Source organism: Gordionus sp. m RMFG-2023, chromosome 1, assembly GCF_954871325.1.
Source record: "Gordionus sp. m RMFG-2023 chromosome 1, tfGorSpeb1-WG-v2, whole genome shotgun sequence".
Taxonomy (NCBI): Eukaryota; Metazoa; Nematomorpha; class Gordioida; order Chordodea; family Parachordodidae; genus Gordionus; species Gordionus sp. m RMFG-2023.
The window spans coordinates 77907238-78031236 of NC_088775.1; the positions used below are offsets into that span (position 1 = coordinate 77907238).

Sequence of the window (123999 nt, forward strand, 5' to 3'; positions counted from 1 at the left end):
TACAATTAGTAATTTATCTTATTCTTATATTTTTGAAATTATTTCTATTTTAATTATATATTTCAACAAAAAAAAATATGATTTTGACTTTTTATATTATCATTTTAATAAAAAAATGATATTAAATTTTTTGGTTTTTTTGTCAAAATGTTATAGGATCACTTAAAAAAAATATACATTCTAATTATAATATATATGTCGTATTGGGGTTTGTAATCTATAGGATTCGGAGTCTTTATTTCAAAGCATTTACTGAGGGCGACTTTTAAATTTAGAAAATCTCATTCGACCTTGAATCTATACAGTACATGTAGATTGCCCGCATTTAGGAAATTTTACGGTTAACTTTTAAACTACCCTTACTCCGCATTCACAGTTAGCGCGAATTGTGAATTTGTGGTAACTGTGATTGCAGGGTAATCCCTAAAAAAAAGATATTTAAAAACGTTAAAAAATAATTTTATTGGGAAAATTTCAATTATATTTTGAGTCATCATTATAAGTAAGAAAATGACATTTTTAATTTATAAATAAATATAGATATTTTTATATTATTGGAATCCTCAATCACAAATTTGTTACCTGTTTTCGTAAATATCATTTTAAGCTAATAAAAAAAAATTCCTACATACACCCCCCCCCTCTCTCCCAAATATTTCTGCATTTATCACTACAAAGAAGATTTTGAAGGAAATATTTGTAAAAGTTAATAAATTTAAAATAACGACTATAATTAAATTTTTTTAGAAATAAGGAATTTTTATAATAAAAATGTGAAAACCCCAATATAGGCAAAAAAATTCACTTCCCATTATTTAAAACATTTGATTTTTTTGGTCCATATTTATTTTAAAAAAATTTGACCCAGATAAAAAAATTTACAACTCGGGTTAATAAAAATAATTGTTTTAGGTTTTAAAAAATATATACAATTGACATTTTGCCGTTTACCTTTTAAAATTAATAAAAATAATTTCTATTAAAAATTGTTATTATTTTGAAGTAACAAATTTATTTCTATAGAGGCCCAAACCTTTCTGATATCTATGAACAAAATCGCGAGGCTTACATAATATTATTTTGGCTAAAATCTAAATCCATTTTTAAAAATCGACCCGAATAGGACTTTTTAACAACCCTAGTACCAGATTATTAGTTTAAACAGTGCTCAAGCATCATACTGCAATTCAACAATAACTTTTTCGAAATTGAGATGAATTTTTATCGATCTCAAAAATTGAAAAATTTAATATATGAAACTTCGATTTTTTTAAAAAAATTCTCATGTTGAGAATACCAGTCTATTTAGCATATTATATATTGAGTTTTAGCTGGCCACTAAATCCATAAGGAGCTTCTAAGTGTTGGCATTTGTTACTTTGCTCTAAATGCTAATTTTTTAGTATTTTCTATAGTAAATTTATAGAAGGGACATTACCATTCAAGTAATCATACCTGAATACATCTCTTAATAGAATATAAATGCAGTTTAATCTAAAATTAAATTCTAAGGGCCTAGGTCGTTATTTGGATACTTAATTGCTTTTTAGCATAAGTTAAAAGGTTTTTGAACCGGGTTCACTCTATTTTGTTTTGTTTTAAAGTACGAACTAGTGTTTGCAAGTCTGGTTCGATCAGGTCCTTTTTCTAAAATGAGACTGGAACGATGGGCCGTTAAGTCAATTAAAACCATACCATGGGATCATCGATCCGGTCCCATCTAAAAAATGTTTTTTTATTAAGCTATAAAAGTTTTATTCTGCATTAAATTTATTAAAAATGAAAAGTGTTACATTACTAATATTTTAATTATATCATCAAATCATTTTTATTATATTATACAATACAAATTACCCTATTAAATTAAATTACTTGACGAATGAATTAAATGAAATGGAAGATAAAAATTACACGATGAATGAGATATTATAATTAGACATTAAATAATCATGTTTTATGTGTTCATGTAGGTGTACATTAACTAAAAAGCAATTCATAGTAAACCTTCACCTTCTTTAATCGGTCTTAAGTTGGACCGCAAGGGAACATCGGACCGTGTTGTCAGACCGGGTCGTCCCGTCGGACCCAAGAGTCAGATGAGACCGAAATGGACCTGACCCACATGAATTATAAAGTGATGTTTATTCGCAGAGCCCTGCTAATATACCCCCCCCCCACGCAAAATCTGTCCAAGCTTACATGAATTAGGTCCTCCTTTTTGCAATAAATTATAGTAAAATAGAAATAATTTGTAATAAATAAGTGACTGAATTAGATAAATTATTATTTTTTTTAAAAATTACAATTTATTTAAATGTGCAAGAATTTTTTGTCCTAAGATAGTCAATTGCCTTTTGCACGGGCCTGTTCATGCAAAAGTATTGCTAGAATTAATAAATCTAATAATACGTATGATAGAAGTAATATATTATATAATCATTTTGAATAGTTTGGGGTCATTTTAGAATATGAAGTAATCCAAGAATTAAAAAATGTAATAAACCCCATGATAATATATTACAAAATTCAACGCCCTAAATAGTTAGGGAGTCTATATTTTAGAATTGAAAGACTCATAATAAAAGTAAAATTGTGCATCAAGTTCGAAGTGATTACTAAAATCTTCAAGTATTTTGATGTAGTGTTTTTATTTATATAAAATACTTCAAGCAAGAATTAGTTCTATCTTATTTTAGTTAAATAGATAATACATTAAACAATCAACAGTATTATTTCCATGCCAAATAAAAAATGACAATTTTCAGCTACATGTATGATATTCAGGTGCGTAACTAATGAGGGGGATAAGGGGAAATTTCCCACCTCCCCCTTCAGTCGCAAATTTGCTGTTCTCGTAAACATCATTTTAAGCTAATAAAAATTTCCTCTCTATAGATCACCCTCACCTCCTATTCCCAAAAAATGTATATGATATACCATCATAAGGAAAAATTTGAGAGAAAAATTATTAAAAGTTAATAACTTAAAATAATGGCTATAATTCAATTTTTAGAAAATTTTAATAAAAAAAGTGAAAACCCAAAGTTATTTTTATTTAAATCTAATATAGACAAAGGCCTACAATAAGTGGACCTAAAGATCTCCAATAAAATATATGGGGAAAAATTCACCTAATTGCCTCCCCCCTAGCAAAATCCTGGATACGATTATGATGTTACCAATGTGATGTAGTTGAGCATAAAGTCTAATTCCGGTAGATAGGATTATGTTAGCCTAGCAATTATGGCTATAAATAAATCGGCACTTCTTATCCCGCTCTAACGCCAAATTAATAGATATATTTCCCCATGATTAAAGATCAGAGAAACTTCAACAATAAGTCGTGATCCTATTACTAAAAATTTCCAAGACAATCATAGTTGACGACTAGATCCCTTCATCCTCTAAAAGTTAAATATACCAATCTAAGCTGACACTGATATCATTCTCATGAAATAAGGGTACTTAAACTTATCTCACATATTTTATAAATAAAACAGAGACCTGCAGAAATAATTTGCACGGCCCGGCCCGGATTTTTTTCAAAAAATTTTTTCGGCCCGGCCCGAGATTTATATTTTTAGGGCCGGCCCGGCTTTTTTTATAAAGAAATTTTCAGGCCAGGCCCGGATTTTTCAAAAATATATTATATTTATTTTTGATTTTTATAACTAATTATGGTGATTTCAAATATTTGGTTTTAAAATATATGGCCCGGCCCAGATATTTTTTTTAAAAAAATTTGCAGGCCCGCCCAGGGTATTTTTAAAAAAAAAATCCTTAGAACTATCTCTTTTTTTTCTTAAAACTTAGATTAAGTATATCAAATTAGAATTTGAAATTATCAACGTTTCTTACATTAATTCAAAACTTTCAACAAAATTCTAAGTTTGAATGGCGTTAATTAGTCTTCTAACACTCAAGCAATAATAATATCCATCCGACTGGTGAAAACCACCTGACATTAACCTATGTTAAGATTTTTTGCCCAACTAAAATTTGTAATTGGCTAGAGTATCTTAATATCAAAATGTGGAAAAAAATACTTGAAATGTGAAAATAAAACAAATGAGCCTCGAAATTTTGTCATAAACATAATAAAATATTTGTGTCAAAAAATGCCTTATTATATATACGGGAGCTACAAAATTTTTAACATAAATTGATTAGCAAAGAAACCATAAAAGTCAAAAGAAGTTTACGGATCTCAGTAGGTACCGTGAAATCATTTAACCAGGTTCTGGTTTAGTTTTCGGAATATAGAAAAATAGAATTTATTTAAAAATATCAGAAATCCTATTTTATTGATAAAAATAATTTATCATCATAAATCAGTTGTAATTTTAATAATACAAATTTAAAAAAATATTATATTTTTGTATTTTAAATATCTTACTTTAAGCATATTATCATAATCTCCGAAATATTATCATTGAGACTTCCATGGAAATCTAGCTATATATTTTTGATGAACACATAATAATTAGATATATATCTATATAATGTACTTGTGTTGCTAGAACATCTAGAAAAATCTTTAAAAGCAATTTTGGATAGAAATTTATATTATATGCATTTTAGTAATTTTGGATAGAAGTTAATTATATATGCAATTTTATTATTCCCATTAAAAACATTCATAATAAGGAATTGGTTGGGGTCTGTTGACTTTCATGTTCTGTTAATTTTATTTTCCTAAAAAAGACCTCCTGAAATCATCATAATTATCAGAAGAATAAATTTAGAAAAAAGTTTTGTACGAGTTTGGATTCAGCAAAGCCTCGAGCTTTCGAAGGATCCAAGGTTCGGGTTCAGATCGATCCTGATTTTTTATTGCATTTTAGATTTCTAGAAATTTTTTTTTGAAATTAAAATCTCCTACTGAATATACCCAACATTAAAAATTTTCAAAAACTAATTAGATGCGAATTATAAATTTTTAAAGATAAAAAACGGATTAGATGAGTAATAAAATATATTTTAAAGCGAAGAGGGGTAGCGGAAAAATAATATTTTCAAGCTAAATCTTAGTTTTTTTTTTTAGAATGTTTGTTGTATATAATGGTTCCATGAAAATTATTTCTTCTATTATAAGTTATAAAAAAATGTGAGAGAGAAGTCGAGAGTATAAGTTATAATAAACAAAAATATAATAAATTACATAAAAAGCAGACTATAAAATTACAAATAGTAAGCAGACGATAATGTTGATAATTTATGATATATCGCTCTATTTTTGTTTCATATCTTTTAGCTTTATGAGCTAAACCGATCTGATATGGAAATTTATATTAGTTAATTTAAATAATATTCAAATTTAAAATAATATTATTTTAAAATTAAAATGAAAAATTTAATCTAAGTTTAGATATTTTGGAAAATGTTATATGACGTTAATCGTCATATATTTTTAAAAAAACCACCATATTTTAAATTGCCATACATCCATTATTAACCCAAAAATTATAAACCAAGTTATCAAAGTTATAATGATAAAATCGGAAAGTGAAAACAATTATACTAACAAGGAGAATACAATTAAAAATATAAATTAAGCATATATTAGGAAAATTTTTTGAAATCACCTAACATGAACATATCAATACCAATATTATCGCTGCAGAGTTATAAAATGAAATTTATAAATAGCTTTTCAAACAAGTCATCTAATTTTGTTAAGCATCAATTTTATTAAAAATCACATTTATAATGATATTCCTTTTATATTCAATATCATATCATTCTGCTAAATTAAGAAACTTTTTAAGTAAATTTTTATATTAATGATTTGGCTATTTAAAATATTCAGTTTTAAAATATATGGCCCGATCCGGGTATATTTTTAAAAAAAAATTAGGCCCACTGGTAAAAGTTTGAAAAAATTAAAATACGGGTAGTTGGAAAAATATAATACTAAAATATTTTATTGTTTGTTTCACTGATCGAGACATCCTAGAATCATATAAAAATTGCATAAATTACACAAACAAAATCAAAATGAAATTGTGAAAACTGTTAAAATATTGACTCAAAAAACAAATAAAAAAAAGAAAACAATATCTCAGGAAAAATTTAACAAACTATAACTTCGTTTGTTGTTAAAGGAATGCATCCATTATCTATGGTTGAACCTTGATACATTTTAATTTTGACTATTTAAAGTTTTAAAAAAGGTATCTTGTATTTTAGATATTTTTATATGAAATAAATTACAAGTATATTGTATCTTATATCCTATAAAAAATTCACTACCATATAGCATCTTGTATATTATATCCTAAGAAAAATTGCTAAGAATATAGTATCTTGTATACAAAATTCTAAAAAATTATCTATATTTAAATAAAATTTTCTGAAAATTTGGCCAACCCTGGTGTCTACTTTATGAATTTCACACAATTGTATCTGGAAATCTTGGGTATAAGTAATTTAAAAAATATTAGAAAAAATGGATTTAAATTAAAATTTATACAATATTTTACGTCATAATTGTCTAAATTAATAGTAGGGTAGGCATTCGATAAATTCTGAAATTCCTTTCAGTTATGTGGTGTTTTAAATTATGGTCGTAGTATCGTCAGACTAGGTGAGCCCGATCAATAGCACTTAATGGTGATACATCTTTATTAAGATATTATATAATTTACTAACTCGATATCTTTGGAAATAACTTTTCAATTATATATGTTGTGATTTTTTAACCTCAATTACAAAACAAACTCTTAAAGAAATTAGCGTATAAACGTTATGCAACGAAGATTAAATTTCTATTTATGAACTATATTTTGAGTAGCATTTTAAAACATCATATAATGTTTTATTAAATCTTATTTTGTAAGGGGAGATCAGGGTAAAACGATTGGTATTTTGCATTTTCGCCATAAAATTTTGAAACAAAAACAAAACAGAACAAATTATAGATTTATATGTAGACAAATCCCTCCTACAAAATAAAAAAAAAAGGTATAGCTCTCTACCTATATTTTAAGTGATATAATTAAATAAATGATGATATCATTAATAAATCATGTTGATACTCATTTGTTCTTTGAACATTCTAAGAATCAAAATCTTTATAGTGTTTATATTTTTTTCCAATTAAGTGAGTATTTGGGTATAAGCTAAATGTAAACTCGCATGAACCATAAGGTTTAAGGCTTGCATATTGCTATAAAAAATTTGTTGCTTAGGGCTCACCCAAATATTTTTAAAATTCTTAATGCTTGAATCCTCAATCTAAAAAGGGGGAATAAAATGTTTTAAACAACCACAGGCGGGAATTCTCGTAAAAAACACCATAGAAATATAACGATGGATGACAAAATCAAAGACATAACAATTTTATGCAAATAATAGCTAACCACAATTAATTTTGTAAGCAAATTATTAAATTTATTATAAACCAGATAAATTTTGCCATTTTTTTTTTACTATAATTATAAATTATATTTATATTATATAAATTTTTTTTCTAAATAAAATGTTATAATTGTATCTGAATTTTAAAAGATTTTCTAAATGTTGTTATAATGGTCAACATGCCTAATTATGTTTTTAAAAAAAATGTTATTTATCAATATAGATTATATAAGTTCACATTGGATTGGATACAGCCAAAACCTCTTAATTTGATAAAGCTAAACAGATGCTTATGGCTACTCCTTAGCGCTAAGATCTCTGTTTAATTCTACCTAATTTGGGCTTAGTGCTTAATCAAATATTGTTTCTAATAATCTAGTAGAGACCAATATCTCTAATAAAATTTTTCAGCTAATCATAAGTGCTGTATATGAGATTGTTTTCATAAAGAAATTATATAGGTCAGGGTCGAACTCTAAATATAATTAAAAAACTTATTTTGTCCAAACTTTAGCTCCTAGCCCACATATCGTTATTATGGCTACTCCACAGCCTTACTTTTATTTTACCAAATGAAAAGTCCACGTCTAATTATTTAAAATGCATTTTATCATTAATATCTATCTACCCTAATCATTTATTATAGAAATTAGTCTGCTATTCATGCCTTAGACATCTTAGCAACAAATATATTAATAAATACCATTTTTTTTAAACGTTTTTATTTAGAGTAGTCAATAAATATTAAGAAAAATTAGGCCCTCAATAATATTAAAAAAATTTCTTGATAATAAATAAAATAATAGTTCTAAAAATGGATAAGATACATTAAATATTTAAAAAATAGTTTTATAAGTTATGTTTACAAAATATATAAATTTCACTCATAATTATTTATAATTCTTACAATGGAAAGAAAATGAACCTAAGATTTGTTGTCATGGATTTTATTACTAATTTATTCATTTTGAAAGAGAGGAAATATTGTTGTTCCTTTTACTCCGATTTTTCGAGATATTCTTATATAAATGACACGCAATTCGAGATATTTAGGTTCCAAGATTCTTTTGTTTTATGATACTTCCCTTCTTATGAAAATCTTGAACTGTGTCTCAAGAATAATCTCATCGAATAAAATTTCAATTGGGAAAAAATATTTATCAGAAAATTAAGGCTTGTTTGATTATATAAATAATTCCTTCTATATAAATAAGCTAAATTTAAATTTAAAAAAAAATAGGTTCAAGCCTGGCCCAAGCACATTAAAAAAATTCTAAAACCCAGGGGCCTAGGTCCTCTAGAAAATATAATGGCGCGGCTTATGAGTCTATGAGCCGCGGACCAGCCCGTCTCATGAAAGTCTCTGGACAACTTCTTTGCATTTGGCATAATACCAAATAATTAGGGATTGTCGATTCCCCTTTATGGATTTTTATTATAAATCGAATATATAATTAAAAATAATCGTATATGTAAATAGTCGTAATGATGTAAATATAGTAATTAAGAAGCCCAAGGAATAAAGAAAAATTAATATCGGGTGCCATCAGATACAATTTAACAGCTGATAAAGTCTATAAATTTTTTAAATGATATCTAGTCCTAGTTCGACTATATTAGTTACGAATTTAGTGAACTAATTTATTCGTATATACAAGAAATGAAACCGAAATTTACATAGCACATAGTGTGGAATAACATAGTTTCGAAATTTATTTCACGAAAATAAGTTACTAATTATGGTTATATTAGGCTTAGAAAACTTTACTGTGAAATATAATCCTTCATAGATCTAAATCGGATCCAATCTGAAATTTTATTTAAGATATGGGTCCCAATCCCATCACATCGAGTTTTTTTTATTAAACTGTTGATAAAGGTTACGACATTTAAACTAAAGTGAAAGAAATTCTAAAGAAAGATAAAAAATAATTTGTGCTGTTTCTGAAAAGAATTTTCATGGAAACAAAACAATGAAATTTTGTCGAGTCCTGATTCATCGAGTCAATTTTTTTATTCAGGACTCTGTTATAAACAAAAAAAAATTATATACTCCACCCCCATTAATTTTTTAGAAATCTTGGCTATTTCTACTCATAGTAAAATATTACATACTAGTAATCAAATATATTATGACTGTATATTATTTCAAATAATCGCATAAAAATATTTCAAAATAAATATATATAAAATAATATATATTAAAAATTATTGAAAATAAACCAGATATACCATAAAAAATAGAAAAAATTATTTATTAACCACAATAAAAAAATAAGATATTTAAAACTAAAAAAATTCATGGATATAGGTTTGATCTGCATATTTTTACTTTATAAAAGATTTTTTACAAAAATTTGAATTTTATTTATATCGGGACAGATTGGATGCTACAAATTTATAATATAAGAATATATTAGCAATATAATTTATGTCTGAAATTTGTTTTTTTGAGGTTAAATTCATGAATAAAAAATATGATATATATGCACCTTTGAACTTACATTTTATTTTAATTGTCATTTAAATTTTATAATTTAATTTTCTGAGCCAATTACTTCTTGATTTTAATCAGGAATAGGTAATAATGGTATATTTTTGTTCCCCATTTTCAAAAATTAAAAATCTTTCGTTCTCTTTCCATTCTAATTATTTGATTTAAAATGCTTCCTTCCGCGCTAATTATTGTTCAATGCTCAAGTTATTTAGTCAAGAGTGGTTTTGGAAGTTATCTTGTCCTCTTCTTATTTTATGAAATTTATTCCTAAATATCTAGTTGTATTATATTTCATTTTTTAGAATTTGTTGTTATAATAGCGAAATAAAAAAATTTAAATAGGATGATCTGATTTTAATTCCCCCTTAATTTTTACAAGACGTGGCACATATAAAAAAATTAGTACTATTGAAATTTGTGATAAGATAAGATATATATAAAATTCATTGATGACGAATATTGTATTGATTATTAACTATAAAACAATATTAATATTTTTTGAAAGGTTATAATATTTAATTTATCATAAATTAAATGAAAGCCAACTAGACTACCAATTCACATCACACCATCTGAAAAAAATTTCAAATAAGTCGACTATATTAATATAAAATATCTTTGTAGACAAAACAATTCAGACATTTTCTGGGACCAAGTTTAGCAGATATAATTAGAAACTAGACTATATTTGTTTCTAAATTCTAATTAAATTAAACCGAGCCCTTATTTATTAAAAAAATCTGGATATTGGAGCAATGTGAACCATTCTTAATAACCTTCACTAATTTTATATACTAATTTTTAACCATTTGCATATATGCTTTTCCATGATAATTAACAAATTTTAAAGAAAGTTAGACTCAGATGAAATTTAAGGTTGGTCCCTTCCACCTCTGTCAAAGCATTAAAGGATTGATATAGCAAAGGGGCATTTATATACACTTATTAAGCTAATACTACATTAAAAAGTTACACCACCTTCCTAATTCACTTAATATTTCTTCTTCTAGAGATTTTTTGGTAAAAAAAAGAAAATTCATATTATCATATTAATTACATATACAAGTCACAACTATTATAAATGGAAAATTCAAATAAAAAGCATAATAAGAAGGAAATTCAAATAAAAATTAGCCTAACCATACCTCCAGCTTCTAGATGAGCGGGGTAGGTAGGAACAGTTTGCTTCCAATTTTTTTGAGGGAGGGGGAGGTGGTAGGGATTTAAGGGGAGTAAGCTAGAAACTAAATTTATTGGGGGTTTTTCTATTAAATTTTTAAATGAAATATGGCAAAATATATTGCTTTAAAATATTATTTACATATTTATTATAGACCTATTATAATAATACATTGATATTGCTAAAAATAACATAATTTATCTATTGTATACAGTCATAGCCAATATTTTTCAAATAAAACTTACTTAAAGATAATTTTCTGCTATCTTTCAAATGTAATCTTAAAGGATTTGGAATTCTATCACCAAGCTCATATTCATGCTAATATGCCAAACAATGCACTATAATAATGCATTGCATTCATTGTAAATGTTTTTAATATTTCATGTTCTAAATAATACTTTTACATTTACTTTTTTTATAGTTAGTAATAGAGCATTGATATTTTATAATACATGAAGGGAGTGCCATTGTAATTAAAAACGCGTAATTCAAAATAAAATTTTTAGGGCAGGGGGGTAGATACCGGTTTGATATTTGCATCCTGTGAATATCCTATCATGTAGACAATGCATACCTCCTACCAGTGCCATATTAAGTGGCTCATTTTGAGGATTCAACAGAGAAAAAATATTTTTAGCTATTTTAGATTTAGATATGCTTTTTTTGTTGCTAATTTTACATTAGATCCTTTTCTGTTTTTTTACAGGTCCAAAAATGAAATGCTATCACCACTCCTTATTACACCCTCCCATATATTTCCTCTCCCTTTCACCCCCATTTCAATTACTCTTTCCTTACAATAATAGTGAGGGAACTCCAGCTCTAACTAGAATTATTATAAGACTATATCTATATAAAAACAAAATTTTTACCTGCATGGTTTAGCACACCTTCCTCTCTAGATCTATAAATATTCCATTCGTTCACTCCGTTTATCCTCAAGTTAAAGTATGAATCATGCATTTTAAAATTCTTTTCGATACTTGTAGTAGGTAAATTTAATTCGACATTTTAAATTTCATTGAAATTCTTAAAATCTTAGTAAAATTTTTTATTTTAATATATAATATGTTGATATATTTATTTATATTAATACTTGGAAAATATAGAGCAAAATATTGCAATTTCAATTTGTTTCATTTTTATATTTAATTTATTTCTAAATTATTTTTAATGGTTATCTTATTAAAGTATTAATATTACTATTATGATAAATGGAAATATATAAACTTTTTTGATATTGAGTATTCGATTGAAAATTATTTAAATAGATCAGTATAATGAAATAATTTTCTAAATTAGCTATTTATTTTATGCTATTATAAATTAAAATACTTAATTCTATTTTTAGTAGATATTACATTTTTAATTACCTTATATTGTAATTTTAATAGAACCTTGTCATAAAATGGCACAAAGCAACAAAGATTCTAATAATTGTGTTCAATCAAAACCAAAAGCCTTGATATTGTTAGCAGATGGAGCAGAAGAAATGGAGGTTGTAATAACAGCAGATGTGTTAAGACGTGGTGGCATTGATGTAACATTGGCCTCCTTTTTTGAGAGTTCTTTTGAGAAAGGTGAAAATGAAAATCCTAACAACCGACCTATAATTTGTAGTAGGGATGTAAGAATCATGCCAGATAAATCATTGCAAGAAGCCATGATGCAGCATAATGAGTCTAATGAACCAGGTCAATCAAAAGCTGCTTCCTATGACATTATTGTGATTCCAGGAGGTATGCAAGGTGCTAAGACATTGGCGGGTAGTATGAAAATTGGTCAAATTCTTAAACGTCAAGAAGCTGAAGCTTTAGGCTTACTAAATAATCCAAACATAATAGATAAAGATCCTACAATAGATCATGTACATCAACAAAAAGAAAATGATAAAGGAGAAATTGGACGTAATAAATATCTGGCAGCTATTTGTGCTGGTCCTTTGGCATTTTTGGCTCATGGGATAGGTAGGGGTAGAAGAATAACCTCACACCCTTCTGTTAAAGACCGATTTACTTCTGCTTCAGATCTCTACACATATATTGACAATGAGGATGTAGTTGTTGATGGGCCTTTTATAACTTCCAGAGGTCCTGGTACCACTTTTAGCTTTGCCTTAACTATTGTAAAAGAATTACAAAGTAAAAAAGTAGCGGATTCTATTATTGAACCAATGATGCTAAAACAAAAGTCTTAATAATTTTTATTATAGTTTTTTTTAAAATTAAAATGTCTAATCAATTATATTTTTATATGAACAAAATTGATTCGTGTATCTTGTATTTAATTTTCATTTTTAGTGCATCAGCAGAAGAATTACTGTAAATTATAAACAATTCGTTTTTTTAAATAATTTATATGGTTATAATTTTATGATTTTTAGTTTGATTTATAATATAGGTAAAATATTTACACCTAATATTCTCGTTTATTATTATAAGATTCTAACTCACTTACCTTAGAAAAACAAGTGAACAAATTGGCAAAATATAATTTTTTAAAAATACAGAATATTTTCTAGAGGTCAGAATGTCTCCCAAAATTTTTTTTTAGGTTCTATGAAATTTCAGCTTGCAACGTTTTGAACGAATAGCTGAGGGAACTGAAATATGTTTAATTTTAAGAGAACTACAAGTTAAATGCCTATATATAGGTTATTAAAAAAGCATTTTATTATAATTTTTGAGATTCTTTTCTAATCTATAAAGATAAATATGATACCCTAATAAGAAAACAATTCTCATTCAATGCCAATTTTGACCAAAAGTAGAGTTAGAACCCTATAATAATCAAACGACTAACATTTGTATTGGAAAATATGCATTTAAAAAAGCATTGAACCATAACAGATATACGGTTCAAATTAAGATAAATATAATGGTTCGAGTTTGGTTTATAAAAAGTTATAGTATAAATTTAATTTAAACCCCTCGAAAGACATTTTTTAAAAAAAATTTCACTAAAATCCATAATAAACAGGGATCCCAAGTGTATCGAGTATTGGCTCGGGTTCAAGTAAAAATAACGATTCAATACCAGTTCGTATAAATTATTATATTGGTACCATTTGAACCAGAGATGGGCTGGGACTTGATTTTTTATTTACCACCCATCCACTCACGTTAACATTTAAAAAAAAATTACATTCATTCACGCCTGATGTTTAATTATTTTCGACTTGCCTAATCACAAAAGGCAAGAATTTTATCAACCCGAAAAATTCACGAATTATTTTTATAAATATTTTATTTTCGCTTTATTTTATTTCCGTAATTTTATATGAAATAAAACGTCTAAAATACGCACAAATCGAATTTTTTAAACGCTGCGTTGCAAACGCAAATTATTCATTTCAAGTGGTGTTGTATAAATTGCTTAGGTTACCTTTTGACGATAAGAAAACGCAAACTGGTTTGTCTTTTCATTACCTTTTTCATTTTTTTACAAATCTACATACTCCATTTTTTTTTAAATTAAGCCTCAATTCACACTATTATACATCTTTGTAATAATTAAGAATTCACTAATCGAGTCACATTTATAAATTAAAATCTTTATTTAAAAAATTCCAATATTTTGTTTTTTTCCAGTAAACGATTATTGTGTATAGAAATTAATTCACTGGAAATCGAACTAGCTGAGACATAGCCAGGATTTAGGAGGCGGGGAACTCATAGATTTTATTTGGAGGTCTTTTCTTTATACATTTATTAACTTTGGGATTTCACTTTTTCTAAAAGAATTATAAATTCATTTTTCTGAAATATTATTAATTGTTTATAGTGATATATTGCATACATCTGGTTAGTGCTGGATGGGTGGAGATTTATTAGCTTAAAATGATATTCACAAAAACAGACGAATTCCCCTCCCCCGCTAAGATTATGGGCTTGGGGTAACAAATTTTAACTGACTATTTTTTTTTATATATTCAAAATTCAAGAGATTAAACTTTTTATAAAAATCAAATGTGCCCTAATTCACGCAAATTATCTAATCACACAAGGTAACTCTTTCACCCGTCACGCCCAATCACTCGGGATTAACACACTCACAGCGTGACCCGATGGGTCACGATGATTTTAACGGCTCACGCCCACCTTTGATTTGAACCTTTAAACCTTGTCTTACAAACTTATTAGATTTATATATAAAAGCACCTTTAATCCCTAAAATTCATACATAAAACAACTAACGTGCATTAATTATGGCACATATAAATAAAAATTATTTTTTTATTTAAATTATAACTAATAATATTTATAAAGTTAAGTAATAAATTTTAATAGTTAACATTTCTTCTGTACGCTAATTTGGGTAGCTGCACTGCAATTAGTAATATATTAAAAATTATCTAAAATTGGTCTGATACATATCAATCAAATAATAATCTCTAATACGTTTATGTCAAACTGGTTCATATACCTTTTAACTGTCCAGGTTACAGAATTTTTAATGGTTCAGGCTTGGTAAATAATAATGGTTAATGCTAGTTTAACGCTTCAGACTCAGTTTGGATCCCTATAAAACAATATGTCCATTTATCTAAGTACAACTCAATGATCTGTAGATTGGCAATTTATGCGTTAAGTTCATTTAAAAGTGTACATAGGAGTCGGCTGTAGCGCCATTTTATGGTTTGCACGTCGATTAAATAACATTGATCGTTAAGACAATTCGTTAGCGTTCAAATCACAAAATTGCGATAAAGCTAACTCCTATGTATTCACACTTTTAATGAATCACCAATTTAGCAGTATACATATTACATCATTGGTACAACTAGATAATTTTAATTTTCCATTAAATAAAGTTATTTTTATAAAGTTTTCAAATTAAATTATATTTCTTGGGCACGGGGTTTAAAACGCTAAAAATTATTTCTAAAATTATGGTATAATTAGATATTGATTTGGCAAAATTATTTTTCATTGTTCATTTAATCTAAATATTTTTTTTAAATAAAAAAATGTGTAACTTTTCAAAAAAGTATTGATTGCTTTTTTTTATATAATGTGTATTTTATTCTCAATCACATGTGTAGACTAATCAATTTCAAGAATGATTTTATAATTTTTTAAAAAAATAAATAGCTATTTGTTTGAGGTTAAAAATTTTGATCTACTAGTTTTGAATCGATTGTAGTAATTTTATTAGCATGACTAATTTAAATTTATAAATTAATCGGTGGAAATAAAACTAATAATTTTAGCAAAAAAATATCTTATCTGCCAATTAAATATTTTAAAAAATCTCTTCCTTAAGTAGCTTGTGCCCTCTTGGAAAAATTATGATTATTGACATTTAACTTTAAAATCGGTGGAGAGGAGGCGAGCCAAAATTTCTTATCTTGAAAGTATATTTCCCATATTTTTCTTATTCATTTTAAACAAATAAATTACTTGAAATCATTACCTAAAAACAATTTATTATTTCATTTCATATTCAAATATAAGATAAATATATAATCTTCTCTTTACCGCCGAACATTTTATGTTATGAACACCATAAATTACATATATCATGATTTATAATTATGCACCAAATAAAATTAATAACTTAATTGCAAATTTAAATAAAAATTCGTTAAAATAATTGAAAACACCATCTAGCCGGGGAAATATTGCAATTTTGGAAAAAAATTTGATTTAATAAAAGTGTTTGAAAGCTAAAATATATTTAAAATTATTTTTTTATATTTGCCCAAGCATTTATGTTAATTATGTAATATAATAAAATTTCAATTAATATTTTAGAAATAGGAATATCTACTGAAATATATTTAAAATGATAACTTACAAACAGAGAATTTTTTTATTATATAAAATAGTCAGAGATCCAAACCGAAACGAATATTGGTTCAGGTTCGGATAAAATAACGGTTCAGGTTCGGTTCGCAAAAAATAAAAATATCGGTTTGGTTTGAACACTTGTATTCAAACCTACATTAGGATTATGTATAAGGAAATTTTTTATTTATTTTATAATTAAAATAAAAACCTTAATATTTATTAATTGCACATAATAAAATAATATTTAATTTATAAATATATCAATGATTAATTTTAATAAGAACAATTACTTAAAATTTTTTTATTAAGCCGCACAATTAATATATTTTCAAAATTCGTCTAACTCAAATAACATCTATAAGGAGATAATATAAATTAAATTGTTGAAAAACATCCAAACTAACTTGGGTAGCTGGCATTGCCAGTATGATATAAGATTTGATGTGTCATTTATAATAATATACGTAAATAATTATATATTAGATTTAATTTTTTTCTAGGCATTATAATTTATAAACCTAAAATATTTAAAAAATGTTGTAATATGGCAATATACTAATGTTTATAAAATTATGACTGACATGATTCACATTATTTTATAAGCATAAAATTATGAGACTCGAACCGGTTCAGAGGCAATTTAGCGGTTCGGTTCAGCTTCGGCTAGAAATTTTTTTAGATGTTTAGGTTCGATAAAAAGTACCGGTTTTTAGCGGTTTAACGGTTCAGTTTGGATCCCTGAAAATAGTCATATTACAAATCCCTACTCGTTTATAAGATAAGTTTATCATTTTTATAAAATGTATTTTGTTTTTATTTAATTAATTTTTTTTAATTAAAATAAAAACTTTTATATTTCATGGAATAATCTTACATTTAAAATTATATTCATTATTAATATTACATTATTCACGATTTGAAATTGACTTTTTGGTTTTAAAATAAAAAATATTTACTCGAAATTATCTAATTGTATATTAATCCGTAACGTCAATATAGCTTTCGCGAATTACATTAGCGCGAATATATTATATTCGAATACATTACAGCGAATGCATTCGTTATTGTATTTATCGCAATAATAATATTACCAATGCATTATCGCTAATGTAATATAACAAAGGATAAATATCAGAGTTAAAAGATATTTTTTAATAGATATAGAAACATCGTCTAAAAATAGATCTATATACAGATATATTATCTAAAAACTTATCTAGATATAGATACAATTTTTATTATACTATACAGAGTTCGTGGTTGTTCTCGAATAGAAGCTCTTATTATGAGAGCAAAAAATATGTAAACAATATTTTAATATTTTATTCTCATTCAATTCGAACACTATAAAATAATAATAATAAAATGTCAATATTTTTATCGTTCTTTCGAACAAATTCTCATTAAAACGATTTATCTAAAAAAAATTTACAAAACATATAATTTATAAGTCGGAGGAATATTTATTATTTTATAAAATTCTAAATAAATTCATTTGCTTAAAATACTTTTGTGCATCAATTATTATTTTTTATAATTAATAGGCGTCATCGCTAAGCTAGGATTTTTTTATATTCCTTTACATGATAAAAATATCTTCATAATCTTGAACTGATATCTATAGATTTAAATGGGGGGAAAAAATAATATTTAATGAACATTTATATATATTTTTATATAAGTTTTAATATTTTATATATATTTTTTTATATTCCTTTACATGATAAAAATATCTTCATAATCTTGAACTGATATCTATAGATTTAAATGGGGGGAAAAAATAATATTTAATGAACATTTATATATATTTTTATATAAGTTTTAATATTTTATATATATTTTTTTTATTATATTACTCTTAATATTTTTTAATATATATTTATTTAAATTATATGCTCTTAAAATGGATTTTGCATTCAAATATTTTTTTAATATATAAAGACCTAACAATCAACTCCAATTTAATCCTTTCTTGCCAAATTAAAGGCCATATTTTACCAATATTCTTTCAGTTTATTCAAATACTTTGATGATTTTTCAGTATATGAAATCTGCGTTTTGAGGTCTTTTTGTTGAACTAGATGAATTTTTCAACGGTATTTAATGAATCCAGGAATCAAACTTAGTGCATTCCAATTTATCTTCTCATGGATAATCATTATCAGATCTTCTCTTGATAACATTTTTAATTTACAAAATTCTCGTATGGTTTTTTATATTGTTAATAAAGAGCATTTAATAATGAGATTTTTTTGATAGCTGAAATATTTTGTATTATAATTTATGATCTATGAGAAATTTGGTAAAAGTTCGGCTACATTTTTCTTATCTTAAAATATTTTGAGAATATAAGATACATAATAAAATAGGAAATTCTTAAAAAACGAATGACACGTTTTTGAGTTATCAAGATTTCAAAACGCCACCCGGTAATTAATCATTAATAAATTTTTGATCATAGGATCAACTGTCATTCAACAATAGGGACCAGGACTAGCAAGCCCAATTTTTAAATCCTTACTACATTAATAAAAATTTTTAATATTTTTTACTTTTTTCTCAAAATTAACTTTTAGTAAATCAAATTTTACCCCAAAAAGCCCCAAAACTGGGGGTTATAGATTCAATTGGTTTATTAAGTGCCCTATAGGATAATCATTATTTTCTATTATTTTCATGAACAATGTTTTATTGATATAATATACTATTTGCATATAAATAATTTATATAAAAATGACCAAATATGACATTTTTTGAATTTTAAAAATACGTGAAATTTTTAATTATTATTTTATATATTTTCCTAATTCTATTGCATTATCATATAGAATTGATTATAAACTATAATAATAGCCGATGAATACTTATTTTATATTATGTATGTTAGCGGCAATGTGTTCTTTTTCAGTTTTAAATCATTTTTTGAGCGCTTTTTTTAAATTTAAAGATCTTATTTTACTGGAAATGTATTTCATCATGTTTAAAATACCTACCTTATGAATTGCATACAATGTTGGTTAACCTTTGAGTAATTTATAGAAAAAATATATTGGAAAACTAATATAAATTGTATTAACTTCAAATGTTGGTAACAAAATTGTCTGAGATTCATAGGGTGGGTTTTCCAAACGTGATGGAATACGTCAACAGTAAATTTTAAATTTAAAAAAACGCGCTCAAAAAATGATTTAAAGTTGAAGAAATAACACATTGCGGAAAAAACACATGACCGCTAACATATATATTTTAATATATCATATTTTTAAGCATAATTTAATTATTCCAACTAGCCCTGATTCTACTATCCCCTAGTTATTAGCATGATTAATACATTCAAAAAATATTTTTAAACATGATGATTGTGAAACTTTTTGAAAAAGGAAAAGAGGGTTTTAATTTCTCATAATGTATTTTTTATTATTTTTAACTCTTCACATTTTTATGCCGCCTGATATTGTGGTGTAAAAGCATTTTTTAATTTTTACCTAAAAAACACATTTTATCAGAAAAAAATTTAAATTGCTGAGGGGAATATAATATTTTTAACCTCAAATACAAATTATAGAATGTTATTTATTATATTTACATTTTCTAACAATTTCTGGTTTTAATAAAATTTACTGAATTTATAAGCACTTTTTGCCGACTATTCCTGGTCATCCCTATATTTTTTCTCCGATACCAAAATTTATAGCTATAACAACGTTATTATATTTATACTTTGATACTAAGGATTCGATTGTTTTATTATTTTAATTTTATTTAAAAAATAACGCTCAATTGAAGGAGAGATAGGCTTCCTTGCTTTTGAATTTTTTGGATAATCGCAGTTATCTTAATTCCAAAACATAAATTTTCATTTAAAATGACCGCCAATATTTTTGAAGCGAGAAGATAATATTATTAGCAATCATATTAATCGCAGTCATTATAATCCAGGTTTTCAAAAATCAATTTTCATAGAAAATGGCCACATATTTTTGAAGTGAGGAATTAATATTATTAAGAATTGCAATAAAATTTATTCAAAATTTAAAGCATCGATTTTCAAATCAAATAAGGCTCACCGTCATTGAACTGTATAATATGTGTTAAAATCTTCAAAATTATGAATAGGAGAGCCTAGTTAATAATAGTTATGGTATTATTAAAGTAAAAACATCTAGTATTATATTTTATAAATAAATCTTATAAGGCAATAATTCTCGTTAATTTTATTTATTTATAAGATCATATTTACCTAGTGCAATAGGTTTTGTCTTTCTTTCGAGTAACGAAGTAATTGTTTTTAGACCTAGCACATTTCTAGGTTTCACTAAGTCTGTCTAAAGGCCGATGACTATAAATATAATTTTCACCTGCATCCGATATTTCAACTTATGTAATTCATTTGCGATTAATTCATTCGTCGCGCGAATAAATTCCCACTAATGCATTCGCTCTAATATTTTCGCGATAATGAATTTGCTATAATGCTTTCTCTATAATATTATTGTTATAATATATTCACGCAAATGCATTTGCGGTATTAATTTTGAGATATTATAATCGTAACTTTTTGCGGTAATCGACATTCCCGATAATGCATTTCGCGCTAAAATTTCCGTTGTATAGACATATATATAACCTTATTAATTAAATTTATCGTCATTTTTTAAAAAATAATTGGAAATAGTTTTAAAATGGTACCACGAACGAAGGATAAAATATTTTGGGAATGTCATAATTCCACTCTTCATTATCACTAATACGATGTTATAACTGGTCATAATATAGTACATTGCCCTTTACGATCACGATAAAGGAAATAAAGCCGCTATATTAGCTAAAGATATCATTGGGAATAAATTAAATTCATCTGAAAATTTTAAGATATAATTGTTATTATTCCGATATATCTTTCAAAATTATTCGAAGGAAAATTGTATTGATAACCAAATGTATAAATTTATATCCCAAATTCTGATTATAAAGAGTGGATAATTGTAAAACAAAATAATAAAAACTCCAAAATTTGAATTTACTTAAAAATAAAAATAGAAAACAAATATATATATAAAAAAGAAATTAATAATAATTAGGAATCACGAAATCATGAAATCAATTTAATCCTTTATTCAAAATTATAACATTATCAAATTAACAAAATTATAAAAGTAAAAATAATAAAAAAGATTAATAAAAATAAATAAAAATAAAATACAAAAAAGTTAATAATTATAAAAGATGCTCGCGAATGGTAAAAATTGGAGTTTTTATACTCTTTTCAATCTTCTTTATAACTAATATTCATAACTTAAATTATTTTCAGTTCTCACTATTCAAATATAATATTTTTATCACGCGTTATGATAATAAATCCAAAAGAACTCTTTATGCAAATTAAATATAAAGTACAAATTTAACGAATCTAAAATTTATTTACATATTACAACACCACCCCACTTAAATTAGACCCAACATTCTACGAATAATCAATCTTCTTTCGATTTCGACTTTACTGACCTCATATATACACCATATCTATTCTTCTTAATCTTTGCTGTCTTCTATGTTCTAACGAAGGCTGACTCTATTCTTGGTTTCGAACGACCGTTCGTATCGATCATCGCTTGAAATTTTTGAATTCTATCTTCTGTCGCTTGTCACCCTGGGAAACGATCAGCTTTTTATCTCTGTAGGCGACTGACGAACTTGACAAACGCCTGTTTTCCACGATCAAAGCTTGATGAACGATTATCGATGACATCCAGTTTTTTTTTCAACTTTTGTTTTTTCTAGTCTGTCTTAATTTTTTTACAATTTATCGTAGCTTGTTTTCTATCATTCTCTTGTAATCCACGATTAGCACTTTATCTCGATAAACAATTGATTGGTCTACGATAAACAATGGTTTTCACGAATTCTTGTTCCTATGATTGTCGATTTACGTATCTTAGACTAAAGTCTCGGTAATAATTGGCTATTATTGGTCAGCGATTAACGATTGCAGCATAACGTCTTGACCATACTTTCTATCAATTCGCTTGTTTCCTACTTTCTCTTGTAATTGATTGGTTGTTGCCTCTAATTCTTGTAATCGTATCTATCTTTTAGACTTCCGAGTCTTCTACGACAGTTTGCCTTTGCTGAGATATCGACTTTATCTTAAGGTTTCAGGTAATCACATCTAATCTACTTCTAACTAAAATAATCTATAATAACTTCTGAAATATTTTATCACTTTTTTATATTTATTCTCAAATATAAACTACCTAATTCAAATATACTAAAATATATAAATATACCAACTTCATCCTAATGTCTACATTTATCTCCTCTAATCTAATTCTGCCTTTAATAAATGGCGTAAATTATACTAAATCTTAAATTTATAATACGTAGCAAAAATATTTTTAATAAATTATATCAATATATCAAATTCTATCACCCCTTTCCCCTTAATGAAGCCTAGACCCATATTTTCATTGAAAAATTTACTTGTACTCATCATTTAGATATTGATCTTCATCTTCTTTTCAGCCATGTCTATACTAAATTTATACCTAAAAATCCTATTCTAAAATATATATCAAAATCTTTTTCTTTTTTTTTAAAATTATCATTGTGTATTTATTTCCTCATGTACTCTTTGACACTCAAGTCTTTAAAAAAAAACTGCTGAAATATATAAATCTCTTTTCATACACCCGTTGTTGAGAAATCAATGACATCTAATCATAAAAGTTTTCATACTCACGTTTATGAACAACCCCTTAACTCTAATCACTATGGTTTTCACCCCACGTCTTTGAAGAACTTATGAAATCTAATCATTATAATTTTTCGCACAACCGTTGTTGAAAACTGATATGTACATTTCTAAAGCATGTTTTTCCTTTTGTATTATTAGAATAATATTGTATTATTCTTCTTAAATCTTATTAATTATTCAAAATAAAAATCCGATCTCTAATTGAGCTCGATTGCGGCCTAAATTTTCTAATGACGAAAGCTGACTCTCTCTATGAAGATTTTTGGTTAATCTACAACCTAATATTTACTAAATATTATCAAAATCTATGTATCTTATTCACCTATAGTTGTGCTTTAAATAAAATTGAACGCAAATCTTTAATAAGAATTTAATTACAACATTAACATAATTTACATAAGCTACCATAAAACAATTTTTTTCTTTAATCTACGTTTTTCAAATTTGATTTAAATAACTTTAAATATCATTTTGTCAAATTCATATTTTTCTTACCCCTTTTCCGTTTTGAATTTCTTTCTTTTGTATGGAGTTTGGTTGGCATTAGATTGAAGATCTAAATCCCCTGGGTCTTTATTTTAGGTATTACTGTTGTAAGCAGCTAGTTTAAACCCTAAAAATATTCGGCATCAATGTTGAAAGCGAGGCTTTTGAGACCTAAAAATAAAAATAGAAAATATATATATAAAAAGAAATTAATAAGAATTAGGAATCACGAAATCATGAAATCAATTTAATTCTTTATTCAAAATTATCAAATTAACAAAATTATAAAGGTAAAAATAATAAAAAAAGATTAATAAAAATAAAAATAAAAAAATAAAATAAAATAAAATAAAATACAAAAAAGTTAATAATTATAAAAGATCATGTCGAATGGTAAAAATTGGAGTTTTTATACTCTTTTCAATCTTCTTTATAAATAATATTCATAACTTAAATTATTTTCTGTTGCAAATGTTGAATTAAAGAGAAAAATAAAAATGTTTATTTATTTTCAAGAGATGTCAATCAGATTATTATTCTTTTAAATAATATGTTTTTATTGTAAAAGTAATAATTGATTCAGTTGGTGATTTTGAGATTTGATAAATATATTTATGATTTGGAATATGAATTATTTGATATCGAATTTTATGATTATACTATTGGAATTTATTAATGAAAAATAAAGAGAATTTTATCAAAATAAATTTATTTGTAGTGTAATTAGTGAAATATAAAAATGGTACCGAACGACCAGGATTCGTGAACACTTATTAGGGAAAAAATAAGTTAGAGAAAAATATAAAAACTGAGATATTTAGAGAAAAAAATAAAACAAGAGTGTTTTATAAAAATAAATTTCAGACGTTATTAATCAAGAAAAACAATTTCTAGGACCGGGTTCCTCAAAATAATAGTGGATTCCGGAAATATAAAGGTAAGAAATTTTTTTTGTATTATAAATTACACAACGCAATAGTAAGATTTTTCGGATTAAATTAGAAATATATAAGATAAAATTTTAAATTTTGGGTAATTAATGAAAAAATGGCTTTTTATTTTAATGATAATTATAATAAGCATAATATTAATAAAATGTCAAATTTTAAGAGTAATTTTAATAAAATTTTTAATTCAAACTTTAATAAAGTGGATGTGACCAATAATTTCATTACGGCAGTAATTTTTTTTGTGTTTTATATAATCTTAATTATAATGAAACAAGTAATAAGGAATTAAAAAGAAGATCTCTTAAAAATAGAGAAAATGATATAAAAAATACAAATAATGAAAATTTAATTCCTAAAGTTTTGGTGAAATCTCCAGATATTATTGAAGATATCAAAAATAGTTTACATTTAATTTTGTTAGAATTAAAAAATTTAAATGGTAAAAAAATGTTGAAGAAAAATATGAGAAAATATTAGATACGGGTGAAGTATTTAATTTTCCTCATACTGACATATCGGAGGATATAAATAAAAAATTAAATTCAATTGTGATTGAATTTAAAAAACAGATTTCAGAGGTTTTAATTGAGAAACCTATAGAAATTTTGAAAAACAATAATACAAATAATAACAATAATACTTTGAGACAAAGTACCGAGGAATCTCTAATTTTAAGTGAAATTAGAGAAAATATGAAAAATTTATCCAGAGAAGTTTCCAAAAAATCAAAAGTAATAATGTGATTGAAAGTTGTGAACTTTGTGGAAGAAAAGGAGATATCGGTAAAAATTGTTATTCAAGAGACCGAAAAACTAATGAGAATGTGACTGCAAAACCAAGTGAAAAAAATGACCTAGTGTGTCATAGATGTGGTTTTGTAGGACATATAAAAAGAAATTGCATGGTGAAAGAAGCCAATTTCAAAAGTGGATTTCCACAACGAACATCGGTAGTGATAAATCCAGTGGTTCGAAGTATACAAAATCCTCAGATTATAAATGTGGATGAAATTAAAACTTACAATACAGACCTTGATAGAATGTGTTTCAAATGTGAAGAAATGGGACACATTGCCATACATTGTATTCAAAGTGTGAGTGGGTTACAGTGACTATATGATTTGAAAGGGAATCATATAAAAATAGAAAAATCATATTTAGAGAATAATAAATATTTTGATATATATATAGTTTTATTAAAAATTTTGATGATTGAAAAAGAAATTATTCAGTGTTGGTGTTTTAGTGTCAATATAAAATTGAGTAAAGCATAATTAAAAGTGATAATATATTGTAATAAAAGTTTTGAAAAAATAACATCTGGGAAGAAAAGTATTATTTATCTTAAGCAGAGAAGAATATTTTAATTTAAGAATTAAATTGTTATCAATAAAATAAAAACATTGACTTTAATAAATTCATGTGTATAATACCATGTGGCATGGTATTGGAAAGTTCAATGAAATACAAACTTTTGTGTATAAAAAAAAAATGTATTATTTTTAATTTAAAGAGACATTGTTGTGAAACAATGTAAAATTAAAAATTTTTATTATGTGGTAAAGAAAAAAAACTCTTAAATAAAAGTCGGTGGACAATAAAAGATTTTAAACTTTGACCTAGTGAAGAATTATGTAAAATAAAAGAGTTTTAAAAAAAGATGGAATGTGATGTTGTTTATAGTTTTAATAGTTATAATTATAAATTAAAAATTTTTTTTATCTATCGGCACATCTTCATATTTTTTTTTTGTAACATAGAAAATATGATTGTGGTAGCATTATATATATATATTGTAGTTTTGTATTTTTGCTATATAAAATGTCTTAATATTTTTTTTTGTGGTTCATATTATTTTCTTACTGGATAAAACGAAAATCAATTTATGTAGTTTTAATAGTAGTAATTATAAATTATTTTTTTTTATCCCTATTCGTATTTTTTTATTTTGTTTGTGGTCAATTATTTGTTTTATAATTGAACATTAATAAAAAGAAAATAATTGTAAAGGATTGTTGAATCCAAATTTATATGTATTATAAAACAAACAAAATATATTAATTATTATAACCTGCATGTCGAAAGAAGACAATTCAAGAGTTAAAAGTCGATGATGTTCAAAGATAAGATTCGATAAATGACGAGGAAATAATCAATGTCCTTAAAGAACGATAATTATATGGTATCTGGGCGTTTGAAGGGTGGGCGTGTTGCAAATGTTGAATTAAAGAGAAAAATAAAAATATTTATTTTCAAGAGATGTCAATCAGATTATTATTCTTTTAAATAATATGTTTTTATTGTAAAAGTAATAATTGATTCAGTTGGTGATTTTGAGATTTGATAAATATATTTATGATTTGGAATATGAATTATTTGATATCGAATTTTATGATTATACTATTGGAATTTATTAATGAAAAATAAAGAGAATTTTATCAAAATAAATTTATTTGTAGTGTAATTAGTGAAATATTTCAGTTCTCACTATTCAAATATAATATTTTTATCACGCGTTATAATAATAAATCCAAAAGAACTCTTTATGCAAATTAAATATAAAGTACAAATTTAACGAATCTAAAATTTATTTACATATTACAACATTATCAAATTAAAATAAAATAATAAATATTTCTAATTCTGAGATGGCTATATTGTCAAATATATTTTTTTGGAAATTAATTAATTCTTTTTAGGGTATTACTCGATATTTACATTATTTGATGGAAATTTTTATAGACTTTCAAGTGCCAATATATTATTTAAGTATATTATTAAAGTAATCTTGGAATAAAATGTATTTATCAAATAATTCGTAGTCGCTTTTCCGGGGGATGACGACATGCGGCTATATTATCCAAAAATATAATTTTGAATAAATTATAATCAATTAAGAAATAATTCGAGTTTATGAATTAGAAATATGATAATTCGAGTTCTTATATTTTTCCTATTCAAATATAATCCTTTTTCCGAGATATTATAATTCAGGATTTTATATTGTTCTATTGTATTCGTAAATAAGACGAATCAAACAGCGTCATCCTAAGCACAAAAAAGTTGCATTTTTTTGGGAAATTCGTAAAGCAACAGCAATATCCTCAACGAACAATTGCCGCATTCCTTTATTTTTATTTTCGATAATAAATTACACGGCGTCCTCCTATTGACAAAAACCGAGCATTTTATATGAGGAATTCGTGAAACGATTACAACGACGTCTTTGTATGGGCAGAAAGCGGAGTTTTTATTCTTAATACAGGGGTAAAGTGATACAAGAAATTATAAAGTCATTTATTAGCGAAATTTCCTGTGCGAAAACATGAAAGATTAAATAGACTTCATTAATCACATATATATGGATGATGATGTTCAATCAAGTTACTGCTTAAATATTTGGACAATAATGTTAAACAAAACCACTGAGAAATAACTTAATATTCCGTACTGTACGATATTATGAATTTTTATATATTTAGACAATGATTCTGAAATCAAGCCGTTGGGAAGCAACTAATGCCGAATATATATGAGGTTAACATGGCCGAAAAACCATTACGCAATATGAATAAAAAATTTTTTTTAATTTAAAAGCATTTTTTTTTGAATAAAGGAACGCTTAGCCTGTTAAGGATGACATGTTGTGTTTTTTATAAATCTCTACTCATTTATAAGATGAACCTGTCATTTAATGCCATTAATAAAATCAAATCAAAAATTACACAAAACAAAACTGAAATGGAGCAATGGGAAAATGTATAAAATTGTTGAAGTTCCAAATCTTCTGAAAAGATAAAGGAGATAACAGGTGGTGATAAGCTAAAATTTCCAGGCATTATTAGGTGAAATAGCTGATATCATAGTATGACTTAACTACATTTTATATTATTATTTGAAACAATTGATTTTCATATAATTAATGAAGCGGTTATTGTCATTATTGAGGAACATTGTTAAGAAAAGCTATAAGAGCAAAGTAATTCAAAATTAGTGCTTATACTATTTGTGGTTAAAAAGGAGTTAGGTAAACTTAAAAATTTAAGTTGCAATATTGCCTTTTATGCCAAAATATTTGGGAATATTTTATTCTTATGATGATTAATATAACGAGGCTTTTTGGCATTATTAATACATCTATATTTTAAGAATTTATGACTTGTCGAATGATAAAAAATAATATTTTTATATTATTAAAAGAGGCCCTAAATGTAGTGCCAGTAGTATATAATCAAGCTCAAACTATAACCAAGATTTAATATCTAATAAAAAAATGTTGATTATTATTCTTTTGGTGGAACCAATGTTGCTGAGTTTAATAATACAATACCATTGAGCTCAAGGTGAAGGTTTTAAATTATTATAAAGACCTTCGAAATACAACAGATATGCTTTTTATTATCCTTCCATTAAAGAGTTTTATTTAAAAGATAGTACTGTAATATCTAAATCAGCTTCAGTTGAAAGGGGTTATTTAGTTTTGTCACAATGTTGAATACACCGAAACGGAAAAGGCTTATAGATAACTTATTCCAAAAATTAACTATCTTAAAAAATATTGATTTAATTTAATCTATTTCAAATACTATTTTGTAAAATATTTCAACCAACTTTAAAATACTAATCTCCCTTCCCTGACTATGCTATGTATGAACTAAATAATAATAAATGGCCTGATTATTATAATTAACTCGTCATCAAATATTCTATTAATTATTGTAAATATTCCTTCATATTATATTCTTATGTTATGTTCTTCCCCAATAAATGATAAAAATTGTATTTTATGAACTATTCTAATTTGATAATGATAATTTTATAAAAGTATCTTGTATTTAAGATACACTCATTGAATAAGATACAAGTACCTTTTATCTTGAATAAGATACCAGTATCTATAACTAAGATTCCTTCTTTTTTTTTTATAAAGAATTTATATTTTAGATTTTTTAAAAGACCTGCCTAACTCTGCCCGTTAGTGGGCAGGCCACATATGCATATAGGCACAACAGTACGAAGAACTCTCTTTTAAACCTCTATAATCTGAGATAGAAAAAGATAAATAAAGAAAAAGCCTATACTCAACGAGAATTGACATATATTTAATGACTTTGGGATAGGGCAGGTTGATTTTAATTTTAAATGTTTATGTTAAATATAGTGTTGTTAAACTAACTATCTTTAGTCAACTATAAAACAGCGTAGCCATATTTTTATACAGAAGTATTACAATCAATCTTCAAGTTGAGGCTCAACTTAGAAGCTTAATTCAATTATTTAGTCTAAAAGTTTGACTAGACACAATAGAGATGGTCAAAGTTAGGTAATTTAATACTAATTAAATACATAAATTTTGTTGGTGGAATTGATTTTTTTAGTGTGAATAAATTGAAAGTATTATTCTAAAAATGATTTAAAAAAATATGTGTATCATCGCTATTTAACTCTTTATAGCACATGCGAGACCATGCAGCTCCAGTCATTTAAAAGAAATAATTTTTTCAATATTTTTATCTGGATCTTTTAATAGCTCAATATTTAGTTAAATATATATGTCAAAAATTACCTTTGGGTTTGTTTGGTAGTTCATGAGTTAAAATGGTTTTTGTAGCATGCTCGCATAATAGACCTACATATACTTAATTTTTCTTGTGGATATTATGAAATATCAAATTATGATTGGCATTTCGTATAATATTTCGGTCTTCAAGTAAAGTTAGTTATTATTTCATTCAATATTTCTTTTTCAAGATATTTATTATTGAGTAATTGCAAAATAAATATGGATTTTCATTTTATAATAAAAAAGTATTTGTATTAATCCTAAATTTGTGAAATCATAAAAAATACAAATACTTATTATTTTTTTAGTAATTAAAATGCAAATACTTTTTTAAATATTCAAATAAATACAAGTATTCATATTACTGCCCAATCCTGTTATATCATTTTCTTAAAATATTATTGTAATAAATGCCATCACTAAATGTGTTTTCTATTTTTATGGAATTTAAGGATTTTAAACATGTTTTTGTGTGTATATTATATAATTATATTTCTATTAGGGGAAAGCCCAAAGGGAACTGCAAATTTTATCAGGCATAGGTATGTGTTGTTTCATCATAGGTTTAGGTGGTTATAAATGTTATTAGTATAATTCAAAAAAATAAATAATGAAAAACATAAAAAAATCTATTACTTTCATTCTATTTAAATTAGAAATAATTATATAAAAATATTTTCCATTTCAAGTTTGAAAAAATAGGAATAAATTCCATTTGTTGGTAATAATTTTTTCATGGTTTTGATAAGGGATGGCTAGTTGGACAGTTAAATTACAATATTGTGTCGCAACTATGTTCTAAGATACCACTCTCTTTTTATAATCAAATAATATTATTCTAAAGCAAATTTAATAACAATAAAACATTTATCCAATATTTATAAGTTAATAAACAATCAGATAAAAAACTATCTAATATTTACGTAATAAAACTGCAATTACTCAATAATTCAATAGTCTAATTAAATATCTTGAAAACAAATGTAAATATTAAATATAATCATATTATACACTGGGGAGACATCCCACAATTAAGTGGGCACTCCACCACTCTTTAGAGGGTGTCTCCAGTGCAGTAAATTTGCATTCACTGTTTGGCAGAAAATTTACCTTACTGTCTGGGCCCATTTAATTTAAGAGGAATTACGGTACCTCTCATAAATAAATTTCACTAAAAAAAATAGGCAGTAATTTACCCTACTGTCAGGGTTCGTTTAATTAAAGAGGAATGACGGTACCTCTCACAGAACAGCAAGTATCCCTTAAAAAGTATAAACTAAAAAATAAATAAAAGATAATAATAGAAGGGAAAAAATGGAAAGTATAGAAGTATAGGGAGATAGAGAAATTTGGTTTTTTAATTAAAATTTTATTATTTTATTAGTATTGATAATTAAAAGAAATATGTACAATATTATTAATATAATTATATATAAATATATGAAATAATGTTTACATATATATTATTGGAATTAATAAAAAAAAGGAATAATTAATCAATAATGGCTTGATTTATCCAAAATTTTAAATCTGATTTGTTTTGAGATATATTGATTAGGAAGGGTCATTCCATGTCAAATGAGCAAAAAAATCAAGATTTTTGGCCGACCCCTTTCAATTTTGATAAAAAGTTGTAGACTGGTTATATATGTTTCCATTAGATTATAAACAAAATTTTAGCGCATTAGCAACTATATTAGCGGAGATAATCGGGGTTAAAGGTCCAAAAAACGTCTTTTTTTCCTTTTTACTGATGTTAAATAATTAGTTTTTAATTTAAAACTAATTATGATCAAATATTGAATTTAATATCAATAGCTAAGTTAATAATTGATAATTATGGCGAAAACATCAAAAATAATTTTTTTTAAAATATGGGTCATCTTATGGTCAGTTGAAAACTTGAAATTAATATTTCGAAATGTATATGATCTCCGATTTTTAATTTTTTGAAGAAATATTATCCGTTTACTATTTTTTTAATAATTTCTTTAACAATTAGCATGGCTGGATATTTATTTAAAAAAATATTGCGATTTTTAAACTTTAAAAAAAATAGATGGCGCTATATATAATAGTTTTAATATGTTAAAATTCATTTTTTTTATTGATTAAAAATATTTTAATGTATAATATATCATAAAATTCGATTATATAACTTTGTAAACCTTATTCCCCTGAGATATTCGCAGGATAAAAAATTTTAATAATTTTTTTAATATTTCAATGTAAATTAAAATAATTAAAAAATCGGACTAGCACACGAACAAAAAAGCAGGATTAAAGGGGTGCCGGAAATTATTAAGGGAAAAATCGAAAATCACATTAATTACCAGGCCTACCCCCAACCCCCTATCCACCCTTTCCCCAGACTAAGTCATACCCATTAAGACCAAGAATGTTATGAAATTGTCATTATCTTACATTATTAAAATAACCAGAGATAAAGAAAATTTCAAAGATTTTGAAAAATTTTTTAAGCAATAAAAATAACAAAATTATAGTTCTGATGAAATAAGCCGACTCATGCCTGGAATAAAAGATTGTGTACCTGTTAAAGGCGAGAAAGAATCAGCAAAGATTTATATTAAATAATCTTAAAGAAATATTCAAGATGTTTAAGGAAGAATACCCAAGTATATCAATTGGATTCTCTAAATTTGCCGAACTTAGACCAAAAAACCTAATTTTAGTTTGATGGCACACACACTGTTTGTGTCTGCGCCATTCATCAGAAAGTGAAATTAATGACAAATGTAATAGCTGAATTTACAGCAGGAGAAGATTACTATATAAATTCTTATAACAATCTTTTGGCTCAAATTATTTGTAATCCATCTCAGCCAAAATGTTACTTAACAAATTGTGATCAATGCCCTGGTATAGAATCTCTTATGGGCCAATTATACGAATTGTTTCAGAGAAATCGTATAGAATATGTCACGTTTAAACAATGGATCACGGTGGATAGAGCAAATCTTGAAACTATTATAAAGTCCATTGATGGTTTCATCGAATATCTATTATAAAAAGTTCAAATTTTACTGCGTCACTCGTTTATAGCTAAACACAAAGTTTATTTTTGAAGAATTCCAAAGAAAATTTAAAAGATGAGGAATTTTTAACAATTCTAGATTATTCTGAGAATTATTCCTTCATTTTACAAGATGAAGTTCAGGGATTTCATTGGAACAATGTGCAGGCCACTATACATCCATTTGTAGCATATTATAAATCTGGAGAAGAATTAAAAAATATAAATTTTGTTATTTTGTCCGAATCATTAAGCCATAATACTAGTGCAGTCCACCTTTATCAAAAAAAATTCATTAAATTCTTAACAGCCAAATTTAATTCTAAACTAGAAAAAATAATATATTTTCCGGATGAAGCCGCGTCTCAATACAAGAATCGCAAAAATTTTCTGAACATATGCCTTCATAAATACGATTTTAATATTCCTGCCGAATGGCATTTCTTTGTCACTGCTCACGGCAAAAATGCATGTGACGGTATCGGAGGAACTGTCAAAAGATTAGTTGCCAGAGCTAGTCTTCAAAGGCCAAATAAAAATCTCCCCCATTAGAATTATATAATTATGCTAAAGAAAATATTAATATTCAATTTGAATATGTATCCAATCAAGAATATATCGAAGAGGAATTAGCCCTTCGTAAAAGATTTAATTCTGCACTGCCCATACATGGGACCCAAAAAATTCACGGGATTATTCCCATTGATCAAAATAAACTAAAAACCAAAATATATTCTAATTCCAAAAAATATAATATAAAACAAGTTCCGTTTTTAAATGAGAAAATTATATTTTAAAATATTAATGAATATATAACATGTGTATATGATGATAAATGGTGGTTAGCAGAGTTGTTAAAGTATCTAGATACAAGTATCTAGATATAAAAATGTAGTATCTGTATCTAGATATAAAAATGTAGTATCTGTATCTAGATAGATTTTTTAGAAAGGTATCTGTATCTAGATATTTTTTAGAGGTATCTGTATCTGTTTTTAGATACTTTTTAAGATACATTCTATATACCTCTTTTTTAATTATAAATAAAAATATTTGACTGTAAAATTTATTTTATTTCATATGAGCTTATGAAATAAATAAATAAATATATATATATATATATTATATATTAATATTTATTAATACTATAATAAAGAATTATATATACATAAAATATTAAAACTATATATAAATATTCATTAATTTAAATATTATGTGCGAGTTTATCAATAAACCATACAAATTTTAATATTACAATATGAAAATGGTTAAATTAAAAATATTATAATTCTAGGTTTATTGTGACCTTATTTGAAGATGATAATATTATAGCAACCATGCTCCACCCTTTTTTTAAACTTGATTGGACATGGTTGCAAATGGAAGAAAAGCTTAATAAAAGAAAACAATTGATGCAAAGATTAGCTGGTGAATTATCAAAGTCATCAACTGACTGCAAGCAAATAACCTGCCAAAAAAAACAAATAATTTAATTTCAGATTTTTTAAGTACCCTACAGCATATATAATTTCTAATAATGATTTAAATTTTGATAATCAACAAATTTTAAATAATTTTTTCAAAAATGAATGTAGAGATTTTAGCATTTTTAAAGAATACCCTGATATAAAATTGTTATTTATTAAATATAACGCTACAATTCCTTCAAGCGCCCCTGTGGAAAGACTATTTAGTGTTGCTAAAAATGTCTTTAAAGATAAACGAGGATACCTAAATGATCAAAATTTTGAAAATATTTTATTACTGAAATCTAATAATTATTTATAATTATTTAATCATATATTTTCATATATTATATTAAAATCATTATTTTAGTTATATTCTGATAAATGTTATATCGCGTCAATAAATTTTTTAGCTCATTTGAATTTTCACAATATAATATTAATTTAGGTTTATGCAAACCTATAAGAGCATAATAAAAAATGTATCTGTATACAGATACATTTAAAAATTGTATCTTATCTTGATAACTTTTTAGACGATGTATCTGTATCTAGATATCTTTTGAGACTATGTATCTGTAACTGTATCTAGATCCATTTAAAAAGTATCTTTTAAATACTCTGGTGGTTAGGATATATAATCGATAAAAGTTATACAAATGAAGAAGTAAAAATCCGATTTTTACACCCTTGTGGACCTTCAGCCTCATTTAAATTTCCTCTGAAAGATAATATTTTAGTGTTGCCTAAATCTCATATTCTCTCGCTGGTCAATCCTTCTACTCCCACCAGTCGAACATATATATTATCTCCTGAAGAATCTTACAAGCTAGCCAGGCTTTGTATTCCTTTAGATGAAGTAAGATTTAATTAATTTATAAACTATCTTAATTAGGCAAAATTTGTGAAGATTTTAAAAATTTATGATCTGAATTACAAATAATATATATAATGCACATTATAATCGATTTAGTATGATATATATATTAAAATATTTTTAATCAATAAAAAAAATGAATTTTAACATATTAAAACTATTATATATAGCGTCATCTATTTTTTTTAAAGTATAAAAATCGCAATATTTTTTTAAATAAATATCCAGCCATGCTAATTGTTAAAGAAATTATTAAAAAAATAGTAAACGGATAATATTTCTTAAAAAAATTAAAAATCGGAGATCAAATATTAATTTCAAGTTTTCAACTGACCATAAGATGACCCATATTTTAAAAAAAATTATTTTTGATGTTTTCGCCATAATTATCAATTATTAACTTAGATATTGATATTAAATTCAATATTTGATCATAATTAGTTTTAAATTAAAAACTAATTATTTAACATCAGTAAAAAGGTAAAAAAGGCGTTTTTTGGACCTTTAACCCCGAATATCTCCGCTAATATAGTTTCTAATGCGCTAAAATTTTATTTATAATCTAATGGGAACATATATAACCAGCCTATGAATTTTTATCGAAATCGAAAGGGGTCAGCCGAAAAGTGATTGATTTGACATGGAATGACCCGAGATTGCTCACATTGTTGAATTTTAGAATGTATAGGATGTGGCCATACCAAGAATTATGGTATAGGTAATATTGTTTTTTATCTTATGGGATTTATAGGAGATTACATCCATAATGGTATTATGTTGATAATGCCTAAGGGTGTGGCATAGAAGTTCTATTTTTCTATAGGTTAGAAGTTTATAGAGAGGAAGAATATTACAAGTGGTCAAAAGATTAAAGTTAGAAATAATATAAGGATATTTAATGTTTAAAATGTTTTTTAAGGATTTGTTGATAAAAATTTGAGTTTTATATAAATTAGATCTGGAATTATCCCATGTTTCAATTCCATATGTTAGTGATGAGAGGATGAAGGATTTAAAGACATGAATTTTGAATTTGTTTGAAATAAGTTTTGAATTCCAGAATTTATTGAGGGAATAAAATTTTTTTGTTGCTTTTGAAATAGCAGATGAGATATTAGGATTAACTGAACCCTTAGAGTTTATTGTAATACCAAGATAATTTAATGAGTTTTTGAAATGTATTATTTTATTATTAAAAGATAAATATTGAAATTTAGGTGAGGAGGATAATATAATGGTCTTATTGAAGTTAATTTTAAGGTTCATGAGTTGAAGATTGGAAGATATTGTAGCTAGATTGTGTTTAATTTAATTATCTTTGTAATAATACAAATATCATCTGCATAGCATAACCAATCGACATTTATAAAATTACAGGAATTAATAAGTGGCTAATTAATAAATTGAAAAAGTAAGGGGAAAGGGGAAAGGGGGCAACGTTGCTTAATACCGCATTTAATTTTAAAGAAAGGGGAAATTAAATTATTATGTTTAATGTTAATTAGACTATTTTCATAAATAAACATAATAATTTTAATAAAATGAGGGTTAATTTTATATTTAAAAAGGATGTGCCATAAGAATTGATGTTTGACTGATTCAAAAGCTTTGGAAATGTCTATAAAGATAATAAAGGTGTCAGTTTTAAAAATACGACCTTTTTTGAGTCTGATCTTTAGGGCTTTAATAAGTTCTATTGTATTGCGTCCAGGTCTATAAGAAGCTATAGATTTATGAGTATTGGTTTCAATAATATTGTTGAGGATGAAGGTTGTAAGAATTTTTTAAAAGGGGGATGAAAGAGTAATACCTCTATAGTCAAGAAGGATGGGATTTTGGGGAGGTTAATAATAGTGGATTTGCACCAGTCGAGAGGAATGGTAGCTGATTTCCAGATATTGTTTAAAGTAGGGAAAAGAAGATCAGTGATAGTTTCTGGGAAGCCTTTAAATATTCATTATGAATATTATCTGAAGTGGCTTTTTGTTTTTCATATTTTTGATAATGGCAATAAATTCTTGTTTATTTAAAGGAAAAGGAGTGGTTGTTAATAATTGGAGGTAAGAGAGAGATTTAGAATGGGGAATTTTATTATTGAACAGGGATCTATAATGATCGATAAAGATATTTAATTGGTCAACAGGATTTTTTATTATGATCTTGCCTACTTTCAAATTATGAATTTTTTTGTCGTTGGATGAGGTAATAAATTTTAACGTTTTAAAAGCGTTATATAAATCATTTGGAAATTTAAATTCAGAAATGAGGTTAAGTTTAGATGAAATGTAATTCCGTTTATCCTTTCTGATTGACTTTTTAATTTGATTTAATATGGATTTGATAAGGGGTTTCTTTTTTAGTTTTTTCCTGTTTTTTGCTAATAGAGGGAAAATAAGCTGAGTAGTATGTGAACTTATCCAATCCGGATATAAGGTTTTAGTTAAATGTAGATTAGCTGAGTTAATAATGGAGTTATGAATGATATGCCATGGGTTATTGTTAGATATTAGTTTTAAGTCATTATGGAATTTATATGCTAAAGGAGAAATATTTAAATTATTGACATTGTATTTTTTATTCAATGGGTATGAAGGTTGTTTTGAATTGGATATGTTGATGTTTCTCAAGAGAGAGGGTTTGATGAAAAGATTTAAAGAAATATAAGACCAATTTTATCCTCTTCACCTAAATTTCAATATTTCTCTTTTAATAATAAAATTATTCATTTCAAAAACTCGTTAAATTATCTTGGTTTTACAATAAACTCTAAGGGTTCAGTTAATCCTAATATCTCATCTGCTATTTCAAAAGCCACAAAAAAAATTTTCCCTCAATAAATTGTGGAATTCGAAACTTATCTCAAACAAATTCAAAATTCATGTTAAATCCTTCATCCTCTCATCACGAAAATATGGAATTGAAACATGGGATAATTCCAGATCTAATGTGCATAAAACTCAAGTTTTTATTAACAAATCTTTAAAACACATCTTAAACATTAAATATCCTCTTATTATTTCTAACTTTAGTCTTTTGAACACTTGCAACATTCTTCCTCTTTATAGGCTCCTTATCTATAGAAAACTAGAACTTCTATGCCATACTCTCAGACTTTATCACCATAGTACCATTTTGATGCAAACTCCTATAAATCCCCTAAAACAAAAAACAATATTACTATACCACAATTCTGGGTATGGCCACATCTTATATATTTTAAAACTCAATAATGTCAGCAACCTCTTCCTGATTAATATATCTAAAAACAAATCGGATTTGAAATTTTGGCTAAATCAAGCTATTCTTGATTAATTTTCTCCTTTTTCTTTAATTCCAATAATTTATATAAACAGTGTCTCATATATTTATACATAATTATATTAATAATATTGTACATTATCAATACTTAAAATAAAATAATAAAATTTTAATTAAAAAACCAAATTTCTCTATCTCCCTATACTTCTATACTTTCCTTTTTTTCCCCTTCTATTTTATTTATTTTTTAGTTTATACCTTTTAACGGATGCTTGCTGTTCCGTGAGAGGTACCATCATTCCTCTTTAATTAAACGGGCCCTGACAGTGGGGTAAATCACTGCCAATTTTTTTAGTGAATCTTTGCTTATTCATGAGAGGTACCGTAATTCCTCTTAAATTAAATAAGCCCAGACAGTAGGGTAAATTTTCTGCCAAACAGTGAATGCAAATTCACTGCACTGGAGACGCCCTCTAAGGGGTGGTGGAGTGCCCACTTAATTGTGGGATGTCTCCCCAGTATATAATATGATATGATTAGATTTAATATTTATATTTGTTTTCAACATATTTAATAGACTATTGAATTATTGAGTAATTGCAAAGTTTTATTACGTATATATTAGATAGTTTTTTATCTGATTGTTTATTACCTTATAAATATTGGATAAATGTTTTATTGTTATTAGTTATTAAATTTGCTTTAGAATAATATTAATTAATTATAAGAAGAGAGTGGTATCTTAGAACATAGTTGCGACACAATATTGTAATTTAACTGTCCAACTAGCCATCCCTTATCAAAACCATGAAAAAATTATTACCAACAAATGGAATTTATTCCTATTTTTTTAAACTTGAAATGAAAAATATTTTTATATAATTATTTCTAATTTAAATAGTATGAAAGTAATAGATTTTTTTATGTTTTTCATTATTTATTTTTTTGAATTATACTAATGACATTTATAACCACCTAAGCCTATGATAAAACAACACATACCTACTCCTGATAAAATTTGCAGTTCCCTTTGGGCTCTCCCCTAATCGAAATATAATTATATAATATATACACAAAAGCATGTTTAAAATCCTTAAATTCCATAAAAATAGAAAACACATTTTGCAGTGATGGCATTTTTTACAAAAATATTTTAAGAAAATGATATAACAGGATTGGGCAGTAATATGAATACTAGTATTTATTTGAATATTTAATAAAGTATTTGCATTTTAATTACTAAAAAAATAATAAGTATTTGTTTTTATTATGATTTCACAAATTTCGTATTAATACAAATACTTTTTTATTATAAAATGAAAATCCACATTTATTTTTTAAATATCAAATCAATGATTAGCTTAACATCTTATCTACTAAATCTTAATTGATTTTTAATATGAGTATTAGTAAAAGTGAAACCGAATATATAAGTTTTTTGAGGATGAAGAAGACTTAGTATTTGAAATAAATGAGTTTTTATACTATTATGTTTATAAGATATTTTTGAGGATTCTATGAATATGTCAACATTTTCAAAATGTAATTTGACTATTCAGGAAAAAAATGCAAAATAAAATTAATAATATAGTGAAAGCTAAATGTAATATCTTCTCAACTAAAAATCAAAATCATAAATGGAGTATTATTTCTGATAAGAGGATGAATAAATAGTATGGTCCTATATATGAATGTGGTATTGAGTATAAGAAGACCTTTTTGTCAACTTTCTCAAATCCCTATGATGACCAAACCTTTGGGCTATCCATGACCAAAATCTTTAGGCTTGCTAATATTTTTCCAGTTAAAATATTAAGTTAAACTAAATTGGCTCAAATTGAGCCATTTAACAAAACTTGCTAGAAATATTAAATTATTTAAAAGATGAGTGACAGATATATAATATGCTATATAATTTTTAAAATTTTAGCATATTTAGCTCAAGTATAAAGATTATTTAGTTTTGCAAATTTAATTAATCAGCATAGATTAAATGATATTTTACTTGAAAACCCTATTATATATTAAAAAAATATGAGCTATTATTTTAATATATTATATAAATTTGAATTTTTTTTATTCAATTTAAATGCAATTTATGAAATTTTTTTATTTTTTTGCTCTATTTTATTAAATATTATGTTATAGTTTTAATTTCTGTCTGTAATATTAATTTTATTGTGTTATATAATTATGCCCAAATTTATTATATATATGCTCTGTAAAACTATGATTGCAATTATTACATAATTTATTTTATGATACACTACTGCTGCAACAATAGTATTATGCCCCATGGAAAATTTGTTATTTTATAAATGGTTTTTTTAAAAAAAGACCATTTTGAATTATTAGCTATAAAATCAAATATATTAAAAAAAATTGCAAAAAAAATTCAGAATTTTTTTAAAAAATCGAGCCACCCCCTCCCCCTTCGAGATTATAAATTAGTAGTGGCACCACTGAATATTGGAACATTTCCTTATGATGATGAAAAAGGTTGATAATTGAAATATTATTTAGTTTAAAAAATAATAATGGTACTATATCAACTTGCTGTGCATGATATTGATTATATATTAAATCTTTAGAATATTTATATAAAACTAAATGCACCTCAACAATAATCTTTAATAACTTAGTTGTCCTTAATCCATACCAAAATAAAAATAATTTAAAGCATTGAGCTCTTTTCGCTATCCTTTTAAGCCCATAAGTGTTTAGGCATGAAACTAGTTTTTATGTGCGCACAATTAACTGCAGCATGACCAAAAATTGGTCTATGATTCATCTTTTTAAATTAATCCCCATATATTTACCCAGTTTGATGGGCTTGAAAAGAAACAAGTGCAAAACAACGAAAAGGGTGAGGCTCTTATAGAATAAAGGATAAAAATTAACTTAAACGTATTTATTTATGGTAGAAAGTATTCATCAATTTAAATACTTTCTTTAAAAAATTTTTATACGTATTATTTAGTATCTATATTTGAATATTTTTTTGGGAGTTTACTTATATTTATTATTCAAATACATTTTTTTATGAAAAAAATCTATTTTAGAATAAAATAAATTTTAACCGAAATGTTATTACCTAAGCATAGAAATCTGACCAATAGAAGTCCAAACCTTTTCATATTTAGGCGAAATAAAACTCTTGAATAATTTACTTTTAGCAAAATCCTTAGTTAACCTTTTTTTAAATTGGCGGAGTGCCGTTTAGCAATACTGGCTGAATTTGACTCATTAGATATTTAAAATCCTTTTCTTGTTGCATAACAAAAAATAGTGTAAAATTTTTAACTATTTTTTTTAAACTTTACAAATAAATAATATTTTAGTTCCTCTAATAAAAAAAATTATATATACAATCATAAAATAAAATAACCAAGAACAATACACAATGTATCTATGAAATATAACATTAATCTACATATTTTTGCTTCTACATATCATAAAGAATGCTTGTATCAATAAAAAAATTCTTGAATCTGGAGCTAAAAAAATGGTTCAACGTAGGAACTCTACCTCAACAATTTTTGCTAGTGTTGTTAAACGACTAACCCAATATTTTAGCCAAAAAATGTTATGCAACTATCGGGATTCGTTAATAGATGTCCAAACCTTTCTGCCATCTATGAAAAAAATATCCAGGCTTACATAATATATTTGGCGAAAATTACTCGTTTTTAAATATCCAGCCGTTTAACAATACTTATTTTTGCTAATAATATTGGCAAATTCTATCTAAACTGTAAAATATATAAATGCGAAAATCATTTTTTTAAATATTTTCAAAATTGAAAAAATGAAAAAATGAATTTTTAAAATTTGAAAAAACTGATTTGTATATATGGAAATAAAGTTTAAAAAATATCAAAAAGTTGCCCAAGGAACATTAAATATTTATAAATAATTTGAAAATCCAATAGTTACGAATAATTCGCTTGAATAATAGATTAAAAATTTATTCGACAGATAATATATTTTTCTTATTCATTTTCGATCCATATTTTATTTTCGAATATAGTAATTTTATTATTAATCCTCGTAGAATGCTAATAAAATAACGAATAAATCGCTTTAGGTAATCAAACATTGATTCGAATCCCTTTTCCTTAAAAATATTTTTCGTTCAAATAAATAAACATTTTGCCAGATGACTTAATTCAACTTATTGACCAAGGAGATTTTTTATTCTATGCTGCTCTTATAAACTCTAAACAGATTCCCACCCAATTATAAATGATATCCAAAGCTAAAATTAACAAAAATTTTGCCAACCTTCAGTAGGTAAGATAATAAAATTGAAAAGTCGAAAGAAAGGAAAAAAGCAAAGCAGTGTCTAATAAAATTTAAAAAAATTATTATGCAGCCACTACAATTAAGTGGGTTTGTAGATCCAAATTTTAAAAGTTTAAAATTTTTAACCGAGGCAAAAATGAAATATATTTCGTTCATTCATTACGCTAGCTGGTCAAAGGCCCCATAAGGAGCAAGCATTGTCAGGCAGAGACCCTTCCATCATGAAATAAATACTATGAGCGAAGGTAGCTTAATATGTAAAAATTTGCATTATAATTATCATAAAACCTATTTGCTAACACATAACATATGCTGAAGGTTTTAAAATTAGAGTAAATGCCTCAATTAAACTCAACCTTCCTTTTTAATTTTTTTAAAGTTCATCTCCCATAAATTATAAAATATAAGCATTCATAATAAATCGTTCAGATGATTCTGATAAGGTACCTACTACCACCAGCGGAAGTTGTCAGAATGAATTACATTAAAAATCGAGATATTTTATATTTTGGAAGAAAGTAAACTATGAAATCTTATCAGCTCAGGTGGTTCATCTTCTATTATACGATTATTTTCTATAATCAGTGGTTTACTAGAGGAGAGATTTGAGCACAACTCAAATTAAAACATACGGACAATTCTTTTTTGAAAAAAATGATATATAAATTTGACCAGCTCAATACTATTTACTACAAAGATATTATAACTTTCATAATTATTTTCTTGGTTATTTATGTTGAATTTATGGAAATAAAATAAGCAGAATTATAATAATTTTAAAAAAATAAAAATGGGAATATATGACAAAATAATTCAAAAATTTTGGCATGATAGGCGATCAAAAATTTATCTTATTTTTTAGCGGACAGGCGAAGTTTTAATTTTTGTAATATTAGACATGAACTGACAACATGTTTTTGTCAACTGATTCAGTCGTACTATGCCCTTTTTATCTAAGATTGAATAAAATCGGGTAGCAGTATTATTAATAGATTCTTCATAAAATTTTGCGCAATGCTTAAAATCAAAACAATCTTTCGCCAATCCTCTATTTATTTTAGGATTGCGTTATCACTGGAAAATTCAAATTATTTTCCCCAATTTTGAGGCAGATAGGCACGTATCCAGATTAATTATATAATAAAGTTCACAGCTCTCTTCGATAATCATTATGGAGTTTTAAATAATTCAGCACGAATGTCATCAATTCCATCTGCTTATTGCAATTCGTGTGGCAAAATTTGTCGCCTAATGTTCTGGGGCATTTATTACTTTTGCAATTTTTTAATACGCCGTTTCTTATTGGATGATTTATTTTACTCGTTTTCCAGGTTTTTCGATTGGGTCTATGCATCTTATTTATTAAGCTCGACCTTATAAGAAACTTATTTTACAAAAAAACCAGACTTATTTGTTAGTGTTGTTAAATGGTTCGATTTATCCAATTTTAAATGAGCCGTCTCGATAGATGTCTAAACCTTTCTGATATCGGCTTGCGTAATATTATATTTTGGGTTAAAATATTGGGTTAGCCGTTAAAATCGAGCTGTTTAACAACACAATTATTATTTAATTTAAAAATTACAAGTTGCGCAGATTTAATAGAAACATTTTCATATTTTATTATTTTTTTATAATTTATTTGCAAAAATTGTTTAGAATATAAATTATGTTAAATAAACAATTTTTTTCCAAGTTGAATAAATTTTATTTTTCAAATAACATTTAAAAAAATATGGAAATGTTTTCCATTAAATCTACACAACGCAGTAGTTGAACGCATTCAAGTATTTTTATCAGAGACCACTGGCCGGGCCGCAGATGTTAAACATTACTTTTAAAAGTAGCGCGCTCCGCTATCGCTATTTGTCAAAAAAAGATTAGCTACTTTTTAAGCTCCTTTTTATGAAAAAAATTTAATAACAAAATGTTTTATTATTTGCTTATAATGTTATTGTATAGTAAATATATAAAAATCAACATTTTATAAATATTAAAATATAGGTAGTTTTGATTATAAAAAATATGAAATAAAAATAAATATTTATGGTAATTTTTTGCATTTTATAAGTTTTTACCTTCTGTTATGTGTCCAACTATCTGCCGTGGTACATATATATGATATCTCTGATAACTCTACTATTAGAGCATCTTATCACTTTAGTTATCTGCTATTTTATTTATTAGTGTCTGGCGACATAAAATTGTTGTACCAGGGAATAGAGTTTTAATTATCATGGTAAATGATGGATTATCAACCAAGGACATTGGCTGAACTGCATCAATTATAAAATCAACAATAACTTTATCAGCCAATTTCTGAGAAATATTGGCATTTGTATTATTAATTAATTTGGTTTAAATTGAATTAGTCTTTTTGGATGTAGAGTCGCCTATACCAAAATTATTTAGATATTTCTCCATTTCCTTAAAAATATTGGCATGAACAGTCTTATAAAATAAATACTATTAGAATGTAAAAATGACAATTTACCTTTAAGTGTGTCTTGAGGTTATAGCTACTGGATTATTTGAGGAAATATTTTTTTTACATTTTAAACATAAATTTGAAGCCAGTTTTGATTTTTTTATTTATTTAAAAAATTTTTTAAAATCTAGGGAATGGGAAATTTGTATTATAGATATTAAGAACATTTTATCCCTGGTATCTTCCATTTCATTAATATCATTGTCTGAATCATTTTCAACGATTTGAATATCCATAGGCGATGACATTTTAAATTATTATCACGTGATTTAGGTTTACAATACAAATGAAAATATAAATTACAATTGAAAATATATTTCAATTTCAAAATTAAATAATAAATCATAAGAATTAAATTATGATATTATATTTAAGTGATCATGTTTATACTTACCTTCATCATATTTTTGTAGCTCGCTAAAAAAATAAATAATTACAAAAAAGTAGCCGCTATTAGCTATAGCTACCAAAAAAGATAGCGCGCTACTTTAACACTCTGCCGGGCCGTATTTTAATTTTTTTAAATATACCCGGGTCGGGCCGAATTTTTTTTAAAAAATACCCGGGCCTGGCCTGAAATTTTTTTAAAAAAAAGCCAAGCCGGACCTGAGAATATAAAACCCGGGCCGGGTCGAAAAAAATGAAAAATCCAGGCCAGGCCGTGCCAATGGTACCTCTGCAGATCTCTGATTTTTATTATCAATAATTTTTCATTTAAAAAATTGAACCTTTTTGAGCCCGGATTCGGGAGTTTTTTTTAAACAAAACATATCCCTGTTAAACCGAATGTCTTGGGGATTCCGTATGACTCTTGCGATAACTAGAATTTCAAAACCCCAAATGGGTAGCTTTAATATAAAAAATATTACCTAAAATAATTACGATGATTCAATTTTATTTTGATAACAGAAGATTCATTCATAAATACATAAAAAGTGTACATACAGTGAAGTCCACTTATCGAAAGGCATTTTAACCAAATGACCTTCATTGGTGACCATAGCCAATAACATTGACTATAACTGGTTTTAATGATGTATATTTAGACTTTTAATAAAGGAATTCGTAAGTATTAATGTCATTGTTACCCCACTTCCTTTATTAACGCGTTGGCAATATCCCAGTTTTGATGAAATGCCATTCATGGTGTCTACTATAACCCATAACATCTACTACATCGGACTTTAATGATGTATATGATAAATAAATCCACTCAAAGACTTAGCATCTCAGGGTTTTTTTAATTGGATGAAATATATTCGAGTTAATAAACTAGTATATAGGAATAAAGGTTAGAGATATGGGTTAGAGTTAAAGGTTTGAAAGATATGAGTTGGTTAAGATATATTAAAAATGGTTTTTAATAAAATTTAATCATTTTTATTAATAATTTCAAATTTGACAGGCCATGTGATTAAAAATAATGTCCTTGAGTTGGATCATAATCTTTGTATATACACCTTTTAATAAAGGAATTCGTTAGTTTTATTGGCATTGTATTCCCCCTTCTTCCTGCGTTTTGGCGATATATATAATTTTTTATGATTTACTTGTAACTTTAGTGACATTTTTATTTTTGAGAACCTCAAATATTTTAGAAAAAAATTGTTAATTTATTTTAATTAATAAATGATGAAATTAAAATGGATATCTTTTTAAAATTAATTATTTTTAATTATAGATTTATTATAAAATTATGTTAAAAGCAAATATCCTGTTTCTAGATGGAAATCTAGTATATATATTTTTTTAACAATAAAAAGGTCCTGCAAAATTGACCCCTGACAATTCATAATCATCAATAAAATATTACCCCGGTCCCAAAGCCTGAATTCATTATTAATTATATTTCCCTATACATTTAAATTAGTCCCCATGATTCGGTTAATAAAAATTCAGGAGTTCAGGCAGCGTGACGTTGCACAACTAACTAATTTTCAAATTGTTCTTCGAAAAGAAACGTTATTTGCTTTCATTTTTTTGAGAAAAGATGTCTTTATAAAAGTAATTGATTACTTTATATTTTAATAGCTTAATTAATCCTATTAAAAGACTGTATTTAAAAAAAAACCATATATATTTTAGCTTGCATGTTATGCCTGATACTTGTTTAACATAAAAAATTCAAGCCATGCTTAAAAAACGTGTTGGATTCAAAGAAGATTATAATGGTAAAAAAAAATATATTTATTATTTTTAATTGGTTAAAAATTTTAAGTTTTTCAAGGACAAGAGACCAAAAATTACACGGCTGGAGATAAATCTTTGGATTGCAGCGATGGTATCTTAAACTCGTACGGAGATAATTGTGACAAATTATCTACAAGTTATTCTCCAAATCATACTAATAATAATAATTATTGTGATACACCGTTATCAGTCAAAAAACTAGATAAGAATGCAAATCTTATATCCTCTTCTTCAAATCCAAGTTCCGACATATCATCCATTTATTCTCCCGTACATAATACTTATGACAATAAAACAGTGACACTTACTTCACCAAATTCTCTTGTATTTTCTAAGGTAAATTTTATTTTAAAACTTATATTTATTCACTTGTAATATTTGATTTATAAATTTTTTCCCGAAAGAAAAACAATATTTTATTCTGAAAAGAATTCTAGACCCATTCGAAAATAAAAGGGAAACAATTATATATCTAATTTTGATCAATATTTTTCTGTTTAATTTTTAGGATAATAAAATTTTCCAAAACAAATCATTGCTAATTATTCTATTTTGTAACAGCCATTCATTCTCATTGTATATCATCTTTACTACTTAACATTGAAAACATATGTAATACTAAACAAACAATATAAATTCAAGTATTAAATTTAATTTTTTTTTTGGCAATTCATATATTTTATTTTGATTTAAAAACGATTACAATTTACAATAAACTATATAATTAAAAATACAATTTTATAATTGAGTTTCCAAAAATAAACCATAATTATGTCTAAAAATTTCAATATGATTTTTTTGGCGCATTATAAAAATTCTCTGGCTTTGTTTGTAAAAATCATTTTATTGCCTAAATTTTTTAAAGAAAAATGGCCATTCGTAGAAGTCACTATTGGAGTGAATATGAAGTTGATAAAATTTTTGTATTAATCTTTTTAGTTTCTGCCTGTATTAGTGGATTGTTATTTAAATTTGAGGGAAAGAGACTCATGTGTAGTCCCATATTAGTGATTTACCGAAAGCCCAAGGTATGGCTGTCATACCATCAGGTCTTAAGCCATCTACCTGTGATAAATTTATGGGTTCAAGATGGTTTGGAATATAGGTGGTTGTAAACCTCGATTTATTACATGGTGTATTGCTGTATTGCATTGGTGTCGATACAATTAAGGCCGTGCCTATCGTTTGAATCGACTGGTGATTTGCAATTGATACAAACAGAAGCTATGCACAACTTAGATGTAAACCAATAGCTACTCTCAGTTGTTCATCTGATAACCAAGGTTACGACTAGGGAGTGATTCTAACCATTCATGACCGCCAAGTCTGTTGATTGAAGGAGCTAAATGCAATCTAAAGGTGGATTGACTGATATATCTATTTGGTATTTCTAAATTAAGGGTGTGAGAAAATTTTATGGGTTATGATTATTGGTATATGAGTGTTAATGGATATATTATCCTTCCATTTGTTAATTGCCATCTAATAAATGATCGGTAGGGCATATGAAGCCTGAAATCATAGTTGCTTTAATCTGGATGAAAAAAATGATGATAAAGATAACAGATTGAGTGGCAAAAATTCGAAATCGCTTAATTTAGAAGGTAACTAGGCGAGTGACCAATTGAATGGGTTTAATTTTATGTTTAAAATAAAATATTATAAATTTATCCTGAATTTTTGATAAAAAACGTTGTTTTTAAAATAGATCGGAAAATGTGCAAAAATTTTGGTATATATATAGGTATTTGCATATTAAAAATAAACTTTGGTGTGCCGGTAAATAAGTGGCATAAAATGTGCTCCATGCTGTAAAAGCTTTTAAAAATTCTATGAAGTAAACCTTCTGACTTGGTAGCATTAACTATGGGGACCCTAGTAGCGTTAAATTATTGAGAGCAATTATTTTCTAGCCTTCTAAAATTGTGGCTTATTGTTTAAAAAAATATAATTTAGTTTTATTTATGTTAAGTGTGAGGCCGGTAGCTTGGGAATTGGTTTCCAAGTGTTTTAAAGCTTTAAGTACATTAGCTGAGAAGCTACAGATGGTCCCATCGTCTAAATTCCACAGATTAAGGTATAGGTTGAAATTTTGTTTAATTTGGTAAATGAGATGATGGATTACAAAGCAAAAAAGAAGAGGTCCTAATGGACCCCCATTGTATGTCTTCTAGGACAGAATCTGAAAAGGTCCATATGTCAAAGGCGTTTGAAAGCCATGTAGGATTTAATAAATTTATAGTTTCATAGAAGAATTTTTAAAAAGAGGTACGATAAAAGTTATTGAAGGCGTTTTTGAAATCTAGTTTACATATCTGAGTCTGGTAGCAGGTTTTTTATCTATATCCTTAAAGTATGAGGCGCAATTTCACATCCGCCCTTAATCCCGAACCCTAGTTGATAAGAGTTTAAAATGTTGACAGCATCATGTTTTATCTTTTGATTATGATTTTGTATATTACTTCTGAAAAATTCTACTGCAATGGACTGGTATCTGGCTTGGATAAAGTGATTAAATATGCTCCAAAAGGATTTGGTGAGTTGTATTGGGATGTCCTTATTAAATATGTTATTACAAAAAGTTGTTAAAATCTCTATGGGAAGGACTTTTTGAATTAATTAAGTATTTAAAATAGGAGGATCTGAATAATCCATCAAGACCACCTGCTGAATTTTTATTGAAAGAATTGACTTGACTATTTCTTCACTGGTAATTATAATCTGGTGGATTGGGGGGGGGGGGGGGGTAGATTATCTGTGAAAGCCTCAGAATTTAGTTGTTTCAATAGGCGAAAGATGGTTGTCTGAATATATAGGTTTAATTATACCACCTATGTCACATTGATCTATTTTATTTGGTATTATTTTGCATTTGAATGTTATATCATCTACTTGCCTTTTATTGATATGGGTTTAGTTATTCATTTGGATAGTGTCAGAATTATCTGTGTGTGATTTTATTTGTTCATGTAGTGAGGTTTCTTTGTTAGCCGGACCTATAAGACATTTGTGAGAGACATTTAGTAAGTCTTCTCATGATTTTAAGCAATTTAAGTTGTCATTAACTTTTGTGATAAGTTTTGTAACAAATTTGAATTTAGGTTTCTAGATTGATTGGGTAGATATGTCAAGGTGGATCCCTTTTTTTATTAAAATCTTTTAAGGAAATTTGTATTAACATGATAATATTAAAAGAATGGGACTCAGTAATATTTAATAAAGGTTTGAATATAGTTATTTTCATTAGTGGGAGGTTTTTGAGAGGAAGGACACGTTATCCCATTGTTTCCATATTTATATAAAAAATTGACCTTGGTCACTATGATTAATTTTGCACAAATGTTACAAATAGTTGACATTATTTTTAAGTTTTTCATTCGGTAGGTATTATTGCCTTTATTCAATCAATTGCAATAAAATAAAATCATAATTCTATAAAAGGATGGTTGGTAATTGACTATTCAATTTTTTAAAGAATAAAATGAGAAATTTTTTGATAGTCAGTAAGAAATAATTGTTTATTACAATATGTATCTTCTTTAAAAATAAAATTTACATATATTTAAAAAAGATCGAAAACGTAGTGGAAAAGATGCAAGATGAAGCGACTGGATTACCTGTTAAAACAGTCAAAAATTTATTGACCAAAATACCATCAGTATTTACCGGTAAAAATTGGAATAAATTGATCAATATTTCTTCGTTTTTTTAAACCGTAGAGTCTTAATTATTTTTTTATGCGAATTAATTTTTTGAAAGAAAAGAATAAAATTATTTATACATGACACACACATAAATGAGCCATGGGTGATTGATGGTCTCTGGATTAGTGAGAGGTATGCATTTTGCTATTTTTTTTCACTCATGAGCCACTTACCCACGAAGATGGTAAAAAAAATCGCTCTTAGGACATTCTTAACTCACGTTCATTTTATCACGACACTATTTAAAAATATTATTCACTTTTTATGGAGGAAAAATTTTGCGGCCTCTAATTTGATATTGATAGCTTATTATAATTAATTTAGGCCGGTAAATATTTTTTATATCGGTATCATAGATGTAGCGAAGATTTGCTAAGGAGGGGGGAGCACTATTAGGTATGTTTTTCATCATATTGCATGCCTTTGGCTATTACATTTTTCTAAAAATAATTTTGGATTTACACGTTTTTCTGAAAATTTTGAATTATAGTCATTTTATATTAGGTTGAAAAGTTATTAACTTTTACTTATTTTTCTTTCAATTATTGTTTATAATAGATGTTGTATACATCGATCAGGGAGAGGGAGATGTATAGGAATTATTTTTATTGGCTTAAATCATATTTACGAGAAGTAGCGAATTCCTGAAGAGGGCATTCCCATCTACCCTCTTCCCCACTCGCTACTGTATCAGTTTAGTGTGGCATTTCCTGCATTTATAATTTCTTTATTTGGAGACGGGCCAAGTAACATTTTAGAATTTTATATTGATAAATTCGCATCGTGCAACCTAAGATTCCAAAAAATTTTAGTTGTCATCCCCAAAATAATTGACATTTTATTTTAAGAATAAAATTAGACTATTTTAAAATTTTAATCGTGAATTATGAAAAATCAAAGATTCACACCAATTTTTATAAAAAAATTTAACACGAGCCCGATTAAAAATTTTACCCCCAGCTAGTACCCTATTTTCTAAAATTGCTTTCGGAAAATTTTTAGATGTACCCTTCTTAAAATACGTACTTTTTGCACATAGATTTTTTGTTATCCTTTTTTTGACATGCCATTTAATTTTGATCGCGTAAATTCTCAAACCTTCCTAAATATTCATATAAATTTGTAAGGATTATGGTGAAATATAATTTATATCATTATTTATATCTCATTTTGGCCTAACCTATAATTATAATTTTTTACATCTAGAAATTTTAATATTATGCGGCTTACGATTTATAGATATTTCGTTTATATTTATTAGGAGCTGATCTTATCCAATGGATGATGAAAAATTTGATCGTGGAAGATTCAAGTTCGCGAGCATTTATTATATATATACAATTTTAATATTAACCGTTATATTAATATTTATAAGCTTCGGTTAGTTACATTTAATATTTTCATTATAAGTTTATAAGGTTTATTCCAGCACCATGGTTCAGTTTTAAGCTGACTGTGCCTTAGGGTTGGCGAAAATTTTAATTTTTCTAAAAGAAACAAAAAATCGATTTTTTAAAATTTTAATCGCGATTTAAATCAAATAATAAATAATATTTTAATTAGAAGATTATGGATTTGGATTGAAAAATGTTCATAAATTCATAATTAATCTCAGTAATAATATTACCTTCAGGCGATCCTTTCAGGAAAATTATTGTTATTGATAACATTGATCTAATTTAATATTTTGTCAAATAAAAAGGCCGATCATATTAATTTTTAAACCAATCTAAATACCATTATGAAATTCTTAAATTCAAACAAAACTGTTAAACCTAATTTATATTTGACAAACAAAAATGATGGTGCTCTATACTATGACCCAAATTAAAGTGCCTAATGAAAATGTTAGTTATTTCATTATATGCTTTAATTTAAAAAAAAATCTTTATTAAAAGTTTTATAGCAATTGTTTATACAAAATAATATTACATAAATAGAATATAATATAAGGTAATTATTATTTTTGAGGCTTTTAAATTATTTACTGTAAGGCGGTTTATAAAGGACTATTCCTTTAATATATCAAATTTTTTATTTTATTACTTTAACCAGCACGTACATTTCTTCCTTTAAACATAAATATGTTTTAAAATTTAACAATGGCAAATTTCTATATCCTACCTAACATAAATCCATCCATCTTGGTAAAATTCCAAACTGATCTGACATTTGACCCATTCAATTAAATTATTTTTTTTCAGATGAAATAATAATGAATGATGGTTAGTAAGGGGACTTTAATTCAGGATAAAAGTAGTGAAACAATTATTCACATCACATTTATTTGCATCATGTTCATTTACCTTCAGTAAAAAGTGTATTTTCATAAGGTAATAAAAAAGGTAGGGAAAGCTAGTATTTTTATTTAAATAATTTATTCAAATAACAATGTCGTGGACATATTGATTTTTAATATAAGAATTTTGGAGTTCCTTTTTTAAATTTTACACTGGTTATTTTTTTTAAAGAAACATAATATACTATTAACATTACATTATCAATATTATTACAAATTTTAAAAGAAAAATGTGTTGATTGATATTGCATATATTAGTTTAAATTTTACATCATGTTTTAATTTAAGAATATTAAATAATTTCTCACTACATTGGTAGTAGAATATACAATTAATTTATACATTGCGCCTAAATTGAAATAGAAAATTAAATCAAATAACTTAATATTTTTTTTCTTCAAGTAATAATTACTAGTGCATTTTGTTAGTTTTGATTTTTAAAAAAATTAAATTTTGGACCAATCTTAGTTTATGTCTTTCACTACTATTAATTATTTTGACCAAATTTGGAAATTTAAAAAAATCGTGGCTATTTATGTTTGATTTTAATCGAATATTTTTTTTATTAGCCAACCCTTACTGTGCCTATAATCTAAGATGATCTTTGTGATCATAAAATAATTATTTTACCAAAGATTAAACTATAAGTTTGGGTACCAGACTTTAAAATTAAGACTTCCGCTCTTAGACCCGGTGTAGGATTGGGAAACTGCTACACGTTGTAGCATCCTTACCCTTTTGATCATTATATTGCTCTTGTAGAATCACGAGTGCATTTAATTAAAAAAAATAATATTTATTAGAGTAAAGGGATTTTATATATTTTTTTCCATGACCTCTTTCATACGTTTATGAGATATCCGTCTTTCTTTTTGCAGAATGTTCGTAATAGCCAATTAAGCCAAAGGCTTGAGGTAATAGTTCTTTGTGCCATATTTATTTCCGTTCTCATATCTTTATTTATTTATTTAGCTATGCGTCCGTATATGTACATCAAAGTTATATTAACATCCCATTTAGTGCATTTATAATATCTTTAATTTTAATTTATTTTCTTCCCATTAATCATTAATTATTTTTTCCTGTTTTGTGATATGTACTTTCTAATTATTTCTAATTCTATCTTAATAAATGAAAATGACTAGCTGATTTCTTAATTAAATAATTCGTTTAATATTTTCTCAGTGACTTCAAAATCCAAAAGACTTAATTATAAAATCAATTATATATAACTTCGTTTATATAAAATATTAAATACATTTTTTGGGCCAAATAAATATTATTTTTAATTCTATTAAGATGAATTTGATGCAAATTTTTTTGATTATTTCCTCTTCACTGAACCATTTTTTGTCTGTCAATATTATAATTTCCCTTTAAATATTGAATTATTTTGATACACAGGAAGTCTTTTTTTAAGTAATGGGCTGACTGCCAAGATTAATTCCTATTTGGTACTAAAGGAGTGAATGGAATGTATTCAAAAACCTGCAGGTTTGGTACTCATATATCTGACCCATAGAGCATGTTTTAAATTTAAAAAATTTTGGAAAAGCTCATCACATAATTTAAAATCTATTCACACTCACGCATGACCCATCGTATCATTCATAATTTCATGCCCCCCCCCCTTCTAAAATTCAGTATATAAAGTTTAAAAAAATAAACTTGGTATGATATAAAGTTAAAGATAATTTATTTGTATAAAAATAATTTAATTTGAAAGGAAATCACGAATTAAAATTGCCCCCAAGGAAAATTAAAAATTCAAATTTGGGTTAATAATTTAAAATTAAATATTTTTAAAAACCAGTTCAATATATTTATAACAGTTCGGTTCGCTCTTTTTATATTTTTTATAATCGTTCGGTTACGGTTCGTACTGGTTTCGCGGTTCTGTTCAAGCCCCTGCCTTCGTCCATTCCCTTAGAAACATTTAATTTATTAGTATGATACAATAGTAAACAAATTTGAATCTTTTTTTAATTATTATCGATTAGGATTTGAAATAAAAAAGGAACTATGCATATACATTACCTTTATAATAATGACAATCTATCTCCGGACTAGATTATTTGGAAATTAGGATTTTAAAGACCCTTGTAATAATCGTAACACTATGCACTCCAAATTTTATGCTGTATTTCCATCTTTCTCAAAAGGGCATCAACAAAGACGATCTATTTTATTAATATTTTTGCAGATAATATTTATTATTATATCCGAATGGTTGTACCAAATGTGGCTCGTCTAAAAACGATAGCCTCCCCTTCCCCACGTGCCGAAAAATGTTATTATGTTTTAACATTCGGTCTATACATGAATCAATTTACTAGCCGTAATTCCTGATTCACCAATTTTTTTTATATTAAAAAATATATGTATAAAAAAATTTCTTAAATTAAAATTTTTTGAGTATAGAAATAAAGTGTTTAAGTAGGTTCATATACTATTATTAATTATGGTTAGTGTTCCAAACCGTATCGGTTTCCTTTCGGATAAAAGTAGAAGTTCGGGATTGATTCTTAAAAAATAATAATATCGGTTTAGTATGAATGAACTTTAAAACCCGATTCAGGCCTTTTCGCATAAAAGAATTAGAATTATGTTTAATGAAATGTAATATTTTTTTTTAAATGTTATCACTCTTCTCTAAAACAAATTAATATTGAGCCTTTATGCAATTAAATTCAAGATTTTCTTCTGTCAAATTATATTTATAAGAAGGAAGAATAAATTTTAGAGCTTAAACTTGGGTAACTTTCACCGTCTTATAGCGATACAGAAAAATAAAAAATAATTACTGATCCCTTTTAGTTAAAACTGATTATCAATCACCTTTAATAATTATATTAAAAGGTTCAAACCGGTCCACCGGCATTTTTAGAGGTTCAGGTTTGGGTAATTTATTAAAGTTCAAATTCGGTAAATAATAACTGTTAATACCGGTTTAAAGGTTAGGGTTCGGTTTGATCCATATCTTTTCTAGAGTATAGTGGATTTCACGATATATATTTTTTTTACTTCCTACATTATGGGAATAGCAATATTTAGCAAAAAATAATGTTTTTATTTTGGATGTAATTATTATTATTCAAATGACACCCCCCCCCTTCCCTACATAAGGCGAAGCACTTCATTTAGCACATTTACTTTCCTGCTACGGATATATCTTTCCTATCGATGATCATGCTTTGACAATAAAAAATGATGGTACATACTATCGTTTTCAAGTATTATGGAATTTTTAATATAATTTTTTTTACGATGTATTATAATAATGCTTATAAGTATCGATTTTTTAAATATTTAATATGACACCAGAGATGTCGATTTAGGCGTAGTTTTCTCTTTTTTTCGATATTTGTCCCTTGTTTACCCCCATATTTAATTTTGTTATAAATATCTCGTTTTTTTAATTATTTGAGCAAGTAGTCTAGGTTGATGACATTTTCCTTGTTTTTTTAAAAAGCGAGCGCGCCAAAAAATTAGAGATATGTTCTAAATAGCTAAAAATTGGGAATCTCGCTTATATCTCTTAGAAATTTTTTTAAGTAAATTTGAAATTACTATTATTAGATGCTAGGGAAGTAAACAATTATATGTAAGCTGAGTTTTTAAGAAAATAATGGAAATATCAGTGTGCCCAATTTGGAGATATAAGCAAAATTCCAAATTTTTAGCGATTAATAACGGGAATCAAAAAATATACCCATCTTCTTCTTCTTCTCCGTTTTATGGCGATTTCCAGGTTTACCCGGGTAGGCCAGTTTTCCCTCTGATTTTTCTTTTCCATTTTTGACGGTCCTGAGCATCAATACTTGTAAGATTCAAGCTTCTCATATCCGCCGCTATCACATTTGTCCACGTCATCTTGGGTCTTCCTCTAGGTCTTGATCCTCCTACTTCCATCATTGTGCATAATCCACAACACTTTTGGTACTACCCGACTTATAAGTCACCAGCTTCTCTGATTCTTTCTTAAACATTGTATTACAAACAATCATATCCATAGCATCACTAAATTCTAAAATCCTCTCTCCTTCCAAATTTCTCATGCCATAACTGAACCCTCCATGTACTCCTTCATAACCCTCACTACTCGCTCCCACATGTCCATTCAGATCGCCAGCCAGGATAATCCCCTCTTCATTTGCCAGTCTCGATGTCACCCCCAATAGACTGTCCCAAAATACATCTTTCTCTTCTTCACTTCTTCCAACCTGAGGAACATATGCCGAGATCATATTATATAGCTTTCTACCAATAATCATCTTGATAACCATTATCTGGTTGTCTAGCCTTCTCACTTCGACTACTTTGTCTACCAATTTCTCCGCAACCAATACCCCAACTCCAGCCTTACCATCATTACCTCCTTGCCAAAAGAATTTATACTTTTCGCTAGTCTTGCCAATCATTCTGGTCCCATTTCCTTTCCATCTAGTCTCCTGAATGCAGCACACATCTATATGTCTTCTGTGCAATACATCGACGACTTCTCCCGCTCTTCCCGTCATACTCCCAACATTCCATGTCGCGACCCTAACTCGATCACCCGTAAACTGGTTTCTCCACTTTTTATTAGGTCGTTTATGGCCGTCATAGGTTTCATTTTCATGAATAGTGGTTCCACCAGGTTTCCCATCCTTCTTTTTGTCGTAGGCGGATGAGGAGGCCCACGGGGTACTTTGGGCTGTACCCCGCCCATGCTTTGTTGTAACCATAGGGAAATTTTTGTAGCATGGTTTTTACAATCGGATGCCCTTCCTGACATCAACCTCTTTAAGTGGTTTTTACACCCCGTCGAGGAGACGGTGATCCTATTCTAGACCCAGATCACAGGGAACCTTTTAGACCTCCATTTGCCGCCAAAAGACGTTGCCACTCCCCCGCCACGATGAGGCTGAAGGTAGGATCTGCATTTATAATTAAACGCAAAAATAAGCGATATTTTCTCTATGACCATTTTATTTGTTTTTCTGCGTCTCTTTTAACTATGGAATTTTGAATTTTTTTAAAAAATATATAATATGCCATATTATAGAAGTGTTTAATATTTATAGTCACTAATAAATCGTCACGAAACGTTTTATAAAACCAGGCTTGAAAATGGGAATTTTTCAACTTATTCCTTTTATCGTTTTGAATTTCTATATCTGTAACATTATGAGCACATCTTAAAGTTATTAATTTTAAATTCATATAAAAAATTAAAAACCAATTTCCATTTTTTTCATCTTCTTCAAAAGACCCCATTTTATTGGCCTTCCAACATAACAGAACCTGAAAATACAGATTACGGTAATAATTTTATTTATATATGAATGAATGATCATTATATCTATATATATAATATAATAATTGTGCTTTGGACGAACATCTTTTCTCATCGTGAAGTTGGCCCCACCCTTTTATTTTTTGAATATCTCAAAAACGCTAATGATAAAAATTGAACTTAAAGCGGTACTAAACGGGTACAAATCCTTTCAATAGATTAGCCATGAAAAATTCAAAATGGCGGGGCCAACTTAACGGACCTATAAAAAGATACTGTAAATAAAAGAATTTTAAAGTAGTCTAATTAACAATTTTAAGGTTGATTTCTTGAGGGGGGTGCCGATTATCTGCAAATTTGTCTTGAAATCTTTTCTTGTGTTCCTTCTATATAATTTGATATGTTGTCCTAAGAAAACTATATATTAATCTTACATTTTATTATTTTGAGTTGCAAGGATGAATACAATATTTATTCTTACTATTTCCGTTTTATCTGAGCCTTAACTTCTCAACTTTTACGGTTTTTTTTTGCATTTCAATTTTAATATATATTATTTTTTTATAGTAAAATAAGGCAAAAAAAAAATTTGTGTAATCATAATTTTTTTAAAATATTTAAACGTATTGCTTTTACATTTTAATATTATCTATCTCTTTTTTAATTTTCAATATATTTTTAAATTATAATAAAAGCTTATGTTGTTTGCTTCTTTTTCCTTTCAATTTGAAAATGACATATATTCCTAGAATTTTGAGAAGGAAATATTTTTGGGCTTTGACACTCACCAAGAATATTTCAGTCCGAAAATCTCGTTTTTCTGTTGATTTATTTTTGAATGTAACCCAGTTTTAAAAATAGTGTTTTTTTATCCGATACTAAAATTTATTACCCATTAACAGTAGCATCACTGGGGGAGGGGGGGGGGGGCTCAAGAATTATTTTTTGTGCTAATATTTTTTAAAATGACCATCTTTTTTTAGCTATCAATTAAAATGGATTTTAAAAAATAATCAGAGGATTTTTCAAAATTCAAAGGAGGCCTGCGCTCCTGTGCGCCCTCCTCCCTATTAATGCTACTGCCAACTAATAATTCTAACATATAAATAATGGAAATATTATTTGAATCAAATCTCAAAGCTGTATATCTGTGTAAAAGAACAATGCAGAATAAGGCACGTTTAGAATTGGTGGATTACGAGGCTGAGAATTTGGCTCGTTTACAAAAATTGTTTTCTCGCAAATGGGAATTCATTTATCTGCAAGCGGAAGCTCAGGCAAAGTTTATTTGAAAAAATATTACTTTCTTTTTTATTTTATAAAATGTTAGTTTTTATTATTTAAGTAATATAAATATCTTTTTAAAAAAAAATAGGGTTGATAAAAAGCGCGATAAACTGGAGAGAAAAGTTTTGGATAGTCAAGAAAGGGCTTTCTGGGACGTTTATAGGCCAGTTGTAAGTTTTTTAAAATTTTTATTCGAAATGGTTTACATATTATTTATGTCAATATTTGAGTGTTCTATATCGGCACTCGATTTATTTATAAGATTTCTAACTCCGCTTTTGCTCTAGATTTAAGTTAAGGCCAAAAATATCTACTTATGGTCCTAATAATTCAGAAAAATAATTTTAACCTTCGAAAATGATTAATTAAAAAGGTTAAGAAAGAAATATTTTTTTAGAACAAATATGCCTATAAATTTCTAATTTTGTTTAGAACCCCCGGATTCCTAGAAATTTAAAAATGGTTTTATTATCACTTCCTAGATATTTAAGAGTAGATTTCTTATCTTTAGATATGATCGACATTCATGACATTTTTTACTGTTTTTTTAAAAAAAGCCCGGTTCCGTAAATATTATGGAAGCCGATATAAAGAAATCTTGTCGCGTTAAACAGCACGGGGTCAAAGTATGATTCTAATCATTTTTAATTATTATTTTTGATTTATAATAATTTACAATATTTTTTTAAAAAAACACAGAACATTGCCAATCTTAAAAAATACAAATCGGTTGAAGAGTTAAAGGACGAGGTAATTTATTTTTATATAGAAAGAATTAATTAATTTTTACCTTTCTTTGTAAAAAATATATTCAGATTCAAATTAATCAAAGAAAGTTAAATCGTGGACTAGCGAAGATTTCAAAAATCTCTGAATTGTAAACTGATTTATATGAATTGTTTATTTTTGTTAATTATTGATTTGTAAATTGTTTAACGTATGTATCAAATATCGTTGATATTTAATTAAAGTTGTACCTCTTTGTTTGTAAATGATATTCAGGTAAATTGCTTATCATTTTTTCAAAAAAATTATATTTCTATATTATTTTAAATTCCAAATAATTAAATTCAATTTTTTTTTTGCTAAATCATCAAAAATAACTAACTTAAATTATCAAAGAAATTCAATATCTGTCAGAAATGTAATTGCAAAAAAAAATGATTATTTTAATTGATCTAATTATTATTTAATATATATATATATAAATTATATAATAAGCAAACCACATTTATTTTGTTAAAAAAATTTTTTGAAAATCAGTACCTTTTTTTTAAAAAAAATATAAATTTATATTGACAAAAAAAGTTTTATGAATTATTGCGAACAATACGCTGAACACGATCCCTTCCTAACGCCTCCCGAACCTTCGAATCCTTGGATATCCGATAATATAGAATATTGGGAAAACTATGGACCATCTGTTAACATGTTTATTTTATTTTTTAAATTTCTTATTTTTAAATATTATATTAGAGACCAAAAATTAAAGTAATGCTTTTATGATTAGTATCGGCGATTCAAAATTTTAACTGATGCAGAATTTATAGTAAACGCGTTATTTCGCTGAACTCAAAGCTGATTCATCATAGCGATAATATTTATCAGAGTTGTTAAGAGATACTTTTCAAATGGATCTAATTACTGATACATTGTCTAAATTGTATCTAGATACAGATACAATTTTTATTATACTTATATACAGGGTTTGCCGTTGTTTACAAACAGAAACTCATATGAGCATAAAATACGTAAACACCATTTTTATATTTTGTACTCAATCAATTCGAATATCATATAAAATAAATGCCAATACCCCTATTTTTGCCGTTCTTTCGAACAAATTCTCATGGAATATCTATAAAATCATTTTAAAAATTTTTAAATAAATTAAAATAATTTTGTACATCAATGATATTATTTTAAATAATTATAGGCCATCATGGGTAAGCAAGAATTTATTTATTAATGAGAAAATTATCCTACATAATCTTGAACTGATATTTATAGATCTAAAAAAATATAATATTTATATATTTTTCTTTTATTAGTTTTAATATTTTTTGATATATAATATTTAAATTATATTTCACATATGAAATAAGAGTTAAAAATGTATCTTAAAAGTATTTAAAAATAGATAGAGATACTTAAAAGTTTGGATACGCATAAAGATGCCATCTTTTTGTATCTAGTTAACAACTCTGATATTTATTAAAATATCTCTTCTGCTTTATAAAAATTGCTAATAAATATTTACAATGTAATTTCGCTTTTATTTCTTTAATCGTATTACATATTTTTTATCATCGCATCGCAACATATCTTTTGCAAATTATATCACAGCGATATAATCAATTATTTATTTATTGTTGATTTTCTAAATAACGCACCGCTTAAACATAACGCGTTTATGATAAATTCGACTCTTAGAAGAAAAAAAATTGGTTTTTGTAGATTATATTATCGTCCCTTTTTATTTCAGCAAAATCTAAATATTTCATTTTAAAAGATAAATTTTTTTTTACATTTTGTATAATAATTGAATTTAATTTACATTATAATTAAACAACTAGGAAGGGATTATTAGTGTCCTCCCCCTTATTATTCTTATCTAGGTAACAAGGTTTCGTTGGCTTTCTTGCGAAAAAACTTATTTTTTAAAGAACGGGTCAGACCAACGTGCAGAATAAACACACATAAAAGTATTTAAATAATTAACCAGTTTACGTTATTTTTTAAATGGTTTCTGACGCAAATGATAATTTGCACGATAGCATTTTTTGCGTTGAAAAACGCTCAATGCTCACTATTACAACATTATACCGTAAATTTAAAACATTAAAAGTCGAGAACGTTAAACCCATATGAACTGAAGAATTCTGGTTCAGTTGATGGCCTTTTATAGGGTTTACCTTGGATAGGCCATGTCTCTGCTAAATATTATAGAGGAAGGAAGAAGAAATATTTTACCTTTCCCTATCCATTTTTATAACTAAATAATATATACTTCTTATTTATTCAAGATTAAAATTAATATTTCTTTTAAATATTATTATCTTATAAAATAGTCGGGATTTGCCCTTTAGACGAATTAAAAAATGGACCTTCTCTTTAAAAGAATTAGTGAAAGATAATGCCGGAAGAGAACAGTTTATGAAATTTTTGGAAAAAGAATATAGCGGAGAAAATTTAAAGTAACAAAACACCCTTAAAAAGATTTAATTCGAATTAATTTACTCGCAGATTTTATGAAGACTGGAAAAAATTAAAAACCGCTCCCGCCAAACAAGTCGCCGAAATTGTTCAAACGATATACGAGTAAAAAAATAAAATTAAAAATAATCTTTATTAACTTTTAAATTAAATTTATTAATCATTACCAAATTAAAGTAATTATTTCTCAACGAGCGCTACCTTTTCCTTGAATATTGATTGTAAATCCGAAAATTTAACTCGGGAAAACATGAAAAATCCTAGTCGAAATACATTCGATGAAGCTGCCGTAAGAAAAAAAAATCTTCCTTATTTAATTTTTTTTATTATTCTCATAATGTAAAATATAATATTTATAATTTTAGGAACATATATATCAATTAATGAAAAGCGACAGTTATAACCGGTTTATCCGTTCAGATTTATTTAAAGATATCCTAGCTTCATCTAAAAAAAAAGTAAAATATAAAAAAAAATTAATTTATATATTTTCTTTTTTGAAAGGTTGTAACTCAACCATCTAAATCAATACTACCCAAAATATCAAGTTTAAACAAAAGCGGAAATAATATTACGTCATTAGCATAGCATTTTTTTAAATATTTATTTATATTTCAAATTATTTTTCATGTGCATAATGATATTTCTCAAGAATTTTATAGCCGTTAGAATAGTTAAAAATTTATTTTATTTATACAAATTTTTACCACTTATAATTTTAAATAAATTATATTATAATATTTTGCATGTTATTGTTTTTTTTTAAAATTAGTTTTGGTATGATGTAAATTAGAAATCTGGGTCTAGTTTTAAAAAATAATTTTAGCTCGGGCTGGGTGGGGCTTAATATTTTTTAAAAAATTTCGGGCTGGTGGCAAATTTTTAAATATGATATCATTACATTTTGTCAAATAAATTGATATATTTTAAAATTCTTGCAAGAAACAAGGCAGTAATATTTTTTTACAATCAAAAACAGTAAAAACTTTTCTATATTTAAATAAATTCGGACCGGGCTGGTGGACAAATAATTTTTTTCGGGTCGAGCTTTTCGGGATAAATGACAAAAATATTCGTTCGGGATCGGACCGGGCTTGAATAATTGGGCCCGATGCAGATCGCTGATGTAAATAATGGACCATATTATAAGAATAAAATTTTTAAAATAACTATATAGTTTAAAATTTTTAGAAAAAAATTTAAATGAAGGCCCAAAATTATTTTAATATAAATCTAATATACAAAGCATAAAAGGACATAAAGACCTCCAATTTGTGGGAAAAGCCTCACCTAGTACCCCAGCCCCCAGCAAAATCATGATTACGCCTATGCCACGTTTTATAATTCATAAAACAAAGAATTTGTGCATTTGTCTTATCTAGATATATCACTTTTTGGGGTTGAGTCAGGAAATGTCTTTCATCCCACATGTCAGTTCAATTTTAAAATTGGTCTCTAAACAAAGTTTGTTGGTAATTAATGCCATTCTCGATAATATTTTTTTTACAATTATTTATTCCCGGGCATCGCAATAGCTTTATTTTTGGTCGGCCTAGATTTTTATTATATTATGGCCCGTCCCGTAATTTATAAAATTTCTTTATTTTTTAATGATTTGCAAATTGTTTAAAGGGAAAGAATATGAGCAGTTAATGAGTATATTTCCACTGATTAATTAATGATATATTGAAAAATAAATTTTTAGAAATTTGTCCATCCCGGATTTTTAATTTCTTAAAATTTAAGCCCGGGCTTCTAGGACCAGATTTATTGTTTTTTAAAAATGGCTAGATCTGGATTTTTGAAATCAAATTATTCGGTTTATTCTGGAGCGGGTTTACTTGGGTCTGCAGAACTTTGGTTATTTTATTAATTTGGTATATTAAAGAAAGAAAGATAATAAAAGGAAAGGAATAAATAAATTATTTTATATTGGATAATAAAGTATGTATTCTTAAATAGACTTGTTTTCCCCATTAAATTATTCTTATTTTAAGTTTAATATATCTAAAAGTTAATGTACATATTTTTTTTCTTATTACATAACTAGTGTCAATGCTCCAATTTTTTAAACACAAACCAAAAACGGCATTACCATTAAAAAAACAGCCCAAAAGCTGAGCGATTCCAACAACTTCGAGGTTGATCCAAAAAATAATTATTATAAGCTAAATTTTCTGTCTAGCCTCGTGATAAAGTCATTTTATAGTCGGCTCGAGTTAAATGAGTGATAACAAAATTCAGGAGGAAAGTTATTTAAACCTTTGATGTACAGGAAATCTACTTATTTTTTTAAATTTCAAAAGTGCACACAAGATCACGTTTTGTGGCGCGATTTTTTTACAGTATAAAAAGATATTATTTTATGACATATTTGCTAGTGTTATGTTTTATAAAATTAATTATAATAGTGACAGTGCCCATGTGCATACTTTGATAAAAATGAGAGGTGCGTTTGTTGTTCCTATGTGAGTATGTGACAAGGGTTAATTAATATTCACGAAAGGTAGACATTTTACAAAATACAACCCAAACATCAAAGTCAATAATCATATTACAAAGTCAAAATTATAAAATAAAATATTGAAAATAATCACATTAATAAATTTTTTAGGAAATAGATAGAGCTAAAGGTACTTTGCACACTTTTTCTTTGGAGGGGGGGGGGGGGGGGGGGGTGTGCGCAAAAGTAAAATTGTCATCGTATAGTAAGTAGATTGGGAGTTTTCACTATCGTCATTATAATAAAAGGGGAGATAGGGGATAAATAAGTGTAAAATAGATAGGTGATATTTTAATTTTGATTTGGATGCCTCTTTAATAATTTTAATTTCCAAATTTAGAAGGCAGGGTTGGTAATATTAATATTGTTAGGTAAATTGGCTGAAATATCTATTCAAAATTTGGTATGTAAAATAAGTTGGGTGTAATGATTGTTAAAAAATTTTTTAACCAATAACAATTTTTCTTGGTATATTAGTGAATCTAAATGTTTAAATTATTAATACTAATAATTTTGTTCCTAATCGCTGAGTAATATTTTACTCAAATACCATATCTACATTTTTTAAAAGTATTTAAAATGATAAATATTATATAAAAAAGTTGAACTACTTTAAAAAATATATTAAAAACAGATTTTATAAATATAAAATCTAATAAGCTTAGTCGTCTTCTATTTCCGGCTCATCTATTTCAAGTGTTAGCTGCCCAATAAGAATTGCTTTTGCAAATGGGTCAACGCGGATAATTTTTGGAATTCGCTCAATAAATATCGTTTCTGACAAGGTAGACTCAGTGTGAATCGTCTCTGGATCTGTAGGCGCAGCGAGAATAAATTCTGGTACCGTGAGAGGCTCAGTAGGAATAATATTTGACTTTGTTGTAACTTTAAGAGACTTGTTTGTTGTGGTAGATGGTCTAGTTGTTGTAGTAGGTGGCCTAGTTGTTAAGAAATGTTTAATTTTTATTTTGATAGGTATTCTTGTTTCGATAGGGTATCTGCGTGTTTGATCGTAGCTATCGCAGATATTTTTGATTTTGCGTTTTTCATAATTCTCTTCTCCAACATTTGCCTTGTAGTGGTGAAAGGACTTTTTGAAAAATTACTTGTTAGTGTTACCATTTTATAAAGCCTTATTTAGGTTAACATCTGATATTTGTCCAAATAGAATTAGGTTATTTTTATCGCTAATGTCGCTATATTTATTAGTACAAGTCGACCGGTATCTTTCAGTACAACAATATTTTAAACCCTGAACCTAAATAATTAAAATGATTAAATTAATTGATACAATTACTTCCAACTGTATAAGAGAGCAGGACAACAATAAAATTAACGTGCATTTATATTCATAGATGGTTTGAAAAAATTTTTTTTTAACGAACTTTATTATAAAATATCAGCTATAATATGTACTTTTAAATATAACATTAAAAACCCAATTTTTTTAGCTTTAGTCTCTTTGTATATTACTATATTGTATTATAATCGAATTTATTTTTTAACAAAAAAAAACTCTTTTCAAAATAAATATTTGTAAAATTCCATATACTATGATATATTTCATAAATGCACAACAGAAATTTTTTTGTTAAAGCATGAATCTTCTTAATTATATACATAGGCGTAGCCAGGGAGGGGAAATCGCCCCCCCTTCAGAAATTTATCAATTTTTGTGAATATCATTTTAAGCTAATAAAAGATAACCACCTTATTCCTCCCCCACTCCCTGACCCCCAAAAATGTATGCATATATCTTAAACAATAATTTGAAAGAAAGAATGTAAAAGTTGATATTTTTTTAAACTAAAACTATTCATCATAATTTATACAATTTTGGAAAAAAGCATTTATATATAAAAAACGTAAACCAAAAATGTTTTTAAAGAAATGGAATATAAGCCGATAAGTCTTAAGACAAAAGTGAAATGTATTATAATTATTCTAAAGATCCATAAAATTACTAAATAATATAATATATTATATAATTTTTTATAAAGTGAGTAATTTGAATTTATTTATCCCAATAAAAGTAAAATATATTTATAAAACTATTGATAAAATTAAATCATAAATTAAATAAAAAATTAAAATACAATACAAACAGTGGAATATTATATGTCGTAGATTTACAGTATATCTAATTTTATCAATTATCATATGACAATCAAATAATCTTTACCAATATAGCGAATTATATATTTTATATAAAATTATAAAATATCTTTTAAAGACATTGTGGGATGAATAATATAAAGATTAATTTTTAATATCATATTGTATTTAAAGATGGCGTTAAATAATTGAATGCAAATTGTTGCTATATTTATTATCAAGAGCATTGATTAGTAAAATTTGATAAAATATTAACTGTAATATATTCTCTAACGTCAAATATGTCTGTAAAAGGGGAATTTTAAGAATTTTGTAACCAATTCTATATAATAGAGGAATATCAACTATATGTCTACTTACTTTTTATAAATAAATTTCTTATACTTGTTTGGAATAAATTAATACCATGCTTTTATATTAATGTACATACAAGTAATTTATTATATTATATATAGACTAATAAAAATATATTTCATATTTGTTCCAGGCTTATTTTTATATTAAAAATAACCTCTTATCTTGTAAAAATATTTTACTTTATATGTTTCCAATTTAAACGAATGCATAATTTGGGCGCACTATTACCAATAAAAACATAAAATCAGCGTAGATAGCAAGAGGTGTTGCCTCCATTGCCGCTTATATTGAAGCTGTTTCCCAAGACACACCAAATATAACAGCTTCATTATGTAAGAATTTTTTTTTTCTCTTTAGCTTTCCCTTTTTGATCCAAATGCACCATCCAATCACAACGTTGATGATCTCTCCCTTGCAGAAATTCAGAAAAACACCATATATAGCTCCATCGATCCTTCTACTTTTTCATATCATCACCTGTTCCAATCTTATCACTTTCGACAAAGCTCAATGCTTTTATAAAGAATTGGGGAGACGGATTAGCAAGAAGGATCAGCCTAAGAGATCACTTTTTTACGACAAAGGCTTGCTACCGATTATTCGTTATAACTCCTAAGTTTCATTTCTTCTCAAATAACCGACCATGCCTCCTTATACTTTCTGTCTTTCCTTCTCCTTCCTAGTTTTTTAAGACCTTTAACCATTTGTTCTCCTGAATTATATTTATCGCTTTTGTTAATGTCTTAGAAAAAAATAGTTATAAGATTTACTTACTCAAATAAATAAACTATTGAAAGGAAAAAAAAATGTCTAACCTAACTCAAGGAATTTTAATTGGATTAAATATATTTAGTTAAAAATGTAGGATTAAAGGTTAAAATATTGGTTTGGGTTAATTAAAAGTTTGAGATATAGTAAATGTTTATATTTAAAATTGTTTTTAATAAAATTCAGTCATATTTTTTAATAACTTGTCAAATCTGACAGGTCTTGTGATTAAAAATAATTTCCTTGAGTTGGACCATAATCCAATTTTAGCAAAGAAATAAAATAAAATATTTTTCGTTATTCCACTAGGAAATTTTATTAAATAGGAATAATATTTTCTACTAATAATATTATGATTATTTTCCAATATTTATGAATACTATCAATTATTTTAGACGACGGTCGATTCGACCAACAATATATTTTCCTTCGAATTCGATATTTTTGAATCGATTAATTGGTACTAGTATTAGTAAAATACGAATCGAATGATTCGTTTTTGGTATAGTTAACAATATCAATCAAATATAGATAATGTATAGCAGCCTAATAATTTTGCTCATAGATGGCGGAAAGGTGTGGATATCTATTAATAAAATCTGGAGGATTACGTAATATCATTTTGTTGGCTAAAATCTTAATTAAAAATTGATTATATTGAGTCGTTTAACCAACACTACCATTGAGCCCTGGTAAATTTATAAGTCCAATTACGACCCTGATAGTAATTAAATGACATGAATTTATAAATATTATTCTTTTCTTTATAAAACAAAATTTTATTTTTTAAAATATTTGTAGATTTATGTCTAATAAATTTAAATTAAACTCAAATGAAACCCGAACTGAACCCCAAATTTTCTCAAAAAAGGGGAGTCGGGATTACAGGGAGTTTAAAATCCGTGTTTGGCTTTAAGAGATTCGCAAAATTGAAAAGAAAATAGTTATATTTTAAAATAATTTTAAAAATATAAGATTTACCACAGGATTCCAAGCTGAATTAAATATAACTAAATTAAAAACATTTATCAATATAAGGATTTTCATCATCCGAGTCTAAGATATCAGAAGTATAGTCTATTGATTCGGATCATCTGTTTTTTTAAAATACAATCTTAAAATCCGAGGTTTTGAATATTAGAGTATCAATAATAACGGCAGTGTAATGATAGTCAAAAATACGTCACGTTTGCGACGTTGCGCATGCTCGGATGAGTGCTGGAGTTTCCTATTTATACCCTTCTTCAAAGTAAGTTAATTGGGTTTAAAATTTAGAAAACCAATTTATGAAAAACGAATTATTCAAATTTAATAAAATTTTGTAATATCCGCTCTCGCGTTTAAAAATTTTAAAAAACATAATTGTAAAAAGATTCTTAACGATTTGATAATTTTGAGAATTTCATTTATTCGGAAGCGAATATAGATAAAATGTCACTCCAAAAAAATATCCCGAAGGAATCACAAATATAAATCATTTACATTATACCCAAATAATAAAATATAATATAGTTAAAAGTGTATGTACAGCCTGCAAACTAAGATTGCAATTCTCTTATAAAAATTTGTATTCTATTTTAAAAAAATTTGTAATAATTATACTCAATTAAATAATTTGTTATAATACCGACAAAATAGAATAATTTATATATTATATATATACCAATAAAATTTACTAAAAAAAATTATATATAAATACAAATAATTTCTATTTTTTTATAATTATAAAATCAAAAAATCTTTGGAAGATATTTAACAGATAGAACCATAGAACCTTATAATTTATGTAACTTAGAGCCTTATTTAATATAAATTTATATGTACACGTAAATTATATAATTTAATAAAAGTTATAAATTTCAAATGTATGTATCGGCTTATATATAAATAAATAAAATATTATAATTTGTTTTAAAAAAAAGATGAGCCCATAAAATATGAAATATTTATAATGTCAATTATCACAACCTTTTGACAATTTATAAAAAATTAAACTAACACTTATATATAATAAAAAAAAATTTCAAGAATTAAGGAAAGTCTTAATGATCAAGAATACTTTCCCTTTCCAATCTTGTTTTCCAGGATAGAGCCAAGAATATATAAAAGAAAAATGTGTTCTAGAATTAAAGAACGTTTTTATGATTAAGAATTTTTAAATTTTCCGTCACAATCTTGTTTTCCATGATAGAGCAAGCAAGAATATATAAAACAAAAATATCTTCGAAAATTAAAAAGGTTTTAATGATCAAGAATTCTTAAATTTCCCGTCACAATCTTGTTTTCCAGGATAGAGCCAGTAGGAATATCTATTCTTTCACCGTGGTTAGCTATTATAATAACCGTGCCCTGTAAATTATAAAAAGAAGTATAATAAATCAGGAAATGTGGCCTAAGATTTGATTATTATATTCAAAAAAAGAATCAAAAAATTAATAGGTTTTAAGGTTTTGGAAAAATTTGGAATTTTTAATTTCAGAGTTTTTAGAAATAAAAATCTAAAAGAACCTTTAAAAAAATTTTTTAATTATGAAAGACAAAATTATCCAGTTACTTTAGAATATATTTTAAAAACCGAATCAAATTTATTGTATTTATTTTAGACAATATTATTATATTTTAACCAAAGATAAGTTTTATTTTAAACCTTAATATTAACCATTAGTCCTACAATAATTACGTATTACTTTAGAAATACGAATTTTTTAAAAAAACGCCAAAACAAAAAACTCGCATTAAAGAACAAAATAATATAAATGCAAATTAGAAAAAAGTAATAAAGTTTCACAAATGTAAAAGATAGGAAATGAATGATCAAAATGCAAATACTCTTAGAGTCACGTGTTTTCCAAATGTGACATCTCCAGAAACAGTCAGATGGTCAAGTTCTATGATGTTAGGGATGCTGGCAAAACGCTTCAAAAAATCTTGCACCTTTTTTAAATATAATATTAATCAATAGCTGTTTAAAACCGTGCCTATTAATTAAGAGGGGGGGGGGGGATTTTACTTTAGAGAAATGGAAATCTCCTAGTTTGACTAACGGAACATTCTGAAAGACGCGTAGCGGGTTCATGACGAGGGCAGAGCTTCTTTTGATTTCATATAAATCGCTCATCACGAGTAACAGATCCGACGTTTTCTTAACCGGTAAAAAACGTTTGCGCGGAACATTTATACCTTTCATTTAGATATAGAGAAAAATAATATTTTTTTTTAGTTTGTAATTTAATGGGTACATTACCAAATATATAAAGAGATAACTTGTCAATCGTCTGTAGAGTAACGCGAAAGTCGTTATCTACAAAAAACTCAGCTAACAGCGTTACTATTCTTAAATTAATCGCTTTTTGTTTTATTATTTGTTTAATGTTTATGTCTAATATTTATATTACAAAAAAATTATATAAATAAAAAAACAAATAAAAACCCGAGATTTTTAAAAAATCATAAGAGTAATTTCATTTCTTTCTTCTTTCCTCCATTATTTTTATTAGACTATTGGATATCTTCAATTTCTAAACATAAAAACCTTGTTTATAAATTAAAATACACTGTTATCCTCAGCATCCATTGAATTGGTGTTAATTACAGCAAATGGTGCTACGAGATAAACGATTTTAAAAACTTTAAAAAACAATGATAAAAGCTTTTTTTAAACATTTGTATTTGAGATTTATTAATTATTTTGCACCTGATTGGGAATCAGCTAAAAGTTCAGAAGAGTGCACATAGACTTTTTTCGAAACATATGGAAAAACTTTATAAAAATAGTAGATGAGTATTATAAATGGGTGGAATGAGAATCAGTTAGTGGTGACGAGTGGAAGTAACCATTAAAAAATTAGTCAAAAGAATGGTTAGATATGGATTGATAAAAACATTAGTAATGGGTGGGAGACAAGCCTTCTAGAGTGAGTTTCATAAATTTTGTAAGGATATATATAATATAAATATCTATAACAATCACCATTAAAAAAAATTATTTCTAAAATATAATATTACAATAATAATAAATTTTGTGCAATTTATTAGAATTCTAGAATTTCGATTGATCAAATAGAAGGAAAACAATTTATTTAAGTAACGGTTTTGATACTTTAGAATACTATTTTTAGACTTCAGTGATCAAAACAATGCGAAAACCGTATTCATTTTATTAACCTATATCCAACAATAGGTTATTTACATAAAAAATTCTCGTGAGATAATTTTATGCGAGATTGTGAAAATTTAGCGAAGAAGAAATTTAAATCATTTTAAATTTTGAAAGACCCTTATTACAACACATATATGGCTAGATTCATAGTGATCCGATCCGTCATAATTTAGCAGCTAATCAATTTTTTAAATCTGTTTATGAGCTCAATTTTTATATTTTTTCTATTCATAAAAATATCTAAGAATGATTGATTTTAATTTTAAAGTCGCTCAGCGTTTAAATAGTGTCGGATCTGATCCTACTATGAACCTAGTCTAAAAATACCTATCTTGTGAATATCGGGCAATTTTGCCGTGAACTTTTGAAACTTCTTTTTTAATTTATATATATGGTGAATTCCATGACAAACCAACAAAAAACAGAACTTTCAATCCGACCCCCTCAGATTTTTTTAAAAATTTTATAAGAATTTGTATATATTATAACTAAGAAAAATATAGCCTTCAACTTCAAAGAGCGGTTGGGATATGGGCCTCTAAATGTCAAAAAGATCGGGCATTTTGGGCAAAATGTAATCCCTTTAATTATAAATATCTTTAGATAAAATTAAGCTAGAAGCTTCATTTAAATTTCTTTATATCGCTTAATAATAGGCCTTTGCAATGATGCAGTGTAAATATTGTTTAAAAAAATTTAAATGTCAAAAACCGAAAATAGAAAACCGGAAATGATCACCACTCTCTATTTTTTTTTATGAAAAGCTATAGGATTAATTAATAAACAAAATTTCAAGTTGGGCCGAGCACAGGTTTAGGAGATATGGATTTTTATCATTAGTCTATTGAAAATATTCTTAATAAATATTAAATTTATGTATAATATTTAAATGAATAGTTATTTAAGATCTGAAAAAGTATTGTGTGTGTGGGGGGGGGGGGGGGGGGGTTATGGTTAATTTATTTGTTTATTATAATTTTTAATTTTATTTCCATTAGAGGTATAAAAGCATTGAAACTTTTGTGTTCCGGGAATGCGTTTTAGTCTCTTGAAACCATGTTTCAAGATATTTTACCATTTTTTCATATTCATGGTCGCTTACATGTTTGTTATAAAATTTAATAACAGTATTTAATATCTGGTTCTCATGAGGGCGCTAAAGGCTCGCTCTTGCCACTAACCTTTTGGTAATTCCTCCCAAACTATCGCAAGCAATTTTGCCATGGGTTTTTGCAAAAAGTGCCATTCTGTTATGATTCCGAAATCGAGTTAATGATGGCAAAGATTATGATTTTTTTATATTTTTATATTGCGTTATTGCATCATCAGAAAAAAAAAATATTTTTGATATATTTTGGAATTTTGATTAGAAAATTAATCCTTTAGGTTTGAAAATAAACGGCACATGTGTTGTATTTGAGATATGATGACAGCATTAAATAATTAATAAGTTTGTTAATATTTTCTCACGATAATACACCATAAAGGGATGGAGAGTAGTGTGGTTATAATTCCAGTGGAATCCTTGAACGTGTGCGCCACAAAAGCATAATTTTCTGAAAAATCAATATAGCTTAAAATTGGCCAAGATTTAAACTTGATTATGAATTATGAAATGCTGAATGTTGCGAAGATAGAAGATATAAATGTATGTGAGATTTATTTAATTTTTAAAAAAAAAAATTAATAAATTAGTATGTCGACTTGTAAAATGTTTCAAGAGTCGTTCGATCAAAAGATAACCATTGTTTGAAAGTTATATAATCAATTGCACTATTGTCTAATAACATCTCAAACTTTTCTCTTAGATTGAGGAAACCCACAATCAGGAATTGCAGGATTACAGAGAGATTATGCAATAAAATCTTGATAATTTTAATGGGGAATATATCATTAAACGTTAATTGGTCAAATCCGGGTAGTCACTTATCCCTCTTCATTTTCCGCGGTCCTGAACATCGCCTTGGGTCAAACCTAGTTTTCACATCATACTTGTCTTATATCGCCTACTGGGTCTTGTTCCCTCTTTCAGTCAACGCTATTTATCTATTCAACAAATCGTTCTTTGTCTTCCGTTCAACATGGTCAAATAGGTATTCTATATATGCAAGAATATGATTTTGGCAAAAATCAGATCTTCCAAAATTTAATAAAAACGCGCGCTAACGTGATTTAAGTTTTTAAAATTTGATCTCGGATCTATGAAGGCCCTGAATTTAAAATATTTCTATGAGTACGGCAAATGAGTATTTTGAACCTAAAGGGAGGTGAATTTATAACTAAAAAATATAATAATCATAAGCGTTTCAAGCAAATTCTTCTTATGATAACATTTATAAATTTAATTATAATAACACCATTTCTATATTTGAAATCCTAAATTATGTTTTTGATAAAACTAATTTGTCATAATACATTTATAATTTGCTAAATTAATTCTAAGTAACATGGAAAAAAAGTTGGATATTATACTTAATGATCTATCGAAATTTTGAATAGCAGAGCCAGCAGCTGTTTCCAATTGAATCACGTTTAGGCCATTATCCAAAGTCTGACCATAAATTATAAAAGTTTGAATTTGAAATGTATCAAAGTCTTTAAAAATGTCATCGAGTGAAAAAAAATAAAGTTAAAGGAAGGAAAAGCCAGTATCATTTAAAAATTATTATGGATGAAAATTAAATCGATATTCGATTCTGACTTATGGTCAAAATCTTATTCACAAAAAAACAAACCCAGAAAATTAATTAAAATTTTTTTAAATATAAAATATAGTTTTTATAATGTTAACCAAATAGTAAGTTTTCTTTAAAAAAAATAGCTCTCTTATAAAATTGAAATTTAAACAACAGGACCGGATAAGAACCCTTAAAAAAAGTTGAGATAGAAAACATAAAATTTCTTAGAACCAGAAGGCAAAAATCGCTATTGTTTCGGTCCCTGCCTATAATTATGTTGCATGTCGTAAACCTGAATTTGGAGTTGGGAACAATATTTGACTGAATTAAGACAGTTTCGCAATTTATCAAGACTTTAGTGTGTCAATAGGAATTTGATTTAGGGCTCAAAATTTTTGTCAAATTAGGCAGCTAGAATTATCAAGAGCCCAAATCAGATAGGACTTACTGTATTTATAGGATAAAATAAAACTGTACTAACTTTGTTGTTCACTATGATTTCGAGGTTAAGGTTTTTAGCCTTGACCCGTTTCTCGATGGCTTGCAAATTTATCCATAGATTGTTCGTGTTAAATATTCTGAAATATGAGTTTGGGATTTGTAAAAAAAATGGGTAAAATATTATTTACAGAGTATGAAAAAATATTCAAAAATTTTTTTTGAAGATTCTTTTTTCAAACTATGATAATATTTAATCCCCCAAAAAATTTTATTTTTTTTTATTTTTATGGGATGAACTATTTATTTTTCTTCACTTACAGATAAGGTATTTTATCATCTCAAAATAAACGTAATAAAGCTCACTTAAATTTACTGATGCTCTTGAAATCGTCAACATGATTGGATGGGACTTGTGCGAGTTCCAGCAACTTGAGTTTGTTCTCGTATTGGATCAGAGTTCCTCCCTGAAAATTAAAAGGATATAAACCGTTCATAGTAAAGTATAATTGAATTCCGTTTAAATTTATATAAATTACCTTACTTGATATTATTTTATCTATTTTTCTTAAATATTTTAATATTTTGTTTTATAGATTTAAATTTCGCACCTTAACGTCAGCTCGTGTTTTATCGGTCACCTCTACTAGGAAATCAGGTTCTTCAGCCTCCTTCGCGCTCAGCAAATATTGCAGAATATCTAGAAAATGTATTGTAAATCAAGCAATTATTATAGTTTTTAATAGAGTCCTAACTGGAGCCCGTGCCCAATCGGAGGAAAATTTTTTAATTTATTTTCCTACAAGATTTGGAATTGATTTATTTAAATGATCTTTATCTCCCCTAAATCCATTTAATTTTTTTTATCGAATGGGATCTTTATTAAAAAAGGTCGGTCAGATTATATTTAGGACAAATTTTGGAGACAGGCCTCTAGTTTTAAATCCATAAAGTTTAAAGAATCGCACTTCTAGCATTTTCCGGAACCGGAAATTGAAACCGATTTCTTTTAGGAATTGGAACTAGAAACCATATTTTGGGCACCGATTTCAAAATACAGTAAAACCTAGTGCTCAATGATCTAGAAGTTTTTCATAGATTCAATCCGATATTTATTTCGAATAGCACCGATATCGATCTGTTTTTATAGGGCAAACTAAATATTTTATCCAGAAAAATATTACGCAAGCCTGAAGAATTTAGTCATAGATGGCACAAAAGTTTAGACATCCATTCGAGAAATCTCGAGGCTTGGGCTATATTTTTCTGCCTAAAATATTGAGTTAGCCATTTTTATAAATCGAATCATTTAATAAAACTATTATGTCACAAACTGTGCTAAAGACTGATTCTAATATAAAACTTGTTACAGGAGATGCCAATAGGTGCGAGTATTACCAAAATTGGAAACCTTTAAGCATTAATCCTCCAATCCTCACGAGGATCGATCGGAGATAAAATATTGATATCTTTGTTAATTAATCAAATTTAAATTCGCATGATTTTTATTTTACTAAAAGTTCTTACTTAATAACAGTTGAATAAACAATGACAAATAAAAATACACAAAAATTTTGGGTAATTTTATTTTATCTTATTCTATTAATATAATTTATTTCTTCTATCGTTAAAAGAAAAAAATGCATTAAGCTTTTTATTTTATGACACTTTTATATGGGATTTATGAAGCTTTATTACGAGAGAGAGAAAATAGTTCAAAAATAAATCAAAAATGTAATATAAAAAATATAAAATCGGTATCGGTTCAATTTTAAAAACATAGTGCGATCCGATATTTTTATTAAAAGTCCATATCGGGGCCGTATAATACCGATATTTAATATCAATATAGCCCTAGTAAAACCTCTATGTAATGACTGCTCAATAGCGGTTCATCAGCTAGTAACTTTAGAGTGGTGGCCAAATTATCGAATATTTTCAAGTTTAATAACATTTAAAATTGTAATGTAATATAGAATGTGCATTATATTATTCAATTTTTTTTAAACATAAGACCCGGCCGAAAAAATTTAGTTTAATAACATTTAAAATTATAATGTGATAATATAGAATATACATTATATTATTCAATTTTTTTGAAGTAAATATCAAATAGGTTTATTAACCTCATTAAACCGCAACTAAGGGTAAGCATTATTAATCTTATCATAATTTTCATTTCTTATTTTCAAATCGTGAAATATTCCTATTTTCTTTAATATGATTTACAAATGTTTTACTCATATGAAACTTTTAGGTTTTTCTTCCATTATTTTTTCAAGGAAGCTTAGTAAATTGGTTCCAAACTTTGCCCTCTGCCTAAATCAGACTTTTTCTAAAAATCCAAAATTTAAAAAAATTAGAAATGAAGTGCTAAACTCAAATCAACGGTGGCTCCTAAATTGTCAATGTTGGAGAGGAAGCAATACTTTTTCCCGCTCTTGATGAATGAAGATAACAGGCCGGACCTGTAAAACGAAAAGTAAAAATCGCCATGGCCAGGTGGATACCACCTATATTAATGTGTTGAGATAATTATAGAATAAATAAAGTGGTTAGGCATAGAATGAAGCTAAATGTACTGTTGATTTTATAATTAAAACATAATAATCTATATAAAAAAACAAATAATTCAGTTTTCTAAAATGTTGATAATATTTCCTAACTCAATAAAGAAAATGATCACCTTAATTTTTTTTCTGCATCATTATTTTTAAAAAATATTAAGGATGTTAGCCCTCGAGAGGTAGTGATATTTTCTATTTTGGGCCAAAATTAAAGTGCGCATATTTTTATCCTAAATTTGAGTTATTCGTCTATTTCGGGCAAGAGTAAAAAAGCCCTAGGTCAATTTCTACTCATTATAAATTTTTCTTAAAAATGAATATTCTTTAATGCTTAGTAATCATTAATATTTTAGGTTTACTTAAAAAAAATTAAATTTAAATTTTTTTAAAAAAATGACGACTTTTGCAAAAATCAAAATTTTTGTTAGTTATTTTTACAAAAAAATTAGAATTTTATTTTATAATAGGCTCAAGATGTTGCGAGAAAATGTATATGCAAAAATTTAACTTTAAATTTGTGAATAAGTACGATTTTACGCATTTAAAAGTTAAATTTGTTAAAGCCCTGCGTTATCTCATATTATATTTTCGATGATACCACTCGGGTTAAACGAGATTATAGGACATTATAGTATATACAATCATTTATGTAGAAAAAGAACCATAATTTAAAAAAATATGAAATAAATAAGAAATAAGTTTAGCTTTTAATATATGTCTCAAAATTCAATTGCAGTAGTATTCAAGAATTGTAATATATATTCATGATATAAAAAATTCTAAGTTATTATTTTAATTATTTTACTTGCATAAAGTCAGAAAAAAACAATTATTGGAATTGATATAAAGAAGAGACTCAAACGGGCAATAAAATATAGAGACTGGATATTCTGATGGAAAAGGGCGTCGTCTGGTGAGGAAAGTTGTTTTGAGATTGATAATGGTAATATTTTTTAATTAGAAAATAAAATGAGAACTCCCATCCTCATTGTACAAAGAAAGGATTCACCATTTCTATCAAGTATAAAATCTACGGACGGATGAGTAGTGTTGTTAAACGGCTCATTTTGAGCCAATTTTTAAAAACGGCTAACTCAATATTTTATTAGAAAAAATATTATGCAATCCTTAAGATTTTGCTCATAGGAGGCACAAAGGTCTGAACATCTATTAACGAAATCTCGAGGCTTATACAATATTTTTCTGGCTAAAATATTGAGTTCGCTATTTTTAAACGGCTTAAATCGAGCCGTTTAACAACACTACGCATGAGTGAAAAAGGAGGAAAATTGTTTTATAAAGTTTTGGATAAATTTTCTTTTAGAGAATGTCAACAGTTAATACTCAATTCCCGCTTAAAAAAGGAGATTGTAATTTATGTTTAGCCCTTTATAAATAAAAAGTATGTCCTATCATTTAAAATTAAACTAGATTATTCTATTATCAGGACTAAAATGAAATACAAGTATTTTTAAAGTATAATGAAAATAATATTCATTTATTTTTAATTTAAAAAAAAATAAAGTAATTGAAAAATACAAAAATAAAAGATGATCATTAATTTTATCGAGGATAAGAGGCTTTAGTATTATTATTTGATTAAACGTGATTTGATTCATTTGTTAAATTTTTTTAACTCTTAAAAATAAAAGTAAGGCCTCATTAATAGCATGTTAAAGCGTGTTATTTAAATTACAAATAAAACCAATAAATAGGTATAAATTTACAATTATCAAATGTTATCATTTAATTAGTGGACAGAAAATCGACTAAAAACTACTAATTTCGTGGATTTGCTTATAATTTTAATTGAATTTGTTTGTTTTTAGTGCCTGACCAAATTTAATATTTTTTTAAAATTATTATTTTATTAATAGAAAATTAGGTAGATTTTTTATGTTTTCAAAAACTTTAATAAAATAAATAATTCTAATCTTGGTCGACTAATTTAGTAAGTAAAATTTTTAGTTGAATTTAACTACTATAACTATTAGTCGTCTGTTAGTCGATTAACAACACTAGTTATGATGATAATGCTATGATAAAATTTGAAAAAACATATGTTGAGTGATGATTTTTTTTAAAATATTATATGAAATAAATATATCTTAATTTTATCTTAAATTAGTTTTTAAAACTGAATCCGATGTGATAACGATGTGTTAAATAACGCAACGCTTGAATGCGTTTACTATAAACGCAGAGTAAGGGAAATATAATATGATCAGGTTTAGTATATAAAAAATTTACGCTTCAGGATTTTCTTCTTGTACACTGTGAATTATTGGAAGAAGAGTTTCTTTATTTATTCTGGGAAATCTATAACGACGTTAGATCGAATTAACATAAAAAACAAGTAAATTGATGAGAAGTTTTTTTCAAGAAAAATTTACTTTCCCAAAATGGGTGCATAAATTATTATAGGGCACCATAATTAATTATGTTTTTAATTTTCAAACTCTAAAAGTATCTCCATAAGAAATTATTAACTAAAAAAATATTGTGTGTTTCTGTCTGAGAACTTTTAATAAATTAACTAATTATGTGAGAATGTAGTTTTGGATATTTCTTTTTAAAAAAACAATTTTAAATTTTCCTATAATCAATGGGAAAGGAGGGAATTATTCAAATAGGATATAACTTGCTCTGCAGGAAACAGGAAATGCTGATTTTAAGTAGTGAGTATTTCTTGAGAGTCCTTTCCGTTTCAACATCTGTGTTAAAAGAATTCATCAAGACCAAGGGAATATCAACATTGTGCAGTTTGTTCAGATACTGAAATAAGATTTTTTTAAATATAATTAGAATCAAAAATAGGCTATATTTAAGAAGCATCTATCATCATTCCCCTAAAGATATGTATGAATTTATAATTAAAACCAAAAGGGAGTTAGAATATAATAATTAACTTCTATTTGTTGTATAGTGAGATCAAGAAAGGTGTAATTGTTTCTGACAGAGATCAGGCTTTTAGGACCAACACATCCCATGGATGTACCAAGGCCACCATTCAACTTCACCACTACCAACTTACTCAGCAAATCTCTCACACTTACCTCCAAAGGAAGAGGTAACAATTGATAGGGTATGCACTATTATAAATTGATAAATTTCATTGTATTTACATTTGTGTATGTAGTTATACTTCATAAAAAACCATAAAATAAACTCTTGATTATTAAGTTCTATCTATATTGACTCCAATCAATATTAAGGGATGGAGATCTCTAATATAAAAAACTGACCCTACCATATCAACAAACAGTGGAATTGACAATATATGTAAAGCCTAATTGGATGAGAATTATATATATGAGGCAAGGTCAGAATACAAGCAGTTGGTTAGCATAGTAGCAAATTTATATAATGTTAAGTTTAAATAATAAAAGATTTTAAAAAAAATTGCATGCATAATAAATAAACAAAATAGATAGGTGCAACTTTATTCTTTCATCAGCATGGAATATAAAAGTAGTGTTGATAAACAGCTCGATTTGAGCAATTTTTAAAATTGGCTAACTCAATGTTTTATTCAGAAAAATATTATGAAAACCTAAAGATTTTGTTCATAGATTGACACAAAGGTTTGGACATTTATTAGCAAAATCTCGAAGCTTAGACAATATTTTTCTGGCTAAAATACTGAGTTAGCCATTTTAAGTATTTGTAGTTTTGTTAAAAACCTTGATTTAGCTGATTTCTAAAAATGTCTAAATTAAGATTTTACCCAAAACAATAATACAGTAGTAGAACAGGTGCAAACCTTTCTGCCATCTTTTGGTGAAATGTTGAAGCTTATGTAATTCTATTTTAGTAAATATCTTATTTAACCTCTTTTTAAAATTGCATCCAGATTTTTAATAATAATAACTAGTAATTTTAAATGGCTCAAATTTTAACCAAAAAAATAACTCATGCCTGAAGATTTGTTCCTAAAGTTACAAAAGTTTGGATCTCTATAAGTAAAATATCTTTTCTGGCTAAAATCTTTAGTTAGCCATTTTTAAATTTGCTCAAATCAAGCCATTTAACAACACTAATACTAACTACTAGAAAATCAGTGTATAAAATATGTTCTAAAAAAACCAACAAGCATGGTATAAAAGGCATTTTATAAAAAAAATAAATTACTGCTTGTGGTGGTAAAGGAGATATGTTTTCCCAAACTATCTTATCGGCATCTGCTTGAATGAAGTGGTAAAACAGATTTTTATATTCTTCAAATTCCTTTGCATAAAACTTAAAAATGTGATATTAAAATATTAATCAATTAAAAATAATAATCAGAGGCCAATTTATGGAAATACATTTTAAAACACAATTTAATTTGTTTATCTAAAAAAATATTGTAAAACAATCTGGATAAAATAAATTAATTTAAGATTTACCGGTTTATCATTAGGATTTGCAGTTTCAAGTAATTTGTTCAACTCTTCAGCTAAATGATCTTCAGAATCCTTTTTGGTTAATTCAAAAAATTGTTTCTCGTTCGATATAGAGCCTGGTAAATCATCTTTAATATTCTATACAATAGTAAAATATTAAAATAGATAATAACTACATACATTATTACCAATCGATTTAAAGAATCCGTAAATCTTTGTGAGTGTGACATAGCAATATCATTTAAAAAACATTTTATATGGATAGATGTAAACGCAAATTCCAGCTTGCTCAACTATTTTATCTACTTCATCTGTCAAATTTTGAGTAAATAAAAGTTCAACTATTAATATTGTGTAATTAATTGCCCTTTCTTGGGATTTAATATTTTTAATATTAAATTGTTATCAACTATAGCTCTTGGTTCTTTTTCTAATATTGCGCATAAACTTTGACATATATATCATATGGTGTTCTAGAAACCCCACTAAGACTTCCTCCATCTCTTCGGATAATCCATTGTATACCCAAGAGTGCACTATTTAGTAAAGACAAGAGTTATTAGTTGAATAACAAAATAATATCAAAATAAAACGAAAAATTAAGCAGTTAAAAAATAAGAAATTTGGTAAGGTTAAAACTTTGAAACATATAATGTTATGAAGAATGCTAAAATAATTATATTCTAGTTCGCCAAATTAAAATATAAAAATAAAATACAATCGATTTTATTTAAAAAGTAGCCAATTTGATTATCAAAATAAAGAAAAAGATTTGGGTTATAATAAGAAAAAATATTAGTTTAACATTATAATACATTCATATAATTATTATATGACATAAATGAACCTATAATATATCAATATCAAACACATATAACTACAAAAAATCCATGACCAAATCCTTCTAGAGACTGATTTCCTTTCCCCGCTAGCTGACTAGATGTATTTTTCAATCCATCATCATCTTTGCCAGTCGCTATATAAACTATGACCAGAAAACTTAAAATGACGAATAGAAAATGAAAATGAGTAGCAAGTGCCATCTTCCAAGGTTCCCTTACTCCTCTCTTTTATAAAAGTTAATATTAAAATATTATTAGCATCCGTGATTTTATATGCCATCTGATGGAAGAAGGTTTGAGCAAGCATTTAATAAAAATAAGTTTAATTTTGAAAAAGTTAAAAAGAAAAAATTTTAAGAATATTTTGTCAAAATTTAGTATAAACATATATTACAATAAAATCATAAGTATCAATAGAAACAAAAAATGTATTTCACTGAATTTCACTCTCGAAACTTTATTATTTTTGAAAAGTTTGATATGCTGCCTGTTCAATTTATTCTGATTACACAAATAACTAAGATATCTAAAATAAATTACATTCAAAAATGACTCTAATAGTAATATTATCGGTCTATGATTACCTCTTGTTTGTAATGTTCTCATGCATATGTTTAGTCATAGGCACAAGCCGTCATTAACTAGATTATCCCTAAAATACGCTTATATTGTAATTTTTAAGAGGTATTAAAATATTTTGTCATGCCTCCAAAACACGTCACTATGGGGGGGGGCGCAGAGTCCCCTGAAAAATTTGAATAGCCCCCTGAAGCAAAAAAAATTTTTTTTAATGGCTCCTTAATATCCCTTTGAACTAAAAATAAATTTTTTTGATAGCCCCCTGACTGATTTCTTTTTATAATTCCATTAAGTAATATATAGATTTAATTTTATTATTTATAAATTAATAAGTCTATTTAAATTTTCATTAAATGAATACTATTTTAATTATTAGATTAGATGAATACATATAAATTATATTTTCACTATGTCAGCTTGCAATCAAATTCCGTATTAAAAATATAATATCAATAACTCTCTAAATATTAATTTAGCTTTAACAGTTGAAGTTTAGTTGACTTTTATTATTTAAATTATTATATAACCCAATTAAATAAATATAATCATATATTATTTGAAAATTTACAAATTTAATATTGTAATTAGCCGAGTTCAAAATGACTAGTCAACTGTATATTTATTTTTAAATTTAATTATCATACCTACTCCTAAAAATATTTTCAAGGTCCAAATATAAGTATAAGAGATTTCTTTATAAAAAGTAAATAAATAGATATATAGTTTATAATCTTCTATTATATAAAGTTAGTTATAAAATATTAGATAAAATGCCACTTTTATAGACGTATTTTACAGTTATATAATATATTACAGTTAATATTATAATAAATTTTACTAATAAATGGTTTTGTTAATAAATATGGTAATAATTTGCGCTAAAGTATTTAACGCCATCTATTTAGTTATAAATAATTTTAAAAATTAAACAGATTATTATTCATCCTGCAATAGATGTAATAAATTTGATATCTTTTCTTCTCTTTTTTACGAGTTTTAGGAAAGCTATATATTTCTTTTTCGAAAAACAGTTTCGAGTTAAATTTTTAATACAAGTATATTTTTGATAATATTACAAACTACTATTATTTTAAGATATAATATACCAAGGTGGTGCGACAATATATAAAATCATAATTGTTTCATCATATCAATCTGGTCCTTATTTTATAGTTAGAAAATGTTTCATTTCTAATATGGCATTGCAGTGTAAATAACTCCAGGCTTCAATATATTTACAAAATTATTTCTTCCAAATATTTTTATTGTTTATATTTTATCAATTTATCCAACATAATAAATTCTGATATAAGTTTACATCGTGAGTGTCAGGGCTCAGTATCTATTATTTGTGTTTCTATGTAATTTAAGAATATTACAACAACGGCTGAGAGCATATGATTGCATATTTTAGATAAACAATAATGATCAACTGTGTAGTCGTTTATATATCATTTAAAGTACAAGATAATCTTTTAGAAATTTAATATCTTACGATAATTATTTCGATTACTTATTTAGCTTATATCATGCCATCTAATAGGAAGCTCTAACCACTTAATAGTTTTATGATTTGGATTGGTCGTTTATACTCTCTTCTTCGAGAATTGTTGATTTGGTTTAGGCCTATAAAATTTTCCCTATTCGTCCATTCTATAAATGTGTAAAATGGTAATAGTTATATTAGTTTGATAACCTTTTTCAATGTAAGTTGCTAAGAATTATATTATTGCATTATGTGGTTTTTAAAAATTATTATCAATTGAGGCATATGTATGAATTAATTAATCTTTTTCTTGTAATTCTTTAGACGCAAATTTTAGTATATCAGCATACGAAAATATTAGTAAAAATTGACTTCTCTAACGCCTACAACACTCTTTCGCGCAACACGTTCCTACATTAAACTTGCTTCCATTTCCCCGCTTACACCAAATTTCTTTTCTCTTGCTACCAATCACCAACAATCTTACAATTCAACAAAGAAAAGATACTTTCTGTCGAGGGTATCCAACAGGGTGACCCTCTCGGATCCCTTCTCTTTAGTCTTGGAATCAATGACATGATAAAATCAATAAACTCTTCATGTACTCTATCGCTCCACGCTTGGTATATTGATGATGGAATCTTGAGTGGTCCCTGTAGTGAAATTACCAAAGCAGTCAACATAATTAAAGAAATGGGCACAGCCATTGGACTTTCGCTTAACCAGAGCAAATCTGAATTCTCACATTTAAATTCTAATGCTCCCAACACTCACGATTTCAAACTCACATCAAGCGTTGAATTAATACATCTAGGATCGCCTGTAGGAGGACACTAGGCAATAAGCACCTTTCTTCATTCCACACTTAACATACTCCTTAAACTGGAGGACATCTTTACACTTCTTCCATCACACAAGTCTTTTTTTTGCTAAAAAATTTCTTTTTTATACCAAGGATTCTTTACGCACTTCGGTCAACACCAATTTTTAAATATCCTATTCCTCTCCAAACCTACGAAAAAGGAATAAAGGACTTAACCGAAAAAATAGTAAATATCAGATTCAACGAAACCGCTTGGGCCCAAGCAACTCTTCCAACCAAATTTGTTGGTCTCGGCATCAGATCTCCACATGACTTAGCAATAACTACTTTCATATCGAGTAGTCTCTTGACAAAGCCAATAACCACAGCCCATAATTCTAAAGAAGACCTTTCCTTAATCGTGGCTATGGATATTTGGAAAACAAGGATCAATGCTGATTCTCATCCCCCCACAACCCATAGACAGAAAGACTGGGATGCACCAGTGGTTGCTCGCTGCGTTGAAACTCTCTTATCTAGCATGCAATCTACCGACCGCACCCTATTCTCTTCCCTGCTCAATGGTACGGGACATGAGTTTCTTGAGGCCATCCCTTCTACTAATCTTCAGCTTCAACTATCTAACAATGAATTTACCCACGCCATCGGCATTCGTCTAAATTGTTCCATCACTCACCCTCACATCTCCTCAGGGTGCAACTCGCCAGTTGACTCGAAGGTTAGACATAGTTTACATTGTCGCTCCTGCAATGGACGATTTATCAGACACAAGCAATGTAATACAATCATCCAACATGCTCTGAAATCCGCCCAAATTCCTTCCACTCTAGAACCACAGGGTCTTTTTAGATCTGACGGTAAACGTCCTGACGGGACCTCTCAAATCCCATGGAGGAGAGGCCAACTTTTGGCATGCGTATCAGGTCAATTCAGCGAAACTTTTATCGCGAAACACTTTTTCGCGAAACTTTTATCGCGAATGTCGTTTATCGCGAAGGAATTTTATAGCGAAGGCAATATCGCGAAACCAATTCCGCGAATTTTTTTCCGCGAAACTTTTATAGCGAAGACAATATCGCGAACTTATTATCGCGAATTTATTTCCGCGAAACCATGACCGCGAATACTTTATAGCGAATACATTATAGCGAAACTTTGATCGCAAACTCGTTATAGCGAATTTATTTCCGCGAAACCGTAACCGCGAATACTTTATAGCGAATACATTTTAGCGAAACTTTTATCGCGAACTCTTTATAGCGAATTTATTTTCGCGAAACTTTAACCGCGAATACTTTATAGCGAATACATTTTGGCGTAACTTTGATCGCGAACTCATTATCGCGAATTTATTTCCGCGAAACCTAAACCGCGAATACATTTTAGCGAAACTTTGATCGCGAACTCGTTATAGCGAAACTTTAATCGCGAACCATTTATAGCGAATTTTCTACCGCGAATGTATTTGCGCGAAATTATTATAACGAGCGCATGACCGCGAAAATTGTGAATTCATTTTAAGTGAAATCGATATATTCAATATCAATTTACCAACTGAAGTTTCTTAAATCATAAACGCTAATGTTTTAAGAATATTTTATTACGTATTTTTATTTAATAAGCATGTAATCTCTATCTGATGTGATAGAAAATATATTAGTCTTCCTGGTCTCACTCTATCATGGTTGTAAGTATGGAGCGGACATTTTGGGTTAAGTTGCAGAATAAGTTAACCCCCCCCCCCAACATAAAATTTAAAAGTGTGCTTTATGTCATTTAAAGTAATACTTTATTTCTAATCTAGATAAAAAAAATATACTGAAAGCTAAGAATTTTTTATTGATTTTCTCAGATTATTTTAATTATAGAAAATTTTACTGATAATTAATGCCTCCTAATTACAATTTTGAGATAATGCACATCGATATAACTTTGATATAATAGTAACTAATTCATTTGAATTTTATGACCTTTCCTTTTTCTTCTATTCGCATTTTAATAAATAGAAATAACTGCAAAGTTATGATTAATCAAAAAAAAAATTCAAAATATTCTAGATTACTAAATTTGTAATATTTATGAAGAATAAATTTTGGAAATAAATCATTAGATCTTCAATTATTTTAGTTTTTTATTTTTGCTGATTTCACAAGTCAAACTAAACAATATAAAAAAAAATTAAAAAACGTAAAATAGTTTTCATCATTTTTTAAAATAATACCAGTTCAATATAGCGTATTTGTGAAAACATCGCTAAACGCTTCTACTCAATTTGTAAGCACTTTTACTCATTTTTTCTAATAAAATGGAATTAAAAAAATCAGGGTTTTTTGAAAATAAATAGAAAATCCAAATCAAGAAAATAAAGATATTCCAATATCGGGAAATCAGGGCAAAATGGGTTAAGTGTTTATTTATTTACTTTTACATATTTTACCACGACAAGGGGGGGGGGGGGGTTGATAAAAACATTTTCTAAATTTTGAGAGGAATATATAAATGAAGGATAATAAAAAATAATTATAAAAAGTGGCTATATTTTAATTATATTAAATAGGTGTATTATTCAATTTTCTCATTCATTTTGTAAATTGCAAAAATTTTTAGGCCCGGCCATACCTCCCATATTCTAAGAGTGAGGTGGGATTTTTAATGACTAAAGGATAAAAAGCGGGAAAGCGCCACAACTGCAATCCTTTTATATATTAATATTGGTGAATAATTTTTTTCAAATTATAATTTACAAATTTTGAATTTGAATATAAAGTCAAAATATATAAAAATTAGATCCAAATCTACATATTTATCGGAAGGAATTTATTTTATTTAAAAGTTTATTATATATGAAATAAATTTTAACTCTTCGCAATTCATGTCAAAATTCTGCTTTATCATTAATTCGGCCTCTAATAAATCAAATGAGACCGAAGAAAAATTTTTTCGCCTAATCATATTCATTAAACTCATTTCTGAGCCAGCATTTGAATGTAGAATTAAAAATAAATTTTTAGATATTTTTTAGGCTTATATTTACATTTTTATTTAATTCTTTCTAAATATTCTAACTTGATCGTATCATTCAAAATCAAAGGTTTAAGCTATTTATATCTATAATTACCATAATAGTTTGATAATTCTGAGTAACTTCTTTATATGCTTCAACTTGTGTATCACAGAGGAATAAACAAGATTTATATATTTTAATATCAGCGCCGTTAAATTTGGCGGCTGAATAGTTCTACGAACTAATTGTAAATTATATCATTATTTCTTGCTTTATTTGTACCAATTGAGTATTTAAACGAGTATAGTAGCTCGTAAAAGGAAAAAACTATTGGTAACAAAATTTTGGCAAATCTATGATTTAAGCGACGGAAATAATTTATTCAGAAAATTTTATCGATGTTCCGTATTAATTATAATTTAATTCGTTTAAGAGACAGTATAAAGAAAAAGTTTATTAGCAAAATAAGAAAAATTGCCTAATTTGGCATTATTGATAGAATGGAAAATAGCTGGTTTGCGCTAATATTTATTAATTCTTCAGTCATTTTTTTCACACACAAAACGGTAATCGTACTATAAGAGAAATAAAATCTATATCTCCCATTAAAGCGTAAAACCAACCAAATTTCTGGAAGCATTTAATCTGGAACTTAAATCAATAATTGAAATTTATTACATTGATTATTCAATTCATTAGATAGTTTTTCGATAAAATAAGATAAAATTGCCACGATTGGCAACATGCGAAAAAAAACAAATATTTTTGGGTGAGCTCATACCATAGAAATGCCAGATTAGTACTTACTATTCCATCAATCCGTTTTTCTAGTCAATAAACAAAAACTAATTTTAATAAGAGAAATAGACAGTAGCAACCTTTAAGTATGAACAGGGTTGCCATGTCTCTCCCCATCAGCGGGACTCCCGCAATTTTTTAGTTTACACGCAAATATCTCTCTCCCGCAAAACTACGGCAATTGGAAATCTCCGGCAAAAATCTACCGCAATTTAATTTCTCCCGCGATTTTTAAAAAAAAGTATTTTAAACGTTTTTAATATGTAAATAATAATTTTGAGACATTAATTGATTATTTTTATATTTTTAAATTAAATTTTAAATATTTATTCGAAAAACATGTCTAGTTTGTAAATTTCTTTCTATCCTGTTTTATTTTTATCCAATAATAAATCAACATTATTTCATTAATATTAGTCAGTACAGGGGAGTATATCAACATCGATTGCAATACAAAAATATTCTCAAAATGAAACTATATTTGCGGAAATCGTATACATCTATTATGTAGTTCAACATTCACAGAGCTCTATATATATCATTACAATGTGGGTAGAATCTTTTTCTCATGATATTTAACGACTCCAATATAAGTGCAAACCTTACTTGTGGCAATAAAAATGAGCAAGGCTATCACAATGTTTTGGTACCTGAATCCTAGAGGTCAATTCTAGACGATTTGAAAGATGGGCATCCATATGCAATTCTAACAAATGTATCTAATAATGGAAATATTAAAACATTTCCCTCGATCCTTTGCAATTTCAACAAGAATAAGAACATTTCAATAAAACTGTTAAAAAAAAGTCCTCAAATAGTGAAAAATCCAACGATGTAGCTAGCCACATAAGGGTAATATAGCTGATTCAAGGTTATCAATGATTTGCATGCCAGCTTTCTGCGCTGATAATGCCTCTGTAAATTTGGGCCAAAACTAAAGTTACCGAATTGAGGCAGCACAAATGAATTATTACCAATTGGCTGTATATGCCATATATACTACATAGTTCTTGCAAGAAGGCAATGAATGTACTGTCTGTGGATGTCGAAATAATTGTGATGAAATATTTTAACGAATTTAGTTCAACTAAAAGAGTTAATGAATTAAAAGAGTTGGTGAAGTGGTCTGACTTGGAATGGTGTGAGTTGTTGCGATATATACCTATCAGGTGGTTGTCATGAATACCTGCCATCGAGAGAATTTTAAAATTTTACAAACCCTTAAAAAAATACTTCTTAAATAAAGATTTTAAAGGCTGTCCTAAAATTTGAAAAAAAATTTCTAATATGAAATGGCAGAAGTATATTTGGGATTCTTTTCACATGTAGGAAATCTACTGCATGCAATTAATATTCAGTTGCAATCAGAATATTCTTTATTAAAAATGATTCACAAAATTATGCTACAGCTCTGTTCATCTCTATATTTAAAAATTGAAAATAAATTTTATGGCGCTATTGCTAAAAATATTATATTAAAATGTTCAAATAATACTCTAATTAATACATATTTAAATAATGCAGATATTTTTATTCAGACAATTTTAGAATATTTACAATCAAAATTTGATTTTAATAACTCTATTTACAATTGTATAAATATTATGACCTTGGAAGAGAAACCATCAATTAAGGTTTTTGTAATTTAATAAATATATTAAAAATACCGAAAGACATTGATGTCTTATTTGAAAAGATTTTAATTCTCTCTATTTTTTATGATTCGCCAAAACTTCTCCTTACCTCATTCTACTCATCCGAGCGCATTTTTAGCCTGAAGAGGACTGCCTGGAAAAAAGGAGAGAAATCGGATTTAACAACATTAGAGAACGAGCTAATGGTTAAATAATGTATAATATGTCATGCCAGGAATATTATAATCTTAATAACGACGATAAACATTTAGTTCTATTATTTAAATCTCAAATAAAATATAATTATGTTTTAGCAAGGGAGCCATAAAATTTATTGTCAATTTTTAACTGTAAAGATGGACACATCTGCAGCATAATTTTGTGAATCTTTGTTAAGATTCTTCCGATTGCAACTGCACATTCTACATGTGAAATCATTCCTAAATATACCTCTGCCATTCATTATAAGGAATAATTTTTAAAGGTTTATAAAATTTTAAAATTCTATCGATGGCCGATATTAGGAACATATCTCAACCAACATTGTGTAGACTCGCTTCTGTAAATACACTCTGTTTTTTCCAAATTCACTTAGGCATTAACAGATCAGAAAGCTGACATGCAATTTATTGATCATCTCGAATCTGATATTATATGGTTAGCTATGTCTTTGGATTTTTCACTATTTGAGGGGAAAAAATTTAATAGTTTTATTGAAATGACCTTAATTTTGTTGAAATAGCGGAAGATCAAGGGAAATCCCTTTAGATGCATCTGTTAGAATTGCATATATATGCCCATCTTTCAAATCGTCAAAAATTGACCTCCTGGATTTAGGTCTTAAAACATTAATGATAGCCTTGCTCATTTGTTCTACAAGTATAATTTTCATTTATATTAGAGTCGTTAAATATTATGGAAAAAAGATTCTACCAACATTGTGATGATAAGTATCTCTGTGAATGTTGTACTACAAGATAAGTACAATTGCCGCAACTGTAGTTGCATCTGTATTATATCTTATTTTGGAGTACCTTATTATGTATTTAAACGTGATACTTGATAATTAAGCGCCTATCCCTATAATGTTATACATACACACGGTAGATTTCCAATTGCGGTCGTTTTGAGGGACATTCGCTTAAAATATATTTTTAATTGTAAAATTAAAATCGTTTTTTATATTTAAAAAAGATCGTTGGTTTTTTTTATAAATTAATATAATTTAATAAATCAAGATTTTATTGTATTTTGAAAAATAGTTACCGACTTTGTATTTATATAACTAATTATAAAAAATAAAAGGCGGATAATTAAATCAATTCAAAATCCCGGCCGAAGGCCGCCCGCAAAAAATTTTTTTTTAGCTTATATTTCTACCGCAATTTTCATGTTTCTCCCACATCTCCCTCAATTTGAAAATTTTGACCTGGCAACCCTGAGTATGAACCAAAAGTTATTAGAATTTTAAAAATTATCAAATTTAGATTGAACAAAGAATCTAAAGAAAGCAATTATAATAAAAAAATTAAATGAAATTATCATTATTTATAAAATCAACTTTTTTCCTTATTTCAAAATATGAGGATAAAGATAAAAGGCTAACTCGATATTTTATACAAAAGAAAATTAAGCTTGGAAACTTTTCCGACAGATGACATAACTTGCGGCAACTTTGGAAAATGTTATATCAAAATGAGATGTATTGGTTATGGTAAAATCAATTAGGTTAGCTAATTATTTTCATCAAGCCGCGAATAGGTTGAGCTATTAATAAAAAAAATTTAGAAAATAATTTTTAAAAAATATAACCAAAAAAAATGATGTATTTTAATTTTATTATTCATGACATGACATGAAGCCACCCAAGCTCATTTACATTGTTATCAAATCAAATGAAAATATAGTATATTAAAAAAATTTAACCAAATTCCAATATTTAAATAATTAATAACCTTAAGGAATTTTAAAGCTATATAACAAAATTAATACAACCAATTTTTTCCCAAATTTTTATAGCAAGGTCAATATCGTAACTTGAACTGCGAACTCATTGGAGGAGCATCATTGAAATTAGAGGGGGGATAGTTAGTTAATTGGAAAGTGGTGAAAGGTATTTTTTTTTAAAATTATTTATATTTGGCAGGAGGTTAAAAGTTTTGAGAGGGTTGATATCATTTATTTAAAAATAATTTTTTTTTTATTGAATATGAAAGTAGAGCATTGTCATAACATATCGTCTAAACCAATAGGTTTGTTTGTTAAATATATAACTGAAGTGTAAATTTTTAAAAGAATCACTGATTTGAACAAAGACTGGTTAAAAATAACCATGGGAAAAAAATCTGACAAAAACACCCCGATATAAATTTATATGCTTTAATAAATAAAAGGAAAATGTAATCCTCGTTTTAAACTTTGCCCTTTAGTGTAATACTTGAGTATTATTTTAATAGTACTTTTCTAATAATGTTGCTCATCAAAAATGATCATATTTGTAAGGGGAAACAACTATATGACTCAAGGGCTAGGAATATGAATTTTAAAATAATTTTATAATGCATGACGAAAGGTAGTTATTTTTGAAATATTAATCGTGGGATTGATGTGGTAGATAAAGAATGTGTCACACACATATAAAAGAATTTGTAAATACCCTCATAAAATCTATATCTTGATGAATGAGTCTTAAGTAACCAGCTAAATTTTATACCAAAGTATCCTATATTTTTGTCACAAAAAAATAATGAAAATAAAATTTTGAGACTATTATATAAAAACAAACAAAATTTTTATTATTGTAGATAAGAATTTAAAAAATTAAACATTCAATGTTATATTAATAGCGATTCCTTTAAGATAATCTAATCTTGATCGATTTTCGAAGTCAGAAACAATTGTTACTATTCTCGCATGTAGATTTCGATATTTTTTTCTCGGGGTAGAGGGTGTTTCACCAGAATTATATTGAGCAATTTTTAACTCTGTCAACCCTTGTTGTTTTTTTAAGCCTAGGAAAAATTATATAGTTTATTAGTAAATCTTTATACTTTTTAAATCATTTTAAAATAATAGATATATAGATAACTTGATATAAATTTCCACATGTCTGGATGGTAACTTGTTAGGAGGGAACTGAAGCATCTATGCCACCCTTCAACCGCGTTGTTGGTTTTCGCTTCCCCGTTCAGTGTTGATTGGTAACAATTCCAGAGTTCAATATTAAACAAAGCAGGTAGTCTGCCTCTTCCAAACGTTTTACCAATATAAGCTTTTTCAAAAGTTTCAATTAGAGGCTGAAGTAACAATTGATTATTAGAATAAAATTCGGAGTTTATTAGTAATTCAAATGTTTCAACTACATTTAAGGGTGGCACAAACGCCAAACAAACCATCATTCTAAGTTGTATATTAAATTCTACATCTGTTTTATATTTATGCGATATTTCTGGATATTTTTGAATGTTTCGCCAAAAGGATTGGCCAAAATGGAAATAGCAACATTTGTGTTGCGAATTGGGAAACACTTCATTGAAAGCTTTTACACTGGCCATTTCAAAATCCGTCATAATTTTTTTTGGAGTTGATATTAAGTTGTCACCTATAATAGTAAATATTCTTTTATAAGTTTCATAATCCTTTCTATTGGTCAATATATATATGAGAGGTAAAACATTATTATTTCTAATCCCATGAATTGTATAAATTTGCATAAATAAAGGTGGCGACGATTTAAATGTACCATCAGAAAACCAATGTTCGCATGAAGCTAAGAAGTCCAAATTTTTTCTTGTTTCAAATATGATAACACGGTCGGGAACCTGACACACATGATAAATAAATAAGCAATTATAATAAAGTGTTTCTTATCGGGCAGCTTATCGCAACAAAAATGAAGGATTTAGTTATATTTGTTCAAAAAATTTATAGAAAATCTTACCGGACCATCATCATGAAGTATGAAATCCTCATATTTATCCGTAATTGAATATTCATGCGGAATTACCAGCTCAATAAGGCTGCTAGGATTCGGAGGTGCCAAACTGTTTGAACTCCGCGTTCGGTGAATTATACGTTTCATAAGATTCGGTGATGGTAGTGCCATTGATATAGAATCACTTAATTGAGATACGTGTTTCGCCACAATAAAGTTTGGAGTTTCCATAGTATTATTCAAAGCTTCATTTTTAATTGAATTGATTATTTTCTTGGTTTCCATTTCGATTGGATTTTCTGGATGATTGTGTATTTCATTATTATCTTTTATCTTACCATTTTTTTTTGTGAGTCGTACGGGACATTTAAAAATATCCTGATTGATACATCTATAATAATTAGTATCTGAGACTACTTTATCCAGGCGGAACAAATAATTTTTAAAGGTTAAGATCTCCTTATTTTTGCTTGATAACATATTTTATAAGACTCCGAAATAAAGAGGAAAGAATGGCGAAAATATTTATAATTTATAACCAAAGGAATGGCACCAGCCAGACGGGAAAATTTTTTTTTTTAAATTTCGGCATTTTTAAAATAGTTATAATTTATCAAATATGTCATTAATTATTTGTTAATTTTTAGTGTAGCTATTTTTTTTATTATATTTTAAAATTATTTAAGATTCAATAAGAACCCATATCAAAATATTATATTTAAATTAATGCCGAGTTATTAAACTAAAAATTTTATCACGCCCCCTCCCCCCCCCTTCAAATAAACAGAAAAGATAAAAAGATATCTATAAAGATTGAAAATAATAAAATTAATAAATATTTTAAATTGGGGAAATCCCTTATTTCACTTAGATGTAATTTATTTTTGAATTGCCATTCAAAATTGATATTCTAAACAGTAATGTTGTAGACTTTATTCATCTACACTGTTTAAGAATAGTGACTGCCAAAACCACGGTTGTGCATTTGACCGATCAAATATAGTTAAAATCAAATAAATATTATTTTATATTGAATATCATCATTTTCTTTAATATTTTTTAATCAATTTTCTTTTTGTCTAAATCTTCAATCGATTTCTGTTTTAGTAAGATTATTGACACAAATAGACCAATTTCTTTCTGAAGAAGAAGTAGATCAAGAAATTGTTAGTAATGTCACTTCTCTTAATGGCCATGATGGTCAAAGCTAATTCCACTGCTTGAGTTTGAAATCTGATTGTTTCTTATGGAAGTTACTGCTATCCCCATGATTTTCTATTAAACAAGCCGCTTTTATTTCTGAAATTTATAATATAGCTTGAAATATTTTGATCACCACCTTGTATGCCTAATTCTTTTATTATATTACATACTTCATTAAATTCACTATGATTAAAATGCTTTCCTTAATATTAGGAACTCAATAAGCATTGTGATCACATTTCACATGTATTTATATCGTTTTTTCTTTTTCAAACATATTTTTATATTCAGATCTTATAGAATATATGACCACTTGACCAGGTCAAATATTCTCCCGTTCAATTGACCCGTCAAAATCTAGTCATTTGACTGGTCATTTGACTGACTTGCTAACCCTGGCCAAAATTGATTGATAAATTTATAAATATTAAGTCATCAGACAATAAATAGGAATGCTACCCAGATATCAATTTCGCCAATAAATATCAAGATTTAACTAATAAACTCAATGATTAATATATTGATAAAGCTGAGTTCCTTGTGCGCGATTATTATAAAATAAGAACTTCGAAGGAAAGGATAGGATAGCGAAAAAAGTGTATTTCAATAACAAATTTCATAAACCAGTCTAAGTTAATTAATCATTGTAAAAATTTTTTAAGGTTATAAGAAAATTACAAACTATGTGAATTAAAAAAATATTATTCAAATAATATAATTATAAAAAAATGATTCAAAATAAATTAGTCATTATTAGCAATTACCGCAATATTAAATTCTCTATAATATCTTCGAGATATATGTTTCGCGAAATAATTGTCGCTACATTGTCTTCGCGATTTGGGTTTCGCGATAATAATTTCGCTATAAAATTTTCGCGATTAATGATTCGCGATAAAAGTTTCGCGGTAATGTATTCGCTTAAAATGTTTCGCGATAAAAGTTTCGCTATAAAATTTTCGCGATTATTGATTCGCGATAAAAGTTTCGCGGTAATGTATTCGCATTAAAGGTTTCGCGATATCGCTATAAAAAATTCACGATATTTGTTTCGCTATATTGTATTCGCGGTAATGTATTCGCTATAAAGGTTTCGCGATAAAGGTTTCGCTATAAAAAATTCGCGATATTGCATTCGCGGAATAGTATTCGCTATTATGGATTCGCGATAAAAGTTTCGCTATAAAATCCATTCGCGATAAACGACATTCGCGATAAACGACATTCGCGATAAACGACATTCGCGATAAAAGTTTCGCGAAAAAGTGTTTCGCGATAAAATTTTCGCTGAATTGACATGGAACCTTTGGTATGGGACTATTCCTGTATTGACCCCTTGGCCCCATCCAACCACGCCATCAACATCCTTGACCAGAAGGAACAACTTAAAACTTCTAAATACACAGAAATAATGAACGATCATTGCTTTATCCCAATCATATCAACCACTCTTGGCACCTTCGGCAAACTCGCCTTAGCATTTTTCAAAAACTTAGAATCACAAATCAGCAAACTCTCAGAAGAATCTCGAGAGCGTTTTTTTCTTCGTCAACGACTATCCATAGCGATTCTCAAAGCTAATTATATCAGTTTCAATGGTAGTCTTCTAGCCAAAGAGCTATCCTAAACAACACTTACGTCCCTTTTTCATTTTGTTTCCCTGCGCCACACCATCTCCGTTCTTTTTTTTTAATAGTATTATTATATATTATAATAATATATTTTTTAATATATTTTTGTTTTATAAAAAATTGTTTTCTTTGTTTGTTTTGGATGATGAAAAATAAAGGTTATTTATTAGGAGGATCTAAAAAAAAAAAAAAAAAAAAGATTTTATATTAAAAAATTTTATTTTTAGAAATGTCTTGTATTGTTTTAATTATTTATATGCCAGTTTATTTTGTATTCATATAATAAATGACAAAATATGAAATTCAGAATAATTGTTCAGAGTTAAGGCCCGCAAATTGGGGGGGGGGGGGTATGGGGGGCGAGTTGAGCCCCTTGAGATTGCAAAGGCTAGCGACGCCCCTGCTCCAAAAATATATAAAAATAATTATATGATATTTTAAAATTTTATAAATACTAATTCGTTCACTTATTTAGATACTAAACAATAAATATATTCACATAATTTATAAAACCATAATATACAAAACATGCATACAATACAAATTATTCGTGATCAAATTATTTTAAAATTGTTCTATGGCCGTCAGCTATCTTGGATTAATTTTTTTTGATATGAAATGTTTGGTCGTCGATCGTTACATCTCTCTCATACTCCATTATCCAATCCTGTAGTCACAAACTTTAGATTGCCCAAATGGCTTTAACATTGAATGGCCTTCGAGGATCCCGTTATCTCTTATACGGCCACACCGTCATCATAACACAATTCATTGCCATCATTTTTCACCAATTGTACACATGCGGACAACCCACAAGGCGTTAATCGTTGAACGGTTCTTGAATAATCTGTTATCGCTTGAACTACATGAGGTCATTGTAACTACCACCAATTTACTCCAGATCCATCCTCCTCCTTATCATCATTAACTGAGTAGTCATCTCAACTTGTCCATATCGATGGGACTTATCAATGTACTGCCCCCTTTTTAATTTGGTTCTGCTGGGTAACTACCCTAGAGTATTTTCGATGTAGCACATAATGCCAGCCATACTTACACATCCACATATTCCTAAATATCATCTATGGTTATATCTGCTAGCCTATAGCCCCATCTTAATTATATAACAACTTTTAATTAACAGGTTTTTTATCAGCATCGATTTTCTAATATATTCCTTACTTAGAATATTAATTATCATATTCCATAAACCCAATCTTAGTGTAAGTGTCAGTTTTCAGAATATTAAAAGTTCCATAATATTCAATTCATAGATTTCATATCATTTATCCAAATTCAGTCAAATTCCAATAATCCCAATTTCTTTAATTTTAGTTTCCATATTTCTCATAATAGTTTTTTCTGTATATTTAATATTTCATATCAGAAATATAATTTTAAATGAAAACGATGAATATCTTATTCAAATTAGAATAGTTATTACGATATTATTTAATATTACAGACTATGTAAATGATTATTAAAGAAAATATATATAATTGAGATTTTGTGAATATTATATCATTTTTCCATTTTTGGAAAGAATTCTTTTTTAATTTTTATTTTCGCTTTAACCCTTTACCTTTTAATATTTAGGACTTATTATTTAATAATTATGTTGGATCATGTAATATGGTGATAGTAAAATTATTTAAATATATAAGCTGATTATTAATTTTCAGTTCTTTCTACATCAATCTATTCTTCAATTGTTACCTAAATTTTGCTTTTTATAGTGGTGTCAAAGAGAGAATGTGTTCCTGGGCCACTAAAATTTCAGCCTAATGCCAGGCAATGTTACATGGAGACAAGGAGTGGTTTCAAATCTCATTCTAATGCAAAAATTCAAGAAATAAAAAGGTAAGAAAAATATTTCGAGAAATGTAATTAAAATTTAAAGGACATATTTTTTTTTGAAAAAAGGAAAAAAATTATCGTTTAAAATTAAGTTTACTTTGGTTAAGAAAGATATTTAGAATTATATAAATCAAATTTTGAAGATGTAGATTGAAAAAGTAAGAAATTATTTTACAGTAGCACAATTTTTCGGACTATATTTGTAATTATTTTTAAGATTAAGATACAAAATTAAATATAACTTGATAATATTTAGCAAAATATTAGGTTGTTGATTAACCAAAATTTTCAAACAGAGAAACGGCTTTCATCATTAGAAAATTTATGCCGCAATCGAGCTCAATTAGAGATTGGAATATTATTTTGATCATTAATAAGATTTGAGATCAAGCATGCAACATTGTCAGCGGCTTTTCAACAACGTGTGTGCGAAAAACTATAATGATTAGATTTCATTGGTTGTTTAGAAACGTGGTGGTGAAAACCATAATGATTAGGTTCAGTGGTTGTTCTACAACGTATGTGAGAAAACCTTAATGATTAGATTTCATTGGTTTTTCAACAACGTATGCGTGTAAAGAGTAAATGAGAAGAAAATAAATAGATATTATGGTTGGCTTTAAAACTTAGTTCAAAAGTGAATAAAATATTAGGAAATAAAAGCTCAAATATTTTTTTACAAATGTATATATATTTTGGTATATAAATTTAGAATTAAGAGAATTTTAGATTAAAGATAATCAAGAGAATTTTAGATTTAAATTCAGCTTTAGACATGATTACCAAAAGATGATGATTAAAATAGCTAAAGGACGACTACAGGCAAGTTCAATAAAGATATAGTTGTAGGTTAATTGAGGGTAAAAGGGTAGTTGAATTTAACATAATTATATAAATTATTTTGTATATTTGGACTATGAATAATTAATTTAAGATTTAGAAAGAGATAAGTTAAACAATTTAATAGATATGTTAGGCAAAATTAGATTAGAGGAGCCAAAAGATGATGATTAAAATAGCTAAAGGACGACTACAGGCAAGTTCAATAAAGATATAGTTGTAGGTTAATTGAGGGTAAAAGGGTAGTTGAATTTAACATAATTATATAAATTATTTTTATTTGGACTATGAATAATTAATTTAAGATTTAGAAAGAGATAAGTTAAACAATTTAATAGATATGTTAGGCAAAATTAGATTAGAGGAGATAATCTTAGGCATTAAGATGAATTTGATATATTTATATATTTTATAAGTATATCGGACTATGTTTTAAATTTAAGAATGAATTTAAGAAAAAGTAATAAAATATTTCAGAAGTTATAAAGGTTGAATAGAATATTTTAGGTAGAAATTTAAGAAACGATTTAGACATTAAGACTAAAGATTAAGATCAAGTTAGGATAAACAAATAATACAACCGATATATCGGCGAAAGCAAATGCGGAGGTTATTGGCACTAGAATTAGTGGAAACAATCATTAATCGCTGACGTATCACCAATTGTTTTCCGAAATTTTAGTTTGAGATACGGAAGTCAACGATCATAGGGACAAGAATTCGTGAAAACAATGATTAATCGCAGACCAATTATCGTCCAATCGTTTACCGAGAAAAGTGCTAATCATTAGTTACAAGATAACGTTAGAAACAATCAAAGACTAGGATAATTTCTCAAAAGAATTTAAGATGGACCTTAGTAGAAACAAAGTGGTAAAGAATGACTAGTATCAATTGACTAGCAATTGTGAATCATTGAAAATCAAGCATTAATCTGGTTCGTCAATCGCTTACAGAGTTAAAGAGCTAATCGTCTACCGAGGGTTGACATTCAACAGAAGATAAGATTCAAAAATTTCAAACTGTTATAAAAGAAATAAATTTGCAAAAGCAATAAAGTGGTAATTGAACACAAACAGTTATTAGAAGCTAAGAATACGAGACAAGAAACAGCCGTCGTTAGAACTTAGAAGACAAGTTCATAAATGACTAATACAAGTCATCGGATAAGTAATAAATAAAGAAGCCTTGAAGTTAATTAAAGCAGAAATAGAAAGGAAGTTGGTCATTTGCAGAATGGTGGGTCTAACTTAATTGGAAGGGTTTTGTAATACTTAGATGAGGACGAAAAATGTCTTATCCAAATTAGAAAAATTATTACAATATTATTTAATATTACAGACTATATAAATGATTATTAAGAAAAGATATATAATTGAGATTTTGTGAATATTATACCACTTTTCAATTTCTAGAAAGAATTCTTTTTTAATTTTTACTTTCGCTATAACCCTTTACCTTTTAATTTTTAGGTCTTATTATTTTATATGTTAGATCATGTAATAAAGTGATAGTAAAATTATTTATTCATATTTAAATATATATGCTGATTAATATTTTTCAGTTATTCCTATTTCAATCTATTCACCAATTGTTACCTCAATAATGCTTATTATAAGAACTTCAAATTTTCATATTTTTCGAATCCATATTCATTTGTTAAATTATAATCCATTATCAATAAAGGACATCAATCCAAAATTAATTTCCAATCGCACCATTAACATTGTTTTAATTTAATCATTCATATATACCATAATAATATACTTTTTTGTTTGCAATTTAATTTAAATTATTTTAGATTAAATAAGATCACCAATTATAATTTATTTAGATCACCATACCATTTTAACAACAAAACTTTCATATCTATGATTCAAAAATTTCAATTTGATACTAATAATTATTATAATCAAGCTATCCCATTAACATTCCATCATCTAGTGACCACATATTCATTGTACTTATTTTCTCATTCATTTATATAGAAAACAACATACATTCACATAATTATAGAAATCCATAACATACGAAATATACATACAATACAAAGCATTCGTGTTCAAATCATTACGTGATACGTGATATATAGCGCTTTTGCCCTCTAACGTTGAAGATTCAACAGAGCTACGCTAGGTTTTCCTCATTTCCATCTAATTGGAACAATTTAATTTGGGTATAAAAATAAAAATATGAGGAGCCCTCCACACGTTTGTGGGCAAGCCGCACGTACTTGTAGGCACAACATTTCGAAAAATGTTGCTTAAACCTCTATAGGCTTTAATTTAGAAGGAGTGGGACAAAGAAAAAGCCTATACCCGAGAACTACAGTATAATTTAATTACTTTAAAGGTGGGTGATGGCTGATTTTAAGCTTAATTTCTTTAATGTAAGTTATATCTGTAAATAAATATGATTAAAATAAAATAATATTTACCACCGGATCCATGTTCAAATCATTCTAGAACTGTTTTCTGGCCATCAGCTGATGGATTGACTTTTTTGATGTGGAATGTTTGGTAGCTATTCATTACAAATTTATCATAATATTTTTGAAACTTTAATAAATCCTAAACCCGAAATACCTAATATTTTATTATTTTTGTTTTAATATGAATAAAATTAAAATCTATTTAAAAAGGCGAATTAAATTATATTCCATTTAATATAATTAATGTTAAAATATTATATTTCAGAATTCAATAATAATTTTTTTTAAACTTAAATTATTTATCGACTCTATTGACTTTTACACGTACGTATTTATAAATGTCTTATATGTATATGATATTAGAATGCATACATTTTATGAAGAATTTAAATTAGTAATTTTATTAGGTTAATCATATTGGTTATTCCATGAAAATAAAGTTCGATCAAAATTATTATCTTCTTCTGCTAGTGCTCTATACCATAAACACCAAGTACAGTAGTATTCTACTAGTATAATTAAAATTAAAACTTAAAAATTAACTTTTGTTTTGGCCCTTAAACATCTTTTAAATTAAGGAATAATTTTTAATAGATGAAGCCGTAGACTTGACGCAAAAAATCTTTTATACATACAGCAGACCATGTAAAGCATAAATCTTCAATAATATATAGGAATCGAATTTTCTTAAAATTATATTTAATTAAATAAACATAATATAGAAAAGGGGGCACTGGGGTTCATAAGTGTAGCGGGGTGGGGGTTGGGTCACCCACTTAGGAAATTTGTAAGTTCTCATAAATATCATTTTAAGCTAGTAAATTTTTTCACCCCTCCTACCCCACCCCTCCCCCAATAATTAATACAATATATCATTATAAACGATAATTTGAAAAAAACGTAAATTTTTTTTAAGAATTATACTACAATTAAAAAATTTTTTAAAAAAGCATTTTTACAAATAATAAAAAGAGAGCAAAAACAAAACCATTATTTATAAAATGCAACAGCCAAACGCTTGCAACAGTTAATCTTAAAAATCTCCAATAAAATTAGTGGGGGAAAAACAATTCTAGTGCCTCTCCCCTCCCCCAGCAAAATCTATAGCTAAGGTTAGTTATCTATCGTATTTTGCACACTCAGATTTTGCATTGTAATAGTGTGGGAGACAGGGCCTTACAACTACTATTTTTAAAATCGCTTATAACTTCCGTATAATTTTATATATTGAGATGTAAAAACGTTATTTACAATTACAACTATATACTATTAAAAATAAAAACCCTCATTCTTTAAAAAAAGAATTGGGACTACAGGTTGGCAAAAAACACGAATAATTATATTTAAAATAGTAATTTGAATTTTATGTATTAAAACATTAATTTAATTGGATTCTAATGTAAGGGCTCTTATTATTCAGCCTATATTTTTTTTAAATATTTAAATTTCCGCTTGATATATGCCCAAGGGAAGAGATAACGATAGGTAAAATAATATAATTTATTAATTTAGAATTTTTTTTTCTCAGCTATATCAATAGGATGAGAATTTACATTTTTTTGGAAGAAGAGACGCATGTGAAATCCCAAATTAAGGATTTACATAAAGAGCAACTTACAAAAGTTGAACTATCTGATTTTGGCCATCAACTGTATAAATTAGTCCGGATGTTTGGTATTGGGACTCTCGTAGGAGAAAGGCAAATTACTTAATTATTACCTGCGTACCTTGACTATATATAATGACAATGTCTCTTTTTGGAATCAACAGATATTTTACATTTTATCCACATGTGGTTGAACGATTACATTCAATTCGGTGGCCTATGAGAACTCTTAATTATTCCTCTGAGAGGTTATCCAGGTTACGACTTGGTAATCATGCAACCATTCATAACCACTAGCACAAAAAGCATTTTTCTAATAGTTGATTTTTTTCAAAAGATAGTTTGATAAGAGTATTTTTATAATTATAGGTTCAAAATTGATTGATGTGCTCTAACTGTGGGAAAAATAGTTCCATGTAAAGCAAAAGATATACAAGCAATCAAGGCAGAATTTAAAAGGTTATATTTAGGAGTTATTAAAAAAGCTATCATGGCGTTGTTCATCACATGATACCAAAAATGAAGAAAGAGATATAAAATTTAACGGATGTAAATCCAAACCTCCCATTTTCTAAGCTAATTACTATTTATTCATGTTTTTTGGAAACTTGTAATCCCAATTGCGTTTTTATAGAATACGCGTTTTTATAATTATCATATGATAGTTTATGATTAGAATATAGTTATATACTAGTGTTGTTAAATGGTTCGATTTGAGCCGATTTTTATAACTCAATATTTTAGCCAGAAAAATATTGCTTAAGCCTCGAGGCTTAGCTAATGGATATATAAATCTTTGTGCCACCTATGACCAAAATCCTAAGTCTTGCATAATAGTTTTCTGGCTGAAATTGAGTTAGCCGTTTTTAAAAATAGGCGCAAATCGAGCCGTTTAACAAGACTATTATATACTATGAGTTAAATAAATCGACAAACTATTTTTAAAAAGATACTATATCCTATTAGTGCACACTAATAAGTTATTAAAATGTTATCTTTTAGATTTCATTTTTGCCAATGTTAACTGAACCCTGCACCCCAGCCATTAAGTTATTCAAGCCTACTTATGAGGTTTCATAAACCACTAAAATTCCTACCTTATAATGGACAGAATGCATTTTAACTTCCTAAGATTAATATTTTATAGAATCAGAATATATAAATTTGAACATAAACTTGATAATTTTATACAAATTTAGGACAATGTATTAATTCTTTGCATATTTTATTACATTTCATGAAATTTGATATTAATTATCCACAAAATATTCCATTATAAAATATAATATATATTTTTTTTAAATGAGTATTAGTGGTTATAAATATCTTGGACCCGGTTTGGCAAGCCCTAGTACTATCTTTACTAATCATGATTAAGATAATATCTAAACACAATAAATATTTGTTAAACCTTCTCAGATAATAATAATAGGGCTCAAACTTGGTTATAGAAGTTATTACTATGTAGGGGAGATCGTGGCACGTGAGGCAATTTCAATATATATTAAAAATAAATTAAGTCTCAAAAAATTATCTCTTCACTTAATTAATAAAAGGCTTGCTATAATGTCACATTTTTTTGACACATTATTTTGACTTATTTTATAAAAAAGTGATATAATATCCGGATTTACATTTGTTGCAGCAGCTTAGCCTATGCTCTCATGGGTTCCTATGAAATGTATATTTTTTTATATCTCTAGTTATTATATGTTATTCAAATTTATTTAAATAAATTAAGTTTTATTATTTGCCGTCATTTTCAAATCTTTTTATAAAGACGGTATATTTATTAATACCAAACCCTCATCTAGCAAGAATATTTTTTATAGGTTGTAAATTACAAATACAAATATATAAAAGTTTATTTTAAAAGATTTTTTGTCAATTTTTTCAAATATTATGAAATTGATATATTAAAAATAGTATATATACAATTCAAATAATTTGATCATATTGAAGGTACAAAATATATAACTCATTAACATATTTTATAAAAATAAAAATTTGGATTCTCCTCTCATCATAATAAAAGTAAATTTGTGACCCACACCTCATAAGTAAGAAAATTTCTGATTTACCCATCTTCAAATAAAGGAGAAAATTCCAACTCAATAGTATTGACGAGCTATCTGCTCGTATGTGGGTAATTAAGATATACTATATATCTATATAGTGACGAAAAATATTTCTCCATATAGTTTCTTACAAAAAAAATTTCGTTATTATTTTTAAAAAATTTTTCCTACTCTACACACGGGTCCTTTGTATGAGTCCGGCTTAAATCACATAATGTCGGAGACAATAGAAAGAATCTGAAATCATAAGCAAACCCCAACCCTTCAAAAGTTGATGTTTAGTAAAATCACAAATTCGGTTCACAGCCGAATTAAGAAATACCCCTTTTTTTAACAATACATAAAAACAATATTTTTTGTCAGGATGATCTTTCTTTTAGGTATTTTTTGTTCAAGAATTTTTTATGCATTTGTTTTTCTTCATTGTATTTTTTCTGAAATCGTTTTTTCCTATTATATTACATTATTTATTTTTGAACTTCTGATTCCACACTATTTGTAGTCATCACCATTTGCTACCCACCATTATTTGTGATTCATCTCCATGATTCTCTGACCACAAATTCCCCGACCGAAGGCCAGGCTATGGTGAAGAAAACATAGAATTAATTATCGCAACACCAAAAGACCACCTGAGTTGAGATTTCAATATTTAAAATTAAATATAAATTTCTATTAGTGGATCTTACTATTTCTTGATATCTTTTTATCTAAATGGAGGAAAGGAGTTTCTGTAGATAGTACGAACATCAAGTCCATATATTGCAAAGATAGCTCGAGAGTATTCCCTTATTCTTGGTGAAAATTCGAATAGCCTGAAAAGATTTTTAAATTCGGGATCAAGTTGGGCTCGGGTTGTGGAAAAATCACTTTGCAGGGCGCTAAATATTCTATTCGTTTTTTTGTCTAAGAAGACCAGACACGAGCCCGTCTAATCTTTTCAGAAATTACATTTTAAATTTGGATCCATTCTATAAACAATTTTATAAAAATAAAAATCTGACTATATAATTCTGAATAGATCTTAGATGAAAACAAAGATTATCAAATAAAAGTATTTCATAAATGTTATAACAGATTAATATTCTAGATTCTATGTTGGCTAAATGTTGAATATTTCTTAAATGGATAAGTGAAATGTGTTAGATGAAAAATTACATGTGATACTGATTGACATTTCTATGAAACAAAATGATTATTGAAGGATATTTCAAATATTCAATGAGCCTCGGGCTTCGAGTAGGGCAACCTGTTACACCCCGACACAAGGCTGAGAAAAGGTCTCCAATGTCCGAGCCACAGCTGTGCAGGGACCTAATAGACCCTTATAACTATAATTTAGATTAAAAAAATATTCTTTATACCATCTTTGAATAACATATAGTGAAGGAATCATTTTTATAACTGAATTTAATGCTTGACAACAAAAGAACCCTTATGCCGTACCAATCTGGATAAAATAATTTTAATAGGAAATTTTCGAAATATTTTATTATAAATATTTCGGAGAATGAGGAATTTAATAAATTCATGTTAACTCGAGCTTAAAATATTATTTTACATCTCTTTATAAAAAATGGGGCTAATTTTAGATTACCAACACTAAGTACCTGCAAAGTATTCTTAAATTGAGACTCAAGAAAGCATAACAACAACCAACAGGAAAAATTTTTCCAATCACTTTGTTATCTTTATGGATAGACATTAATAGAATGAATTGTTCAATAGTTTGCAAAAAATAATTTATATTTTAATAATTATATTATAAGGTTAGAAAAGGGAGAAATAAATTGAAGAATATGAGCATTAAACCGCAATATTCTTCTGAATATGTGAGGGAAGGGGGGGCTGGCCATAAATTTTCTAACTCATTGCTACTTACGCAAATATAAATGATCTAATTTTATAATAAGAAAAAAAGGAATTACCAAATTTTATTTAGGCAATAGGTGAAGATTAAGGTTTTTTTTATATATTTCCATATTATTGATAAAAAATTCCAAAATAAATGCTACAATTTTTTTTTTTACCAAATTAATCTTTAAATTATTCAGATTTAGCGCTTTTAATCCTTTTAAATAAAAGATGCTATCGATTTTTTCTTTCCTGAGTTATTTCTCCTGGTTGCTTCTTTATCTGAAATTCTTGTTCTTCTAAAGTTAAAGGTTTATATTTCACGAATCGTCGAAATAGTTAGAATAAAAATTTTTTTTAGATTATTTATAAGTATATAAAATAATAAAATAGGAATGAATTTGGCTATAAAAGCCTACCTTTGCATATAATGAAATGACATCTAGAGATACAGAATGAGACTAATCAGATCGATCACAATTATACAACTTTAAAAATTCTAGAAGTTAGATTTATAAAAAAAACTTATAAAATTACTCTACCTTTTCGTAATATAAAAGGTGTTAAAATGGGGATTCACTTTTGCAATTAAATTTTTTATATTTGTTAAACATTTTATTATCACCTGTAAATACCATTGGCTTCTTCAGTCTTTTCATCATCTTATAAATTATTGATTTCAAAAAACTTTGTTTTACTTTATCTCTCCAAAATTGTCATAAATAATCTAACTTTTTATTATGTTGTTTTTAATCAATCATCATAATACTAGATATGATGTTGCATATTAAATTATATAATATTTTTTGTAGTATAATTATTAATCAGTATTATTTTAATTATATAATCATTTTCCTGAACTGATAATTAAATTCTTCTCTTTATTAATACGACAAAAAAAAGGAGAACAAAGTGTCATGAAATACTAATATTCTTACTTTAAGAATACCATTTTATTAATAATTTTAATTATATTATACATACAAATGTTCAAATATTTGTAATTACCATTTTAATAACTTTAAAAAATTTTCTCTATTACAATAGTTTCTTTTGGATGACCCTACTTCTTCCCTTAAACAATAGACTTTCTGGAAGTAGGGAATGGGGGGGGGGGGGGGGTAGAGGTATATAAAAATGTACTCAGCACTTGCTGCGCATCAAAAATGCATCTTTATATGCAGACTTAAATGAGGAACCAATAAACCACACTGTCTTTAAATCAAAATATCATCAAAAAAATTTTACAAATCTTGCTAAAAAATTTAAATGTTTTAAAAAAATTATATATAAACAAACAATATGTGAAACTGTTCTGAATTATTTTATAAGAAAACAAATACAAAATTGAAAAAGTCCATGTGCATATGACACTACCCTATGCTTTATTAATGAAACCCTGATAATCTGAAATTAGAAGACATTTTTACGTCTATTATTTAGAAATCATAAATTTATATTATTAATTATAATTATTATAAATATATATATATAATTAATATATATATATTTATTTATTTTATTTTTTCTTAACTTGTATTTTTCAAAGTTTAATTTTTTTTATTAAGATAAAAAATTATATAAATGTTGACATATATGACATTTTTGTTTCTGATACTACTAAATCTTATCATTCCGCAGACTTGTTTTATAAATTGCAGGTACATGGTATTATAATACTTCATAATTATTGTAATTATTTTTTATTATATTTAATATGATATTCCATTTAAAAGCAAGGGTGTCATTTGATTTTTCTCCAGGGATAGGGTAGAAGATTGAGTAATAAGGTGTTCCATCTGAAATTTAAAGGTAGGTTATCCACACGAATTGACTGAATATTAAAGCTAGCATATTGTTGTTAATATCCTAGCTGAATATATATTAGTAACTTTTTTTTTATTATAAACAATATGTCATATACACTCTGATCAAATATATAAAAATAATCCAGAACTTAAATAAAAATAAGTCCTTTATGTTGGCGCAACGACTTGATGAAAAAATTTTGAAACGATACTACTAGTGTTTAGTTTTTGCCTATTTATGATTTAAACTCAAATATCGTTAATAAGTTTTAAGGTAAAAAAAAATTTTTTTTGGTAGAAAATTAAAAATATACCAGTTAGTCATGAGGATTAATTGATATTGAGATAAGCTAAATAATACGCCTGAAGTACGTGAAACAACTTGGGGCACAGATACTAATACCTATACAAACTGTTTAATTGCCGAAATAATCCCTTGTTATTTGTAAATACTCCGGATCAGATTTGAAGAAAATTGTGCTACAATAATTTAGATTTTAACAAGTTAACAAATTTGCTCTCTAACTTTTAATTCTGTCGGTTCTAGCATGAAGTAAACAGTAGGCAGAAATTAACCACTAAATATTGGAATAGGTTATTACCTTTATTTAGCCTAGAACTTGCAAATAGTGAAGATACATATGATTTAAAGAACAAATAGGCAAAAATCACTAACATATTGTCATAGATTCTATCATTTTTAAAGTGAATCGATTTCTATCAAAAGTTTATTCTTTAAAACTTTTAGGAAAGTGATAAGGCTCGTTTAGTGAAATTCAATGGTCCGGATTTTTCTGTTTGGACCACAATTTAATTGAACTAAGTGGGTGGGGAGGGGGTGGGGTGATCCTTATAATAAGCCTCATGGTTAGGTCTTTACATTTGGTCTACGTTTTTAAAATATTCTAATTAGTTTGTGGACATTAATATTAGAGATCTGCAAAAGTAGACCCGGCCCCTACCCTGCCAGGCCCGAACGAACTTCGGGCCGAGCCTAATATTTTAAGAAAATTCGGGCCAGGTCGGGTCGGGCCTTAGAAATATTTTAAGATATATCTAAATTTATCAATTTTATGTTGAACTTTTTTATGTAAAATAAAAATATGTGATTTTATTTAAAGAAAGTAGACGCCAAATAACATATATCGTTTATTTTGAGTAATTATAAAAATTAATTTCTATATTTAAAAGAATTTTGGGCCGGGCCGGGCTTGAAAAATTAGGCCCGATGCAAATCACTGATTAATAGTATCTCTTGTCTATTTGGACATTCAAAATAACATAAAATTTTTGTGAACAATATTTTTCGACGTAGGACTTAGTAACAAGAAAAGAATTATATTAAAGCCATTGGAATATCTAATAAAATTAATTTTTAGTCTAATTTTAATAAAGCTAACCTGATCGTATTTTTCTATAATATTAATAAATTTATTTTTATTGTTGGGGGAGTTATCAAAATTTCCATATGTTACAAGTCCGAACTTAACTCAGGGTGTTAATGCAGTATTGGGAGAGCTAATTAAGAATCAAAGGTGTATTAAATCTATATAATTAAAATAAAGGATTAATTTTAATAATAACGATTGCTAACCACTTACTTTTGAGCACACCTAAAATATATAATGTAAACTCTTTTAAATAATTCTAATTAAATTGTGGTCTTACTTTTTCTTTATTAAATTTTTCTTTTTTATTAAATTTCACACTGACTACTTTATTGAAAATTGAATTATTTATATATACATAAGTATTTGCATATTAAATATAATAATTTTTCGAAGAATAAAAATATCAAATTAAAATATTACCATTTTAATATAAAAATGTAAAATCTAGTACAAATATTACTAATTTTCGAAGAATAAACATATAAAAATTAAACTATTATTATTCAAATATAAAAATGTTAAATTTCGTACACGATTAAATTTACATAATAACACACCATACACACATAAACAAAATATTTTAATCCCGAATTAAAAATGGGTGTTGACAACGGTAATATCTTTTTCCAAAGTCCGGTTGGTTATTAGATTTTGGGTTACAATTGGGATGGAACTTTGAAAATTGACTCCCGACCAAACCGGTTAGAACTGTGGCCCTCACTTTCTCGCTTATTAGCGAGGCGGAGCCCATAATAGTTATCTTTTTACGGATTATACCATATCTATATATTTTTTTAATATAGGAGGTTTGTATTTGCTCCAGCCTGTAGAGGTATTACAGCCAAGCGCAGCCAGGTATCATTTAAGAACTGGAACAAGGAAAAGAATCTAGATTATAAAAAGTAAAAAAAAGTATCATTAGAATGTTGGATCATTAAACAAGATTCGGAGATTTATTTAGATCCTAATTCTATTATATTTAAATGCAAGTATAATATAGACACTGGCCTTTGCACTTTCTGCGCGATGGAAACAAAATACTGCCCTGATAACCCCCCCCCCCCATCGAATAAATGGTTAATGACACCCATAAATTTCAAAAATAATTTTTATTGCATCAATCTTTAATATATAATATAAATCAATTTAAAAAAATATATACTTTAAAAATATTATTTTTAAATTAATAATTTAGACAAATTAGGGGAAGAGAATGCGAAAGAATTTATAATTTCATCAATATTAAATTGTTTAAATAATTTTTTCCCGTTGATAAAATGGTTAAATTACTAAGAATTGAATCTTTCATGGTACTACTAAGTCTTGTTTAAATTAATTTAATTTTACTCGACCCTTTAGGCATATGAGGTAGTAAGGAATGGTTAATAAATATTTATATAAAATTGTTAAATTAGAGAAAGCAAAAATTATAAGTAGTGGTAAAATAAACGAATAGTTTTTCCAGTCTGAATCATAAGTCTCAGAATTATCATATTTTTCTAATGTGGTCTGTTCATTTATTATTTCTTATATTATGCCATATGCATTTATTAATTAAGCATTTGTATTTTTTTTCTTAATATTTTTGGGCATATTTTGAAATTGCATAAATAATTTTAAGACAAGAAATCTCGGGTAACAACCTAATTTGCTAAGCATCGACCAAAATTTATTAAAATGTAATAATAAGACCACCTATTTATTATTTAATTTAATATGTATTAACGGAGTACCCCCACTCAAATTTTTAGAAGGCTTCTGACTCCCCCTTCCCCCATCCCGTTGTAGGGGCCACTGAATATAGGGTAATGATATATAACATCAGATGTTTTGGTTTTAAAAAATGTTTTTCGTAAGAATATTTGATAACGCTGTAAATTATCCTTATTATATACACAAAAATATATAATTATTTTTTTAATGGTGGCTATGACTAGCTAATTATAGACCTGACTAAACTGATGTCCAGCATGAGCGATCAGATTTCCACCTTGGGGTAAATTTTATTCAAAAAAAGAGGTAGTTTAGGTAAGAAAATAGGGCATTAAGTTAAAGATAGTGTTATTAAACGACTCGATTTGAGTCAATTTTTAAAGACGCCTAACTCAATATTTTAGTCAGAAAAATAATTGCCTAAGCTTCGAGATTATGAGAATAGACCAAACCTTTGTGTCATCCATGAGCAAAATCTTTAGGCTTGTAAAATATTTTTCTGGATAAAATATTGATCTGACCGTTTTTAAAAATCGGCTCAAATCGAACCGTTTAATAACACAAATTAGGGAGATATGCTTTAGGGTTAATTTATATTTAAAAATAGGTCGGTATTTATATTAATCATATTTGAAGCATTCATAGGCTTAGCAAAAGGGTAGAGGTGTAGAAGCCCCCCGACCCTTTGAAAGTTTGCATATTCTAGTAAATATCATTTCAGCATTTGCCTCTGAACACACACCCCAAGCTTCTTTTCCCACAAAAAATGTATAAAATCATTCACTCTAAACAATAATTTGAAAGAAAAATAAGTAAAAGTTAATAATTTTTTAAATAATAACTTGTAATTCGAAATCTTTATTAAAAAAAAATGAAAAACCAAAATTATTTTTATAAAAATGTAAAATAGCCAAAGGGGTTACAATAAGCAGACCTAAAGACCTCCAATATCTTATTTATAAAAAAAGTATCTAAAACACAAGATATATTTTTTAAAATAGGTAAATCAAAATGTATCAAGGTTCAACTATATAAATGATGCATTCCTTTAACAACAAACGAAGTTATTAGATTATCACATTTTTCTTGAGAAATTGTTTTCTTTTTATTATTTGAAAATTATTGGGTTTTTTTGAGTTAATATTTTTGCAGTTTTCACAATTTCTCTTTGATTTATCTATTTGATACTTTAAATAATTCATCCATTTTTTATATGATTTTAGATGACTCTATCAGTGAAATAAAAAATAAAATATTTTAGATTATAAATTTTTTTTACTAATATTCTTTTATTTTAATATATCTTTCCTTAATCTTTCCAATTCTGGATGATTTTTTATATTAATTCATTATCAATAATTAATAAAAAAAACATTTGAAAATTCTAGATTTAGCAAAATGAATGATATAATATTGAATATGAAATGAATATCATTATAAATGTGATTTTTAGTAAAAATTATAAAATCTTTTAGATACTTGATAAAATTAGATGACTAGTCTACAGAGACTTGTGACATTTTTTACACTCTGCAGTAACTATATTATTGATATTCATTGACTTAAAAAAAATTTCAATTTTATATGTAATTTATATTTATAATTATATTTTCATTGTGCAGCATCATTGTTTTCCACGATTAATTATATCTTCTAACTTGGTTCATAATTTTTGCTATTGTATGACGATTTTAATATAATGTGGTAGTTGCTTAGCAAATTTCTATATGACCACCAACATCATATATCATTAACCTATCTTAAAATATCTAAAATAGGGTTAAATTTTTAATTTAAATTTTAAAATAATATCATTTTGCTTTTTCATGCTATTTAAATTTAATAATATAATATTTTAAAGTATCTGTATCCATTTGAATGCAAAGTTAATTAAGTTACGATATTTTTAAATAATTTGTAGCTTGAAACAAAAAATCTAGTATCTTCGATACAAATATCCGCGATACTGCCCAACCCTGGACCCTGCCTACTCTCAATTAAATCTTCCCATATCATTATTTAATACACTCTTTGGATCGACATAATATGTAAAAAGGAAGCTACTTTAGATCCCATAATAATTTTCAAAATGAGAAATTATATATTATTTAAAAGTATATCATATTTAACTCCAGAATATAAAATAACTATAATATATAATAAAAAATTCTATGTTAAATCGACAAATTTTGACGTTTTTCGTAGGATTTCAGTCAAACTCGAATATGTAGTATAATTGATTAGTATTTAATTATTTATTTAAATGGTGTTAAACTTGAAATAGAATGATAAATGATTTATTCAAAAAGACATTTGGATTTTTTAAAATTGTTAAATAAAACTTTCAAATTAATTGATCCAAAACTTACTTAAAACTTTATTTGTAAACCAAGATGTATCAAAATAAACAATGAATTATTTATGAAAATTTTCATAATATTTTTATAAATAATATACCTGTAATTTCATAATTTAAAGATTATTCGTTGATAATATATTATATAATATATCAAGAGGCCTGCAAATGGCAAAAAAAAATTAGGCACAGCCCGGTCAGGTGGGAATTTAGATAATTTCCAGTAATAAGGTTTTCCGGTTCCTTTTGGCTTATCTTTTTTTAATACAAGGCCTATACCAAAAATATGATATTGATTGTCAAAATAAACAACTATTTATAATCTCGTGAGTGGTTATATTAAAAACACTGTAGGAGAAATTGCCATAAATGGCCATGTTTGAAGACTGGCCACCACCCTTTAACTTTTTATCTATTGGACCAATTTCTAATGTGTATATTTATGATATGTACCTTACCTAAGTTCATTTATTGAATAGAGCTATTCAATAAAAAAATATTTTAAATAAACTGTTCTTAGTACCTCTTTCTAATCAAGTTACACATTTTTATGATTGGTAAAAAAATTACTAATTTAGATTACTGATATTTTATATAAATATTATCCTTAGACATTTAACACTATTCACACAAAAAATTAGACTTTAAACGCTTTATTTTATAGACATATAAAGGCTCATAATAATAATAGAGAGGTGAGGATTGATTGGCCATGTATTGATTTGTCACAATTCACACATTCATAATGAAAAGCTCTTGCAAAGCAACATTTGGTGAAAATGATGAACAAGCTTAAGAATGTTTAGTAAAATGATAATTAAAATATTAATTTATAATATTATCATTAAATAGATGTGGTAATAAATTGAGATTTTAATACTAATTAAATTAGTGTATAATTAATTTTTAATACAACTAAAAAATGTAGAAACATTAACATAAGTCTTTTACAAGTATTTCATATTGTATTATTTCATATTTAGAATAAACTTCTTAAATAATATATTATGACCAGTTAACGCATAGTATATGGCCAGTCAATACACAGTATATATTGACTGGCCAGTAACACATAATCTCATTTAGCTCATAAAGTATTATACATAGAGCTTCGATTCAAATTTTATTTTAAAGATTAATATTTAGGCTACACATTGATATAAAATTTGTTTGGCTAAACATAAATTTTAATACCTTTTTTTCAAAAAAGCAAAAACATGGCCATTCATGGCACATTTCCCCTACTTTATGAATTATTACAAAAGAAAATTTCAGACGTTAGCCGGTCCTGCCCCTCCGTTTCTAGATCTCTGATACAATATCGGTTTATTTTTAATTTTTATAATATCATTTGTATTAAAATTGAGTTAACCCCATCTTCCCTTACCTCAGGTAGAAGCCTGCCCCACTAGTATATATTAATAGGTTTTGTTTTTGATGAATCTTTTAAATGTCCTCCAACAGTCAAGTTGCTTCCTTTGTCCCAGCATTGTCCACAGGGACCCTTTATTTATTAAATTAAAAACTGTCCTGATTTATGCTGGTTCCGCGCCATCTTAGGGTTTTATAACGTTGAGTTTCAGCATCTGTTGCATACAGTTTTAGAAAATCTTTACCTGCTCCTGTTCTTTAAAAATACTAGATAGATATAATCTATATTTAAAAATATAATTCATGTGAAAAACATTTAGAAATTTATACCATTGATTTCGGGTTAAAACATAGGTCAATCAAAATTAACGTTATGTTATTGAATATTATCAAAATAATAATTTAAAAAAATATTAGTCATGGCCGTGAGCCGTCTATGTGAAAATCGGCTTTCATTATCAGTAGGAGGGTTTCTGGCGTTCTAAAAAAGCTGGAACCCGTCAAATGCCGACCGGTATTATTATTTTATATTTGATTTTAAATAAAAGAGAGTAAAAATATATGTATATTTATGAATAATTTATTTGTACCCACCAGGACATAAATAAATATTTATAAACATCCTTTCAACTTAAAAATATCTCAGTCGTTTTCCAATATTATAAATTGGATAATATTTAATTAAAAATAAATAGTAATAATATATCTTTTTTTTGTCAAATTTATATTGGGTGTTTTTAAAAATATTATATTTTTACGGGATGGGCTATTAATATAGTTCGTTTTATTGAAATATAATTGTTTTTTTTAAATAAAATTATTATAGGAAATATAATCCGTATCCAATAGCTATTGCAATACCCTCTAACGATTATCAAGACTTCAAAGGTATAATAAAATGACTTGCGTTCATATATATCTTATAGGGTAGTTTAAAATATTTTTTTATTGATTGGTCTATTTAAAAACATTTAAATAAATATCACGATATATAATTATTTAGATAACACCATAATATTAACAAGCTAAGCATATTGGTATATAATATATATGGACTGATTATTAAATCAATAATAAATATAATAAAAACACCTTTCATCTTTTATGGCTCAGAGTCTATCAAGTTAGTAATCTGATCTAAATTTCTCTAAACGTTCAAATATTTTATTCTCCATAATCCTTTTTTTAGTTTATTTATTAATAATTAATATTTTATCAAAATATCTAATCTAATTCTTTCTTTATATTAAATAAACAATAATTTATTCACCAATAGATGATACGATTCCCCATTTTGTCATTAGATTCATATATCTTCAATAAAAACATTCATAAAATTTCAATAATAGATAAACATGCTTAAATTTTTAAATGACAGTATCCGCTAAAAATATCAAAAATACATAAATAATATACATTATTAGAAACCTACATAATCAACTTTTTCGACCCAAGCTAAAAATTTTAAAAAATCTCATAGGGATAAAATATTTAGTTTGTTCTTTATTTTAATGCCATGCATTATTTCAATATTCAGCAATATGAATTTAATGATGGTTTTCTATTTTATTCTATTTATTACGAAATATGAAAAGAAATTGGATTAGTAATTATGGCCTCCTGTCGTTTTTTTTAAAATTTTCCATATTTTTTAAATAATTCATTTTTATTATTGTATAATCATTATGCAAAAAAAAGGAAAAATAGGAAGGAAATATAACATTAATATTTCTCAGGTTATGGGCCGGCCTTATATTTTATTGATAATGTTATCGGCGAGTTTAGGGCCAGCCCCAGTCCGGTCTTAAGTATAAAATACATAATTTTGCCCTAACCTTTTTTAACTTAATCAATTAAGAGAGTAGTAAGCAGTCTATATATAGTATAATGATAAATTTATGGGAAAAAGGTTCTGAACAGTTAACATACTAGGTAGATAATGATACTTGTGAATTTATTGTTGTTTTGTATTTTTTTATTGAACAATGAACATTTTTATGCGAAAAAGATTTATAAGATTTTTGTTTTTAAGATGTTTGTATTTTATAAGATAGTGAAAAGTGTGGGCTTCTCTAGGCATTTTTAAAATTGTATAAAAGTCAATGCTTGTTTAGAAATTTTATTGAAGGGTTTTTAGAATTATTGATTGAGAAATGTTGGCGTTATGATGAATAAGCAAATGTTCTCTACCAAGGCATGTGGGCATTCGACTATGACAGTATTTTTGATAAATTAGTAGAAATATGATTAAAATAACTATCATGGCTGATATAAATGGGCACACATGTTAGGATATCGGTGGTTTCTGGAAGGAGATATATATCTTTTTCAATATCAAAATAACAGATGGAAATTGTAATAACTATTAGCATTTCTCTTAGCCAACTCCAAAGGTCGGGGACTTCTACTAATGGCTGGGGATAACGAAAGATATTCATTGAAATTGGAGGGGATTAAAATTAGATATTTTTGCTTAAAACATTGTAGGACGGTACGTGAATTATATAGATGGAATGGCTAAAAGTAAAGAGGAAAAAAATAAGAAATTTTTAAAGGATAATAAACATTTGAGTTGATCGTATAGTACAATAAAATCATAAACTTAAACCTTATTAGTAAGCATAAGTAATTAGAGCTCTGTAAATCCCGTACCCGGCTGAGCGAACTGTGCCAGGCCTATTTTTTAAAAAAAATTTCGGGTTCTGGCTGGGTCTATTATTTTATTTTAAAAATCGGGCCGGCCGGGTCGGGCATAAATTTGTAAATATTATATCACTCCATTTTGTGGAGTATATTTTAAAATTCTTGCAAGAAACAAGGGGCCAATATTTTTTATTTGTAGAATTTTTTTTTTTTTAAATTGAAAAATTTTTAAATTTTTTTGCCGGATTTAAATAATTAGGACCTATGCAGCATTGTAATCATCTCGAAATTTTTCCTTTAAGGAATAAATCCAGTAATATACAATGTTTTAAGAATTAAGATATTTGATTTTTTTGAACTGTGTAGTGCATATCTTGATCATGTTTTATTTGTTAATCTCATTCAATTAAAAATGACTTTCATTTCATCTATTATTAAATATAGAATAGAAGATTAAATTAACTTTACATACAATGAAAAGTAATTGAAAAAAGAGAAGTGATATTATGAAAATTTTATTTAATATAATATTGGTATTTTTTTTATTATATATTTAGATCTGGACTATTTGCAAAAGATACGGATCGCTCAAAATATTAGATATTGGGAGAATAAAAAATGAAGATATAATTTAATTAATATATTTCACATTATTATCCGATATTTATATTTTGAAATCACATGGTTATATCACCTTGTAGTCAGAATGTTACTTTTATGTAGATAAAGGATTAAATTCTAATTTCGTATATAAGAAAATATATATCTAGGATTATGAATTCCTGTCATGGGCGAAATTATAAAAAGATTTCGCTGAATTTTTAGTTGAAAATTGGGCAATCGTTATACCGAAAAAACGGCTTAAATTTAATCCAAAAAAATATGTTGAGAAACTAGATTAACCTTTAACGTTACACAAGGTTAGCATTAGCCTTATTTATTATCAAAATAAGTATTTTTGAACTTTTTTCAATTTTATTTTTAAATAGTTAATATTTTTAACCTAGTAATAAGTCGACCTCGCCGCCGTCGTTGTAAAATATATTATATTTAATAATTATCATTACTATATTTATTGAATAATAATATTAACTTCATAAAATATATCTCCTATCCCAACCAGTTCTCCTGTAGAGAGATTATTTAGTATGGCAAAGTATGTTTCTTGTGGGATAAAAAAGTTCTTTGCCAGATGAAAACTCTGAGGGACATCTTCTCTTAAGCACAAATACATAATATATTAATAAAATTATATTTAACTTAATAGTTTATTATAGAAATATTTATTTGACATTATAATATCTCAAATCGGAATAAAAGATTTAATTTACGACTTTAGAAAAATATATAATTTGGGTGGTACTATTTTATTTATTCGTCCATACTTAAGAAAAATTTTCAGACATAATTTTAAAAGTCTACGCATCATTTAAAATTTAATAGTTATCATATTTTTGAGAAAGCAGCTAATGAAGATATTTTTGGAAGAAAGGTTGTAGCTTATAGTGAGCTACTTTTTAAAAGTAACTTTAACAGCATTGATTAATAGATTAAGTTATTATATTTCAATGATCGATCTTCAGATTTAATATATAAATTGGCGGGCTTCTTTACAGTAAAGTCTTGCTTTGGCGAGTCTTAGTATGTGCTCGAAATATCAAGACACCAGCCCCATTTGACATATTATAACGAGGTTCTATTGTTATTTAATATTTAGTCTTAACCTAATATGATCAATTTGATTATTCGAGGAGAAATAAAAAATAAGAAAAACTACGATAAAGGAAATTAAACGTACGAAAAATCTATTTAAAATTTTGAAAAAAAAATCATTATTTTAATATTTATTTAAAAGAATAAAGCTTTCTTAAAAACTCTTAGGAGACACTAATATCCACAGCGCGATGTCGTCATATGATAGCTAGATAATATATATTTTTTTATTTTGGATTTAATTTATGAAAATTGTAATATTTGTGAAATATTTGTTACATAACAATAGAATATGATATATGTATGTATCATCAACGTAACAAATCATTTATGAAAAGGCTGCAAAAATATCGAAATATAAAAAAAGGGGGGTATGAAGAATCTAAGGAAGGGTATTAATCCTATTTGTTTTTTTAAAAAAAATTGAAGCATAGCATCACAATTTTTCG

General features: G+C 26.6%; 5 protein-coding genes across 7 annotated transcripts; 3 read left to right on the top strand and 2 right to left on the bottom strand.

Moving 5' to 3' along the window:
- The first annotated feature begins 11874 nt into the window (after positions 1 to 11874).
- On the top strand, positions 11875 to 13410 carry LOC135931203 (Parkinson disease protein 7 homolog). Of its 3 annotated transcripts, none has more exons than XM_065468148.1 (2): positions 11875 to 11987; positions 12434 to 13410. In XM_065468148.1, exon 2 carries the CDS (start codon positions 12448 to 12450, stop codon positions 13234 to 13236), a length of 789 nt encoding a protein of 262 aa, XP_065324220.1. In that variant the 5' UTR covers positions 11875 to 11987; positions 12434 to 12447; the 3' UTR covers positions 13237 to 13410. The 3 variants fall into 3 exon arrangements, with proteins under 3 accessions (XP_065324220.1, XP_065324219.1, XP_065324221.1); XM_065468147.1 differs by having other exon boundaries at positions 11964 to 12031; XM_065468149.1 differs by lacking the exon at positions 11875 to 11987 and adding an exon at positions 12022 to 12080.
- Positions 13411 to 30682: 17272 nt separating this feature from the next.
- Positions 30683 to 64645, top strand: LOC135922639 (regulator of G-protein signaling 7-like). The gene is made up of 18 exons (XM_065457058.1): positions 30683 to 30735; positions 48097 to 48182; positions 48230 to 48537; positions 51773 to 51869; positions 53167 to 53217; positions 57331 to 57437; positions 59457 to 59508; positions 60623 to 60764; positions 60858 to 60939; positions 61327 to 61395; positions 61469 to 61519; positions 61585 to 61646; positions 62078 to 62200; positions 63841 to 63966; positions 64016 to 64090; positions 64163 to 64274; positions 64351 to 64443; positions 64490 to 64645. Exons 2-18 carry the CDS (start codon positions 48143 to 48145, stop codon positions 64571 to 64573), a joined length of 1674 nt encoding a protein of 557 aa, XP_065313130.1. The 5' UTR covers positions 30683 to 30735; positions 48097 to 48142; the 3' UTR covers positions 64574 to 64645.
- A 6850-nt stretch (positions 64646 to 71495) lies between these two features.
- On the bottom strand, positions 71496 to 84214 carry LOC135931432 (UTP--glucose-1-phosphate uridylyltransferase-like). The gene is made up of 14 exons (XM_065468530.1): positions 84144 to 84214; positions 83959 to 84093; positions 83702 to 83809; positions 82480 to 82662; positions 82212 to 82345; positions 81821 to 81889; positions 79383 to 79516; positions 77615 to 77703; positions 77370 to 77470; positions 77047 to 77143; positions 76360 to 76438; positions 72739 to 72908; positions 72558 to 72662; positions 71496 to 72077 (listed from the first exon to the last, which is right to left on the bottom strand). The coding sequence occupies exons 1-14, from the start codon at positions 84183 to 84185 to the stop codon at positions 71970 to 71972; spliced, it is 1554 nt and encodes a 517-aa protein (XP_065324602.1). The 5' UTR covers positions 84186 to 84214; the 3' UTR covers positions 71496 to 71969.
- Positions 84215 to 95941: 11727 nt separating this feature from the next.
- Positions 95942 to 97535, bottom strand: LOC135930657 (uncharacterized). The gene is made up of 3 exons (XM_065467472.1): positions 97062 to 97535; positions 96210 to 96942; positions 95942 to 96132 (listed from the first exon to the last, which is right to left on the bottom strand). The coding sequence occupies exons 1-3, from the start codon at positions 97533 to 97535 to the stop codon at positions 95942 to 95944; spliced, it is 1398 nt and encodes a 465-aa protein (XP_065323544.1).
- Positions 97536 to 112097: 14562 nt separating this feature from the next.
- LOC135930695 (uncharacterized) lies at positions 112098 to 122459 on the top strand. The gene is made up of 4 exons (XM_065467507.1): positions 112098 to 112216; positions 114558 to 114656; positions 120021 to 120082; positions 122395 to 122459. The coding sequence occupies exons 1-4, from the start codon at positions 112140 to 112142 to the stop codon at positions 122457 to 122459; spliced, it is 303 nt and encodes a 100-aa protein (XP_065323579.1). The 5' UTR covers positions 112098 to 112139.
- Positions 122460 to 123999: the final 1540 nt, after the last annotated feature.

What these genes read in the sequence shown, in the direction of transcription:
- LOC135930657 (XM_065467472.1), bottom strand. Translation starts at nt 97,535, where the DNA reads ATGTTATCAAGCAAAAATAAGGAGATCTTAACCTTTAAAAATTATTTG. An exon ending in TACTTCATGATGATGGTCCG is followed by an intron (nt 96,943 to 97,061) that starts GTAAGATTTTCT and finishes CATGTGTGTCAG; the next exon opens with GTTCCCGACCGTGTTATCAT. An exon ending in CATGTGGAAATTTATATCAA is followed by an intron (nt 96,133 to 96,209) that starts GTTATCTATATA and finishes AATTTTTCCTAG; the next exon opens with GCTTAAAAAAACAACAAGGG.
- LOC135931203 (XM_065468148.1), top strand. Translation starts at nt 12,448, where the DNA reads ATGGCACAAAGCAACAAAGATTCTAATAATTGTGTTCAATCAAAACCA.
- LOC135930695 (XM_065467507.1), top strand. Translation starts at nt 112,140, where the DNA reads ATGTTGACATATATGACATTTTTGTTTCTGATACTACTAAATCTTATC. An exon ending in AAGAATCTAGATTATAAAAA is followed by an intron (nt 114,657 to 120,020) that starts GTAAAAAAAAGT and finishes AAATTATTATAG; the next exon opens with GAAATATAATCCGTATCCAA. An exon ending in CGATTATCAAGACTTCAAAG is followed by an intron (nt 120,083 to 122,394) that starts GTATAATAAAAT and finishes TTATATATTTAG; the next exon opens with ATCTGGACTATTTGCAAAAG.
- LOC135922639 (XM_065457058.1), top strand. Translation starts at nt 48,143, where the DNA reads ATGCTTAAAAAACGTGTTGGATTCAAAGAAGATTATAATG. An exon ending in TTGAAGAGTTAAAGGACGAG is followed by an intron (nt 61,520 to 61,584) that starts GTAATTTATTTT and finishes AAATATATTCAG; the next exon opens with ATTCAAATTAATCAAAGAAA. An exon ending in TAGCTTCATCTAAAAAAAAA is followed by an intron (nt 64,444 to 64,489) that starts GTAAAATATAAA and finishes CTTTTTTGAAAG; the next exon opens with GTTGTAACTCAACCATCTAA.
- LOC135931432 (XM_065468530.1), bottom strand. Translation starts at nt 84,185, where the DNA reads ATGTCACACTCACAAAGATTTACGGATTCTTTAAATCGATTG. An exon ending in AGGAGCCACCGTTGATTTGA is followed by an intron (nt 77,704 to 79,382) that starts GTTTAGCACTTC and finishes TACATTTTCTAG; the next exon opens with ATATTCTGCAATATTTGCTG. An exon ending in GAGATTTCCATTTCTCTAAA is followed by an intron (nt 72,663 to 72,738) that starts GTAAAATCCCCC and finishes TATTTAAAAAAG; the next exon opens with GTGCAAGATTTTTTGAAGCG.